Source organism: Felis catus, chromosome D1 (genome assembly GCF_018350175.1).
Source record: "Felis catus isolate Fca126 chromosome D1, F.catus_Fca126_mat1.0, whole genome shotgun sequence".
NCBI classification, from domain to species: Eukaryota; Metazoa; Chordata; class Mammalia; order Carnivora; family Felidae; genus Felis; species Felis catus.
The window spans coordinates 15810494-15945667 of record NC_058377.1 but is presented as its reverse complement, the minus strand read 5'-3'; the positions used below and the strand labels follow the sequence as shown (position 1 = coordinate 15945667).

At 50.1% G+C, this 135174-nt stretch overlaps 5 protein-coding genes and 1 long non-coding RNA gene across 20 annotated transcripts; 4 read left to right on the top strand and 2 right to left on the bottom strand.

Moving 5' to 3' along the window:
* Window positions 1–13603: 13603 nt before the first annotated feature.
* MPZL2 (myelin protein zero like 2) lies at window positions 13604–26281 on the top strand. Its single transcript, XM_003992406.6, has 6 exons — window positions 13604–14020; window positions 14984–15150; window positions 15434–15644; window positions 18154–18301; window positions 21477–21552; window positions 24069–26281. The coding sequence occupies exons 1-5, from the start codon at window positions 13963–13965 to the stop codon at window positions 21538–21540; spliced, it is 648 nt and encodes a 215-aa protein (XP_003992455.1). The 5' UTR covers window positions 13604–13962; the 3' UTR covers window positions 21541–21552; window positions 24069–26281.
* Window positions 26282–26422: 141 nt separating this feature from the next.
* On the top strand, window positions 26423–50483 carry MPZL3 (myelin protein zero like 3). Its single transcript, XM_003992405.6, has 6 exons — window positions 26423–27294; window positions 36140–36306; window positions 39519–39729; window positions 42020–42185; window positions 43732–43795; window positions 47612–50483. Exons 1-6 carry the CDS (start codon window positions 27222–27224, stop codon window positions 47636–47638), a joined length of 708 nt encoding a protein of 235 aa, XP_003992454.1. The 5' UTR covers window positions 26423–27221; the 3' UTR covers window positions 47639–50483.
* LOC123380360 lies at window positions 41445–42128 on the bottom strand. The gene is made up of 2 exons (XR_006586003.1): window positions 41997–42128; window positions 41445–41885 (listed from the first exon to the last, which is right to left on the bottom strand). It is a non-coding gene; the product is annotated as an uncharacterized LOC123380360 (long non-coding RNA).
* Window positions 50484–52265: 1782 nt separating the features above from the next.
* On the top strand, window positions 52266–79358 carry JAML (junction adhesion molecule like). Of its 3 annotated transcripts, XM_003992404.6 has the most exons (11): window positions 52376–52401; window positions 56071–56194; window positions 57760–57824; window positions 60676–60830; window positions 62185–62410; window positions 66797–66909; window positions 69507–69744; window positions 73103–73241; window positions 75402–75462; window positions 76874–76960; window positions 78858–79358. In XM_003992404.6, the coding sequence occupies exons 3-11, from the start codon at window positions 57782–57784 to the stop codon at window positions 78948–78950; spliced, it is 1155 nt and encodes a 384-aa protein (XP_003992453.1). In that variant the 5' UTR covers window positions 52376–52401; window positions 56071–56194; window positions 57760–57781; the 3' UTR covers window positions 78951–79358. The 3 variants fall into 3 exon arrangements, with proteins under 3 accessions (XP_006936737.1, XP_003992453.1, XP_019666918.1); XM_006936675.5 differs by lacking the exon at window positions 56071–56194 and having other exon boundaries at window positions 52266–52401; XM_019811359.3 differs by lacking the exons at window positions 52376–52401; window positions 56071–56194; window positions 57760–57824 and adding an exon at window positions 59851–60015.
* A 7489-nt stretch (window positions 79359–86847) lies between these two features.
* On the bottom strand, window positions 86848–105992 carry LOC102899230. 11 transcript variants are annotated; one of them, XR_006585994.1, is made up of 5 exons: window positions 105978–105992; window positions 103952–104154; window positions 95642–100184; window positions 93418–95403; window positions 91996–92260 (listed from the first exon to the last, which is right to left on the bottom strand). XR_006585994.1 is itself a non-coding variant. In XM_045038370.1 (3 exons), exons 1-3 carry the CDS (start codon window positions 103954–103956, stop codon window positions 87039–87041), a joined length of 318 nt encoding a protein of 105 aa, XP_044894305.1. In that variant the 5' UTR covers window positions 103957–104420; the 3' UTR covers window positions 86848–87038. The 11 variants fall into 11 exon arrangements, 2 of the variants coding, with proteins under 2 accessions (XP_044894305.1, XP_006936736.2); XR_006585995.1 differs by lacking the exon at window positions 105978–105992 and having other exon boundaries at window positions 95642–95760; window positions 97096–100184; window positions 103952–104355; XR_006585993.1 differs by lacking the exon at window positions 105978–105992 and having other exon boundaries at window positions 93418–94952; window positions 95190–95403; window positions 103952–104351.
* Window positions 103156–128357, top strand: SCN4B (sodium voltage-gated channel beta subunit 4). 3 transcript variants are annotated; one of them, XM_045038368.1, is made up of 5 exons: window positions 103156–103174; window positions 117141–117313; window positions 118299–118527; window positions 120933–121062; window positions 124579–128357. In XM_045038368.1, the coding sequence occupies exons 3-5, from the start codon at window positions 118395–118397 to the stop codon at window positions 124670–124672; spliced, it is 357 nt and encodes a 118-aa protein (XP_044894303.1). In that variant the 5' UTR covers window positions 103156–103174; window positions 117141–117313; window positions 118299–118394; the 3' UTR covers window positions 124673–128357. The 3 variants fall into 3 exon arrangements, with proteins under 3 accessions (XP_044894303.1, XP_023094922.1, XP_003992450.1); XM_023239154.2 differs by lacking the exon at window positions 103156–103174 and adding an exon at window positions 103590–103720; XM_003992401.4 differs by lacking the exon at window positions 103156–103174 and adding an exon at window positions 108416–108627.
* The last annotated feature ends 6817 nt before the right edge of the window (window positions 128358–135174 follow it).

Sequence of the window (135174 nt, the reverse complement as noted above, 5' to 3'; positions counted from 1 at the left end):
GAAAAGCAAGGCTGTGAATAGGTGGGGAGCAGTGGAGAAGGAAGGTTAGAGGGAGGAAACAGTATGAAAAGGGATAAAGGTACACCTGGCCGGCTCAGTTGGTGGAGGCTGTGATTCTTTTTTTTTTTTTTTCCAATTTTTAAATTATTATTATTATTATTATTTTTAATCTTTATTTTTGAGAGAGAGCATGAGCAGGGGAGGGGCAGTGAGAGAGGGAGACAGAGAATCTAAAGCAGGCACCAGGCTCTGAGCTGACGGCACAGAGCCTGATGCGGGGCTTGAACTCACAAACTGTGAGATCACGACCTGAGCCGAAACCAAGAGTCAGACGCTTAACTAACTGAACCACCCAGGTTCCTTGGGACCTGCAATTCTTCATCTCATGGTCGTGAGTTCGAGGCCCACATTGGGCAAAGAGTTTATTTTTTTTTAATTTTTTGAAAAATGTTTATTTTTGAGTGAAAAAGTGCAAGTGGGGGAGGGACAGAAAGAGGGGGGACAGAGGATCTGAAGCAGGCTTTATGCTGATGGCAGCGGGACCCACGTGGGGCTCAAACTCACGAGAAGGGAGATCATGACCTAAGTTGGACCCTCAACCAACTGAACCACCCAGGTACTCCATAGAGATTACTTTAAAAAAAAAAAAAAAAAGATGAAAGTAAGAAAGAATTTAGCATGTCAGATCTCTTCTTCAGTGGTTCTGTTGCTAAATTACATTTTCCTTCACGAGTTTTTGCTTCTCAAGATAAAAGAGAGAATCATAAATATAAATTTTAAATTTTAGCTAATTTGGAATTTCTTCGTACTAGTACTATGGTTGAATTCTGTTTGGCTGTATAAGCAAATTACTACAAATCATTCATATGAGAATACCAAAGAGGGGCGCCTGGGTGGCTCAGTCAGTTGGGCGTCCGACTTCGGCTCAGGTCACGATCTCACGGTTGGTAGGTTCAACCCCCTTGTTGGGCTCTGTGCTGACAGCTGAGAGCCTGGAGCCTGCTTCAGATTCTGTGTCTCCCTCTCTCTCTGTCCCTCCCCCACTTGTACTCTGTCCCTTGAAAATGTTAAAAAAAAAAAAAAAAAAAAAAAAAAAAGAATACCAAAGAAACAAACTAGGGGAAAAAACTCAAAATTGTAGTAGCTTCTTTTTTTTAAGGTATTCTTTTTTTTTTAAGTTTATTTATTTATTTTGAGAGAGACAGAGACAGCACAAGTCAGGGAGAGGCAGATAGAGACGGAGACAGAATCCCAAGCAGGCTCTGCACCGTCAGCACAGAGCCCCGTGCAGGGTTCGAACTCATGAAACCATGAGATCACGACCTGAGCCCAAACCAAGAGTTGGATGCTTAACTGACTGAACCACCCAGGCACCCAGGTAGTGGCTTTTTGGTGAAAGAGCCACCTGACCTTAGTTTTTCCAGGAAGAAAGAATTTTTACTCCAAACCTAGGCTTTCACCATTATCCTTAAAAGAACTCACTTCTGCTAAGCCAAGATCATTTTACTCACTCACTAATGTTTACAGAACATCTACTCTGTGTTAAAGTACTGTGTTTGATCAGTGAGCTGGGGCACTTCTTTTCAAGAGGCTGGTAAATTTTTCTTTTTTTTTTTAAGTTTATTTATTTTTGGGACAGAGAGAGAGCATGAATGGGGGAGGGTCAGAGAGAGGGAGACACAGAATCTGAAACAGGCTCCAGGCTCCGAGCTGTCAGCACAGAGCCCGACGCGGGGCTTGAACTCACAGACCGTGAGATCATGACCTGAGCCGAAGTCGGACGCTCAACCGACTGAGCCACCCGGGCGCCCCGAGAGGCTGGTAAATTTTTAATGACCATGTGTTTCAGTGAACGATTACAAATATTTTATGAGAATGTCACATCTGGCTTATGGTTTGGAATTCTCTTTGTTACGGTGTACCTTCATTAAAATGTAAGGTCATTGGTGTAGAGACTTTTTTTTAAAGAAATGTTTATTTTGAGAGAGAGAGAGAGAGCAGGTAGAGGGGCAGAGAGAGAGAGAGAGAGAGGGAGAAAGAGAATTCCAAGCAGGCTCCTTGCCATCAATCTGGAGCTCGACTTGAGCTGAAATCAAGAGTCAGATGCTTAACTGACTGAGCCACCCAGGCGCCCCTCAGCGTAAAAAGTTAAATTAAAACACATATTGAGGGGCGCCTGGGTGGCGCAGTCGGCTAAGCGTCCGACTTCAGCCAGGTCACGATCTCGCGGTCCGTGAGGTCGAGCCCCGCGTCAGGCTCTGGGCTGATGGCTCAGAGCCTGGAGCCTGTTTCCGATTCTGTGTCTCCCTCTCTCTCTGCCCCTCCCCCGTTCATGCTCTGTCTCTCTCTGTCCCAAAAATAAATAAACGTTGAAAAAAAAAATTAAAACACATATTGAGAGGGGCACCTGAGTGGCTCTGTCGGTTAAGTGTCCAACTCTTGATCTGAGGGTTGTGAGTTCAAGCCCTGCATTGGGCTCTATGCCAGGCACGGAGCCTACTTCAAACAAACAACATAGTAAGGATAATTAAACAAAACGATGTGACAGTATGAGGCCCGCCTTTCTCACGGCGACAAGTGGCTGGAGCTGGGGAGCAGATGCGTCTGCGAATGGGCATGTGTTCTTTCTTGTTCGCCACAGTCCCCGCTCACTCCTTATCGTCTCATCCTTGGCCAGCTTCACTCATTTGTTGCCTTGCCCACACCTGGGTCTGGGTCAACGCACGGCTTTCCCACTTTGTTCCGGGGTGTGCTCTTTCGAGGTTGAATTTCCTCAATCCAGTTCATTCTGGAGATTCCTCCCGGATTTTGGCATTAGCGTGATCCATTTGCCTGAGTTGCCACGGCACACCGTTGTACTGTTGCTGGGTGGGGCCCTGTGACGATTTGCTCGCTGGATGCCGTTTAAAACCAGAATCCCATGGTAGGGGCGCCTGGGTGGCTCAGTCAGTTAGGCATCTGACTGCGGCTCAGGTCATGATCTCGCGCTCGGTGAGTTCGAGGGTCGGTGAGTTCGAGCCCAGGCTGGAACTGAGCTCAGAGCCTGGAGCCTGCCTCCGATTCTGCGTCTCCCTCTCTCTCTGCCCCTCCCCCCACTCATGCTCTGTCCCTCTGTGTCTCAGAAATAAATAAACATGAAAAAATAAATAAATAAATAAAATAAAAACCCTGAGAAGTCCTGTGGCTATAAACGAAACAAACAAAACCGTTTAATTTTGTTTCACCTAGTGCTTCCCCTTGCGCATAGAATTTTCTTTTCATTCAGTACCTACTAACACCCGGAGGAGTGGTGTTTGTCTGAATGATCATTGAGGGCATCTTAGTGGTAGTGACAGAGCTCCATGATGCCTCGCCGTTCTAAGACTTGGACTCCTGATCTTGCGCTCTCTTCCTGACTCCTGTATCCATCTTTCCTCTTGCTTGGCTGCGGATGCCGTGCTTCTCGGGCCTGTGATACCGTCTTAAACCTAGTGTGTCTGCAACCCCCCTGTCCCCTCCCCCCCCCCAGCAGACACTTGCTAAAAATAGTGAAGAATGAGAGGCGGGGTTACGGTATATCCACGGCCCAGGGCAGAACACTGCTGAGGCTGCGGCCAGGGGAGAACAGACCTGCTGACTCAGATTTCAAGTCAGGACTTGCCGCACGTTTCTCTGGGAAGCCTCCACCTGCAGTCATGCTGGAAACAGGCTAATTGCCAGTTCAGCTTTCTTCCGAGAAGGTTAGGTCTGTTTTCAAAGATATAAGTGCGCTGTCTCAGTGATGTTTATGGAGCCAAATATTTGCAGGTGTTGGAAAAAGGGAAGCTTTTCCCCCGCTCTGCCTGGCAGAGTGTGGCTCGTGTGGAGACTCCGTCTCTTAATTAACCAGCAGATTATTCTCCTCCCTTTTAATGTTAGAATTCGGCGGGTGCTTGAGGCAAACACTTTTGATGACCTATGCTTAAATCCTTAAGTGGATGTAAAATGTCTATTACGTTTAGAAAAAGTCAAGTCTCCTTAGCATTACTGACAAGTAAGTCCTTATTGCCTTTCTCTTTTATGCATATTTAAAATTTCCATTATGGGGGCACCTGGCTGGCTCAGTCAGTGGGGCACTCTTCATCTCAGGGTTGTGAGTTCGAGCTCCACGCTGGGTGTAGCGCTGGGTGTAGCGATTGCTAAAAAAAATTGCTAAAAAATAGAATAGAATAGGGGCGCCTGGGTGGCGCAGTCGGTTAAGCGTCCGACTTCAGCCAGGTCACGATCTCGCGGTCTGTGAGTTCGAGCCCCGCGTCGGGCTCTGGGCTGATGGCTCAGAGCCTGGAGCCTGTTTCCGATTCTGTGTCTCCCTCTCTCTCTGCCCCTCCCCCGTTCATGCTCTGTCTCTCTCTGTCCCAAAAATAAATAAACGTTGAAAAAAAAAATTAAAAAAAAAAATAGAATAGAATAGAATGGAATAGAATAGAATAGAATTTCCATTACTTATTAGAATTTCCTCTTACATTCTCTGAGTTTAACTGAGAACCCTTGTAATACAATGCAGAGAAAAGAACCCCACCTTCCAAAGCTCCTTTCCTGCTGTTCTGCTCTTACATCCTAAACTTGCTTTGTAGAAGAGGGACCACAGGGTTTGGAATTAAAGCCCGGCTACCCCGTCTCCCAGCTATGTGATCTTGGGCAAGGTTCTAAATCTTCCAGACTCATTTTCTCATCCGTGAAATGGGCATATTAACAAATTACTTTCTAAGGTTGCAGTGAGATGTAAAGATATGAAAAGTTATGTAACAAACGATGGTTATTATTACTGTGCTCCAGCATTATTGACGCTGAACTTTAAGTTCCTATACAGGCAGGCCGTGCTGTCTTAAAACTAATGACAAGACCTTGGCCCAGAGGGCCCTGCCCTTTCGTCAAGTGGATGCCAGGGATGTTTAACCTTTTCGGAGCTGGCTTCCCCAGTGCTCCCAGGTAGGGTTTGTCCCTAGTCCTGTGCTAATGCTGTACCCAGCATGTACTTTACCATTGCCTATCACCCCATAGAGTGACTGCTTGTTAAAAGCCTGATCACTCCTTGAGAGCTAAGATATTATCTTTTCTTTAACCTTGGAATTCCTGAGGACAGCATTGGACTCCTGTCATTGCTCAAAACTCTTTATTTTTCAGGGGCGCCTGGGTGGCGCAGTCGGTTAAGCGTCCGACTTCAGCCAGGTCACGATCTCGCGGTCTGTGAGTTCGATCCCCGCGTCAGGCTCTGGGCTGATGGCTCAGAGCCTGGAGCCTGTTTCCGATTCTGTGTCTCCCTCTCTCTCTGCCCTTCGCCCGTTCATGCTCTGTCTCTCTCTGTCCCCCCAAAAAATAAATAAACGTTGAAAAAAAAACCTCTTTATTTTTCAGGGCACCTGGGTGGCTCAGTTGGTTAAGCATCCGACTTCGGCTCAGGTCATGATCTCACGGTCTGTGAGTTCGAGCCCCCGCGTCGGGCTCTGTGCTGACAGCTCAGAGCCTGGAGCCTGTTCCAGATTCTGTGTCTCCCTCTCTCTGACCCTCCCCTGTTCATGCTCTGTCTCTCCCTGTCTCAAAAATAAAAAATAAAAAAAAGTTAAAAAAAAAAAGATTTTATTTGGGGGCGCCTGGGTGGCTCAGTCGGTTGGGCGTCCAACTTCGGCTCAGGTCGTGATCTTACGGTTCGTGGGTTCGGGCCCCACATCGGGCTCTGGGCTGACAGCTCAGAGCCTGGAGCCTGCTTCGGATTCTGTCCCCCTCTGTCTCTCTGAACCTCCCCCCTCACACTGTGTCTCTCTATCTCTTGAAAATAAATAAATGTTTTTTAAGAAAGATTTAACTTTTTAAAATTTTTTTACTGTTTATTTTTGAGAGAGACAGAGAGAGACAGAGCATGAGTGGGCAGAGGGCAGAGAGAGAGGGAGATACAGAATATGAAGCAGACTCCAGGCTCTGAGCTGTTGGCACAGAGCCCAACGCAGGCCCTGAACCCACAAGCCGTGAGACCATGATGTGAGCCAAAGTTGGACCTCCAACCAACTGAGCCACCCAGGTGCCCCAAAAGACTTTATTTTTAAGTAATCTCTATACCCAAAGTGGGGCTCAAAAACCCTAAGATCAAGAGTGCCACTGCCTGAGCCAGTCCGGCATCCCAAGAAGGCACTTGATAAATGGAAATGTTTTTTTAATGGTAATTTGTATCTGTTAAAAACTACCCGTATTCTAAGGAATGATGTCTCTACTAGAATACTAAAAAATTATGAATCTCCAACACTTTATAAACATTTACTTAATGTGAAGGAAACTTGGCGAAAGAGGGAATAAATTTTGCCAACATCTTATTGTGAAAATTTTCAAACACGCAGAGAAGTTGGGAGAATCTTACAGTGAATATCTGTATACCCCACCTAGGTTCTTTCAGCAACATTTTACTATACATTTTATCACACATCCACTCGTTTCTCGTCCACCCTTTACCCATCCAGCAATGCATCTTACTTTTCTGGTGCATTTTATTTTATTATTATTATTATTATTTTAGAGACAGAGAGAGAGAGAGAGAGCATGCAGACAGGAGAGAGAGGCAGGGGGAAAGAGAGAATCTCAAGCAGGTTCCATGCTCAGCGTGGAGCCTGACACAGGGCTCAATATCATGACCCTGGGATCATGACTTACACCAAAACCGAGACCCAGATGCTAAACCAACTGAGCCACCCTGGTGCCTCTGATGCATTTAAAAATGAAATTGCAGACATCAGGACACAGCCCCCTACGCACTTCAGCATTAATGAGAGTCCGATATTTATCATTCTTTTTTAAAAAAATATTAAAATAAAATTTTCATACGATGAAACACACAAAACGTTCAATGTGTACCCCTCAAAGAGGTTTTTCAGGGGTGCCTGGCTGGCTCAGTCGTCAGAGCATGTGACTCTTGATCTCAGGGTTGTGGGTTCAAGATCCACGTTGGGTGTGGAGATTACTGAAATAAATTAAAAAAATTTTTTTTAACTCAAAGATTTTTTTCAAAAGCACAAGCCTGTGTAACCCAAATTGCTATCAAGATGGAGAACATTAATATCCTCTAGAAATTTCCCTCATGTCCCTCCTGTCAACTCCTGTCCTCACTTTCTCAAGGGCAAACACTGTCAGGATTTTTTCCACCAAAGATTAGTTTTGCCTGTAATAGAACTTCATATAAATCGAACCAAAGAGTACATACTGCTTTACATCTGACTAATTTTGTTCAACATAGTATTTTTGAGATGCCCTCATGTGGCTGAACATATCAGAAGTTTGCTCCTATTTTTTTGCTGAGTAGTATCCCATTGGATGAGTATTCTACAAAGTACCCATTTTTCTGCTGATGGACTGCTGGGCTGTTTCCATCTTGGGAGTATTATGACTAAAACTTCTACAAATATTCTCATACAAGTCTTTTTGTGGATATATAACTTCATTTCTCTTGGATAAATACCTAGGAGTGGAAATGCTGAGGTGGTTAGCTTTATATGATTATTACAATTTTTTTAATGTTCATTTTTGAGAGGGAGAAACAGAGTATGAGCAGGGGCAGGGGAGGGGCAGAGACAGAGGGAGAGACACAGAACTCGAAGTGGGGTCCGGGCTCTGTGCTGTCCGTGCACAGCCCGACATGGGGCTTGAACTCACGAACTGTGAGATCATGACCAGAGCCAAAGTCAGATGCTTAACTGACTGAGCCACCTAGGCACCCTGAAACATGACCTTATAAGAAACTCTCAGACTTTTTCCCGAAGTGGTCATGGGAGCACTTTCCAAAACCTTAACTAAGTACAATCACAACCAACCAACCTTACTGAGTGTTTTCTATGGGCACCAAGCACAGAGCTGTATTTAAATGCAGTGTTTTATCTGATTCTTACACCAAGCCTGTGGGGCAGATATTACTATTCTCATCTTACATAAAGGACTATTGAGGCACAGAGAATTAAATAACTACCCAGGTCTCCTCACTGCTAGCGAGTGGCCAAGGGTGGATTCGGATCAAAGCAAAGCAGGTGAGATTCCAGACCCTGCCTCCTGCCTCCTAGTATATAGCAGCCAAAAAAAAAAAAAAAAAAAAAAAAAAAAAAGAAAGAAAGAAAGAAAAAAAGAAGTTGCTGTGTTTTCTCTCAGGAAATGAATTAATTTCCTAAGAATGAAAATTGGTCGTGGTAACCGGAAGATACTATCTTCATCAGTAAGCAGGATATATATAATTTTTTTTTTTTTTAGTAAGCAGGATATAAATGTAAATTCTCACCCATTATTTCGATGTAGTACCTTTGGTGAACAGGGAGGTTCTTCGGTTATCTTGCAAGACACCCATCTCTCCAGCCCTGTGCAAATCCATCTAGCTGCTCTTTAGAGTAAGGGAAGGGTTAAACTTCAGAGTCTTTTCTCTGGGCCAGTTAATAAGAGCCTGATCCCCTCCTCTATAATTAAGAAAGGAGCCCCGGGCTTTACTGGGGAGGTATACAAGCCGCAGTGAGGAGGGAGATTCAAGAGCCAGAGAGCATGGTTTTTCTAAGCTATTAGAGCTCAGTCTCAGATCCAGACTTGCTTTGGAGTATCTCCAGGGAAGGCAAGGCCAGGAGGACCAAAGTGAACACACCTCCTCTTTTGGACTAAGAGCTCAACTCTCATCTAGGACTCTGACATTCTGACCTCCCTCTCTCATCTGTGAAAAGCTCACCAGAAGTTTAAAAAAAGAAAAGAAAAGAAAAGAAAAGAAAAGAAAAGAAAAGAAAAGGAAAGGAAAGAAAAGAAAAGAAAAGAAAAGAAAAGAAAAGAAAAGAAAAGAAAAGAAAAATAAAGGAGCTATAGAGGGGCACTGTTGTTGGGAGGGGTGGCTGGGAGTCCCTGAGTCGTCTGAAAATGGGTATGAAGTTTGTACTTTTCAAATTCTGGCCAGGGGACCTCTGAGAAAGCTGTTTGAGTATGTGGTGGTTGAGGTTCCAAGGCTTTCCCTCATTGTGATTATTACTTTTTAACGTTTATTTTTGAGAGGAGAGGGGAGCCGGCATGCAGGGGAGGGGCAGAGAGACAGGGAGAGAGAGAAGCCCATATTGTCAGCGCAGAGCCCAGCGCAGGTCTCGGTCCCACAGACTGTGAGATCAGGACCTGAGCCAGAATCAAGAGTCAGACACTTAACTAACTGAACCACCCAGGCGTCCCTCCCTCATTACTTTTTTTTCGTCCGGTAAATACCAAAGTCATTCCACTGCTTTTGGATCACGTATCAGCCACTTCCAAATAGTTATTTGTCAGGATCAAGTCCATACTCCTTAAAATGCAGAATGAGGACCCTCAACATCTGGACCCAGCCTCTCTCTCCAGCCTCCTGGCCAGCCACCCCTCCCCGTGCACTGGGTTGAGAAATCATTTGTAGGTCCCTGTGGGGACTACATTTCCGCCCCCTCCCCTCCCCCCCCCCCCCCCCCCCCCCCCCCCGTTTATTTCAAAGGAGCGGCTTTGTTTCTCCTCTCTCTCTCTAATTCCTATTTGTCCTCTAAGGACCCATCGCAAAAGTCACAAATATGGTAATTATTTGTTAACATAAGACTCCACCTCCCAATCTTCTTTGGACTCTGATTCCCCCCACCCCCACCCCAGGCAGAAATATCTTATTCTACTTTATATGGCTCGCCCAGCATATAACAAAAATTAAATAAAATCTTTCCTAATAAGAAAACATACGGGCAGAAACTTTTGAGTAAACAGACCTTTATCTGAACCAGCCGAAGAGCGAGATCATTTGTTTCCCTTGCTTTGAATGCTAATTTCATCTTGTGGTGAAAAAGACATTTTGCCTTGAATGTTAAGATGACAATTTTTACAAATTTCAATACAAGCCAGTTGTCCCTTATGTCTTTTGGGCCCCCGCTGTGAGTTTCCAACTGGCCAGTGGGTTTCTAGGTATCCATTAATGGCGTGCCTGGGTGGCTCAGTCGGTTAGGCGTCCAGCTCTTGGTTGCAGTTCAGGTGGTGATCTCGTGGTTTGTGGGTTCGAGCCCTACATCGGGCTCTGTGCTGACAGCACAGAGCCTGCTTGGGGTTCTCTCTCCCCCCCTCTCTCTCTGCCTCTCTCTCTACCCTCCTCCACTTGTGCTATCTCTGTCTCTCTCCAACTAAATAAATAAACTTAAAAAAATTTTAAAAATATTTTTGAGGAGTGCCTGGGTGTCTCAGTGGTACTTTGGCTTGGGTCATGAGCTCACGGTTCATGAGTGTGAACCCCACTTCGGGGTCTGTGCTGACAGTGTGAGCCTGTTTGAGATTCTCTCTCTCTCTCCCTCTCTCTCTGCCCCTTCCCTACTCTCACTCTCTCTCAAAATAAATAAACTTTTTTAAAAAAGGAATATTTGGGGCGCCTGGGTGGCGCAGTCGGTTAAGCGTCCGACTTCAGCTCAGGTCACGATCTTGCGGTCTGTGAGTTCGAGCCCTGCATCGGCCTCTGGGCTGATGGCTCAGAGCCTGGAGCCTGCTTCCGATTCTGTGTCTCTCTCTCTCTCTGCCCCTCCCCCCTTCATGCTCTGTCTCTCTCTGTCTCAAAAATAAATAAACAAAAAAATAAAAATAAAAAATAAAAGGAATATTTAAAAAGGAAATGTGTAGGGGGTGGGGACAGATGAAGTGCTTCGAAAACTAGAGTATGCCATCAATTTTAATGATAACCAGGATTTTCTCTGGAAAAGTTTAGGGAAAAAAAGTGATAGCTCTGAAAACTTCATTTTTTCATTTTAATCTCCAACAGCCTTCTTCCTTTTCTCTTGTTCGCGGAGACACTAAGTGCACCAGAGGCCTTATCTAGATGCCTCCGGTTTTGATCAAAGTCCTGCCTACCTCCACCCTGGGGACCCTCGGGGGCAAATGTCCTTTTTACTCAGTGTTTTCTCTACTGAAGGAGTCCAGCCTTTGGTCTCCTCCCTCCCCTCCCAGGGAGGGGAACTGGATGACTCTGGAGCCACTCCTGCTAACTGGAAGGAATTGGGCGTCACTGGGCACAAAGCCAGGAACTCGAACCCTGCTGAAGAAAGGGATCTGGGCAGCTGCTGTCCTTCAGAGCACGGCCGGCGGCCAGCACCCAGGGTGTCTGGCTACCTGGGGGAGAGATTCTTCTCCTGACAACAGGCAGTTTGTTCAGTGCTGCCTGCCCTGATTCCTCTCCTGCCGCTTTTCTCTGTGTCCTTGAGCTCTCTGGTAACTCTACCTCTCACCAAATTTTGCAATTTGTTCTAGACTTCAAGACCTCAGGCTCTACTTCCCTTTCCTTTAGAGCTGCATTTCTCCGCGAGCTGAAGGCTAACAAAGCGGATAAGTTTCTCTAACTCCTTTTCTTTTGGGCTCTTGGGACTGAACTCTGCAGACCTACTGCCGGAGAGCCTCTATTTTATCCCACCACCGTTAAAAAAAAATTTTTTTTTTAATGTTTATTTATTTTTGAGAGATAAACAGAGCATGAGCAGGGGACGGGCAGAGAGAGGTAGACACAGAAGCTGAAGCAGGTTCCAGGCTCTGAGCTGTCAACACAGAGCCTGACGCGGGGCTTGAACTCACAAACCGTGAGATCATGAGCTGAGCCGAAGTCGGATGCTCAACTGACGGAGCCACCCAGGCGCCCCAATCCTATCCCCATTTTGAAGATTCCCCCAGCATTCTGATTTTAGGTTCATCTCTGGTCTAGAAGCCGACATAGGAGCCACTCGATTTTCAGGAACACTCATCACAATAAAATACTCATGTTAGGAAACACTTCATTTGGTTAGCCCCTGGGTTTCTCAGTTCTTTCCCTTCTTTTTTTTTTATTTTTTTATTTTAAAAAAAGTTTATTTAGGGGTGCCTCAGTTGGTTAAGTGTCCGACTTCTGCTCAGGTCATGATCTCAGAGTTCGTGGGTTCAAGTTCTGCATCGGGCTCTGTGCTGACAGCTCGGAGCCTGGAGCCTGCTTTGGATTCTGTGTCTCCCTCTCTCTCTCCCTCCCCTGCTCACACTTTGTCTCTCTCTGTCTCTGAAAAATAAATAAACATTAAAAAATTGAAAACTATTTATTACTATTTATTGAAAGAGAGAGGACATGGGCATGGGAGAGGGGCAGAGAGAGAGGAAGAGAGAATCCCAAGCAGGCTCCACACTCAGTACAGAGCCTATCATGGGACTTGATCTCAAGAGATCATCAAGAAATCGAGAGATGGCTGCTTAACTGACTGAGCCACCCAGGCGCCCCAACAACTGCGTTTTGTTGTTTACCTTTTTTTTTTTTTTTTTTTTGCCCCATGATCATGACATCTTTCTCCTGCTTCCTTTCTTTTCTTTTTGGCTTTTCTTTTTCACTTCTGCAATCTGCCTCTCCCTCGGTGGAATTTTCTCTTCTCCTCCCTCTTTATGAAGTTTTCTCTTTTTTCTCTTTCCTAGTCAGCCTGCCCCTTCCTTCCTTTTCTGGCAACTTCTCTGTTTCAGGGTTTAACTAGACGTTATGAATCACTCCAGTTTCTAGGTTGCTAATCCAGGGAATCGGGGCAATTTGTTTCTGTTCAGGGTTGGACTCCTGTCAAGCTTGCTTCTGAACTTCATGTGGAATCTTCCTTCTCTTCTGCTGTTTCGCCAGGCTGCTTCATTAATCTGTAACAATTACCCACCCTCTTTCCAGACAAAGAGGCAGCTTTACTCATTTAAATTCCTCAGCCCTCAAAATGGCAGGTGAAATCTGAGGCACAAAAATGTTATTTTTCTTTCAAAGATTATTTATTTATTTTGAGAGAGAGACAGAAAGAATCCCAAGCAGGCTCCATGCCCAGTGCCGAGCCCCCACGCGGGGTTCGATCTCACAACCACAAGATCACCACCTGACCTGGTATAAAGTCGGATGCTTAACTGACTGAGCCACCCAGACCCTGCCAAAAAAGTTATGGAAACCTTTTCTGCGAGAGTCCTCTGGGTCTGCTGGTCCACGTCGGGTATAATCTTGCAGAAAGAGCGTTAGAGTTGAGAGTCAGAAAAGTTTTGATGTTCCTACCTATTGGCTGTGCAAATTTGGGAAAATCACTTACCTTCCCTGGGCTCTCTGGAAAAATGGGAACACTTCATGGGAGTATTGTGGAGATGAAGAAAGAGGCAGAAGAGTACCTGCAAACTGGACCGAGATGGTAAGTGAGCAGGGACGATGTTCTGCTTCTTTAAATTCTTCCAAGTGAAGGGGTCATTAAAACACTGACATTTGTTTGGTCAGTTTCTCCCCCCCCCCCGCCCCCCCCCCTCCCCAGGTCTCAGGGAAAGCTACAAGCTGGAAAAGGTGCAGAGATCCTTGTGGTAACATTTGGCTCAAATGTCTGCGCTGTAGGACTTTTTGTCTGGAGAGGGTCTTAAGGAATTCTGATTGGAGTTCTGTGAATCCAGTCCAGGCCAAAGCGGCCCCACGGAGGTGCTTTGGGAAGGGCAATCACTGCAAGGTGGTTGCAACAGTTCACTTCCCAGGCGAGCAGGAAGCCTGATTAGAAAAAACCGTGTGTGTGTGTGTGTGTGTGTGTGTGTGTGCGCGCGCGCGCGCGCGCGCGCGCGCGCGCGCGTGCCAAACCCAAAGCAGCCTGGGACGTTTCAGGCTGGCACCACCTCTGGCTGTCTCTGAGGCCATCCAGAGGCCAGAGCCCAGGCCGATTAACTGCAAAGTCAAGAGAGGACCGCAGAGTTTGGAACTGTGTGCGGACCGCTTGCAGCGCAGAGGGAGGGAGGGAGGAAAGGGAGGAGGGCGTAGGGAGCTGAGGCCCCACCTTTCATTCCAGCAAAGTGCACCGGCGGAGCAGGGATGAGTCACAGGCACTGGAGCTCAGGTTCCCATAGGTGAGGGACTGGCTCTTCTCTCTGGGAAAACGAGGTGCCAGTTCTTACTGGAGCGGCCTTGGCAGGGTGTTGGAGCCCTCGGTCTGCCCGGTCTGGTCTCTGGGGCCAGGGCTGGGTTCCCTCATGTATGGCAAGAGCACTTCGCGTGCTGGGCTGCTTCTCCTTGGCGTGCAGCTCACAGGTAAGGGCTGCGGGGAGGGGTGGGGGTGGGGGTGGGGTCCCTCGCCATTTCCTCCTTCACGGCCGACCCTGTAAGGTGGTCACAAGAGTGTTGCTTGGAAGCCTGAGGCACGGTTGCCGTTCACTTTAGGTGTTGACTTTGCTGAAACCGAAGTTGGTGGGTTGTTTTTGGAGAACTGATTTTGGACAAACAGGTTTAGGTGTGTTTGGGCTGCTAGTGATTCAGGCACAGAGAGGGCTTTCTAATCTCAGGTTACAAACCATTTTTTTTCCTTTTTTTTTGTGGCTACTCTCAACCTCCCACTGCAGGCAGGATCAGGCGCTTGGATTTCTGTGCGTCTTGTCTGGGACTCTCAGCAGCTCTGGGAAAGCTGAGAAACTTAAGGAGAGAGACCCACGGTGATTTTGAAACTGCCCCAATATGCACATTCTAAATGTAAATATCCTGGTTAAAAAAAAAAGCGCCATGTGGTGTAAAGGTCCCAGGGGTGCAGACAAACAGAAGCTGTCCGGGCTTAATTAATTTCAATTTCTGCAGAAGATTGGGGACAGTATGAAATCAAGGACCCTTTCTGGACAACTTGCCTTCTAGGGGACCATTATACACACAATACGTAATGCTTCATCTGAATACATGTCTAATCCATGCTACGATTAGTTTTGATTTTTGTTTGTGCTTTCAATTGTATCTGCCGACGTTTGTAGTTGGTTCCAACAGTGTGGGAGCGGGGACCGTGAGGCTAGGGTATCGCACTATGGAGAAAGTTGAGAGCACCGAGAAGGCTCGCCATGTGGTATTCTGAGTCATGGTTGCACGTAAGTGGGAGCATGCAGACTCAGGATGGAGTAAGTTTGAGATCCGGGACATTGACTTCATTACAAGACTCACTCAGACATTTATTTCGGCCGTGTCGGCAGAAATTCTCTTAATCTGCATCTTCCTTTCTCCTTTTCTCTGTGGTAGCCCTTTGGCCTATAGCAGCTGTGGAAATTTACACCTCCCAAGTGCTGGAGGCTGTCAACGGGACAGATGTTCGGTTAAAATGCACTTTCTCCAGCTTTGCCCCCGTGGGTGATGCGCTAACGGTGACCTGGAACTTCCGTCCTCGAGATGGGGGCCCTGAGCAGTTTGTAAGTAGATTATTGTCATAGGCCCGGGGACCCCTGGTTGGGGAGACAAGCCGGTCCATTTCTCCTTGCCCTTCCTGTGTTTTTTTCTCAGCAATAAGCACAGGGTAAAGCTGAGACACGATTCTTGGCAGAGAATGACTGGCAGAGTTGAGAGGTCCACCAAGGGGAAAGCAAGAGGTTCTTGGAAGAGAGCTGCTTGTGGGGCAGTGAGGCTGGCTCCTCTTTCTCAGCCTCCGTGCCCCGGCGCTGAATAATAAGACTTTTGGCCGCTTCTGCCTTGTAGGTATTCTACTACCATGTGGATCCCTTCAAACCCATGAGTGGGCGTTTCAAGGATCGAGTGGTCTGGGACGGGAACCCTGAGCGGTACGACGTCTCCATCATCCTCTGGAAGCTGCAGTTTGACGACAATGGGACATACACCTGCCAGGTGAAGAACCCACCTGACGTTGATGGGCTGATAGGGGAGATTCGGCTGAGCGTCGTGCACACTGGTAGGTCACACAGGGGGAAAGGGTTTTGGGAAGCTTGAGAGCTTGTAGAAAGGAGAGGGGTGGTCTTTTGTGACGGCTGAAAGAGTAGCGAGAAGGGCTAGCCCTTCGGGTCTGGAATCTACAGAGGGAGACTGAAGAGTCCTGGGGTAAAAAGAGAAAGCTTTGTTTGTCTGTGGAAAGAAACAGAAAGTTAAGCAAGCGGACTGCGGAATCTGTTACAGAAGTGGCATTGAGATTGTAAAAGGGAGAGGAAGCAGTTCTCTGATAAAAGGCTAACAATAGATCTGTTCATTCACTCATTTATTCACAGGATACTTACTGAGTACCTACTCTGTGTCAGGCACTGTCCTGTGCTTGGCCCGTACCATCTCACTTAATCCTTACACCCTAGGCTGCGGATGCCAGTGACGGTGGTGATCATTTATTGAGTGCCTCCCACGTGTCAGGGGCTTTGCATGTGTTATTTAATCTTTATATATCACATCAGTTTCTTGTGCTCTTCGTGCCCCACATTTTACTAATGAGGAAGTTGAGGTTCATAGAGGTTAAGTCGTTTGTCTGAATTCATGGAGCTGAGGGAATGGAATCATTTGGAACTCAAACCCAAGCATCTTTGACTCCAAAACTGTACTCTAGACTAATGCATTGTAGTGCTTGCAATCTTATAAAGGAAAACCCGGAGCACTGGGTGTTGTAGGGAAGCCAATTTGACAATAAATTATATTAAAAAAATAAAATAAAATAAAAAGAAGGGAAAAAAATAAAAAGGAAAACCGGAAGCTGTGCAGATAAGACCATAAAACTTAGGAGTTGTAAATCTGGGCTTGAATCACTGCTATCATTTACCAGTTGGCAATAAATCTTTTTTTCCTTTCCTTACAGTGAGAATAATCTAGCGAGGCTTATGGTGAAAGAAAAATGAGACAATGAATGTAAAAATTCCCCAAACTCTGAATTGCACCAAAAAAACTTTTTTTTTTTTTTTGCACTGAAAATGATAATAACTACCATACAGTGAGTGTTTATTATGTGTGGGCACAGCGTGGAACCAATTGATACGAATGTCTTTTTTTAAATAAGAATTCAATAAATGAATATTGTTGTCTCTGTTTGATACATTGAGGAAACTGAGGCTCAAAGAAGTTAATTACCCCAAATCACATAGCTAGTAAATTGTATTTTCACCCAGCTGTCTCTGGCGGGTGCTCTTAACTAACACATGATATTACTACCTGTAGAGTGGTAGGATTTCCTCCTTTCATTCCTAGTATCCTTCAGGGCTCCATCAGTAGGGCTGCGTGACCTTGGAGAAGTCAGTTGAGTACCAAAAGACGTAATGGAATGTCTTTGGACCTCAGTTTCTGAATTCATCTGTGTGTAACCTGCAGGAACAGGTTGGACAAGAACACATGTTCTTAAACGTATTGTGGTCACTACCCTGAGAACCTAAGGAAAGTCGTGGCTCTGCTTCCCACAAAAACGTACACACACACAATGACACAGAGTTTGTGGGCTTGTGGCCCGGCTCTCTTCCCATCCTCTTCCACAGACTCCGGGCTGGGAACTTCTGGGCTAGACGTTTTCTAAAGTCCTTCCTGGCTCTGAGGGTTTATTGAAGTTTTAGTCAGAAATCAGGGCACCTGGGTGGCTCAGTGGGTTTAAGTGTCTGCCTTCAGCTCAGGTCATGATCTCACGGTTTGTGAGTTCGAACCCCGCGTCTGGGTCCGTGCTGACAGCTCAGAGCCTGGGGCCTGCTTCGGATTCTGTGTCTCCCTTTCTCTCTGCCCCTCCCCTGCTTGCACTCTGTCTCTCTCTGTCTCAAAAATAAATAAACACTAAAAAAATTAAACTAAAAGGCAGGAGACCCAGGCTTCACAGATTCTGCCTGGTGTTAGGGACCTTTCCCACTGGGTTCCCTCTTGCATCATTTTATCTACTGGACTATAGTTACAGATTTACTTGCCTATCTTCCCAGTGGGTATGAGTTCCTTGAAGGTAACGTCTTTTTTGGCTTTGTATTTCCGTTGCAATGTCTGAACATAGTAGGCCCTTAATAAATCTGGATAAATGACCGGATGAATGCCAGAGGTGAGAGGGAATCTAGGAGAAACAGTTTGGACGCTGGGTTTGGTTAGGTCAGCAATAACCTTACCCTACTGGGTGGTTTACTGACTCCGTGGTTCTCGGAATCTTAGCGTCAGAATCACCTGGAGGACAGACAAGTTAAAACAGATTGCTGGGCCCCACCTACAATTCAGGAGGTTGAGGTGGCCCTGATGATTTGCATTTCAAAGTTCTGCAGAGTGCTGCTATTACTTCTGGGACCATCGTTTGAGAACCACGAGAGCAGCCTTCATAGCTTCCTCACTGCTGCTAGAGTTCACAAGGTCGTATGGTAGGAGAAAGGAAGGTTCCATTTAATGCTGAAACTACATCCCTCTTATATCGTTAGGTTTCATCATATTCTTTCTCTTTTGAGAATCATGACATCCTCTTTTTGTCCTTACAGTACGCTTCTCTGAGATCTACTTCCTGGCTCTGGCCATTGGCTCTGCCTGTGCCCTGATGGTCATAATAGTAATCGTGGTGGTCCTCGTCCAGCATTTCCGGAAAAAGCGATGGGCCGAAAGAGCTCATAAAGTGGTGGAGATAAAATCGTAAGGCTGGGCAGTTCTGGGCAGTCTTCTTCTAACACTCTTCTGTCGTGACTCTTGGTATTTTACACTTGGGCAAAATGATTGTTGAACAGATGTTTTTCCCTCCGAGGGAATCTTATAAAAGAATTCAGATTCACAGGATGGAGAGAGTAGGGTGTGATCTGGTAACTTTACAAAAGCTTTCTTTTTTTTTAGTAATTTAATTTTTTTTTCAACTTTTATTTATTTTTGGGACAGAGAGAGAGAGAGAGAGAGAGAGAGAGAGAGCATGAACGGGGGAGGGGCAGAGAGAGAGGGAGACACAGAATCGGAAGCAGGCTCCAGACTCTGAGCCATCAGCCCAGAGACCGACGCGGGGCTCGAACTCACAGACCGCGAGATCGTGACCTGGCTGAAGTCGGACGCTTAACCGACTGCGCCACCCAGGCGCCCCAAAAGCTTTCTTAATTGTATAGAAGATTTCATTAGAGGCTTTCTTTATTATGGAGGATTTGATATTGTCAAAATCTGCTTATGTGAAGCTTTTCTAGGATATTCCTTACTTTAAAAAGTTTTTTTTAACCTTTATTCATTTTTGAGAGACAGAGCACAAGCAAAGGAGGGGCAGAGGGAGAGGGAGACACAGAATCTGAAGCAGGCTCCAGGCTCTGAGCTGTCAGCACAGAGCCCGACGCGGGGCTCAAACCCACAGACTGTGAGATCACGACCAGAGCTGAAGTCAGACGCTTAACCGACTGAGCCGCCCAGGCGCCCCTGCTATTCCTTACTTTTTAATGTAAAGTGTATATTTGTAAAATATGCTGGGCAGGCAGCAGGGGCGTCGTGAGTCAGTGCCTAGGAGAGTCAGCCATGCTGATATAAGGTGCTCAAAAAATATTTTTTTTTTGAGATGAAATTTACCTATCATAAAAATTTGTCTTTTTAATGTTCACCAAGTTACATAACCATCACCACTAATTCCAGAATTTTCATCACCCCCGAAGGAACTCCATACGTTTTAACCATCACTATTTATTTTCCACTTCCACCTGCCCCTGACAACTACTGATCTGCTTTCTGTCTCCATGGATTTGCCTGTTGTTCGAAGGCAAGGAGAACGTAAAGTGCCCCCCCCCTCCCCCAGACTAAGAAGGCACTTTGAAACTGGAAGAGATACAGAATACGCAGAGTTCTATGTTAAGTGACTTCCTGCCAGGGAGGATCAGGAGGACCGCCATCTGGACAGCTGCGCTGCCAGTCTCCTCAGAAGCCTTGCGTTTTAGCTTACTGGTTTTAAAGGAGCTGGACGTGCGGGGGAGTGTTTGCATATACGTGACTGGTGGCTAATGTCTAGCAGACCTTATGGCATCATCCATGCGTTTGCAGAAAACTTTGTTATCTGCACTGGTGTCTTAATGGGCCCATTGAAATCCAGAACAGATTCCCTGGACATTCTGGTTTTAGAAGGTGAGCCTAGAGTTTGTACACTAACCTTTTACATCTTATACATTACTCTAGAACATGTATCCCTGATGAGGTCATCGAGCAGACAACAGCAAGACGGTAGGGCAAAGGTGGAGGCAGTATGGCCAGCATTCCTACACCTATTCTGGACATTTCGTATAAATGGAGAATCATCCGATGTGGCCTTTTATGTCTGCTTCTTGACTTAGTATAATATTTTCAACGTTCGTCCACGTATGGCACTTCGTTCCTTTTTATGGCTGTGTAATATTCCATGGCATGTATATACCACAGTTTGCTTATCCATTCATTCGATGGACATTTAGATTTTCTCTACTCTTTGGCCAACACGACTAATGGTGCTATGAATATTTATTTATAAATTTTTGTGTAGGCATGTTTTCAGTTTTCGTGGGTATATTATACCTAGGAGTGGAATTGCTGGAATGTATGGTTACTCTGTTAACCTTTTTGAAGCGTTGCGAGACTGTTTTACAAAACAGTTACACCATCGTATATTTCCACCAGCAACATTCCAATTTGTCCATATCCTTGACAACCCTTGTTATTGTTTGACCTTTTGATGATAGCCAGCGGTTGGGTGTGGAGTGTTATCTCCCTGAGGTTTGGATTTGCATTTTCTTAATGACTAATGATGTTGAGCATCTTGCCGTGTTTATTGGCCATTTGTATATCTTATTTGGAGATCTATCTATTCAAATATCTTGCCCATTTAAAATTGGGTTATTTGTCCTTTGTGGGTTGCCCTTTCACTTTCTTTTTCATGTCCTCTGGAGCACAGACCTTTTTAGTTTTGATGAAGTATAATTTATCTATTTTTTTCTTGTGTTGCTTCTGCTCTTGGTGTCATATCTAAGAATCTGGTGCCGGGGTGCCAGGATTAAGTGTTAAGCATCTGAGTTTGGCTCAGGTCGTGATCTCAGTGTTCGTGAGTTCGAGCCCCGCGTCGGGCTCTGTGCTGACGGCTCAGAGCCTGGAGCCTGTTTCAGATTCTGTGTCTCCTCTTTCTGTCATCCCCCAACTTGCACTCTGTGTTTCTCTTTCTCAAAAATAAAAATAAACATTAAAAAAAAAAAAATCCATTGCCTAATCCAAAGTCATGAAAGTGTATGTTTTCTTCTAAGAGCTTTACAGTTTTAACTCTTACAGTAGGTCTTTGGTTCATGTCGAGTTAATTTTTGCACATGGAGTGAAGTGGGAGTCCAAATTCATCTTTTTGCAGTTGAAGTCCTTGAGTTGTCCCAGCACCATCACTTTTTTTCCCGCAAGTAATATTTACTGGAGTAAAATGGAATTGATTTGAAGCAGCTCAATGAGCCCAACTCTGAGGTTAGGGCTTGAATAGAATATAAGCAATAAAGATGACTTCTAGGTCAACATAAAACTTTGTATTTTCTGAATAAGGAATGGAATTAGAGGCAGCATACTAATGATAAACTAAGGTTTATGCAAGTTCCCAAATTGTATTTCCCTCCAAAAATATTCTGAAACATGTCAAAGTTCAGATACCCAGGGTCATGTGGAAGCATGTGTATTTTTAGACGGCACTAGTGGTTAACTTTGGATCTATTCCCAGATGCATATAATTCTACCCAAAACATGGGAGAAAATACATCTACATCAACCGCAGCTTTGTAAGATTTGCCTCCCTTGTTTTTTTTTTTTTAACCTCCCTTGCTTGTTAACATTAGTTTCTGCTTCTTTGTTACAGAAAAGAAGAGGAAAGGCTCAACCAAGATAAAAAGGTCTCTGTTTATTTAGAAGACGCAGACTGACATTCTTAGATGGTGAGGTTCATAAATGAGTTGATTTCTTTCCTTAGCTTCCTTGTCTGGCCCATCTCTAATGTGGATCCTCCAGATTTTAGGACTGTTAGGTGTTTTCTACGTGAAGTTAGAGGAGCTGGGTCAGGGAGATGAAAGTCTTCTATTAGTGTTATGGATGGCTTCCCCTTTCAGTATGTTTTGTGCAAAGGATGAGGGAGTTAGACCCTACTGCCGTTGAAGATGGAAAATTCTAAGATTATCTGAGGCTTTGTGGTTATGTTTACCATGACCACGAATAATAAATTAACTTTCAACATGTAAATAAATCTTTATTTTTTATTAAATTTTTTTCACGTTTATTTATTTTTGAGAGAGAGAGAGAGAGAGAGAGAGAGAGAGAGCACGCGAGCATGAGCGGGGGAGGGGTAGAGAGAGAGGGAGACACAGAATAGGAAGCAGGCTCCAGACTCTGAGCTGTCAGCACAGAGCCCGACATTGGGCTTAAACTGTTGAACCGGGAGATCATGACCTGAGCCGAAGTTGGATGCTTAACCAACTGAGCCACCCAGGAACCCTGACATGGTCTGACATTTTAGCAGGAGAACTTTTATACTGTTTGGAATTGATTTCAACTCCTTTCATCTAGTTATTGGGAATATGAATCCCATTTTAGTAGTGTGTAATTTTATTTTACCAGTTTTCAGGCTTATTATGCTTAAAAAATACGATGACTTATTTTTCATATGATCAGAATTTTTTCTATTCTCTGGAATAGGCCTGCTATTATTATTTTCAAAAAGAGTCATATTTTTGTAGCCTAAAGTCTCAGTGAAAAGTCTCAAGGACTTATAAAATCGAATATGGAGACAAATGATTCTATTGTAAACCCAGAAGAACAAATTTGGTATCAGAGAGATTTTACCAAGGGCTATTGTCTTTTAAAAACCAAGCAGATTCTTGGGGTACCTGGGTGGCTCAGTCCGTTAAAATGTCTGACTTTGGCTCAGGTCATGATCTCACAGTTCATGAGTTCGAACCCCACGTTGGGCTGTGTGCTGACAGCTCAGAGCCTGGAGCCTGCTTTGGATTCTGTGTCTCCCTCTCTTTGCCTCTTCCCCATTCACGCTCTGTCTCTCTCTCAAAAATAAACAAACATTAAAAATAAAATAAACAAAGACAAAAAAACCAAGAAGATTCTCTAGCAAGTCCGGGTCATGGAAAATGAAGATGGAGATGAAAAGAAACTTTTAAAAAAGTTTATTTATTTTGAGAGAGAGAGGGGGGGAGAGGGGCAGAGTGAGAGAGAGGAAGAGAGAGAGAATCCCAAGCAGGCTCTGCGCTGACAGCGGGCAGCTCAGACCCATGAACTCAACCCATGGGCTCTAACCCATGAACTGTGAGATCATGACCTGAGCCGAAGTCAGATGCTTAACTAACTGAGCCACCCAAGCACCCTGAGATGAGAAGAAATTTTAAGGAGCTCACATGATCAAGTGCATTGTGACGGGATATCCTGACTGGATGGATACTAGTTTGAACAAAGTAGTTGTAAAAAGATTAGGAGGGGGGCGCCTGGGTGGCGCAGTCGGTTAAGCGTCCGACTTCAGCCAGGTCACGATCTCGCGGTCCGGGAGTTCGAGCCCCGCGTCGGGCTCTGGGCTGATGGCTCAGAGCCTGGAGCCTGTTTCCGATTCTGTGTCTCCCTCTCTCTCTGCCCCTCCCCCGTTCATGCTCTGTCTCTCTCTGTCCCAAAAATAAATAAACGTTGAAAAAAAAAAATTAAAAAAAAAAAAAAAGATTAGGAGGGGGACAATTGGGAGTCTTGAATATGAAAATTTGAATATGGATAATATTAGGGAATTACTGTTAATTTTATTAGGTATAATAAAGGTATTGTGGTTATAGAGGAAAATGTTCCTATTTTAAATATGTATTTATATATAATATATTTATTATATATAAATTTATATATATTATATATAAATTTATATATACATATACATTTGTTATATATAAATTTATTTTCCCTATATTTATTTGTTTTTTATTATATATAAATAAATACATATATACATTTGTTATATATAAATTTATATATGTATTTATTTATATATAATAAAGTACCAAATAAATATTGGGAAAATAAGGCAAAAAATGCTTTAAAACTAGGTGACAGGTGAATTCTATACACTGTCTTTTCTATTCTTCTGTGTGCTTGATTTTTTTTATATAAAAGAGTGGGGGAGGGGCAGAGAGAGAGAGAGAGAGAGAGAAGGCATGCATGTGTGTGATCGAGCTATAGATCATCTGAGTGTCTGTGCAAGGCAGAAGCTATGAATTAAGGACACTGAGAGCTATGTAGTTAAGGAATGGGAAACATCTTCTAAAAGTTGAATTAGAAGGAGAACAAGTACGTTTAAGAATAGTTTCCTTCACAGTGGAGAGCACATTCGATAAAATAGATGTAATTCGGAATTCCACGTTACCTCTATGCACTCTTCCCACGTGAATAATCCATTTAAACTTCTGTATTTCAGGAAGCTGAAGATTCCCAAGAACAAGCACCCTAGGATAAGCTGAAGTTAATGGAAGCTTTTCTTTGGCTTTACCAGTTGTGACTTGTCTTCCAACCAGCCCTGCAGCACATAACCACCCAGAGAAGCAACGTCTCTCTGGAGCCAGCATAGGCCCAGGGCCCTCTTGAGCTGATACCGGGAGACTCACACACAGCCCGTCACTACGGTTTTATTTAATTTCAGAGTGCAAATACTTTTCAAATGCTCATGAGCTTTTTATACTGAGAAACTACATTTTTGTCCTTGAGCACTCCTTGGGGATTGTTAATTGTATGCACGCCCATTGGTGTCAAGTGAGATGAAAGCCATCTTGTCAGTCATGACATTTCCTTTAACGTATTAGTTTCTTCAGAGCAGCACTCTTGCTACTAAGGTTAATGTGTTTACTTTTTCCTTCTCAGTCTCAACTAAAAGATGAGCCAATTCTCTCCGCCGTTTTTGATCAATTAACAGGAAACCCTAAATCCCGTTCTTCAACAGTTTGATTTTTATGGCTCTCCTTGAGTATGGGACACATCTTGTTTTATTGAATTTCTTTCAGTATCCCAGATGATTGTTTTGGTTGATCCCACATTTATAATTAGCACAAATCTAAATCACAGAGTAGCTAGAAGAGTTTATGTAAATGCTTATGGATTGACAAATGCCACCTCAGGATGAATCACTTGTCACCTTTTTTCTCTGTGTTCCGAAAAAACAACCAACAGAGCAAGTCTTCCGTGAGCAGTGGATACTGTTCAGCTTACTGTTCAGTTATAACAGCAGAGCAAAATCTGTGGTCTTTTGCAGACTGGAATCATCAAGCAGTTACACAGAAGGTTCTGGAATAGTATATTGACTATAAAAATTTAGGGCTGGTGAAAAAAATCAAGCCTAAGTGATGATAATTTTGTACAGTGTTATATAAAGCTCTGAGAACTGGATGAGATTATTTTTTTTCTCTTTCCTTTCCTTTTCTTTATATTATTTTATTTTTGCTTTAATTTGCTTGTTTTGAGGGAGGGAGGATTTGGTATGGGGCAAAGAAATACCAAAACTAACAATATGAAACCAACTTTATTCTTTCTTCCTTTATGCCAGTAGAGACAGCAAACTTTATAAGTAGGCTATGGAAAGAAAAGTGCTTTTTCAAAAGTGTTTAACCTCCCAGCGTCTTTCCAAACTTAAGTTATAGCAGCATTTATTAAAAAAATAGAAAACATCTGAAAGTTTAGTTGCCCCCACCCCTGCCCCATCTTTATAGCCTAATAACTTCAGTTTTCACTGACTGGGCCAAAGATGTTCTTTCTTTTAACAAACTGGAATTTTCAAATAGGTTATCTGTATTTAAATATGCTGAACTTTGAATATTTTTTCTAGTATTTTTAGAAAAATTGGTACAATATTCATATGAACCTTGATTCTGCATTCATTCTCTACCTATCTCATTTTGCCTTTTACACGAAAAAAGTAAAATTTTAACACCCAATTTGGAAACTAAAAGTTACATTAAAAGTATTTATTATTATTATTATTTGAGAGAGAGTACAAGCTAGCGGGGGAGGGGCAGAGAGAGAGGGGAGACAGGATTCGAAGCAGGGCCCACGCTGTCAGTGCAGTGCGATGTGGGGCCTGAACTTAGGAACTATGAGATCATGACCTGAGCTGAAGTCAGATGCTTAAGCGACTGAGCCACCCAGGTGCCCCAAAACTAAAAGTTGGCTTTCAGGTCTATATTACTTTTAAATTACATTTTCTACTTTTCTCCATAATTCAACCTTTGAAAATAACAATATTTTTTCAAACAGATGGCCTGAATGGTGTCCCAAAAGTGTAATGAAGTAGTTAAAACCTCAAGGAAAATCTTTTCAGCAAAACTTGTAGCTTGTGTCTTGGCTAAATATTCAGGGGTTAATATGACCCTATTGTTCAGTATCTTTTTCCTAAAGAGAACTTTTGTATGGTAATTTATTTTTTATTGTGCCTAAACACATATGTAAATAACCTTTAGTAGTAAAGAATTATCAATTGTATAATTTGCTTACATACAAATCTAAAAAGTTTACATAGCAAGTACTCAAAAACACATGGTTATGTATTTTATCATTACTGAGAAATTTTCTTAGAGCCTGGAAGTCAATAATGGGTGAAATTAGTTTATACTGGATAAATAAATGTTTATACTGGATAAAGAATTCTACATTGCTTCGGATAATTGGGAATTGGGCACAACAAACTACTTAGTCTGGGTACTCTTTCTTAGGAAGGGTATCGTGTTCTGTTTGGTACTCTAACATCACGTTTTTAATAGAGAAAACCACTAGCTTTCACATCTAGTAACGGAATGGAAACTGAAAAATGAAAAGTTATTAAGCCTTCCCAAAAGCTGAAACATGGACTTTTGTTCTTCTCTTGATTTCATTAAACACGCAGATTCCAGGAGAATAGGTTGACCAACAATTGTAGCAGGGAACCATCCCGTCTCTTAGAAGAATGTGACACCATCGCAGAGCTTCCAGCACGGTGAAAACATTACTTTCTCACTCTTCCCACCCAAAGATACATAAATCCAGTTCCTTTCCCCCTCCATTACATGTTGTACTGATTTCATCATTGCCACTGTGAACGGCAGTTTAATAAACACCCAATTTACGTAGGCACTAAGCTGACTGCTGAACAGCAACACGCAAAAACCCAGGCACTAAAGACATTTGAGATACACATTTATCATGAAGGCCTAATACATACTTATTGACTGATGCTGTACGATCTCCTAGATCTCTCCTAACCAAAACTCTAGAAACCCATTTAAAGACCTCTGGAAGAGAGTCGGAGAATCGAGACTATTTAGTACTGCAGAATCCCACACAAATAAATTGTAATTTTTCCAAAGTCGGTGGCTTACTTCACCGTCAAGCAACAGGGAGTAATTAATTCTTGCTCGAAACTTAAAAGAATCGCTTGTCGGAGCAAGTTCCAGGTGTGGCCCTGGAAAGAAGCCACGTTCCTATGGCAACCTCGAATCGCCATTTGAAGCGTTCTCGCGACCTCCCGCCCTGACGTCACTTCCGGTATCACCTGTGTGGTTACCGGGAGCTGTAAACAAGGTGTGCAAGCATCCAGAGAGCTGTCGGGATGCAGCAGAGCGGAGCGGGTGGAGGCCGTGGCTGCGCTCTGCTCCCACTGCTGGGCGTCCTGCTCTTCCAGGGTGAGTGCGCCGGCTGGTTCCCCCAACTTCCGGCCGGGGGGTTAGGGAAGATGGTCGGTTTTCCGGTTCCGGTGTGTGGGGGGGTCTCAGGAAAGCCCCCACATGGCTTCTAGCAATGCAGGAAATATGAGGGTGTGGGGAGGCCGCTCTCTTCCAGTATTCGCCACCCACTGAGCAGCCTGTCAGTGCTTTTCCTGAGCGCTGGGGACGACGGACCCTTTGCGTGACTCGCTTTGTATTGTGGTGCTGGCACGACTTCATAGAACCACGGAGGGCTCTGGCTTCGGGGGCACCCGGTCCTATCCTGTGATGACTTATCAGCGGTTGACCCTGCTGTGGTTTTGTGGGCTGTGTGCCCTGATTAGGATGGAGCAGTTCTAGTGCTCAGTAGTTTGGCTCAGTAATTTGGGGACAGAAAGTCGTAACTGTTGGTACGTTTGTTTTTTGTAGGTGGTTGTCAGGGACTAGGAAGTAAAATGGGTATTGGTCACAGAAGGGATGTGCTGTGATTTCGTTAACGCTGGAGAGGCATTTGGTTGAGGAAAAGCCACTGCTGGAGCATTTTAACGACATTTTTAAACTACAAGAAAGGGCATACCTTTTCTGTTAACATTTTAATCTATTAACCAATATCAGAAGTGCAGTATTCACGCTATGGCGCGTTCTAAGGATTTGGATACATTTTGCTTTGATGCAATTTTCAAATTGCATACATTTCAGCCCAACCTAATTGCCTTCGTTTTAGGGTGCCATTATGTCCTGCATTTGTGTGTGTGTGTGTGTGTGTGTGTGTGTGTGTGTGTGTGTGTGTGTGTCTTCTCAGGAAGTCGTATGTTAATAGGTCAGAGTGAATTGTTAATTTCATAAAATTTCCCTGTGGTTAAGAGGGAATTTCTGAAGGGGGGCTTTAACATAAAGACATCAGTTCTAAATCTTAGCATGTAAGGCCAGGAAGTTTTTATTTATTTGATGACTAATATCCATGTTGCCAGCACACTCCTTGGTCCCTCCCAGCTCTCTGTGTCATCACAGGTGTCCAGTTTTTCAGCTAAATTATTTTGCAATATAATATGTAGACTGACCTACTGTAATCCTAGTTTCATCTCTCCCCATCCCCCAGATATTCAAAAGTTGTCCTATTGAGAAAAAAAAATCTAGAAATGATGAGTGGTTTCGTAAACTTGATGTCATTTCACATAGAAAAGCATCCATCAATTACAGCAGACCAAATAATTCAAACTTCAAAGTTTGTGACCTGTATGTAGTTGAATTGATTTATCTTTCTTTTATTTTATTTTTTAATGTTTATTTATTTGCTTTTGAGAGAGAGAGAAAGCAGGGGATGGGCAGAGAGAGAGAGAGAGGGAGACAGAGAATCCCAAGCAGTCTCTGCCCTGATAGCCCAGAGCCCTGGGAACCCCTGAACACTGAGATCATGACCTGAGCTGAAACCAAGAGTCAGATGCTTAGCTGACTGAGCCATCCAGGTGTCCCTGTCTTGTTTTTAGAGCTGACTTTGGCTCAGGCCCTGATCTCTTGGTTTGGTTAGTGGGTTTGAGCCCCCGTGTGGGGCCTCCACATGGAGCCTGCTTGGGATTCTCTCTCTCTTCCTCTCTGCCCCTCCACGCTCTGTCTCTCGCTGTCTCTCAAAATAAATAAGTTCAACATAGCTTTATTCAGATAGAATTCACATGCCATACAATTTACCCATTTAAAAGGTCCAATTGAGTGTTTTTTGGGGTGTTCACAGACTTGTGCAATCACCACCATAATCAACTTTAGAATGTTTTCATCACCCCAAAGAGAAACTCCATATGCATTATGTCACTCCCCATTCCTCCCTTCCCCCGCCCAGGGGCAGACACCAATCTACTTTCTATTGCAATGATTTGCCTATTCTGGACATCTCACATAAATAGAATCATACAATATATATTCCTTCTTGGCTAGGTTTTTTCACTTAGCATGTTTTCAAAGTTCACCCATTTTTTGGAATCTGTTTCACACCAGTGTTTATCTGCTTTTCCCCTTCAAAGATAGGACCCATTAAATGATTAGCTTGTTTGAATTCTCCAGTTTGTAAACATAGTCCCGTTATATCAGTTGTCAAGTACATGGAAACAATAGTTTAGGCAGCCTAGGGTTCTTACACTTTTCTCCATTTAAGTGTGCACTTTTGTGAAGGAAACGTTGACAGCTTTGTATTCTGGGAAATTGAGTGTGTAAAACTTGGAGTTTTGTTTTGTCATATTCTTTTCTTTCCTTCTGTGCATAAAATTACATATGTTTCAGCATGATATTCTTGTTTTCCTCCCAGAGTAAAAAAAAAAACTTGTTAATGGTTATATTTCTATTGTTGGCTATTTTGACTTGGCAAGAATGCTTTTTTACTCAGGAGAAAATATAAATATCCCTAAATACATTGGGTTTAGGATGAAAATTTCTGAATGAATGTAACAGTGGATTAGTTATTTTATTTTATTTTATTTTATTTTATTTTATTTTATTTTATTTTATTTTTTGGGTAGAGTAGACAAATTATTTTACATCTATTGATTGTAACATACTTTTAATTTTTAGAAACTAAATTTTTAGAAACTAATTTTTAGAAACTAAACATACCCGGGTAACTGGCACCTAAGTCAGGATTTAAAGTGTCACTGGTACTCCAGAAGCCTTCCTTATACTTCCTTCCCGTCATTATCCCTTCTCCCTGCAAGGGAGAGACAGGTACATTAGTTTAGTTCATCCATGCATCTTACTTTTCTCTATATACTTAAGACCCACTTATCCAATTTTTAGATTTCAGTAAAGTGACTTTACATATTGATAACTTTGTGGTGAAATCATGCTAATGAACACGGAGTTAAGATATATTAACAAGAAATTGGTTGTTAGGTAGACTTATTAATGGGGTACTTACTCTAAGTCAGTAACCAAAACTTGCCCAGAACTTGTAGATTTTATGCTTGTTTGGCAAGAATTTTTGTTTCATAAAAAGGAAACTGTGTTGATTTGGTTCAGTTGAATAGTACTGAGCATCCACAATGCCCTAGGTTCTGTTTTGATGAGCTCAGCCTCTATTGGAGAAGACAGACAAGCCAATAGATAATTTTAGAATCTGGTATTAAGAGAGAAATGTGCAAGAAATTGTGGGAGCACAGAAGAGATGCCCTTAATCAGCCATGAGGACACAGGGAAGACTTCTGGATGTGCCACCAAAGTTCAATCTTGAAAGAAGTTGAGGGGCACCTGGGTGGCTCAGTGGGTTAAGCATCCGACTTTGGCTCAGGTCATGATATCATGGTTCCTGAGTTTGAGCCCTCTGTGCTGTCAGCGCGGAGCCTGCTTCTGATCCTTTGTCCGCACTCCCCCTCCCCCACTTCCCTGCCCCTCCCCTGATGATTTTCTCTCTCTCTCTCTCTCTCTCTCTCTCTCTCTCTCTCTCTCTCCCCCCCCCCCCAGCCCCAAATAAATAAATAAACTTAAAAAAAGAAGAAGGAGGAGGAGAAGGAGAAGTAGTAGTTAGAGATAGGGAGTAAGTAAATTCCAGACAGAGAGAGGAACATGAATAAGGCATAGAGTCTTTAAATAACTTTCCAGCAAATTTTTTGAGACGTATACTTTGATTGGGTTAACTTAAATCACATGAGTGTGTGTGTGTGTGTGTGTGTGTGTGTGTGTGTGTGTGTGTGTGTGACACAATCAGTGTGGAGTGTTGGCTGGAGGGCTGGGGGGACATTAAGGAGATTCTGACTTATAACTGTAACTCACATATTTCTTCTTTGCTCTAAACCAGGGCCGGCAAACTTTTGTAAAAGGATAGAGGATAAATATTTTAGGCTTTGTGGGCCATAGGTCTCTGTTGCAACTGCTCACCTCGGCTTGAGTAGCGCAAAAGCAGCCCTAGACAATATCTAAATGAATAAATGTGGCTGTGTTCTAATAAAACTTTATTTACAAAGAGTCATCGTACGTTAGATTTGGCCAGTGGGCCATAGTTTGCCGACCCTCACCCTACACCAACTGTCCACTGACATTATCTCTTGGCTATCTCAAAGGCCCATTAAACTTATCCAAAATCAAGCTAATGCTTTCTCCCCTTCCCTTCTCTAGTCTTTCCTGTGTCAGTGAATAGGTATCACCAAGTCAGAAACCTGGGAACCGTCCTTGATACTCTGTTTCCCTAACATTCCACAACCAGTCTGCCACCAATCCTTACTGATTTTACTTTGTAAGCATGGTCTTCCTGGGTCTTTCCATGTCCACTACCACCATCTTAGTTCAAGCTTTATTTTTCACTTGGCTATTGGAGTAGTTTTCTAAGTAATCTCCTTATATTTACTCTTGACTCCTCCTCGGTGTCTTCCCTAGAGTGATCTTTTAAAAATGAAAACCTCATCATGTCTTTTTTCACTCAGTCCCACATTTAACTGTTTTCCATGGCTTCCCACTACTCTAAGAATAAGGACCCAAATCTTTAAGGTTCTGTATGACCTGCTTACCACCCATCCACATCTCCCTTTCTCTCATGCTGTTTGCCTTCCTTTCGGTTCCTTGGCTGCCTGTGTTCCTACTTGGCACAGGACCTTTGCATATGTTGTATTCTCTACTGGGAATGCTCTCCCTCTCCTCACTTTGTCCCCTTCCTTCAGAGCTCAACTCAAAAAGCAACTTTTTCAGGGAAGCTTTCATTAACCACTCCCTGCTCCCCTACTGTAATAGGTGCATTTCTGCTACTCTCTTGGTCTTTGCATCAGAGTATTTGCCAGGTTTTGTAATTACACGTTTGTCTTTATGATTGATTTGATTGATATGTTGAACTTTTGATGTATTTTAAGCTCCAAAATAGGGAGCATATTTATTTTGCTCATGTTTAATTCCAGGCTCAGAGGGTGGCACCCAAATGGATGCTCAATTACTATATGTTTGAAGAGTGAGTGAGTGAATAAGTGTATTGTCAAGAAAGCCTTGGGATGGAGAAGGTCTAGGAGCAAGCAGTCACTGCTTTAGAGAGATCCAATAAAATCAGGATAGAAGGACACCTATTGGAGTTTTTCCAGTTTTAGGACATGATGCTCTTTACCAGAAATGGTAGTGGAGTCTGGATTGTGCTATAGGGGTCCAGAAGTGAATGGGAAGGGGGGAAATGGAGATGCCAGGTGTATACTACTCTTTCACAAACTTGGCTTAGAAACGAAAGAGAGGGCAGTAGCTGGTAACACATAGTATCATGGGGTTAAGGGAAGATCATTATTATCTTGTTTTATTGTTATTTGTCTACCCATTTTTAAGGATGGGAGAGACTTCTTTGTGTTGAAACGAAGAGGCTGAGGGGGGAGAGGGCCCTCCGGAAAGGAAGAGGTGGAAGATAGTAGAGAGGGTTTTTCTGCTGAAGCAGGGCTTGGAGGGGAGGGCTCCAAGGCAGGACCAAAGAGGATGGCCTTGCATAGGAAAAGGGATACCACACCCTTTCAGACTGAAAGTATGGGTGGGTGTAGATGCAGGAAAACGCGTGGCTGGGCAGTTTGTAAAGCCTCACATTTCTTGAAAAAAGTAAGAGGAAACGTTTTCTTCTGAGAAAGAGGGATTTGGAGGTTGCATAGAGGATGGTGAGAATGGCAAAGGTTTGAGGAATCTGAAAGAGGAGCTGATCAAGGCTGCTTCGTTAAGGGCTCAGCTATGGGTGGAATCCATGAATTTCTCATGGTAACTATCTGTGCAGTTGTGTGATTTTTCTCCTTTACTGTACACCAGCCACAGCCTAGGAGGTCATCTCGGGCTGAGCTTTTCCTGAATGGGTGCACTGGAAAGAGAAGGGTGTAGAGGACTTAAGAATGTTGGAAATACTGTAAAAAAGGGGGAGTGGAGGAGACTGCGTGACTAATGAGCACACTTGGTTCCTATACTAGAATTTCTGGTGACCTGTCCACCTCTTTCTCTCAGTCTGTGTCTGCTCCCTTCCCTCTGAATTTTTGCCTTCAAGGTGCTCACGAACAGGGGAAATAGTCTTTATAAATTGAGGGCAATCAACAGTATATGTACCTGAGGAGCATTATGTACTATTTGTTGTGAAAACAGTGAAGAAAGAGCAGTCAACTGCACCCAGATGAATCTGGGAAGGCATCACAGAGGGGGCTGCTATTTGGACAGGGTCTTGAAGGTGTGTGAGCACCGTGGGGGAGGTACACACAGGCAGGATTGGTAGGAATGGGGAGAGCCTTCCAGACAATGCCACATTCGAAGAGAGGCACAGTGGCGTGAAAGGACCTAGTAAATTTGGGAAATGGTGGATATTCTGGGCATGGTGGAGGGGATGGACGGGACGGGTAAGTGGGTGGCGTAGCAGAAGTTTGGGGCCAGGCTGTTCACTGTTCGGATTTTATTCTACAGCTCAAGAAGGAATTATTGAAGGTTTTTGAATGTTTGTGGTGTTCATTTAATAACAACAGCTAACATTTATTGGAAGATTCTATTTCAGACGCTATGCTAAGCATTTTTGTGTTATCTTATTTAATCTTACTAGATCCTAGCAGTGATCCAAGGAAGTAGGCCTTGTCGCTCTTCCATTTACCAAGTGAGGAAACTGAAGCTTGAGTAGGTTAGGCAACTGTGATCCAAATCTTACAGCTAGAAAGTAGCTGGGCTAGAACGGAGGTCCAGGTCTATCTAATTCTAAATCCATGCTTTTCAAATCTCTCGACTGTACTTACGTTTTAGGATAAAGGAGTAGTATGGGGAGAGTGTAGATTATCCACCCATTTTCAGCTCCCAGTTAAAAAAAAAATTCTTTTTTACATTTATTTATTTTTGAGAGACAAAGGGAGACAGAGCGCGAGTGGGGGAGGGGCAGAGAGACAGGGAGACACAGAATCCGAAGCAGGCTCCAGGCTCCGAGCTGTCAGCCCAGAGCCCGACGCGGGGCTCAAACCCACGAACCGTGAGATCATGACCTGAGCCGAGGTTGGATGCTCAACTGACTGAGGTGCCCCTCCAGCTCCCAGTTTTTGAGCTTGTTCTTGAGTAATGAGTAAGGTGGATCGGGAGTGAGGGCTTAGGAGAGAGTAGGGGCTGAGGGATGAAGGCTTTTGGGGCAGAGGAGCATCATTTGCAAAGTCGTAGAAGGAACGACAGATCTAGCATGGCAAAGCCAGAGTGGATGCGATGGAGGAAACAGAAGTAATCCTTATCTTTGAGATGGGTCAGATCTCACTCGAGTTGTGAGCTCAGCCTTGGTCTCCTCCTTTTAAGAGGAATGCGAACAGACTAGATTATCTTGAGAAGAGCAAGAAAAATGATTCAAAGCAGACAGAGGTGAAGGCGTTGATGACTCATAGCTGGGTCTGTGACGGGCAGGGTTGAGAGAGTGTAGGCAGAACTGAAGAGGTGGCCATAATAAGGTTGAAGCCATCTAACGTGCACGGGGCGCTTATCCAGGGGTAGGCAGGCTTTCCAGTGTTACACCTATTTTCACTCATTTATTCCTCGCAGTGACCTACTGAGGCCAGCGCTGTTATTCTCATGCCCACCAGGGTGAGAAACTGAAGACTAAAGTAACTTGCTAAGACCACAGGGCCAGCAAGTAATTCAGCTGGGGTTTGCCTCCACCGGAGGGCCTGCTGGTTTTCAGAGTGGTGTGTGGGTTCGCGCTCTTCTGAAACCTTGCTGCCCCGTTCCGCCTTTGGCCTGCCGAAAGAATCATGGCTTGTTGCAGTGGAGAAGGAAGCAGTGAAAACAAAGTGCGGGTGACTTTCCTAAAAAATGACTCCCTGGTGGAAGATAAATTTCTCCTCTGCGTTCGCTGAACGCGGAGGGGATTGGTCAGAGGAAAGCGGAAGCTCTTCCCGGGGGAACTGGGATGCCAGATTTGGATATCTGAGCCAGTTTTGGCAAGAGTTCAATCTCTGCAGGGTTTAGAAACGATGTCTTATTTTTACATTTTAAAATCTTGGTTTTTTTTTTTTTTTTTTAAACGTTTATTCATTCTTGAGGGTCAGAGAGAGACTGAGGGCGAACGGGGGAGGGGCAGAGAGAGAGGGAGACACAGAATCCGAAACAGGCTCCAGGCTCTGAGCTGTCGGCACAGGGCCCAACACGGGGGCCCCGACTCATGAAGAGTGAGATCATGACCTGAGCCCAAGTCAGACGCTTACCCGACTGAGCCATCCAGGTGCCCCTTTAGTTTTACATTTCAGAATGCATTAAGTAGTTCTGTTTTCTTCCCCCATGATTTACGTTTAATGGATGTGGGATTCATTAACCGGAGGGAAGAAGAAAATACAACCAGATAGAACCTCGGAGCAGCTTTCTAAAATTCTTTGAAACAAAATGCCCTATTCTTGTTTCCTGTTCTCATTTTGCTGGTGGTCGAGACAGCGGTAGCTTTGGGTTACAACTGTGCTGTACTTGGGGATAAGTCCCTTCGACCACAACAGCTGCCATGATTCCTGGCGGGGGGTGGGGGTGGGGCGGATGTGTGTGTGTCGAGGGGGAGTGAGTGGCGTTGCCTTTCAGCTGCTGTGGGCAGACCGACTTGTTTGTACTTCATTTGGCCACAGTCTGTCTTTGGAAAGATGCTGGTGTTTTAGATTTTTTAGGTTTTAGAGGGTGTTTAGGTTTCAGGTTTTTACCCAAGCATTCATGCTGTGACTGAATATCGCGAACTGACAAAAATACCCTCCTTGGTTAACGCAGATATCTGCTCCTTGGCCTTTTGGGCCTGCCTGACAAGGTATTTGTTACTCCGAGAGCCCTGAAAATGGTAGCGTCTCCGCACTGTTCACTCACATCTGTATATCCCGCCCAGCCGCATACCTTTTAAATGTTTGGGCTTTGCTCTGATTAGGTGTTTACACCGCCCTTTCCTTGGAGATTAAAGCGGATGCGCATGTCCGGGGTTACGTTGGAGAGAAGATCAAGTTGAAATGCACCTTCAGGTCGACTTCATCTATCACTGACAAACTCACCATAGACTGGACGTACCGACCCCCCAGCAGCAGTCGTACTGAATCCGTGAGTATTTCCTCCTGAGGAGACTTCTTTGAGTCTTCTGTGGCCCACAGCTCTGGAGTCCTTTTACTCCGAGTCCCAGGCCCCCCTTAGACCTTCTCATCTTAGAATCAAAGATAAGCTTCTGTCCTATGTGGCATCCATTTGGTCACGTATGGCTTTTTATTCTTCTATGGGAGGATTTTGTAAATACGCCATATAGGAAACAAAAATTGCCAGAAACTCAGAGGAAACGTGGTTCACTTTTGTTTCCCGTTTGTTGTTTCTTTTTGCATGTTTTCCTAGCTTGTTTTCAGATTCCAAGTCCTACCACGAGTATCTCCAGGACTGCTGGCTAGAAAAAATTCTATCGGTCCCAGTCATAGACATCCTGTCTCATAAAGCTGCTCACTTCCTGTGGCATGAGGTTGTCTCAATGGGTGTATCTGTTTGTGTATCTGTTCTCAGTAGATTTATCTTGGCACCGTGTCCTAGCATGTAAACATCTGCACTGATTTATATAGCTCCCTTCAAAGGGGATGGTGGCACCTCGTGTTGATGACAGATGCTGTTGGTGACAGATGGCCTTGCAACGTTAGAAGCAATATACTTCATGCACACATATAACACACATTTATGGCCCAGATCCCATTGTTGACGTCTAATTGGAGATTGCAATGCTATTAAAAAACGCTTTCTCTTTATGCTTCCAGCAGCATCCTTTGTTCAGGATAGATGCTATCGAGGATGCAAATGTCATAGCTGTATTTTCGAAAGTATCCCTAGTTGGTTTATACTGTGTTCTTCCCTGGGAAACTTTCATCTTTGATCTTAATATATAAGGTTTGGGTTTTGTTTCAGGACCCATTATTGAGAGCCACAGAGCTTGGAACCAGGTAGGGGGCTGCAGTGAAGGAAGCTAGGCTGTATTCCTGGTCCCTCTTCCTTAAAACAGTTCATTTTGTTTTGAGTTATCGGAAAACTATAGCTGGCCTTAGTTGGCTCTGCCTCCTTGGCCAAAAGCAGGACAGAGCAAGCAGTGGGAATCTTCTTGGGTCAGAAACCTTAAATGCAAATAGCAGTTCTCATCTGGTGCTGTTTTTTCTGTGAGACTGATTAGAAAGCCAGCAAGCTCACCTGCATTGGAATCAGCGGACCTTTATTTATTTATTAAAAACGCTTATTTATTTATTTGAGAGAGACAAAGTGCTAGTGGGGGAGGGGCAGAGAGGGAGGGAGACACAGAATCCGAAGCAGGCTCCAGGCTCTGAGCTGTCGGCACAGAGCCCAACGCGGGGCTGGAACTCACGAACCGTGAGATCCTGACCTGAGTCGAAGTCAGCCACTCAAACGAGGGAGCCACCAGGCGCCCCCTGGAATCAGTGGACTTTTAAAGCCCCGTTACGTGATGTCGCAGTCCAGGCCAAGTCAGTCAGGATTCTGTCTGAGTAATCGGTTAGCGAGTATTAGAGAGTCACCAGTTTAACGTGGAACTTACAGGTTGGATTAATCTTAGAGACACAGCAGGATTTGTTTTGTCAGTGAGGAGCTTCAAGCCCTTTTACAGAGATGCTGATGATCGGTGGTCGGCATTCTTCACCTCCCTCTTTGTTTGTTTTCAAGATTTGATTTTTAAGTAATCTCTACACCCAAAGTGGGGCTCAAGATCACGAGTCGCTGATCCACCGACTGAGCCAGCCGGGTGCTCCCTCCCTCTCTCCTGTCTCATGGCGCTCGTCACACACGTTATTATTTCTTCCTATCTGAATTTCCCCCTTAGACCGGAAGATTCATGACAGCAGGGACTGACTATGCCTGTTTGGCTCTCACTATATCCTTTTGCTTAACCCAGTGCCTAGCGCGTAGTCGGGGTGCCGTAAATATTTGTCGAATGGATACATGGATAATGGAACTGAGAAGTGATTCAGCATCTTCTCCGGGAAGTTGCTCTTCAAAATTGGGCAATTGAGTGCTTGCAAATGGGAAGGTACCAAGTAAACAGATAAAGAGGAAGGCCTTGAAACGTTGCATAAGAGAGAAAGATCATATTGTATTGTAGTACTTGCCTGGCCCACCACCAGACATATACTGAGGTGCTTTTGGCGACAAAGTGTCTGATAATTGATCTGAAGCAACGTCATTTTGATTCAACAGACATTCATTGAGTACTGATCACGTATTTGACTTGCGGTGGGTTTGTAATAATTGCCAAGATAACTTGAGAGATGCTTGACTATATCATAAGAGAATATTTGAGAATGAACAAGTACCTTCCCTTGCCCGCTTACTAGCTGTGTGCCTTTGAGTAGCTCGCTTAGTTTTTGGACTTGTTTCCCTTTCTATAAATTTGGAATAGTTGTACCAGCCCCATGGACAGTTCATCGTTGTTATGACACTCAAGTGAGTAAATCTATGGGAATCATTTGCAAACCATAAGGTGGTATACAAATAATTAGCTGCGACTTTAGAGTAGGGTTTCCCTGGGGTGCCTGGGTGGCTCAGTCGGTTAAGCGTCCGACTTTGGCTCAGGTCATGATCTCACGGTTCGCGAATTCGAGCCCTGCATCGGGCTCTGTGCCGACAGCTCAGAGCCTGGAGCCTGCCTTGGATTCTGTGTCTCCCTCTCTCTCTGCTCCTCCCCTGCTCATGCTCTGTCTCTCTCTGTCTCAAAAAAAAAAAAAAAAAAGTTATAAAAAAAAAAAAAGAAGGGTTTCTCAGCTTTGGTACTACTGACATTTTGCGCTGGATAATTCTTTGTTGTGGGGGCCTACCTGGCACACTGTAGGATTTTTATCAGTATTCCTTGACCTCCACCCACTAGATGCCAGTGGCAGTCTCCCCACCTGTGACAACCAAAAATGTCTCCAGATATTGCCAGATGTCTCCTGGAGGCCCCAATTGCCCCCACCCAGTTGAGAACTACTGCCTTAGGACTTCAGGGAGAATTTGGAAGAGCTTCGAGAGTTAGGATTCTGGGACTCTTTTGTCAGGCCTTTTCCTGATAAGTTGTATTAACTTGTCTTTTAGCCTATAGGAGGGAGGTGAACAAAACATGAAAATAAAAAAATAAAAATAAAAAAATAGGATGGAGGTGAACAAAACATAAAAAAAAAAAAAAAAGTCCAACCGAGAAAACCCATCATGCATTTGCATTTTGTTTTGGACCTACTGAGCTTTACATTGTCACTGCAGTTTGGAAATGAACTTTCTTTCCTTCTGGTGTTTGCTTTTCTTAGATTTTTCATTATCAGTCTTTCCAGTATCCAACCACAGCAGGCACGTTTCGGGATCGAATTTCCTGGGCTGGAGATGTGTACAGAGGGGATGCGTCTATAAGCATCAGCAACCCTACCCTCAAGGACAATGGGACATTCAGCTGTGCCGTGAAGAATCCCCCAGACGTGCACCATAACATTCCCGTGACAGAGCTAACGGTCACAGAGAGGGGTAAGCTAACTGCCGCCAACCTGCTGCGGGGCTTTGTGCCTCCTGTGGCGCTTGCCCGGGTGGTCAGGGACAAGCTAAACTACCTGTCTTTGTGAGCCAGTCAGTCAGTGGGGACTTCTGCCATGCTAATTGTCTCTTAGGATGAATTTCTTTCTTTTTTTTAAAAAAAAAATTTTTTTTCAACATTTATTTATTTTGGGGACAGAGAGAGAGCATGAATGGGGGAGGGGCAGAGAGAGAGGGAGACACAGAATCGGAAACAGGCTCCAGGCTCTGAGCCGTCAGCCCAGAGCCTGACGCGGGGCTCGAACTCACGGACCGCGAGATCGTGACCTGGCTGAAGCCGGACGCTTAACCGACTGCGCCACCCAGGCGCCCCAGGATGAATTTCTTAATCTTTACTTTGCAACCTGCAGCTGTCATTCAATTGTTGTTCTAGTTTCCCCGTGAATCTCTTTTATTTTAACTTCAGGTTACCAGAGGTCTTGTGGGATGCATGGCAAACCCCTCCGTAAAGGGGGGCTTGTTACCTGTGTGCAAGATAGGTCATTTGATTTCCCTAGTCCGTTTGCGCCCTCAGTTGTGAGGCCGTGTTCTTGCCCGTGTCTTGAAAGGGTGCCCCCTCTAATGAGGGGGGCAGCATACTTCTTTTATGTTGGAAAGGGCAGCAGTTTCCTTTTGGTGTGAAACCCAAGGAAAGTAGGTTAAGGACTGACCTTTTTTTTTTCCCGACATTATTCCCTGGTGACTCCTGAGTGGCCATTCTAATCCTCAGTTGGATTGGAACCAAAGACCTAGAGATACAGAACGGCATTGTGGTTCGTTATAGATGGCCTATCATTTCACAGGTCTTTCTCAAGTCTGTCTGTCTGTTTCCCTTCCTTTCCCTTCTCCCTCTCTTTCTTTAAAAAAAATTTTTTTGTTTTTAACATTTATTCATTTTTGAGAGACAGAGCATGAGCTGGGGAGGGGCAGAGAGAGAGAGAGAGAGAGAGACACACAGAATCCGAAGCAGGTTCCAGGCTCTGAGCTGTTAGCACAGAGCCCAGCGCAGGACTTGAACCCACAAACTGTGAGATTGTGACCTGAGTCCAAGTCGGATGCTTAAGGGACTGAGCCACCCAGGTGCCCCTCTTCTTTCTTTTGTTAAGATGGTAACTCAAGGTTTAGGGGCGCCTGGGTGGCTCAGTCGGTTGAGCGTCCGACTTTGGCTCAGGTCACGATCTCTCGGTCCGTGAGTTCGAGCCCCGCGTCGGGCTCGGGGCTGACGGCTCAGAGCCTGGAGCCTGTTTCGGATTCTGTGTCTCCCTCTCTCTCTACCCCTCCCCCGTTCATGCTCTGTCTCTCTCTGTCTCAAAAATAAATAAACTTTAAAAACAAAAAATTAAAAAAAAAAAAAAAAGATGGTAACTCAGGTTTCAAAGATCCAGTCACGCTCATGCTGCTGGCTGCAGTAGAAAGTAGTGCAGTGTTTTTGGAAGACAGTTTGGTAGTATGAGTCTGTGTGCCCCTTGATCCAGGAATGCCATGTAAAATTTTACCTTAAAGAAATAGAGGTAAGTTTGAAGATTTACGTACAAAGATGATCATCATAAAGTAACTTGTAGCTTCAAGGAATTGGAAACAATTTGAATGTCTAGCATTGCAATCCTGGTTCAACAAATGACTCACTGTGCTAGAATACTATGCTGCCGTTAAAAAATAACACCCAGAAGGAATGTTTAATGACCCGAGAAACATTTATTATATGGTACCTAAAAGAGGGGTCTAGAAACAGTCTGTAAAATATGATCCATACTTCTAAAAATGTGCACTCTCCTCCCTGCCCGCAGACCCATACCCACGTACTCCAAGAAAGCACTGGACGGGTAGATACCAATGCGTTAATCCTAGGGAGTGGGACCGTGGCTACGTTTTTATTCTTTTTGTCCCTTTGTGTACTTTCTACCCCTTCTACCATGAATTTATTCCTGTTGTGATCAGAAGAAATACAAGAGCAGGAGCACCTGGGTGGCTCAGTTGGTTGAGCGCCCGACTTCGGCTCAGGTCCCGATCTCGCGGTTCGTGGGTTCGGGCCCCGTGTGGGGTCCTGTGCTGACAGCTCCGAGCCCAGAGCCTGCTTCCGATTCTGCGTCTCCCTCTCTCTCTCTGCCTGTCTGTGTCTCAAAAATAAATAAACATTAAAAAAAAAAAAAAAGAAATACACGAGCAAAAGTAAAAGCTTTCTCATGTCAAAGGAGGCCCTTTTACGCGTCCCGCCCTCTCACCTTCCCTTTCCCCCCCCGTCTAGGGTTTGGCATCATGCTCTCCTCTGTGGCCCTCCTCTCCGTCCTTGTCTTCGTCCCCTCAGCCGTGGTGGTTGTCCTGCTGCTGGTGAGGATGGGGAGGAAATCAGCTGGGCTGAAGAAGAGGAACAAGTCTGGCTACAAGAAGTCGTCGATTGAGGTGTCAGATGAGTAAGTGCGGCTGGAGGCCTGAGCAGCCTGTCCCTTTCTTCTTCGGAGCTGTGCTTTGTGGACAGTACCCAGAGATCTGAATCCACGCCTTTCCTTCTTCCCAGGCCAAGTTTAGTTCTGCCGAGGAGTACCAGAGGGAAGGTTGGAGGTGAAACTGGTGGATATTAATCCGGAGAGAGAGGTGGAGGGGTGAACAGTATGGTCCTACTCTCTCCTTTGGAAATCAGATTAGACTCTGCTATGGCTCTGCGTACACATCCCCAAGGAGATCACATTCCTTCCAACTTACCAGGAAATTCCAACAAGTCGGTTATTTTCCCCTTCTTGTTTCGACACCAAGCTGATGTCTCCCGGCAGAAAATGCCTAAGCAGTGAGGAAGGCCTTAAGAATAATAGCCTTAGACGGCAAAAACCGATTTAAAGCAGCAAGGTCTGTTCTTGGTCAGCAGATGCTCTGAGGGGCTAATGGGATTGTGATTATCCAATCACATTTATGAAACGTCATGTTGCCAGTGAGCAGGCATGATCCAGTATTTTCTCTAAGAATAAATCCGCTAAAAAAAAAGGTGACAGAGTCTGCATGAAAACCCTTTCCATTCTCCATTGTCTATACCAGGGGTTCCTAACGTTGGGAGGGAATGCTTACCTGGGGAGGGTCTAAAATGTTCTCTGTGTGTGTGTGTGTGTGTGCGGGCATGTTCATGCGTGTGCATTATTTCACGAGAGAGAGAGGGCCCTTTCCAGGGAATCTGTGGGCCCGCTAAAAAGGTAATGAGCTCTTGGTAGAAATACTAAAATGTCTATTTCTAAGCACAATGTAACAAGCCTCCTCCTTAGGTCACATTGTTTCCTGACATTTCTTCTCTTTCACTCCACCTACTAGCTGCATTGAGCTTATTTGCTTCTCTGAACACACTGTATACCCTCAAGTCTTTTTTTTTTCCCCCACATGCTTTTCTCTCACTTGGAATCCTCCCCTTCCCTCTCTTGTTTGCCTGGAAAACTCTTCCTTGTCCTACAAGAAGACCCAGATGAAGTGTCTCCTTCTCGTGAGTGTCCCTGAGTCGTCCCCCTCCCCCCCACCCCGGAGAGTAGGCCACTCCCTCCTCTTTGCTGCCATAGCAGTTTGACCTTAAGGACTGAAACATTTTATTACATCGTGTCATAAAGTACTCATTAAGTTTCAACAGGTTTCACACACCCATGAGATTGTGAGCTCTTTAAGGGGCAGTGTTTTATTTATGTCTGTACCCCCAGCTCAGCACAATGGCTCATCCGTGGTGGCTCATACATTCGTTTCTAAATGAACGATTGGGAACAACCCCTATTTATTGGGCACTTCCTATGTGTCAGGCACTGTGGGACGTGTTTTACATGTGGTTATTTTTTATCCCAGAGCTTAAGTCACCTGCCTAGTCACCCTGCTAGTAAGTGGCAGAACTGGAATTTAAAACGCCACCTGTCTGACTTCAACAGAGGCGTGCTTAACTGCTCTACTGTGCCGAGGACAGTCATTGTTCAGATCTGGTTTGTCCTTTTTCTCCAGCACTGACCAGGAGGAGGCGGACGACTGCATGGCGAGGCTTTGTGTTCGTTGCGCCGAGTGCCTGGTAAGTCCGTGCCATTTCTTGGTTTGCTCTTCACGCTCCTTCTTCCTGCTGACTTACGGGGACCCTTGCTCCCAGAGGCAGCAGAGGATGCTTGGATAGATCCAAGGCAAGGTCTTCCCTTAAAGCATTTCGGTCTCAGGGGACCCCTACTGATTCTTTTTTTTTTTAAGTAGGCTCCATGCTCAGTGCAGGGCCTAACACGGGGTTTGAACTCACAGCCCTGAGATCAATACCTGAACTGAGATCAAGAGTTGGATGCTTAACCCACGGAGCCACTCAGGCGCCCCGACCCCTGCCGATTCTAGCCATTATTTTGTTTTCTGTCTCATGAGCATAGAGCGATGTCCTTAGGTTAGGGAAGGGACTGTGTAGAACTGTGCCAACTGACAGCGAACACCCTGAAAGATGGGTGCCTTAAGCCACCAGGTCACACTAGCAGATTTTGTCTGGTCGGACTCAGAGTCCTGAATTGAACTTTCCTGCTGTGTGTCAGTTTTTCCCCCGGGGAATCAGCGCGATACAACCTTTTGGGTGACTTGTGGCTTCATCAATAGGAAGTACCCCTGTCGGAAGGCCAGAGTTTTGATTTAAATTTCAAAAGGCTGTCACCCCTTGCCTTTTAAGCTCTTGCCGTGATTGGTTGGCTCCTGCGGCTGTCCCAGGGTCCTAGGAGGAAAGACTCTCTGATGTGGTGCAATTGGAAACAGGTCAAAAGCAACTTACCATCTAATATGAAACATACCTGTCATTGCCGGGTTTAAGCTGGAGTTCTCTTTGTACTCATCGCCAAGCTCAGCCCTTGGCCAGATGACCGCAGCGTTCTTTTGTTCCTCTCGTTTTCAGACTTGAGTGTGATGGGTAAGGCGAGGGACAGTGCCAGTGAGGAGGACCTAGTTATAACCCTTCGGGGTTTGAGTACTTTGATGACACAAAGTAAGAGGGTTCTCATCCAGCTTTCAGATATTAATTCATTCAGCAGTTATTTAGTGAGCATCTGACATGTGCCAGATAGGATTCTGGGTACTTAGGAAGCACGAGTGAACAATACTGACGAAAATCTCTGCCCTCAAATAACTTACATTCTTTTCCATGCCTAGAAAACGCTCATTCTCGGGGAGCCTGGCTGGCTCAGTCCGTAGAGCACGGGACTCTTAATCACGGGATTGTGGTTTCAAGCCCCACATTGGTGTAGAGATTACTTACAAAACAAGAAAGGAAAGAAAGAAAGAAAGATTACTCCAAGACACAACTGAAATGTCACTTTCTCATAAATTGGGGTACAAACAGTAACTAATGAAATCTTTTAAAAATAAGTGAACATATGTTATATCAGATGGTCCTCAATGCTATAGAGAAAAATAAAATAGGGAAGGGAGACGGGATGGCTGGAAGGCGGTATGATATTACATAGGGTGGCCGGGGATATCATCATCACTGAAATGATATTTGAGCAGACACCTAAAAGAAGCAGATAGGAAGCCGTATAGCTGTTCTGGAGGAGCATTTTGGGCAGAAGAAATTGTAGGTGCAAAGGCTCTGAGGGAGGGGGGGCATGATTGGCATGTTCTAGGAATAGCCAGGAAGCCAGCGTGGCAGGAACGAAGCAAGCAAGGTGAAGAATTGTATTCATTGGTATCAGAGAGAGAATGCTCAGTCTTATAGAACATTGCAGGTGATGGGAATGATCTGGGCGTTTATTCTTAATGAAATGGGATGCGCTGGAGGTTTTTGAGAAGAGCAGAACCGTGAACTGATGTCTGTTTGCAAAGGGTCATCCCGGCTTCTGTATTGACAAGAGGTAGGACCATGGTCAGGGGACCCTGACAGTCAGAAAGCCCAGCTAAGAGACCTTAGCAATGATGCAGGTGAGAGAAGATGGTACTGGTTTGAACCAGGGTGGTAAGAAGTGGTTGTGTTCTGATTATAGTTTGAAGGTGAAGCCAGAAGGATTTATGGGTGGGTTTCACGTATATGGGAAAGAATGAGGAGTCAGGGATACTTAATTCCCTGGTTCTTGACTTTAGCAACTGGTGGAATAGATAGAAAAGGTAGATTAGATGCAGACCAGAGCCCTGGAGCTCTCCAAGATGGATAGACTTGGCAAAGGAAGAAGAATTGGTAGAGGAGTCTGAGAAGGAATGTCCAGCAAGCTAGGAGAAAACCAGGAGGGTTTGCTATCCTGGGAGCCCAGTGAAGCTTGAGTTTCAGGGAGAAGAAAGTGATCAGCTGTGTCAGTTGCTGCTGAGTCAGGTCAAGTAAAATGAGAGCTGAGGGTTGATTACTGGCCGGTCTGGTGGTGTGGGGGCCGTTGGTGACCTCGGCAGAAGCAGCTTCCGCGGGGTTGGCGGGGAAGAAAGCCCGACCAGGGCAAGGTCAAGAAAGAACACGACGAGAGACATTGGCGACAGTGGGTGTAAACAGCTCTTGCAAGGAGTTTTGCTGTGAAGAGGTGCAGAGAAAGACGGCAACAGGTAGCAGGGAGATGTGTTTCAAGGGTTACCTTTCTGTTGAAGATGAGAGAAATTACGGCACGTGTGTATGTGATGGGAACGATTCGGTAGAAAAGGGAAAAATGATGCTGCAGGAGGGAGAGAGAAGGTTGCTGGAGTAACTCCAGGATGCAGTGGACAAGCGGGGATGCTGGCCTTAAATAAAGGCGGGGAGAGCAGACCCATAAGAATAGTAAGGAAGACCGCACAGTTGGGCCCCGATGCAGGTGAGTGGGCACATACGGTGATGGGAGCTTGCGAAGCTTCCCTGCCGACTACTCTATTCCCAATGTGGGGAGAAAGCAAGGTCGTCGGCTGACAACAAAGTGAGGAGTAGGTGCTGGAGGTGCTGGAGGGAGGTTGGGGGAAGGAGGGAAGGCTATGGAACAGTAATCCAGGAAAATGAATGGCCTAGAGAAATGTGGTCTGCCAGGTAGTTCTAATGGGCCACTTGAGGTTAGAGGTAATGAATACAAATGTAAATAATAAGAGTGAGGGGCGCCTGGGTGGCTCAGGGGCTAAGGGTCCGACTTCAGCTCAGGTCATGATCTTGCTGTTCATGAGTTCGAGCCCCGCATGGGGCTCTATGCTGACAGCTCAGAGCCTGGAACCTGCTTGGGATTCTGTGTCTCCCTCTCTCTCTGTCCCTCCCCCGCCCACATTCTGTCTCTCTCTCTCTCTGAAAAATAAGTAAGCATTAAAAAATATATATATATGTTTAAAAATAAACAATAAGAGTAAGAATGAAAATAATGGTACCAGTAGCCAGTCTTTAACAGCACTGACAGTGTTAGGCACAGGGCTAAGTGATTTCCATACATTGTCTCATTCAATTCTCATAGCCTTTCTATGAGGTGTCTATGAGTATTTTTATTACCCCCATTTTACAAATAAGGAAACTGAGGCTTAGAGACCGTTAAATAACTTTAAAGTTCACACAGCCAGCAAGGGGCGGAGCTGGGGTTGGCGCTCAGAGAAACCCAGAAGCCGCAACTCCTCACTATAGTCCCGCGTGTTCTGCTGCAGACAGGCGCCTTTTCCTGCATGTTGAGGTTTTAAAGAATATCCGCCACGGAAAAGGGAACCACTAGGGTCTCAAGACAGAAATTAGCCCCAAAGACACGAAATATGTTGAAGTCCTGTGACATTTCATGGGGACGTAGGTGTGTCGATGACGTCAATTTCACCGTTAATGTCGCCCCACGCCGAGCTCCATCCGAGGGGGTCCTAGAGTGTGGTCTTCGTCTAAGGTCTGAACTACACCTGGTATGGTGTCAGTGGCATTATACTGCATATAAACACCACAGCTGCCTTTCTTTCCCTCCAGGATTCAGACTATGAAGAGACATATTGATGAAAGGCTTCATGATGTAAGAAGAGTCACCTGATAGAAAATATCCCGTCCCACTGGCAGCTAAAGCCTCTCAGAGAATCGAAGCTGCTTGGATCGCTGTGCCGGAGGATTCTGGAAACCATCCGTAGAGACGTTAGGAACCATTTATTTATTGAACAACTGTTCTTTTTATATTTATGAACTGTTCAAGAACTCCCAGAAGAAACTCCTACCTACCCCTTCTAATAACTTATGCTCTAACTGAATGAAGGAATTCTCTTCCTGAATAGAAAGAAACTCTTTGTTTTTGCCTTTGCCCTTGAACGTCTTACGTGCTTTCTTCTGGTTACTTGAGGGAAAATCCTAAGTGTTGGCCACACCGCTGAGGCCAAAATATTTTTAAAAAATGAAATGGAGCTTGTAGTGTCCAGATGTGCGACGAGACGAGATGTTTGGGATAAGTGTTCTTTGGCATTTGCTCCGTGAGTGTTTTCAGCTGTGGATCAGCGCACAGCATGTACTCATTGGTTTAATGACATCATCCGTTGTGTTTGGGTGACTCGGAACTCTGATTTCTGTAGAGTCGGTAGGGCCCGGAGCCCATGGTTTGCTTTGACTGGGCTTTTAAAGTTTCAAAGTGTCGTCAGTGTCCAATTAAGGAAAGGAACAGTGACGTAGAGGGACCCCTTTCTTTTGTGTTGCTAGGTGCAGCTTTAAAAGGTTTTTTTTTTTGTGGGGAAATGTATAGAATATTTTATCAGTCATTTGCAAGGAAATCATCTTTTTTTTTTTTTTTTTTTTTTAACAAATGCCACTCCAGAGTTCAAATGTTGGATTTACTTTAACGAGGCTTATGTTTATCGGAAATCATCTTTTGACCTTTGTTATTCTTCAGAACTTTTTTGAGTTCTAACATGCGCCAAATATGAGTGAACCAAGGTATTTGCAAACTGTTTTTGTTTATGTCGTATTTGACATAAGGAAGTGAGGTCTATACTTCTCTATAGTCTACACTTCTCATTTCTATTCTCTCAGTACCTTATATCAGCTTCCTCCATTTTCCTGCAGCAACTGATTTCAAATTTTAATTTACATGGGATTTTCTACAAGCCATTAAGTAATACGTGTGACATGTCCGGAAGGGCTGATAGTATAGTCCTCTGTAAAAGAGCGATAGAGTTCACTTCTCGATTATGAGAGACAAAAATTATCCTCCCTCCTCCCATCTTTGTTTTTTGTTTTGTTTTGTTTTGTTTTCCCATGGTTCTTCACGAGGTGGCTAGGGAGGTTTCCATATTACAGCCTAATACGCCCCATATGTTACACAAAAAATCACTTTGCCCAGATTTAGGCTTAAAATTTTGGGTCATTAGTTCTGGAAGTCATCAGTAAAGCCTTTAAGAATTATGATATGGGTTTGGCCTGGCCTCTTTTGTTAATCTTGTCCATACATAAGAGAGTCTGGTTCATTAACAGATATTACGATTTACCTCTGGTCACGTAAGGAAGTGAAAGAGGCAGAGACACATTGACTGTTTATTTCCAGTGGTTGAGCCTCAGAGTCTTGGGCTGTTTGTCAAGTATATGGTTGTCTGGGGCCAGCCTGGTGACAGACACTCTGACACCACAGCAGAGAGGGGAAAACATATTTGAGCAACAAGAGTAAATAATTTGGGTTCTGGGAGATTTGAAGATAGAGACCCAATTGTGGGGTAGACTTTTTGTGGGTCTGAGAAAGAGATGATGTGACAGGAACCCAGTTAAAACCGCATTTCATGAATTGAGGAACCGGGTTTGTCTGGGGTTTCTTGTAATTTCCTTTCAGGTGTGTTATGAGGATTAATCCAGTTGTAGTAAGCTTGTCACTGTAGGCAAAGGGTGCTGTGTGACCACTTGGTCATGTTATTTTGTAGCCTCGATCGTGATTTGAACAAGTCCCTTTCTTTTTAAGTGACCGAACAACAGCATCCTTCGTGGTAAGAGAGTAGACTGGGGATTTAGTCGTCTCCGTGGGTTTACGGTCGCCCCAGTCATAAGGCTTCTGTCAGCGTTCTTCTTTATCTCTTACATTGAGGTCTGGGTTACAGCCTTTCCCCCCACCCCCAAAAGGAGCAAAAAGCAGTTCCTTTTTTTTTAAAGACGGAAGAAAGATAACTTTTTTTTTTAAACGTACTCTTTTTAATACCTTCTAAGGTGCTATTCTCCCTCTCTCTCGTTTTCTTTTCGCTGCTCTGTATGCAGAACACATCGAATGAAGACCAGCCTTGTCTAGAGAGGGAATTGAATTCTGAAAGCTTCAGAGGGGGTTAAAAGCCTTTCAGAATTTTTCCTTGGCTGCCGGAGGCTTTCCTCGTGGCTACACTATCTTACAAGTTTCGTGCATTGAGCTCTCAATTCCGTTATCGAATGTGAATTTATGAAACGCTTTGTGTTTCCCACGGGTCCCCTTGCCCCAGGCTTCGTGGAGAAGGTACTAGGTCTCCGCAACTCCCAAATCGTGCGCTGGTGTTTCAAGAGGGAACGTTGAATGTTCCTGTTTAAGGAGAATGTTTGGAGGCCATATCCTCAATCTGAACGTTCTGTCGTGTCACTCAGTTACGGTTCTAAAAGGGAGCCGGGAAGACCCCCGGAGAGCGGACCAAGACTGTCATTTAATTGCACAACAGAAGAGGCAGCCCCATTCGTTCGATTCCTGTGTTGGACTGTTGTTAACCGCTGCATTTCACAGCGGTTTTTTTTGTTGTTTTGTTTTGTTTTGTTTTGTTTTGCGGGAGAGTGTGCACCGTTGGGCCATGTGCACAGACGTTGTAACGCTTGATATCTTTACCACATCACAGTTAATAAACTGCTTTGCACTTTCTGGCTACTTTCTGGTGTGTATCTACCTGTAAAATGAGAGCTGTCATGTGAAAGGGGAGGAGGTTGTGGTTTTCAGCATCAAGCAGCCATTCGCGTCTAAGCTTTGCCCCTGCAAGACCCTGCACGGATTCAGTGGGGTGCCGGAGCCGGTTCACCCAGCAAGAGCTGATCGTTAAATTTTTAGGAATTTTGCAAACTGATTGTTAAACCATTGGTGGCTTGAAATAGGCCGTGGTGGGTGTTTATGTAAGTTGCTGGCTTACCAGTACACTATTGCTCAAGAACCATGTAGCATAGGGGCGCCTGGGTGGCTCAGTCAGTTAAGCCTCTGACTTCGGCTCAGGTCATGATCTCCTGGTTCATGAGTTTGAGCCCCTCATCGGGCTCTGTGCTGACAGCATGGAGCCTGGAGCCTGCATTGGATTCTGTGTCTCCCTCTCTCTCTGCCCCTTCCCTGCTCACATTCTCTCTCTCTCTCAAAAATAAATAAACATAAAAAAAAAAAAGAACAGTGTAGCATAGTCCTTGAGAGGAGCAAGTATTCAACAACTTTTCAAATGATACAGGACAAGTTCCAAAAAACCACGATGGCCATGTGTAGGTAGGTCAAGCCAGCCCAAGCAAGGTTGAAGGTGTGTACAACTGAGAACACTTATTTTGAAGTGGCAACTTATTTTTTTAAAAAAATTTTAAACATTTATTTATTTTTGAGAGAGAGAGAGAGACAGAGCACGAACAGGGGAAGGGCAGAGAGAGAGGGAGACACAGAATCCGAAGCAGGCTCCAGGCTCTGAGCTGTCAGCACAGTGTCCGATGCGGGGCTTGAACCCACGAATCATATCATGACCTGAGCCGAAGTCGAACGCTTAACCGAGTCACCCAGGCACCGCTGGAGTGGTGACTTAAAAGCAAAAGATAGTTTGAAGCGAAGAAGCTTTGAGTTCTTATCTACGATGTCCAAATCACTCAAGGGGTTCTCTGGGGGAATAAAATGCTACTTGCATTCTGGAAATGCTGATATCACATGGTCAGAGGACACCAACATGGTAAGCTGGAGGACTGAGCAGGCTTCTCTTTGGAAGCAGGGATTGGGTGATTGCCTGGCTACATTGCACCTATGTGTTGAGAGAAGAAAATAAAAGAGGTTGCTGTAATTTTCCTTTTATTATCTTATTTTATTTTTAAATTGTAGATAAAGCAAGCATAGGAGAGGGGCAGAGGGAGAAAGAGAGAGAGAGATTGAGAGAGAGAGAGAGAAAGAGAGAATCTCAAGCAGGTTCCACACTCAGCTCAGAGCCCATCGTGGGCTTGATCCCATGACCTTGGGATCATGACCTAGCTAGAATCAAGAGTCAGACACTTAACCAACTGAGCCACCCAGGCGCCCCTTATTTTGTCTTATTTTATTTTATTTAGTCTTATTTTATTTTATTTTGTCTTATTTTATGTTATTTTATCTTATTTTATTTTATTTTATTTTATTTTTGAGGTTGCTGTATTTTAAACAGAGCAAAGTGTTCTGTGTTCATCTTAAATCCATTGTTCTTTGTTTGCATGTAGCTGATTTCTCTCTTGGGGAATGTGTGCCTGATGCCTTTCAAGACCCCACCCTCAGAGAGCTTTCTAGAAGGGGAGACAGCCCCTGCTCAGGTCTGGAATATGAGGCTCTCCTCGGTAAGTTGAATATGTATCTTCTTTTTAGAATGAAAATATAAATAAAAATTGGGTCATGGGCCAGATAACTGAAATGAGAACCTTGATTTAGAGGTTCCTGTTTGCATCTCTGCAGCCACTTCAGAACGCACGCATTTGGTTTGCTCTGAGCCTGACCTTCTGTGCCGGCAGAAGTCTCTTCAGTCGGACTTGGGTACTGCAGATGTAGCGCAGTTCAGTGCTTGGCTTCCCCTCGGTGCGCCTCATCTTGGGTAAGCAATTGCTTCGTATTTCTTAAGCAGGGATTGACGCTTTGCTCTCTCAGGAGAAGGCTTTAATTTGATGGCCACGTTTGCAGGGCTCTCCACCTCTGTAGGAAGAGATGGGTATAAGGTAGCCTGGTGGGTGCACTTTTCCTTTCTGTGGGGTAGAGTTGCTTCTGTTAAGATCCTCAGAGAGAAGAGGGGTAAGGTTTGCCCTTAATGAAAGAGTAGGTGATGATGATGATGATGATGATGATGATGATGAAGAACAAGACTTTCATTTATAATTTGCCTGTGGTTTTAGGTAGAGCAGTGACTAGCTGCCCTTGAACTCATGGCGGGACTTGTCCCTCACTGTTTCTCTTCCCCCAATCCTAGACAGACCAATATTTAACCTTAACAAGTCAGAAACTTAAACCTCTCAAGAGAGCTAGGCTATACTGTCCTTACCAATCACGTCCTTTGCAAAGCTCTGATCTCATGAAGGCCTGATGTAGGGTCCTTTAGGTGTAACCTGGTCTGAGGAGGGAGCGGGAGCAATGACTTCCAAAGTCCCCTTCAGGTAGAACGTTGACCAGTGATGTCAAGACTGTCTTACAAGGAGCCATGTGACCTCCCAGCCCAATGTAGGATAAACGGTCTTGGAAGGAAAACTGAGGATGCATTTCAAGAACTTCATGCCTCAGAGGGGTTACGTGGGTAACTATACCTCAAAACAATGAGAGCCCAGAGGTGCACAGCCAGGGGTGAATCGAGGGGACTTAGCCTCGCGAGGTGAGCGGGCTAGGTAAGGGAAGCCTGTGCAGGTGTCTATTTGCTCAGTGGTTCGTTGTCCTTACGGGGGGCAAGCACTGGCACTCAGAGGCAGCACCTCCCCCTTATCTTGTTTTGTGATATTGTAACATTAGGGGGTCATTTTCACATCCTGTGTGGTTGTCTCATTGTCACGAGTCCCTTTTCTGAAGAGGTTTTTCTATCACAATCGTGCCAAGGGTAACCCTTCCTCTGCACTGTTAACAATGGGAGAGGTGATCCCGATGGTTACAACCTGCCCCCCCACTCCCACACCGGGAGCGATAGAAGATATTTGACAGGAGTTATATCGTGAAAGCTCCGTGAGCTCAGGTCAAAATGTTTGGCCAACACACGAGATTTCTGACCATGCAGAATTATCTTAAGAGCATCTGCTGAGGAGATGTCATGATCTGAAGAAGCGAGGTAAAAGTTGAGAATTTAAGCGGAGTCCTTTTCTCAAGGTGCTTAAGGTGCATCTGATGCTTTGGTTGGATTTCTAAAGACCCAGATTCATTTTATGCGTCTATTATATATTTGTGTATGTAAGATTCTGATCTTCATTGTTCAGATAGTAGAGCTTATAGTCTTGGGAGGTGAGCGTGGAGAGCAAGACTTTAATCAAACAAGCCCACAAATAAATAGATAATTAGAAATTGTGACAAATGCCCCGAAGGAAAGACAAATAGTCTTATTAAAACATGTGGCTTGCCGGGGGGTAGGCGGGGGCACCTGGGCGGCTCAGTTGGTTAGGGCGTCTGATTCTTGGTTTCGGCTCAGGTCACGGTCTGATGGTTCGTGGGTTCGAGCCCCGCAGTGGGCTCTGAGCTGACAGGGCGGAGCCTGCTTGGGATTCTGCCTCCCTCTCTCTCTACCCCTCCCCTGCTCGCTCTCTCTCTCTCTCTCTCTCTCAATAACTAAACAAATACATAAATATTAAAACAACAATAACAACAAAACAAAACATGTGGCTGGGCATCTGACCTGGTAAGTGTGGCTCAGGAGAGATTTCCCTGAGGAAGCCACACTGACTTGACATCTGAAAGCTGAACAGGAGTTCACTGGGTGAAGTGGGCCGGAAAAGCACTCAGTTGGGGGAGCAGATTCGTCTTGTTTGGATACATGAAGTTCAGCGAAGTTTTGCTCTAAAACATGGAATACTTTCAGAAACACGAGGGGCAGTACAGGGCAGTGAGGGGACAGGTTCTGCTCCAGAATGCCTGGGCTTGAATCCTGGCTCTGCCGCTTGCTATGAGTTATCGGGCAAGTCACTTCACCAATCTGTGCCTTAGCGTCCCAGTCTTGGAGACCTCATAGGGTTGTTGCAAAGGTTACATGGGTCAACGTGTAGAGCATTCAGGCGGTACCTGGCATGTAACCCTCTCGGAATTATTGCATATGTAACTACTGATTTCTGGCGTGGTCCTATATTAACTAGGGGGGCGAAAAGGTCCGATCTTTTAATGGTAAGGAGGAGGCCCCGGAGACTGAGTGATTTCCCAGAGATCAAAGAATTAGTTAATGGAAGGTCTGACCCAGGAAGAGAATTTTTTAGGAATTCAAATCCGTGCTTTTTCCACGAACTCATTGCTTTTCTCTTCATTCACAGGGAGTTCTACCAGTGCATATGAGTACTTAGAACCAAAAATGATACTTCGTATTCTTTTTTTAAAAAATATAATTTATCGTCAAATTGGCTAACGTACAGTGTGTAAAATGTGCTCTTGGTTTCAAGGGGTAGATTCCGTGGTTCATCGCTTACACACAACACCCAGTGCTCATCCCAACAAGCGCCCTCCTCAATGCCCATCCCCCATTCTCCCCTCTCCCCCACCCCCCCATCCACCCTCAGATTGTTCTCTGTATTTAAAAGTCTCTTACGGTTTGCCTCCCTCCCTCTCTGTCTGTAACTATATTTTTCCCCCTTCCCTTCCCCCGTGGTCCTCTGTTAAGTCTCTCAAGATCTACATACGAGTGAAAAAATACTGATCTCTTGTATTCATTAGATTATTTGCACGTTTCCTAAGATTTGTTTGAAAATGGTTGGGTGTGGCTCTGAGTGACTGGAGTTTGGTGACGAGGTTCAGAGTCTCTTTGGGATCACCTGTGTCCTCAGGATAGAATGGCCCGAGTTGTAGGGAATGTAAGTTGGTTTCAACGTGGTGGTCATCTTGGCAGCTATTTGCACTCACCCAGCACATGCCAGGCCCTTTAGTGGCACTGCGGCACAGGCCTGGGACACTCGTAAACAGGAACATATGGTCCTTCTTGAGAATCTAGACTTACTGCGGTTTGGTGTTAGACCCGTAAATCAACTGTTCCTCCTCCAAGCAGAGGGTGCACTGCTCTGGGGGAATGTACAAGAATAGTTTGCCGGACAGAGAGGAGGGAACACAACCAACTCCCTGAAGAGGAATTCAGCCAGAACGTTCAGGGATCTCAGATATCCCAGATATGATGAATTACAATGACGCATGCTCTAAAGGAAGCTCTTTTTCATGGATGTGTGGGGTGGAATGGGTGTCGTGGAGCCAGAAGACGACTGTTGCTCTCTTGAGAGAGATCTGTGTTTTTATCAGAGGTGTTTGGGGGAAACTTAGTATGACTCTTGGTATATCTGAGTCAGTGTAATTATTATCTACATTGTGATGGCGTTCAAAAATTGAAACTTAAAAGAGTTTCCAGTTCATTCTGATTCATCATTTGCCATTCCTATAAACGTAGACGCTCAGAACCCAAATCTCTCTCGACGCTACAAATTCTGTTTCCTATCTGATTTTTAGGTTGTGAGAAACAGGATCTTATGTGGTAATGATTTCTACTTTTTGAAGCACTGTTATCTACATTATCCTGTTTGATCCTTGCATTATTGTCCTCATGTTATAGGCAAGGAAACTGAGGTTCCGCAAGGTCAACTGACTTCTCTGCATAAGTGGGACCTAGGGTAGGACCTCCTTGAACAGTGTGACCCTGATTTTCCAGATGGAGGATTTTGTTGTTTAGAACGCAGGTAAGGAATCTCTTAGGTAATCATTGTGTACAAGTTAAAACGGCCACAACATGTGGACTTCCCACCAGCGCTGGGTGGGGTACTGTGATGGTATCACACAAAGGCAGCTTTCCTCCTAGCAGGTTCTCGGTAGAGTTCTTTTAACGGCAGGATGTTCCGGGGGCAGGGATCATGGCCGAGACCAGACATAGCAGTTGGTAGGAACCCAAAACTGGTTGGATTGTAACTCCCTGGAGTTGGTGTTCTGTTTCATTAAGAAAATTGTGGGGCGGGGTGCCTGGGTGGCTCAGTCGGTTAAGAGTCCGACTTCGGCTCAGGTCACGATCTCACGGTATGTGGGTTCGAGCCCCGCGTCGGGCTCTGTGCTGACTGCTCAGAGCCTGGAGCCTATTTCAGATTCTGTCTCCCTCTCTCTCTGACCTTCCCCTGTTCATGCTCTGTCTCTCTCTGTCTCAAAAATAAATAAGCGTTAAAAAAAAAAAAAGAAAAAAAAAAAAAAAGAAAATTGTGGGGCATGGTGAAAAACAACGCATCTTTTCCCAGAGCTGGTAGACGCAGCGAAATTAACACCACAGAGATAATATAGATACTTAAAAAGTACTTTTTTGCCCATGTGCCGTCCCAGTCTCATTCTATCCCTGCTGCCTTGCTTAAAAAGGTGGGGGGCGGGGGAGAGGGGAGGGCAAAAAAAAAAAAAAGCTCACCATGTATATTTTATGCGGCTCCTTTCCGCCACAGAACGCGGTGAGTGCCTTAACTGGGTTGAAAATTTTCTCCTTATTTGTGTAGCTCCTTTCCCACATGTCCTGAACATTCTCTATATGCTTAAAAGTAATCATTTTAATTTACTTGGAGAGATAGGCAAAAATCTCACACTGAGTCAGCTGTCATCTTTTGTTCACGTGACATCCTTAGGTTGTAGAAATGGCCAGGGTTGTCATCTCAAGGACATCCTGAAATTATTTGCTTTTTTCCTCTTGAAAAGCAATTTTCATCTAATCTTCTCTTACAGCCAATCTAAAAAATTTTTTTTTTTTAATGTTTATTTATTTTTGAGACAGAGAGAGACACAGCACGAACGGGGGAGGGGCAGAGAAAGAGGGAAACACAGAATCGGAAGCAGGCTCCAGGCTCTGAGCCATCAGCCCAGAGCCCGACGCGGGGCTCGAACTCGCGGGGCTCGAACTCGCGGACCGCGAGATCGTGACCTGGCTGAAGTCGGACGCTTAACCGACTGCGCCACCCAGGCGCCCCCTCTCACAGCCAATCTAAAGCGGCCCCCAAGCGACTCTCCAAACACTGCTTTGTTTTGTTTCATGACAGCACTTTCTAGCATCTGCTATTTCCTTGTTCATTCACTTGCTTCTTTTTTTCCCCCCTCCATCTCCTCCCCCCCCCCCCCCCCAACTCGCAAACTGCAGGTGAGTGGCACCTTGTCCTTGTCCTTGTTCGGGGCTGTAGCCCAGTGCCTCAGGCACAGACTGGCCCACAGAGGCACTCACTGTGGTTTGTTAACAAACTTCTCTTGATGCTATTTTCTGATCTTTTTTTTCTTTTATCTGAAGGTCGGAAAATTGGAGAGCAGGCATGTGTTGCCCACTGAAACTCCTCCTGATGCCAGTGTTACTGGGTAAGTAGAAACCAAGGAACCAAGGAGGGCGTTTGATTTCTTGTAAGTCTCGTGCGTTTTCGAAAGCCGGCTTTATAGATTTTCATTTCCCTTTGGTTTGCTGAAAACGGAAACCCCAACCTGGAACATCTTAGTTTTGCTGAAGCAGCTGTTTTAGAAGCTAGGTAGCAAACTCTTTCTTGGAAAGCTGAATCTTCCTCTGTTTCTATCAGAAGCAGAAGGCCTTCGGGTCCTTGATTGTGTGTTCTAGGACCTTCCTATGTGGTACAAAGAAAATTTCTCTCTGGCATTCCTGCGCTTTAAATCGTGACCTTAAGAACACAGCTAGTCTCAGATCAGGAAATGAAATTACCGAAGAGAGCCCCAGAATCCCTGTTCTCTGCTGTTGCTGTAGCTACACCAGCCTTCTTGTGGTTCCTCAAATGCACTGAGCTCTTCACAATTTGGGGTAGTTTCTTTTGCCAGGACTTTCTCTCCCCACCTTACCCCAGCGAGCCTGCTTAAGGCTTCCTTATCCTTCAGGTTTCTCCTTAAGCTTCCTTCCTTCTGGAAACCTCCTCTGAACCATGCCACACACCCCCCCTGCCCCCCAGCCCCCATCCCCGGCCCCGGCCCCTGGCCCTCAGGTCGGGTTGGAGTCTCCTGTTCATGTAACTTCTGTGCTCTGGGCTGCTTCTTGTGTATAGTTCATGTCTTCTTTCTAAGTTGTCCGTCCTTTCTCCCTGCCTTTTCTTTTTTTTTTTTTTTAAAGCTTATTTTTATTTATTTTGAGGGGGGAGGGGTGGAGAGAGAGAGGGAGACGGAATCCCAAGCAGGCTGTGCACTGACCGCACATAGCCCCTTGCAGGACTCGAACTCACAAACCGTGAGATCATGACTTGAGCCCAAACCAGGAGTCGGATGCTTAACCGACTGAGCCACGCAGGCATCCTTCTCCCTGCCTTTTCTCTTTATCCCATGGAGATAGCTCTGTAGGAAGAATGAATGACTAAGGTGCTTTGCTCTCATAGTCTCTTATTTTTCCTCTTTATTATTAGTTTTTTAGCTGTGCATGGTAACCTAAACACTGACTCAGCAACGTGCACATAAGAACTGCCTTTGCTCTAATTCCAGGAAACAGAGAATGTGCACCAATATGCACACACACACACACACACACACACACACACACACACACACGAAAATGGTATGTATTTAAGAGAAGCTTTTAGAACCATGCAGGCTGGTCACGTTCTGAGGCTCTTTAGACATTTCCTCAGAGGCACAGGAGGCAGCCTGCAGATTTCTGCCCTTCCAGCCAGAGACTTGACAATTCAGCCCCGTAGGCGGTGGCATCAGGGCATTTCGTATTTCTTTGCAGAGAGCTTTTTCCTCTGTAGAAAGTCTCATTTTCTCCATCCGTTGTTCTACAAAGGTTACCCGTCAGGTGTCAGTTTCTCGTCGCTTTGGTGGCTGCCTCTGCTTTCTAGCTAACCTTCACTTAATACTACCTAGGGCGCTCTTAATATTAAATGAAATTAGCTTAATATTAAACTAATTAAATTAAATTAAAGGTATAAGAACACCTTTAAGCGCGTGTGAAGTTGCTCAGTTCTTCCTTACAGGAAAATTCCAAATCGGCTTTGGAGATGATTTTGATGTCTTTCCAAACACTTTCCCTCCAGAGGGTGTAGGGTTCATGTTTTCTTTTCCGTCTTCCCTACTGTGCGCGCCTGCTGTTGGGCAGGAAGTTAACCCTCTTCTCTCAGGGCAACAGCTTGCATGAAAAGACTGGCACATTTTCTGTTTATTCCCATACGTGTTCACTTGGCTCTTCCTCGATAGAAACTGGCCAGCACCTAGAGGGGTCTTGCTCAATGTTGTCTCTCCACACAGGGCGCATCTTGTGCAAACGGAAAGAGCCGCGTAATGGTTTCCTCTTTTAATGAAAAGAGAGGTGATTTGAGCGATATATAGATAGTGGAGTGGTGCCTATGCATAAACACCTGGGATCTGAAAAGCCGGGGCTGACGGCAAAGCTGGGGTGGGAAGCGGGGGTGGAGACAGACACAAAGAAAAAGCAAAGGGGAGAACCGTGCTCGTGCTGGTCTAATGACAAGGACCTGCACGGACAGCCAGAATCAGCCAGCAAAGTCAGAGAGAAGCTTTTGTAAGGGAACTAAAGAGAAGAGGAGGGAAGCAAAGAATACCTGTGAGTTGGCTTTTTAGATAGGGAACCCATGGGAAACTAGGAGCAGAAGACATGTCATTTCCTGTGTGTGGGTGTCTACATGCATGATCCGGAAGGAGAACATCAGGGTTTCCCTGAAAGGGAACTCAGAGAGGGGCACCTGGGTGGCTCAGTCGGTTAAAGCATCTGACTCTTGATTTCTGCTTAGGTCACGATCTCATGGTTTGGGAGATCGAGCCCCACATTGGGCTCTGCACTGGGCGTGAAGCCCGCTTGGGATTCTCTCTCCCTCTCTCTCTGCCCCTTCCCTGCTTGCTCTCTCTCTCTCTCTCTCTCTCTCTCAAAATAAATAAATAAACTTAAAAAATAGAAGGAAAGAAAGGAGCTGGGAGAAAGGAAGTCAGAAACAGGGAAGGGACCAGCTAGGAGAACAGGGTCAATTTGCATTTTTGCAATATGAAGATTGCAGAACCGCTCCAGCTTGAGGCATGTGCATAACTCGAAGGTATTTCTCTTGCCCTTGGGAGTGCCCTGCTGGTTTGAGTGAGGGGCCTCTGAGTACTTTGTCTGTGTTGGGTCATCTGGGGAGGGAAGACGTATAGTACTTCGTGATTAATACTGATTTTTGTGGTTGAGGGTATTTGTCTAAATGATGTCTCCTCTTGCCTTTGGCTTCTATAGATTATTCCCTGGGCCTGAATGACTTGATTGTTTCCTCCCTTGAGCTAACGGTCCATGTGGGTGATTCAGCCCTGATGGGGTGTGTTTTCCAGAGCACAGAAGAGAAACGTGTGACCAAGGTAGACTGGATGTTCTCATCGGGAGAGCACGCCAAGGTAACAAGGAGTAAATACAGCTCTGTGGTAGAAACCCCTGGCCAATGGTGTGAGGACAGCATGGGGAGAGGGAGAATCAGGTCATCAGGTGCCATGAGGTGGTGTTGTCAGAGTTTGGGTTCTGAAGCTGGTCGGAACTGAGCCTCTTCCTCGCTCGGCCCTTTGGCCGTGCGACCCACTGGGCCAGTAACTCCACTTGGCTGACCTTCAGCTTCCTCATCTGTGACGATGAAAGTCATTATCATAATGGTAATGTTTACCTTTTGGGTCCTTGAGAAGCAATGAGAGACGTGCCCGTGAAGTTCTTTTTGTTTCTTTTCTCGATGTTTGCCCTTTGTAGAGGAGTTTAGGTGGTTGGGAGGGCTGACAAGGGTGAGAGCATTGGTTTAGACAGAAGAGGCATAAGAATGATGTCACAGTAATCTTTTTTGGCGGGGAGAGGACCAGATTCTTTCGGCATTCCATGCCCCATTCATGTGCCGGGGAATCGTCTCTTTCTCCTTCTTGGCCGCTTCAGGTGTTAGGATTAGAAGATGAAGCATGGCCGAGAGGGGGTCTTTCATGGGAGCTCTTTGGAGTGGGAAATAGTGTATACACCCCAGCAGAGATTCTGTCGAGATACCTGTATCTCAGGATCATTTGTGAAATCTATCCTAAGTAACGTGTTACTAACGGTAAGGTCCCGAAGTGTACAAACAAAATACTCTTTATGTAGCTCATAGCATGTTATTCCTTTAATACTTTTCTGACTCAAATTTTTATTAGTATTTTGTATTATGAGAGGGATAGGCCCATGGGGTACATAGAAATAAGAATTTCCCAGGGCTCCCCTTCCCAGCCTGCAAGCCAGTCCGTGATGATGACTCCTTCTCAAGCTATATGATACGCTACCTGGAAGAGGGCAGAAGGGGGGGGTGGGGAGTGATGGCCGACCTGCCAGGGACCGTCACCACTACCGGTCTGGGGGATTGCCTCAAGGCTTTGAATGCCCTTGAATCCAGGGGCCATAGCGGAAAACGGGGTGGAGATGAGAGAAGGTGTTCCAAAGTTGTGAGTTTGAGTCCCCAGAGTGACCTTCAGAGTGGATGTTGCATTTTACCTCAGACTGTAAGAAATGGATATGTGTGGACCACAGTCCGCCATTTGTGTGTGAAATAAGGCACAGGGCCTTGTTCAAGTTACAGTGTTACCTGGCACCACGTACTTTTTAATCCTAAGGACAAGGATGATGACAAGTACGATGGCCATGGTGACGATGCCGTTGCCTCCACAGAACAGGGTCTTTTGCATCCAGACTCCTAGGTCTGGTGCCCGTGACTTTAGATTTCCCCCCCAATGTTGTGTTGCCCTCCAGGATGATTATGTGCTATACTATTACGCCAACCTCAGCGTGCCTGTGGGGCGCTTCCAGAACCGTGTGCGCTTGGTGGGAGACATCTCACGCAGCGATGGTTCTCTCCTGCTCCAAAATGTGGAAGAGGCCGACCAGGGAACCTACACTTGTGAAATCCGGCTTGAAATGGAGAGCCTGGTGTTCAAGAAAGCGGTGGTGCTGCATGTTCTACCAGAGGAAAGCAAAGGTATGCGAATGCTTACCTAGAGAAGGGTGAAGGGGCAAGAGATCTGATGTGCAAAGAGGGAAGGGAACCGACTTTGTTGAACAAATGCCAGCCTTTGGTCTAGACCCTACCACAGAGTGAATCTGCGATAGTTGGTGTTCTTTTTTTTTTTTTTTTCTTTTTAATTTTTTTCTGTTTATTTAATTTTGAGAGAGAGAGAGAGGCAGACTGCAAGTGGGGGAGGGGCAGAGAGAGAGAGGGAGAGACGGAATCGGAAGCAGGCTCCAGGCTCTGAGCTGTCAGCACAGAACCCGACGTGGGGGTTCGAACCCACGAACGGTGAGATCGTGACCCGAGCCGCAGTTGGACGCTTAACCGACTGAGCCACCCAGGCACCCCAGTAATTGGTGTTCTTTTTTTTTTTATAAAATTTTTTTTTTTCAACGTTTATTTATTTTTGGGACAGAGAGAGACAGAGCATGAACGGGGGAGGGGCAGAGAGAGAGGGAGACACAGAATCAGAAACAGGCTCCAGGCTCTGAGCCATCAGCCCAGAGCCTGACACGGGGCTCGAACTCACGGACCACGAGATCGTGACCTGGCTGAAGTTGGACGCTTAACCGACTGCGCCACCCAGGCACCCGTAATTGGTGTTCTTTAAAGAAAAATCTTGACAGTGGTAATTTTATTATTACCTTAAATGTGTCCCATCATCATGAAAATGCCGTGGAGGAAATATTGGTCTTTTCATTTTACAGATGAATTAACTTGAGGCTTAGAGAGGCTTAGACGTGACTTGTCTAAGGACGCATGTTTATTAAATGGCGCATCTAGTACTTAAGCCCTGGAGCCTCTGACATCAAAGTTCCTATTCCTTTTACTCTGTCCTGGTGGTACTTCCAGTCCGTTATCCTCAGTGACGCCATGTCCATATTTAGTAGGTTCCTCTGGTAAGCGTTCTAGGGGACAGAAAAGAAATGAGAGGATCTCGGTATCTTCTTTGGACTTCACCTTCCCATTTGCAAATGGAGGGTGCGGCTTCAGTAGACTGGTGGTGTTCAAACTGTGCTGTGTAGAACCCTGAAGTTCCAAGGAACCTGGTAGGCTGTGCAAAGGGTGAGAGCAGGGCAGGGGTTAATAGAGGATCCGGTCTAAGAGGACCTCAGGCCTCCAACTGCAACCAAAGTCCTTTATCTTTCTCCTGTTTTATTCATTGGGCTGCCAGAGAAGATTTTGTTTGAAGAAAGAATTCTGCTGCCTTAAAAAAAACCTTGAAAACCCTAGAATTAGATGTATTCTTTCAAAGTGTTGAGGGACGAGTCTACCGTCTCGGGAAAGCTTGCTAGAATCTGGACCTCCTCTCCTCCCCCAGCTGGTTTGGCCCGCTGTGTGCGCCTCTTTGGTGATGCCCATCACGCCTGCCCAGATGTGTCTTCCCTGTTCACCTGGGTCTGTATTCTTTGTCCTCTGACCAGCCTTGGACCCCCTGCCTGGCGCAGAGTAAGCCATCGATAAACATTTGTCGAATGAGGGGCGCCTGGGTGGCTCAGTCGGTTGAGCATCCGACTTCGGCTCAGATCATGAGCTCATGGTTTGTGGGTTCCAGCCCCACATCAGGGTCTGTGCTGATGGCTCAGAGTCTGGAGGCTGCTTCCGATTCGGTGTCTCCTTCTCTCTCTCTCTCTCTCTCTGCCCCTCCCCCATTCATGCTCTGTCTCTCTCTGTATCTCAAAAATAAATAAACGTTTTAAAAAATTAAAACAAACAGACATTTGTCAAATGAATGAAATTCTGGAATTAGCACCCTTCACTTGGAATCCTGTTTCTAAAAACTGGAGCTGTAAAAGGGATTGTAGAAGGTGGCCTCTGACCTCCCTCCTAAACTTTTCTACTTTTTTTCCTTTTCTTTTTTGTTTTAAAGTTTATTTATTTTGAGAGAGAGGAGGGGGAGAGAGTATCCCAGGCTAACAGCACAGAGCCTGTTAGATGAGGGGCTCGACCTCATGAACCATGAGATCATGACCTGAGCTGAAATCAAGAGCCAGACGCTTAACTGACCGAACCACCCAGGCGCCCTGCCCCCCTACTTTTTTTCAGTTGACATTTTTCTTTTGATTTCAAAGCTGTAGTTCTCCAGAAAGGAAATGAATCAGCTATTTCCCCAAGGATCATCTTTGGGCTACTCCTTTCTGCTTTGTCCTCTGATGCCATGCCCAAATGCTTGTCCATACAAATACAGCCTATAAAACAGGAGCCTTTTCCCTCTTTGAAGAGACGCAGAGGCCATAAAGTAAAAGGAGCCAATTTCAGAATCGGGAAATCCATGGACACAGGCTAGAACAATTTTAGGGTTTGTCAGATATTTGCCCCGTGGAGCAACCTGTATTTATTTTTCCCTTGTGGCGGGAAAGGGAGTAGAGCCAACTCCTAAAAATCTGCCTGGTGGCCACGGGAAAGTTGTCCAGCTTGCTTGGTGGAGGTTGTCTTCCCCCATGTGAAGTCATCTATACTTTGCTCTACAGAGTTTACTCCTCAGTTTATAATTTTTCTATGCTCCTGCTACCATTTAGAATTTTTTCCATGATCCTACTCCTTCAATTCCTTTTTTTCCTCATAGGTTTTATTTTAAATATCACAGACCATATTCTTGCAAACAAAAATAGTATTAACTTCCTGTACTTTTGCTCTAGAACCAGCCATCCTTCCACTTACGTGAGGGGGCCCGGTCCAGTGAGTGAGAGCTTTTGCGCGTTTCTTCACTTAGGTCTGGGGTGTGTGCTTGCTCAGCCTTTTGGGCGCTTTCACCTTCTTCCTCTGAAAACGGGCAAATGATAGTGCGTGTCTCAAAATATTGTAATGACTGGCTGATATGTTACATACACCGTGTCTGGCACATGCCTGGTGCAATGAAAGGTACAGAATGGGTCAGTTATATTTACTGCATTTTAAAAATAGAGCTCAGTTGGTGAAGCGTCCAACTTTGGCTCGGGTCATGATCTCACGGGGTGAGTTGGAGCTCCACATCAGGCTCCTTGTGAGAGTGCAGAGCCTGCTTGGGATTCTCTCTCTCTCTCTCTCTCTCTCTCTCTCTCTCCGCCCCCCCCCCCCCTTCTCTCTGCCTCCCCTTCCCCACTCACTTGCCATCTCTCTCTCTCAGAATAAATAAATAAACTTAAAAAAAAATAGAGTTCAGCTCTTAATGTGCTGTTGGATTTAGGGGGACCTTCCCTCCCTATCCGTCTTCTTTGGAGTGAATTTTTGTTACTTTCAAAATGACTCCCTCCATAGAGTTTCAAGTTCAGAATATTTTCTTTTGCTTTCCTCCTATTGTGCATCTCCCCTGCTGGGCAGGAAGTTCATGTTCTCCCAGAGCAACAATTTGGATGAAAAGGTCGGCTTAGGCCCCGCGTTTGCTCCTTCATGAGCATTGCTTAATGCTCTTTTGAAGGAATTCTGTGCAGTTAAGCCCTAGGTTTGTGTCTCCCCAAACACCATCCTGCCTTTCATTTCTTAACTGACTTTGGGGTTGATTTGTGTAGCGTATTCTTGAAAAATCAGAATCATTTTGCTAGTTTTCTTTTTTTTCAGTGGCCCCTTGAAATGATTTACGCAGTAAACACATGATGGGGTCAGTTGCGCGTGCAAAAAAAGCAGAAAGAAGAGTCTAGGAGTTGGGAAGCCAGAGGCAAGGGAATCTGTTGGGGGACTGGGGGCAGGGATTAAAACAGAAAGACAAGCCAAGAGAAAAGCTGTCTATTGTCTTGGCCTCATTAGCAAGCAGTCCTGTGACCTGTACCATAGCCAGAGCTGTCTTAAGCCAGTCCTAAGACAACCTGTAAAAAGAAGGAAAGAAATTGAAGAAAGTCACCCGTGATTCAGTTTTTCAGCTCAAAGAGCCAGTGGGTTATATATAAGCATGAGAATTATATAACTTTCCACTTCCTGTTTATGTTCGGCAGATGTGGGCTTCTAAGCCGGTGATCGGAAAGAGGGGGGCTTCGAAAAAAGAAGAAAGAAAGAGGGGGCTTCAAGATTGTCTGTCCTTTCTTTAGTATAAACCTGAAGTTGAGTTGGGACTGGAGAGAAATTCTGGAAAAGGGGAAGGAGCAGGGAATTAAAGGGGATCAGAATGTGTTTACCGTAGATTGAAGACCCCTCAGAGTTGACGTGTGTGGGTAGCCACGGGTATTCTCTCAGCTGTGGGGTGTCATGTGAGTGAGACGCCTCTGAGTGCTTTGTCCACACGGGATCATCTGGCTCATCTGCGGAGTGAATGTGTGCGGTATTCGGGGGGTGGCATTGATTTTATGGCTGAGGATCTTTGGCTAAACATGACCTCTTCTGGAAGTTCTTTGACTTCTGTAGATTATACCTTGGGTTTGACTTGAGTTACCCTTTTATCCCCAGAGCTCATGGCCCATGTGGGTGATTCGACTCAGCTGGGCTGTGTTCTCCAGAGCACAGGAGAGAAACGCATGACCAAGGTAGACTGGACGTTCTCATCAGGAGAGCATGCCGAGGTACAGGACCACTGCTGTGCTGTCGAAGCCCCTGGCGGATGGCGTCAGGACGGTGTGGGGGCAGGGGGAATCGGGGCAGCGGGTGCCGTGCGGTGGTGTTGCAGGGCTTGGGCTTCGGAGCTTGTCAGAACTGGGCCTCAGCTCAGCCACTTGGCTGTGGGCAACTTTAGCTTCCTGGTGGGAAAAATGGCTCTGATGCAGATGAGGAAGAGGAGAAGGATGATACTCTTGCTGCTGCTGCTGCTGCCTGCTCAGCTTTTAGGGCCGTGGGGACGCATGTATTAGATCGTCCGTGCAAAGCATTTGTACGTGACTTGGCCACTGCCTTTGGTTTCCTTCCTCTTTTCCCTTCTCTTTGTAGAGTCCATGGGAGAATGAGGGGGGTTGACTTTGGTGGCCTTGTCTCTAAGCTCCTGGCTGGGCATAAGAATCGTTGCATTCTTATTTTTATTTCGGTTATTTTTATAAGTTTTCTTCTGTGCCCCGCTGCCCCACTTCTGGGATGGAGGCAATTTTCTTTGTCTCTATGGGTGCTTCAGCTGTTGGCATTAGTAGGTCCTGGGGGCCAACGCGCAGACTAGTTCACGGGAACTTGCGTGCAAGCAACAGGTGAGTTCACGAGACCATAGGCGTCCTTTGTGTCTGCTGATGTACATGTGGGGCAAGGTGCGCTGCGGGGGATATCCCAGGTCGGTTACTGTTAATAAAAATTAAGGTGCAAAGTTTATAAAAGATTTATCTTTTCTACATTAAGACATATTCCCAGCCACCTCTGTTAAAAAGTCATTTGTACTCACTCGATTCCTGTATGCCGTCTGAGTGGGCCTCATGGTGGCATATGGGGAATTACATGTGGCCCCAGGTTCACCTCTGGGAGCTTGTCGTGCGTTTAGATGTCAACTGCTAAGTGAGTCACAGCAGAAAATAGGTTGAGAATGAGCCTTTCGAGCTGTGAATTCAAAACACAGAGAGGTTTCGCATCCATGTTTGTATCTGTATACCCATTTCCTTCTCTTAAAAGCCTTAAAAAATGTTTTAAGTTTATTTATTTATTTGAGAGAGACAGAGACAGGGTGAGTGGGGGAGGGGTAGAGAGAGGAAAGAGAGAGAGAGAGAGAGAGAGAGAGAGAGGGAGAGAGAATCCTAAGCAGGCTCCTTTAACAGGTATTTACTTACTCATTTAACAGGTATTTTAAGCACCTATGTAGCAAACACTCACGGCTCCTGCCCTGATGGGAGACTTACGATCAAGATCAAGGGAGATATACAGTAAAATAATGAGGAAACAAATATATGCTATGTCAGGTATTAGTAAGAGCTATGAGGAACAAGAAGGCGGACGTTTGTGGTTCTTACTGTATATAGGTGGTCAGAGAGCCCTCACTGAACAGATGACATTTGAGCAGAGATTTGAAGTGAGGGAGTAAACCATGTGTATTTTGGGAGGGAGGGATGTCCCAGGCATAGGGAGCAGAAAGTACAAAGGCCCTGAGGCCAGTACTCAAGGAGAGCAAAGAGGCCGGTGTGGCTGGAATGAAGTGGTGAAGTGACCCGAAGAGGTGAAGTGAAGAAAAAGTGTAAGATGAAATCAGAGAGGAAAATGGAGCGGGGCAGATCATGGAGGGCCTTGTACTTTTAGCAGAAATGGGAGGGGGCTTTGGAGGGTTTTGAGTAGAGGGGTAACATGATTTAACTTCTATTTCCTTTTTTTTTTTTTTAACACTTATTTATTATTGAGAGACAGAGAGAGACAGAGCATGAGCAGGGGAGGGGCTGAGAGATGGGGATACACAGAATCCGAAGCAGGCTCCAGGCTCTGAGCTGTCAGTACAGAGCCCGTCGCGGGGCTCGAACTCACAAACCGCGAGATCATGACCTGAGCCGAAATTGGATGCTTAGCCAACTGAGCTACCCCGGCGCCCCTTAACTTCTATTTCTAAGGGCTCATCTGCTGAGAATAGACCAGTTTGGAGAAAGCAGGGAGACAAGTAAGGAAGCTTATTGGAGGAATTGAGGTGAGAGATGCGGTGGCCTGGGTCAGAATGGTAACCATGGAGGAGGTGACAAATGGCTAGATTTGGGATATATCTTCAAGGCAGAGGTGACAGGATTTGCTGAGGGATTTTCCATGTGAGTGTAAGAAAGCGAGGAGTTTAGTAGGATGACTTCAAGATTTTTGGCCGGAGCATCTGGAAGAAGGCATTGCCACTTATCAAAGTGGGATGGACTGGAAGGGGCTGGTTTGGGGGAAGAATGTGGAACTTAGTCTTAGACGTGTTTCCAGGGTCTGTCGGAAATCCAACTGGGAGTGCCGTAAGAAGTCAAGGCGCACTTGTGCTTCCTTTTATGGGAAGGGAAGGCCTCTTGTGCCACTTTCCTCATCCTTTTCTGCCCAGGGGACAGGCGTTCACGGTTCGGTGGTGTCCTTCACAGTGACACAGGCTGTGCCCCTGTGTGTGTGCATGGCCTCGTGTTGTCTGATATTTCACTGCCCACACACGCAGGGCCCTGTACGTCCTGAGAGCCCCCCACTCAACCTTGCCCATGCGCCGACTCCCTTGGTCTTTGCAAACTCATACTTTGCCTTTCCCTTCTAGGAGGAGGTTATGTTACGTTATCACTCCAAACTCAGGGTACCTGTGGGGAACCCCCAGAACCGGGGCCGCTTCCAGAACCGTGTAACCCTGGTGGGGGACACCTCCCGCAATGATGCGTCTATCATGCTCCAAGGAGTGCGGGAGTCTGACAGAGGAAGCTACACCTGCAGTATCCACCTGGGGAACCTGACTTTCAAGAAGACCACCGTGCTGCACGTGATCCTGAAAGAGCCCCGAAGTATCTGACGTTCGGCTGAGGAGGGATGGGGGGGCCTCGTAGCGGGTGGGCATGGCCGGGACTAGGGTGAGGCCAGAGAGGCATTCAGGGTGCAGAATTTCAGGGGGCGTCTGTCTCTTACAAGCGCTTGTGCCCTGGACTTCAGTGGCCTTGAGAGTGGCATTTGGAGCCCTAGGCACCTTGCTTGCCTCGCTCTAGTTCTGGCCCTGAGGATGTATAAGGTCAAGGGAGCTAGTATTTGGTGAACACACGCCTTCTGCCAGAACTCACTCGTTGCCGGTGTGATAGGCTGATGGAAAGGTACAGGAGCTCAGAGGTGGATTGGAGTTGGTGTCCGAAGTCACTTTTTACTTGGGTGCTGTATGCTCCGTAGTGGGAGGGAAAATGACCCTGAGCTGGGGAGAGATAGCACCGAACAGAGAGAAAACAGGAAGAGACCGGAGCCCCAAACAGAGGTGTTTTCTGTATTCTGACCAACCCTGTACATTAAAGCCAGTGGTATGTGGGAGAATAAAGACTCCATTGTGTGGACGGAGAGGGTGATCGGTGAGGGGTTAAAGTTAAACCAGAGCACAGGTAACAGTCAGGATGTGGCCTGTGGACTTTGCCTTTTGCTAGAGCCCTTCGCTGGGGGTTGGCTGCGGTTTGTTGGGGGCGGGGAAGTGAAGGAGGCCAGAACACAGCTCGGTACCTCTGACCAGAGATCTGGGTCGATGGAAGCACCTCCCTGTAACAGCACAGGCTCCCAGCCGGAGAGGGAAGCAGGACAAATGGCTTTCTTCACCTCCTCACGAACATGAAGTCGTGTTTTCCACTTCACGGAGGAAATACACGCCATTAGTGGGGGCTCGCTCAACCTCCAAGGCCTCCCCGCCCGCAGGCCTACCTCCATCTGCCCCCCTCCTTACCTCCGTCCTGCCCCCCAAGGCTCCCTTCCGCCCCGGGCTGATCCGAACCTCTGTGCTCAGGTGACATGTTCTCCCCCTCGGGAACCTCGTGCTTTCTACTGGCTTCTGCTCCTCGGCCTATAAATACGCTCAGCTCTTCCTCTTACCTTCTGTCCTCGTCTACTTTAGCTCGCACCCTGTGTCTTTTTTTCTCTCTTAAAGCAGACACAACTCACATACCGTACCGCTCACCCATTTAAAGCATGCAACTCAGGGGTTCCAGAAAATTCAGAGTTGTGCGACCATCACTGCAATCAGTCGTGCCTTTCTTTCTTGACTTAGCCAAGTAGCTTGCTCAGAGGCTGAATGTGGTGTCTCCTCTGTCACCTCCAATGAGTTCCTGAGTGCACTGCAACCTGTCTTCTGCTCCTGCCTCTACTTACCTCACATCACTAATGGTACTCTAATCGCCCGTCCTCAGCCGCCTTTACCCGAGTAGGATTGGACACTGTACCCTCTCTATATTCAGTAAATTATGTTGGGTTCCCTTCTTCTCTTCTTCCGTCCTTGCCTCCTCTCTCCTTCCCTCCCTTCTCCATCCCTTCCTACCTCTCTCCCTCCTCCCTTCCTTCCTTTCCTTCCTTCCTCTCCTCCTCCCTCCTCTCTTCCTCCCTCCCTCCCTCCATCCCTTCCTTCCTCCTCCCCTGTCTTCCTGCTCTCCTTCCTTCTCTCTCCCTCTTCCCTTCCTTCTTCCCTTTCTTCCTTCCTCCCTCCCTCCCTCCTCCATTCCTTCCTCCCTCCCTTTCTCCCTCTCTTCCTTCTTCCCTCCCTCCCTTCCTCCCTCCCTCCCTCCTTTCCTTCCTCTCTTCCTCTCTTTCTTCTTTCCTTCCTTCCTACCTCTCCCTCTTCCCCTCCTTTCCTTCTTTCCTCCTCCCCTCCTTCCCTTCCTTTCTTCCTTCCTCCTTTCTTCCCTCCCTCCATCTCTTCCTTCTCTCCTTCCTTCCTACCTCTCCCTCCTCCCCTCCTTTCCTCCCTCCTCCCCCCTTCCCTTTCCTTCCTTCCTTCCTTCCTTCCTTCCTTCCTTCCTTCCTTCCTTCCTTCCTTCCTTCCTTCCTTCCTTCCAAATTCTAGCCAGATATTCCACAAATTCCTCCAACGCAACATATCCAAACCTGCCCCTGCACACGTCTCCCCAGCTCATCTCCAGCTTATCTCCTCCACCTGCGTTAACACCGTCACCATCTACACGGTTACCTAGCCGGATGCCTGGGAGTTGTGCCTGATTCTTCCCTTTCCCATGACCTCCAATCTAACAGGTCAACAGGTCCTGTCATGTCTACTACTGATTTTGGGTCTGCCTTCTTTCCAGTCCTATGCTAGGCTCTGGCTGTCTTCCCCCCTGGCTTGGCCTGCAGGCCCCCAACATGTATCTGCTCTCATCCTCGGCCCCCGCTCTCACCCTTCCTGCGGCTCTCTGTGCCCTCCTGTCAATCACAGATCTCCGCATTCTGTCCAGTGCTTGGCATCTTTCAGTGGTTTCTCCATTGTCTACAGAAACAAAAACCAGACTCCTGGCTGGGATAATCAAGGCCCTTCATGACTGGGGACTCTGTTATCTATCCAGCCTCATTCTCCACCGTACCCACGAATGCAACCTTGAACCAGACCCCCAGAACGATTTCTACTTTCTGAATGTACCATCCTGCCGGGCCCCCAGACTTTGCACATACTGTGCCCCGCCATCCTTCCCCATATCGTCTGCCCAGCAAACTTGATGTTTCCTCAAGGCTTTTAAACTTTAAAACTTTTGCTGAGGAATTCTCATCTGCCCCCCGTAGAAGTGGGTACCCTTTTTCCTGTGCCCCTCTGTGCCCCATGTGGACTTCCGTCATAGCACCTAGAGCAGTCTGTGGCTCTCTGTCGATGTGTTTGTCCCTCTTCTTGAGATTAGGGACCACGCGTTGTCTCTGGAGCTTCCGTGCCTAGTGATACCTGGCACCCAGGAGGTGTTTACGTATGTATTTAGAGGGACGTGAGGAAATGAATGAGGGGTGCCATATGGGTAGAAGTGCCCCTGAAGGCCTTACTTGGCATTCTGACTATGAGGCTGGGTGTTGTAGCATCTATCCTTTTGAAAGCAACCACTTTCTCATAGAAAGATCTACAGCCTCTGAAGCATCTGTTATTTTAAGATAGAATTGTTAATGTAAAAGGCAACTCTGCTGTAGGTAAGGTGCTATTCTCTTCTCCCACCCACCTTGATCTATACTGTAGGGGTGAGCAAGGGAGCCAGACTTGGCTCTCCATCTAATGGGGACCGCTGGAGTCCCAGGGTTTCCACATGGGGTGGAGTCTGGCTTTCTCCCCCAGCTTCCTGACTTGGCTGTTGCTCCTTGGTATAGAACTTGTGGGACTCTCAGCTCTTTTTCCGAAGCACTAAGACCCTCTAATTGCTTTTCTCCTTTCCCAAGCATTGGTGACCCCAGCAGCCCTCAAACCTGAGATCCTGGGTGGTAATCAGCTGGTGATCATTGTGGGGATTGTCTGTGGCACTATCCTGCTGCTTCCCGTTCTGATATTGATCGTGAAGAACACCCACAGGAATACGAGGTACGGGGCTGGGTTGGGACGCTGTTGGTACCTCTGACCCGAAGTGGGAGAGTGACAGCACCCTAACTGTGCCATTTTCCCAGAAGGGGGTTACTTTAAAATAGAATCATTTGTGGTTGTCAAATTAGATGTCATCTAGGTAGGGACCCCCACCCCCTGCTCACCGTGCTCCAGAAAGTCCTTGCACGTCCCCACACCCTCTTCATTCACTTTGGTATTTCACAAAGATTGCCAGCTCTTTTGTAACTGGTGGCCTAAGGAGAGCATTATTAAGAGTATAAACCTTTTGCAAGAGCTATAATGGTGCCAGTCCGTGCCTGAGAGAAATGGTTTTTGGATTATCCGCAATATCCACTTCACCTAGAAGCGCAGATCTTGGTGCTCCGACCCAGCAGCAGTGTTTCATTGGCCACTGGCAGGCCCATGGCCCCTCCACCCCCTATTTACCCAAGTGTTGATGACGAAGTCTTGTGGCTGTCTTGTAGAAATGCTGCCCACGGGCAAAGGCCCCCATTCAGGCTAAGTAGTTCTGGCTTCTGAGTCTCTTTTCCCCGTAAAACACCCATTCCACGGCAGGTGCTGGCGTGCCTTCTGGGTTTGCACCTCCTCCCCCCGGAGCCTCGCTGACTCGGTTTGAGCTTGGCTGGCTTCTCCAAGGGTCTTTACGCTGGGCATGAAAGTGGCACTGAGCCCAAAGTTAGACACCCATGTCAACTCACCTACCCACTCTGGGCCTCAGTTTCCCACAAAATGAAATCAGTGCTTCCGTGTCTACTCGCTTATCCTAAAGAAATAAGCAGACGGCTATGCTGAGATTTGTAAACACGGTTGCTGTAGCACGGGTGATAATCGAACACTGAAATCATCCTCAGTGACGGTCAGAAAGGTAATGATTCACCGCGTAGGTGTTCCACTCAGTGACACGGTGCACAATCCCGAATGGGACGACATGGAAAGATGTCCCAGAAGCCGTATTACAGAATGTATGATACGATCTCATTTTTATAAAAAAAGAAAATTATATACAATGAACATATCTTGTGTGAGTGCCCCTAGGCCCGTATTGAGAAAGTTTGGGAGAATAATTCCCAAGTATTGGTAGTGCTGTTTGGGAGAAAAGAGAAGGTGGGTCGCCTGAGAGTGGGACGTTTACTGGAACTTCAATTTCCAACTCTCTGTGTTTCTTTTGTTTTTTAAAATGTTTTATTTCTTTATTTTGAGAGAGCGTGTGCGTGTGCGGTGGGGAAGAGGAACAGAGAGAGAGAGAGAGAGAGAGAGAGAGAGAGAGAGAGAGAGAGAGAATCCCAAGCAGGCTTTGTTCTATTAGCACAGAGCCTGACTCAGGGCTCAGACTCACTAACCCTGAGATCATGACCTGAGCCGAAATCAAGAGTCGGACGTTCAACCGACTGAGCCACCCAGGCACCCCTCTCTATGTTTCTTTATTATTTGAATTATTTTACATTGAGAACACACAGCTTTATACTCAGATAATATGCGAAAAATATTTCCTCCACTTAAAGACAAAAAAAAAAATCCGGTTTCTTTTCTAGCTTCAACCCTGATTTTTTTTTTATTATTATTTTTATATTTTTTTCAGCTCTTGCCTAGGCCAGAGCAGAAAAAAAGGAAGTGTATTCAGTGGCAGATGCGGAGGGCAGATGGTCAAGAGATCAAAGGCCGAGGCCTGGGAAGGGGCCAGGGCTGGCCGCTCAGGGAGTTTGTGGCGCCAATTCTGCTCGGCCTCCCCCCCCCACCCCCCATGGCCAGGAACCCTTTGAAACTGGGTGTCGCTGAGCTTCTGTTGCCCCCTGCTGGTCCAGCTACATCTCCCTAGTCCTCGGTTGTGATAAAATCTATTTCCGTGGCCCTCACTGTTAATTCACTTGAAAATGTGTGTGCAGAAAGATGTTAGGTTAATAGGGAAGTCAACGCTGCTGTTCAGCCCAGACTATCTCCAGAATCCCTTCCTGCCCTTCATCAGAGAGATGCACTCCTCAGGTTTCAAGGTGGGCTGACTGGTGCTGGCGGTGGGCATCTAGAGAGAATAGTTCCTCCTCTGAGGTCCCCCTCTGCACAAAGCTCTGTGGGGTCTCCTGCAGGGACTCTTGAACATACAGTGCTGGCCGGTTAATTCCCCATGATTTTCATGCCTTGCAGCTCAGGAACGTCCACAACCCTGGTAAAAAGCCTGGAGAACATACAGAAGGCTGATCCAGAGGTAAGGGAAGAACTCTACTGTTCTGCTGCTGGGCCCAGCGCGGGGCCGGGTGGATAAGGCTCTAGCATTTCAGGTGGTGCCATCAATTCCTCTGTGAACTATCTTCCTCAGTGTTATGTCTCAGCATGCCGGCCGGTGCTGGGCACGGAGCAGGGGCTCAGGAAATCTTCAGTAAGCGAGCGAGCGAGAGCCCCCGGGGTGGGAGTGGGGTGGGGCTACAGGGCCTCCTGGTAGGGCTGGAGGAAGGAGCACTGGACTCAGAGCCATTTGTCCTGTTGTAAGGTCCAAATAACCCGATGATCTGCAAGAGCTTCTTCATCTGTGGCAGCCATGAGGGAGAATTGTGGTGAATTCAGGAGTCAACAGTTCAGATGAAATCATTCAGGGACCTTAAGTAGGAGGATCAAGAACTTCTTCTTCCATATTAGTTTGTAATGGAGCTATAAGTAATTGCTATTAGAGACTGAGAAATGAATTCATTTCCTTGAACTTCCTTTCCTTTTTTCCTTCCTTCCTCCCTCCCTCCCTCGCTTCCTTCCCTCTTCCCCTTTTCTCCCTTCCTCCCTTCCTTCCTTCCCCCTCTCCCTCCCTCCCTTCTTCCTCCCTCCCTCCCTTCCTTCCTTCCCTCCCTTCCCCTTTTCTCCCTTCCCTCCCATCCCTCCCTCCCTTCCTTCCCCTTCTCCCTCCCTCCCTCCCTCCCTCCTTCCTCCCCCTTCTCCCTCCCTCCCTCCCTCCCTTCTTCCTCCCTTCCTTCCTTCCTTCCTTCCTTTCTTCCTTCCTTCCTTCCTTCCTTCCTTCCTTCCTTCCTTCCTTCCTTCCTTCCTTCCTTCCTTTAAAAACTCCTCTTTGAGTATTTACTTTTCCGTCTTTTGGCCTGTTTGTGACCCAAGAGTAGGTTTTGTCGCAACTGGGGCCTCAGAAGCCCAAGAATTTATCACTGGATGACATCGCCTCCCCAAATAGTGACAGGAATACTACCACCGACCTCACAGATGTGAGATTCAGGGAGGGCTGTTCCTGCCACATAAACCCTGTCAAAGAGATAACCGCAGTTAGCTGCTGATCAGTGTCATCGTGCCAAGCCTCTAATTAGAAGGAAGTAAGCACAGGGTACAAGTAATCTGGCAAGATAAGGGTTCCCTGCTGCTACCTAAATGGCCATCCAAAGATGTTTATCTTCTGAAGCAAAGAATGTGGTTCAGATAGTGCTCTTCGCTGACTAGCCAATTTTCTTAATTTGGGGGAAGACTGGGGACTGAATTGTCATTATTGATGATAATTTTCTAGCTCTCAATAACCCTCTGGTGTTGATGCCCTGTGAACAGTAGCAGATGGCCATTTTCTCTGGCATATAACATTTGCCGATTTTGGGGAACGTTTATCCCGTTTCTCCCCCCATCCCCCCCTCTAGAAACATGTTTACTCCTCAATAACCACACGGGAGCTGATTGAGGAAGAAGAATCGAGTGGAAGGGCAGAGGCCACCTACATGACCATGGTGAGAGTGGTTCTGGGCCTGGCTGAGCCAGGTGACGGGGGTTGGAGAAGGAGCTGGCGAGGGTATGGCAAACTCCTAGGCGGTGGGCATGGCTGGGTCACCCAGGGAGGTCACTCTGCCGAGGGCTACTGCCCTGTGATGCTTTCTAAGTAGTAGGGAAGTCTGAAATGCTGAAGCCCTGCTGGGTAGAAGACCAATCTTGCCTTCGTACCCAATCTCGAGTAGTTAAGCGTCACTAGGGCCAACGGTGATGGATTTTAGTGGCGAGAAGAGGCACCTTTATCAGGCATGAGCAAAGTGCCCTGCCTCATTGGAGGTTAATAAGGAGGGTACCGTAGATCCTTGGACAAACGTTGTGTGGCGATCTTCCTTCCTATCCAAGAGTCCCTTCCAGTTCTTCCCTTTTTATTTTTTTATTTTTAAAAAGTATTTAAAATTTTATTTATTTTGGGAGAGAGAGAGAGAGAGAGAGAGAGCGCGCGCGCGCACCAGCTGGGGAGGGGTGGAGAGAGAAGGAGAGAGGCTGAGGATTCTGCACCGTCAGCCCGGAGCCCGATGTGGGACTCGAACTCATGAACCGTGAGATCATGACCTGTGCCAAGATCAAAAGTCAGAGGCTTAACCGACTGTACCACCCAGGTGCCCCAATTCTTACATTTTTAAATTCTGTGACTTACGATGCTTGGACATAATCTGATCGCCAGGAAGGCTGCCTGCTGCATTCCATACAATAATATGGAGTCGGATTCCTTCTTTCCCTTTCCTCCGCTCCACAGGGAAGTACAGCACGTAGAAAAGGCAACTGGGGCGCAGTGAGTAGGAATAAGGACAGAAGGGGTGAGCTGGCGACGGGCACGGTACTATTTGTAGACTAATTATAGGCACCCCGGCCATGAAAGGAGTGGTGTTCTGCTGGGCCCAGAAAGGCTGGCCTCTTGCTCGTGTTTGTTCCCGTCATAGCGGCACTGAGAACACATGACTCCCAGATGATCGCGGCAGAGAAGGACGCTGCCAAGGAAGCGTGAGATCAGGGACCTGGCCTGCTTCCACCAAGTGCAACAGTAGCTCCACTCCGAAGTTGCGTGTAGTCCTATTTACCCCTCTGGCCTTCTGCTACTGCCCTGTGACGCTGCGGTCCCTGCCAGGCCTTGTCCGGCCTCTCAGAGACCTGCTGATGACATTTGCATGGTAGCTGCTGCTGAGTGCGTCCTCACCTGGGCGACACTATCTGCAGAAACTCTGTGAGGTCCACCTTCCCCGTGTTCAGTGTAGGTACTTGGATTGAAACTGGAAAACAGCACTTCTGTCCTCTTGAGACGGAACCGAATAAAGCAAGGGGGATGAGAGGCCAAAGCCACAAAACTCAAAGGCCTTTAGGAGCTGGTCAAGTTATTTCTAAAGACCGTGTGCCAAATTCAGTAAGCGTCTGGACAGATTTTGGCCCGCAGGCCATTTGTTTGAGACCTCAGGTATAGAGCTGATACTCGATTAGGGAGCAGGGATAACAGTAAACCTGCAATTTTGTTGTTGTTGTTGTTGAATCGATCATATTTATTTCAGTGAAGGGGGCACCACGCCTGTGTCCCCTCTCTGAGGCTGTATGGCATACTGGTTGACGTCACAAGCTTTGAAGCTGGACAGATGCGAGTCCAAATCTCTGTGATTTAGAAGCTAGATGGTCCTGGGCAGGTAACTTAGCTTCTCTGAGCCTCAGTTTTCTCATCCTTAAGGTGAGAAGAAGGTGACTACCTCACTCCCAGGTGGTGAGGATCTAAAGAGTTAGTGCTTGTGAAATTCAGAATTGGGCCAGATCGATGGAGGGAGCTCAATAAATGGCAACTATTATGATCAAAATACTTACAAATGTGCTCTGTTTCTTCCCTCCCTTCCCCTGCAGCACCCAGTTTGGCCTTCTCTGAGGTCAGCCCCAAATAACCCGCCTGAAGAAAAGTCAGCTGGGGGAATCCCCAAACCAGAGCAAGCCTTTTGAGAAGAAAGGAGAATTCCTTTTGTCCTTAGCAGTGGCACAGACTCTGTCCTCTGTGTGTCCCGGGTCACTGTCTGGTCATTCCGGACCCCTGCCCCCACCCCAGCTGGTTTCCTGCCTCATTGGTCAAAAGGCTGAAGAAGGAGGGTTCAGAACCTGGCAGAAAGACGGGACAGCTCGGGAGGAACGGGCTTCGATGGAGAGAAGCATGGTGGCGCTCCTGCCGGAGCGGGACACTGGCCCCGGGGACCCTGGCCGAGCCGCCGCAGTGGCCTCCTGCATTCCATCAGGTCCTCCCCTTGGATGTTGGTCTCCATGGATGGGTCACTGGGAAGAATCACAGAAATCAAAACCAACCCAAATGGTTCCTTTGGCAAATTACCCCTAAATAAACGTGGCTTGTGGAAATCATCCTGTTTATGCCCCGGCTGAGGGGGGAGTGGAGTCTTTGGTGAGGAATTTAGAGTCAGGAGTCCCTCAGACTGAAGTGACTGCAGGCCAGTTTTGGCCCCGGGACAGTGTGGGAGTGAATGGGTTGGAGTGAATGGGTTGGAATGAATGTGGCTCGAGGACTTAACCCGGAAGCTGTTGGCCCGGCTGGTATCAGAATGGCCGGTGGCTCTTTCCTGGGCCTCACCGGAGGCATCCTTGGTGGAGTTTGGGCATCTGTCTGTCTTTTTCAAAAGTGGAGCTCGTTGGTTTGCCAAAAGTAGACGGCCGCCGAGCTAACTCTTGGTCGGAAGGGGGAGGTCCCTACACGTTTGGTACCATTGTAAGACGTAACGAGGTTCGTTCCAAAGGTCCTTTGGTTCTGGGCTCCCATCTCTAGCCTGGGCTCTGCTCAGGCCTCCTTTCTCCGACTGCCGAGGCCCTTCCTCGTTCTCTGTACCCCATCCTTCCCGCTTAGCCCTTCAGGGCGTGGAGTTCTGGTCCAATCTCAAGTGCAGCTACATTTTTGAAGGATTCCCCTGACTCTCCATACATCAGGACCCTCTCATTACACACCCATTATTGCCTCTTTCTCTTTTACCAACTGTTCTTGGGTGTCTACTCGGAGGCCTACAGCCTCATTTTCGTTCTTGTGCAGCATGGCTAAGAGTCGTTAAATGTTTCCTTCTCACCTGTTAGCTCTAAATAAGGAGGATGTCAATACTTGGCAATATGTGCGTCCTGTCCGAGACATATCAGAGAAGTGACACATATTACCACGATAAGTAGAGTGAGCGGAGAGACTCTTTCATATCCTAAGGATTCATGGAGAGGAAGTGATCTCATTTCTGGGCTATTAAGTAACATATTCTCCTGGGCTAAGGGGTCCCTTTCCACTTCCTCAAATATTATCTGCAGAGGAGGAGGACCTTCGGGGTACGGAGTTAGGTGGACGGATGGTGATTTTAACATCTGATGTTCTGGGTCAAAGAGAATAAATTAGGGTAAGAGCTGGAGGGTGGGATGTGCAGTTACCCACACGCTCCTGCGGGGGGCGCTGGGGTCGGGGAAGTGGGGGCACCCCCCCCTCCAGAGTTCCACGTGCCCGAACTGGAAGTTGATTCCTACAAAGTTTGGTTTCCATTCTGGGTAGAGCAACCGTAATTGAGGAGGGGGAAGAGGAAGCCTCCTTCTGTCTCTCAGCCCGACCTCCCCACAAATGTCTCATTTATACACAGGCCTCAAGTCAAGGTTGAGAGTGGAAATCCACAGCTGTCAAATACTAATTTTGCCTAAAACTATAACGGCCCCGTGGGGACCGTCGGAAGAGCTGCCTGCTCCCTCATGCCCTCCTCCTGCGGGCGGTTCTCTATTCAATCCAGGAGCATGAAGGCATATGGGAGAGGGAATGGGCTTCAAGCTCGAACAAGCCTGGTTCAACCCTGGCCCCGCCTTTTGTTCTTTCTTCGATATTGCAATTGGTTGACTCAGGATTTTGAGGCTGTTTCCCTATAAAATGGAGACCCAGAGGGTTTTTTGTGGCGACTAGATGAGGTGGTTTAGGTGCCAGTGCCTGGTGTGGGCCCTCCATCCCCTTCCAATGAGTTCCTCCTCAGTTGGATTGTCTTCTAGTGATTCCGTCCCCATCTCTCGTTACCTTTTATTTCTGTGGGCAGGAAGTGCTTGAACCCCGCGCACCCCGAACCCCTCTATCCCACCCAAAGGAAGAGAGCGCTCCAAAGCTGAGCTGAGGGGAGGGTTTTGCCCAGCTCCCAGGGGGCACGTTTGGACGGTGGGAGAGCTGCTGGAAACATGCAGGCTTGATCTCCTTGTAGTAGACCTTTTAGCAAGCAGTTTTGTAACTTGAATTTGTACTATTTTAAGTCCCTAGAACACCAGATGCTCCCATGTTCAAAGGCTTCCAGAAGGACGCAGGCTTTTGCCAACAGAAATTGGCCTTGAAGGAGTAGAGCGGGTGGGGCCACCCATGAATAATAGAGAAGCTAGCAGCCTCAGAGCTTGGCTACCAGAACTGAAAACACTTCAGCCTGTCCACTGGGAACCTGGAGACGTACCTCCCGGAAAGGGCTGCAGCTTCCGCCAGCCCTTTAGTCTTCGTTCCCCTTGCCACCCACTTTTTCTCCTTTTGGCCAGTCAATATGGTTACATGTCTACACTGGCAGTTTGTTTGATAAAATACTAGCGCTGTGCGTGTGTGTGTGTGTGTGTGTGTTTGGGAGGGGTCTTGCTGCCCCTGACTTAGTTACTCAGAGCCAAAGAACCTTAGTTTTGTCCCCTACACAGACCAGTTATCCTCTTACTAAGCATAAACACAGTTTCTAAGCACTACTGACCTTTTGTCTTAGCCAGCTGGTTTGCAAATGTGGTCTGTCTTCCTCAAGGGAGATGAGGCGGTCCATCACCACTTCTGTAAAACTCAACTCCCAAACGTACCTTCTTTCTCAAAAAATAAGGGAACTCAGAGTTTTCTCAGAGAGCAGAGACCTTTCCTATTTTGTAGATGGTGCAAACAACAGAGATTTGCCTCTCCCAGGACTTTCAGGTCACGTGTTCATGGCCTCCTGAGTTTGGGTGCCATCTTGTCCACCCATCCATGCCTCGAATTTTCTTTTCATGATGGAACCCTCTGCTCCATATACCTTTGTCTTTCTTGCTTCTGAGCCTTTGCTCTGGGTGTTTCCCTGCCTGGAACTCCCTTTCCCTTTCTGCCTGCCCAAATCAACGTTCTTTCAAGGTCCTGCTTCAGTCCTGGCTGAGTGGATTATTTCTCCCATCTTCCCAGATGTCTCTACACTTACCAGATTTTATCTCCTCATGTTCTCTGTTTGTTTTATGAGTGTGAGGCTTTATTTTCTCCAAGAGATCTTAAGCTTCTAGAGATCCTGCTTTGTGTGTCTTTTCTTTACATCTCTTCTGCGACCACGTGGGTCCATCCCTTGTTAAATAGGATTCCCGGAAATGGCGTGGAACAGCATGTACCGGGAGGCCTCCAGTTCGGGTCCTACCATGCCTTGGCCGCATAAGTTCTGGCTGACGGAGTTTCTGCCCTTTCCCCAGATGTAGACATTTATTCTCATGTGCTCAGGGACCAGTAGAGGCTTAGCTCAAACTCCAAATAAGACCCAGTCCCTGTCCTTAAAGAGCTGTAGTTTAGTTGGGGGGGTAAGATGTGTAAACAAAAGGTGACAATATTTTCTGACACCCAGGCAATACCAGGCGTGCCTTTGTTCCTGTGCCCCCTGGAGAGGGACACTTACACCTTTGTCTCCCTATCTAGAACGTGAGCTCTCCGAGGGTGAGCTGTATCTCATTCATGTCGGAGTCTCTAGCTTCTAGTCCTAGTACATGGGGGACACTGAATAGATACTTGAGTTTGCTGAGCGAGAGAGTTGATAAACAAACGAGAGAGTTGATAAACAAACGAGTGAATGTCCCCCGCGTCACAGGCGTCCACGTCTCTACGTCTCTACGTCTCTGCGTAGAGAGAAGAGGTACGAAGAAGACAAAGAGCAGGTGAGTTGGTAGCCGCTTTTTGAAGAAAGACCAGGAGGTTGCTGAACAGACCAGAGAGGAAGGGCGTTCCGGGAAGAGGAGACAGCAAAGGCAAGGACACCAAGGTGTGAAGTCCTGGGTCAGAGAAGCCACCTGGTGTGCAATGGCTGCAGAAGGGCACAGGGCGGAGAAGAGAGGTGAGTAACGATGAGTCCCTTCCTTGGTGGTTTCTCATCGGGCAGCTGGGTGCTCTGCAGATCCTGAGACCAGCATTTCCTCCTAAGCTTGTCCCTGCTTCCCAATCCCTTCTCCCCAACCCCCGAACCTGGCTTCTCACCGCCCATGGCTCACGGGATGCCAACCTTTTAATACGAGTTGCAGTCAGGACTTCAAAGTGCTCAAGAATCACCCGGAGATCTTATTAAAAATGCAGATTGTGGTTTCTTGGGTGTGAGGTGCGGCCTGGGAGTCTGCATTTCTAAGGAGCAACCATGTGATGCTGAGGGTGCCGGTCCAAGGACCAACCACACGTCGAGAAGTCAGGCTTTCAGGTGAACTACCTAGGGAGGCTCTCGGTAGCCTCAGTGAGGCATTCCAAGGGTGAAAGGAAACCACCTTCCTTTGGGTTATTTAGAACACTGCTTCTCCCAGCAGGGTAGGTGATTGGGTGTTGTCCAGTAAAAAGTTAGGGGTAAATGGCACCGGGTAGAAATGCCAAAAGCAGGGCTTCACTCCTCAAATAGCCCATCTTTGATACTGGTGTCTATACTCTGCAAAATGCCTCTTTGAGTTTCAGCTTCCCAGCCTTTTACTGGCTCCTGGGGAAGCTTTATGCTTTTGGAGCAAATGGGCATTGGGAGGCCCGAGTGAGCCCTGAACGGTTGTCAGGTCTGTCTCCTCCCGCGGGACCCTGCCACAGGCCACTGCCCCCCTGATCGTTTGACCCTGAGTCCTGGAGGACTGAGTCGCTCAAAGGCCGTCCTGTTATAAATCGCGCAGCTGGTTTCTCTTAGCCACATTTTGGAGAGAAGCAGAGAGTCGTGTCTTATCTTATGTCCCCAGCCAGGATAGAAGTTTCTGGTCCCTGTGTGAGACCCAATGAGCCGAGTAAGCTGCTTCCCTGAGCCTCTGGGCTCCCTCGACTGCATTAAGGAAAAGGAGGAGGCCGGCTACGTCAAACCAAAACTCTCTGGCTGACATGTGCCTGCGGCAGCACGGGTGGCTGAGTGGCTGTTCCGCAGACACCGACCGGGGACCGGCAGAGCGGAGGGCCCGGGCTGGTGGCGAGGTCTCTCCCTCCTCTCCCTCCCGGCACACCTGGGAGCCCGGCCGCTGCAGCAAGGAGGCCCGGGGCCAGAGGGCAGCAGGGATGGGGACCGGCCTTGGCCACTGGAGGACAGTTTTCCCTAGGCCGCCCCTCCTCTCTCTCTACCCCTCTGCCTCCAGTGACTGGCACCCAACCCTGGCCACCTGGCCTCTCCCAGCCTAGCGGCTGCGGCTAGATTTTCCTGCCTTCACGATGATGTCTCCTTTTCCCCGTTTCGTCTTCCAATCCATTCACTCAGTCGTTGGCTTGTTCCTTCATTCATTCGGTCGCTCGTTCGTTCGTTCGGGCGGGCTCCTGGGCAGCTTTGCGTCACCCGTGTGTGGAGTGTCCGCTCACGAGCCAAGCGCTGCTCCGAGCTCCCATTCGGTTCCTCCACACCCTGCTTGGGGCACCTTCCTCTTGCATCCTATGCAAAGGTTCCTTGCTACGTCCCTTCCGGTCTTCGCTCTTCTCTTCCCCGCGCCTCTGAACAACCCGAGAGAAGGACTTGCGTCTCCGCCGTGGGCCGTGTAGAGTACCGGGAGAACCCAGTGTTTCACACAGGCCTCAGCTTGCGTCCTGCCTCTGCCTCTGCCCTTGACGGCCATACGTAAACTGGGGTGGGTTCGGTTCTGTCCGCCGCGGCGACGGGGCCTGGGACGGGTGGCAGTCCAGAGCTGATGGCCAAGAAAGAATTCTCGAGACGTCTTCGGTGCCAGAAAAGGTGACTCCGTTAAAGCACAGGGACGGGACCCTGGGCAGAAAGAGCTGCCCCGGGACCGTGAGGAGAGACTGATTATAGACTTGGGAGCCAGGGGAGCAAAGGCAAGGGGGAGTTTCCAAAGTTTATATACTAAAGAAGACTCACAGGAGAGCGGAGGCCTAGCTATTGTCAAGCTCAGATCATTTTTCCCTCTAGCAAAGCATGAACCTTAAGACAGAAGGGAGTTCCTGGAGGCATGTTCTACTCCGCCTGCCTCAAGTATTTATCAACGGGCTGCAGGTTATAAGGGAATTTAATTTTTTTAATGTATTTATTCTGAGAGACAGAGCGCTAGCAGGGGAGGGGCAGAGAGAGAGGGAGAGAGAGAATCCCGAGCAGGCTCCGTGCTGTCAGTGTGCAGCCCTGTGTGGGGCTGGATCCCGTGAACTGTGAGATCATGACCAAAATCAAGAGTCGGATGCTCAACCGACTGAGCCACCCCGGCACCCCCAGGACATTTCATTTTATCTGCCATTTCCTTCTGCCTCTGTTTCCCACATCATCAGTTTCCTAATTTACAGTGAAAAAAAGAGAAGAAGAAATCACCTGGCCCAGAGTTACAGTTCAGTTGAGATGTCACATGTAAAGTTCTTGGCACAGAATTAGTGCATAAGGATTTTAATTGCTTCCTCTTGCCCATGGCCCAATGGCCCATCACAAGTGTGAGGGACCGCCACACGGGAGTCTTTGTTCTACTTAAATGTCTCCCCAGAAGAGCTGGGGCCACCTGCTGTGTTCAGGGCCTTCTTGGGACTTCACCCCAAGTTCTCCTCCTTGTTGATTTCTGCCTTCCTTTTCCAAAAGGTTTCAAACAGATACATCAGAAGAGAGACCTGTACAGTGAGCCCTTTGCAACGGTCGCCGGTTTCAATAATCAACAGCGATGTCCTGTCTTGTGTCACCTCCCCCACGTTTTTTCCCCTGGTGTATCTTAAAGCAAATTCCAGTCACCGTGTCATTTCACCTATAAACACTCCAGTATGTATAACAGATAAAGATGTGCAAGAACAAAACCACAATATTGTTACCACATTCAACAAAATTAAGAATTATTATTATTTAAAAAAATTTTTTTTAATGTTTATTTATTCTTAAGACAGAGACAGAGTGTGAACAGGGGAGGGGCAGAGAGAGAGGGAGACACAGAACCCGAAACAGGCTCCAGGCTCTGAGCTGTCAGCACAGAGCCCGACGCGGGGCTCAAACCCACGAACTGTGAGATCATGACCTGAGCCGAAGTCGGACGCCCAACCGACTGAGCCACGCAGGAGCTCCAAGAATTATTATTAATATAATTTAATACCCAGTCCCTATTTATTTTTTCCCAATTGTCTCAAAAAATGTCTTTTCACTGTTGATTTGATCGGATGTCAGGATTCCCAAAGGTTCGTATTACATTGGATTTTAAAATCTCAGGTGGTTTTGCATCAGCCTGTTTTGACATGTTCTGTTTTCAGTGGAAATGGTAGAAAAATGAGGAAGCCCTTACTTCCTGAAAGTCTCTCCAACTCACTTCCCTGAACCCTTTCCAAATAAAACAAACATGTCCTTTTTTGGGTGTCTTTAAATGACAAAAAGAGTTCCCCCCTTTACAGCAGTTTTGAAATGAATGAGCTCCTCTAACAGCTTTCAAAACCCAACAATCATTCAGGAGGAGAAGAAGAAGAAGAAGAAAAGCAGGATTTGCTTTAGTTCTTGTTTTTGAGGGGAAAAATTCCTGGGAACTTTGTCCTTTTCAGAAAGACTTTTTTTTACGCCCTCCCACCTGCTTCTCAAAATCCACCAACCACAAAATTTACTCCATCCCCCTTTTTTCTCTCTCCCTTACACACTCCCTCTCTCTTTTTAGCAGCAACATATAAGCCGGCCATATTAGAGAGATGGAAATAAAGCTTCCTTAATGTTGTATGTGTCTTTGAAGTACATCTGTGCATTTTTTTTTTAGCATCTAACCATTCCTCCCTTGTAGCCCTCGGCCCCTCAAACCACCCTCTCCCATATCCCACCCGACTAACATCTCAGTCTCTGAAAATGCACAGAGATGCCTGGCTACCTCGCCCTGCCTTCAGTCTCACGGGGCTCAGTCTCTTTTTCTCTTTGGGTAAGTTAGACGACACATTTGCATGCTCCTGAGGGTCCAGAAGTGTAGCCGCAGCTGGAAGAGGGTGGGGGCTGGGGGGCAGAAGAGAAGACATTGCTTGAGTTTCCCTTCTTGTCCTTGGGAAGGGAGGTACCGGGGGACCGGGGGAGACATTGCTGAGGACTGCATAACGCGGGTATGACTTGGCCACAGAAATGTTGGGTCGGGGGATCTGAGTGTTCCTTGGGGAGACAGTTATCACAGGGGGTGGTTTTTCTTTGGATTTCCCTAAAACGGACTTATGTGGGGGTGGGGGCAAAAGATAGGTTGATCTGCCAAGTCTCCTCGTGGATTTTTTTTTCAGCTGCTGCAAATGTGGGGTCCTGGGCCTTAATGCTCCCTTAAGGGTCTTCTTTTGTGGACCTTGATCTTTGGAAGCTGGTGGATTTAGGATATTAGGAAAGAATGCTTGGGGGAGCGGGGAGTAGAAAGTTGAGTCTGGGTCTTGTTTCCTGGAAATCTGTACCATTGATTTGTTGAAATGTGTGGGGGTGCAGGTGGCAAGTTGGCTTGGGGTATGGTCTCTGTATTGGGGAGACACTTTCTGAAGCTGATGGTGGCCTCTGACTTGGGCCAGATGGAGTGGGGGAGGGGTCAGGTGAAGGAATCAGGAAAAAAAGAAAAAGAAGAAGAAGGAAAAAAAAAGGAACTCATGGGCTGAGTGTGGCTTCAAGACCAGCCCAGCCTTGGAGACTGCCATGTCAAGTGGTCCAAATGTTGATTTCTTACTTGACCCCTCATGACTTCCTGGTGAGGAGGTGGGCTCCAAAGTTATTTGCAAGCCTGCTTTGTGGGTAGTTTCATTCTTGCTCCTAAACTTACTCATTGCTGGTGTAGCAGTTGGTCAAGTCCAAGGATTGTCAGTGGGGATATTCCCAATCGCAAAATCCCTCTTCTTCCCTCCCTCCCTCCCTCCCTTCTTCCTTCCCTCCCTCCTTCCCTCCCTCTCTGTTTCTCTGTTTCTTGGTTTGCTGTGTTGGATATTGGGCAAGAGTGCTAGACAGAGACAACACAGAGCCCCTGGCAGCTTGTATGATATGGCCTATTGGCTTTGCTGAGTTACTGGACATATTAACAACAGAGCAGGAATGTTATGGAAGCTCGGGCAGTACAAAGAGGGCGAGCCTGGGAATCAGATCTGGGTTTAAAGCCATCTTGGCCATTTACTTCATGAGCATAGGCAAGTGACTAGACCCTCCTGAGCTTCAGTTCTTTCATGGGTAAACTGGAGAGTGCCTGGGTGTGTTTTGTGAGTCTGGCACAAAGCAGGTGCTCAATAATAGCTGAACTTTGTGAATGTTTTCAAGCACCCGCGCGCTGTGTATCTTATTTAGTCTTCGCGATAATCGGTAATCGTGCGAGGTAGACACTGTTATGATCCTCCTGTGACAGATGACGAAACAGGCACAGAGAAATTAACCAAATAACTGAAATTAAATAACTTGAAGTCACACGACTAGAATAAGACGAGCTGAGATTTGAACCTTTTGTCTGACTGCGGGTACTTAGTTGTTGAATTCTACTGCCCCCAACGTTCAAGAAGCGGTACTGCTATATTAACAATAATTGATCAAAGAATCTCAATCAAGTGCAGGCAAAAAGATGAGGAATTGGGTGGATGGCCTGTGTGTAAGGAGCCAGGGATGGAGGACAGGTGACTCCTTTTGGAGTTAAGGAGAGCTTCCTGCAGGCGGGGGCAGTCTTGTGAGAGTGAAGAAAGGAAGGCGGCTCTGGGACCAGGACCAGGGTGTGTCTTAGGGGAGGATGGGGTCTGGAGGGAAGAGGTCAGGGAGTGGGGGTTGTGAGGTGGTGGTGGGAGGAAGCTAGAGCCTTGGCGAACCTGGGTGGTAGAGAATGCAGGAATGGGGATCTTGAACTCGAACTTGACGGATGCTAAGATGGGGTATGCTCTGGCATTCCAAGGCTAAGGGGTTCAGGTGGAAGACGGAACTTTGGCGGTTGTAATGGCATCGGTCTCCAAGATGGAGGAACAAATGACAAGGGAGGGGCTGCATCAGGGGCAGGGTTTGTGAGAATGACTATACAGCTGGTCACGGGGAAGGGGACCGGCTGGGCAACCTGCTGCACACACAACAGAAACAGGTGGGACTAGTTTTGAGCTAGAAGCAATCCACATGACTGGACTTCCCAGAGTTTTTCTTAAGACCATTGGCTCCGCAGCCCCAGCCTGGTTACCAAAGTCTGGGTTATGTCAGGCAAGGCCTAGAAAGTGGAGTCTGGTCCTCAGTCACGCCCGCTGCACTTTGCTGCTGGGGGCAGGGATCCAGACACAGAGGGGAGAGTGCCTTTTCCTTCTGCAGACTTTTACGGAGTGCCCATCTGTGTGTCACACACTGTTCTGGGTCCAGGGACACCAAGATGACTAAAAATCAGCCCTGGAGCCTCCTGAGAGACACAGGCACATAAACAATAACAACGCCACATCATAGGTGCTGTCATAATAATAACAATCATAACAACGATAACAATAGCAGCAGCTAAACTTTGTCAAGCGCTGACTACGTCCCAGGCAGCCGTGAGCTTTACATGTTAGCAAGCCACTTACTCCTCACAGCAGCCCTAGGAGTTAGGTTCTATTATTGCCCCCCCCCCCCTTTTAACAGATGAGAAAACTGAGGTCTGGAAGGTTAACCAGCTCGCCTGAGATCAGACCACTTGGCCACTATGCCATTCTGCCTCCCGGTCACGTACAAGTAGAAGCGGTAGGGACGGGCCGCTGCCGCGGAGGTATGCCTTGTAAGCCGGGAAGTGTAGGCTATACAAGGGGTGTAGAAGGGTGAACGAGTTTCCCGAACGGAATTAAAAACGAATGTCAGAGGCCTGGAGGGGTGAGAGAAGGTGGAGTTGCCAGGAAAAGTAAGAAGTCAGGGATCACTGAAGTGGAGGAAGCATGGAATCAGGAGCTGGCGGGAGAGGAGGCCGGGACCTAGGTTGGCCCCAGATGGCAAAGGGCTTGGAAGCTGTGCCCAGGAGCCTGCGCGTGATCCCGAAAGCAACAGGGAGCCAGCGGAGGGGTGATGAGGACAGCTTGCTCATGCTGCGCGGGACGGGGGTGGGGGGTGACTAGACTGGGCTTGGAGGGGGAGATCCTGGCACGGGGAGGGGGGGAGGGTCTGAATGCAGGAGGCAGGATCTGGGTGCCACACTCTCCTGGGATGCAGGGGCTGCCCCGGGAGACAGTGTGCTCAGAAGGTTGGGGGGACACATTCTCTACTTAGACACATTCTCTCTCTTTTAAGCAAGAAGAAAATAAACCTACCCCATAGGGGGCTGTAGGGTTGGAAAGAGGAGTGGGAGAATTCACTTCTGTCTTTGCAGGAGACAGGGCTCAGCCGGAGGTGAGCAAATTTTTGTGATCTCTGAGAGATGGGTCAGTTAGAACAGCCGATAACAGGGGGCCTGGGGTGCCCAGATGCGCCCTGGAGAAAATGGGGAGGGCTGGGCACCGGTGATGTTTTGGAACTAAGACCAGAAGCCACATCCTTACCGCGCCCCTGTTGATCCCCATTTCCTTTCTGTGAGTTGGTAATCACGAGACCCAGACCTGGTCCCAAGTGGGGCAACCAGGAGGACTGGGCTTCCTTGTATGGAGGTTCCTTTAAATAGGCCCATTCTCCTCTGGCCAGCCTGCCCCGAGCAGGGGGCTGGCAGTTTGGGGCGGGGTCTGCCATGGAGACGGCAGGAGGCCTGGTCCCTGGCTTTGTCACACCCTCACCCAGCCCCAACCCCTCACCCCTGTCTGGAACCTTGGGTTCAAATTGAGCTTTGCCACTTACTAGCTATATACTTGGGCTCTTCACGTAACTTCTCTCTGCTCAATTGCATATTCTGGAAAGTGGGGTGGTATTAGGGTTATTGTACGTATCTAATGAGGCCTGCGTTCATCTAATGAGGAATGCATAAAACAGCATCTGGCCTGTGGTAAATAAGCACTTTGTTATTGTGAAATCCTTTCTGCGGCCCTGGTTGTGGACTCGGCTACTTTTCGGAAGCAGCAGAATTTATCAGGATTTTGCTCACAGCTCTGACCTTGTTGCACGACGGCTCCCTCGTCTTTAATGGGAGCCTGGATCCGTGAAAGGCCTAAAGCCCCGGTGGGGACTCAGGCTGAGGTGGGCGCCTTGGAGTCAGGAACCACCTTCTGGCCCCGGCTTGTCCCTGGCTTTCACTAGTTTGGTGATCCCATCCCTCTCTCTGCCGTTGGGACTTGCTAGATTTCTCTGACCACTAGAGGGCACGCGTGTTCCTCCCGGCGCCTGCTGCAGGGGTGCGGGAGAGGGACCCTGCATTGCACCTCTGCTCCCCTCCTGCCAGCCAGAAAAGGCCTCCCCACAGCTCTGTCCTTCCATGCGGCAGGGTGCTGGCTCCTTCCCCATGGAGGGAGCTGCCCTGTGGCGTTCAAGTTCTAATCTGAGTGATGTGGGCTGCGGTGGGAAAGGGGCCAGGGATAGGTCAGCCCGATTCACAGCACCTGGTTTCTGGGGTCACCTGGAGGCTCTTTTGGGGCCTACGTAGGGGGCCCTGGGAAGGTAGCAGAACTTGGAAGGGGCTAGAGAAGTAGGGCTGTCCTCAGATAAGAGGTAAGCTCAGGACAAGGCCCTGCCAGGTTCCTTCCCTGCAGATCTCTCTGCCTCTGCAGAGCGGGGGCGGCAATGGCATTTTCTGCACACCTCCTCCTTGCCCGGTGCTGTGCTAGGTGCTTTCATAATGGTGATGAAAGCTGGGATGGGGGAACTGGGCCTTGTTCTTCTCAGCCGGCCCACCCGGCGTCCCCAGCTCGTATTCCCCTGGTGAGTATTCAGCCCACACCCCGAAGCCTTGGCCTTGCAGGGGGCTCCGCACCCCTAATCCCTCCACCGAAGGCTCAGTCGTGACCTCTACGGCCAGCATTTTATTGCATTTCCTGCTCGTCAGCGTCCTGCCCACGAGCCATTGCATCCTAAGGGATGGGCTGAACAGAAGGCTTCCAGGCTGCGGTGCGGCTGCTGGTGTGGTGGGGCCCAGCAGGTCTGTGCTATACAGCAGCGTGAAAAACAAGGGCCCTGCAGGGCCTCCGCTGCCCGGCCTGGGCTGTGTGCCAGACCTGGGGGAACTCCAAGGGGCTGCCCTCTGCTGGGAGGAGACTGTCCTGGAAGGCCTTCCTGTTTAGGGGGCAGAATTTGAGAATGTAGGATGACACACTGTCCATCAATGCATTTACATGCAATTTACATTGCACAATTTGAAAAATTATCGTGGCAACCCCAGGAGGTGGGTGTGGTCAGCCGTGTTTTGCAGAGCCGGGGACCGAGGCTTGGAAGGTGAAGGGGCTTGTCCACATTCTGCGAGCCGACTGCAGGCAGCATGGGACCCCGTGTCTCACGGGGTCTCCTGGTCTATGCTACTCCTGTATCAGTAGCCGCCTAGCCACTCCTCTGCCCACGATTCCCTGCCCCCAGGCCCCTGGTGGCTTTGTATGTCACCCAAAGAAAATCCTAACTCTGAGTTCTGGCCCCCAAGGTTAAAGTCACATTATTATTTTTTTCTTTGTTAATGTCTGTTGCCTTCCCTAGGACACAAGCTTCATGTCGCAGCAGTGACGCTGCCTGTCACAGCAATGTCCCCCAGGGCCTAGGCTAAGTGCAGGGGTGGGCGTGGTGGGTGGCTTATAAATATCGGGTAAATGAGTGAATGAATGGCTGATGCTGAACGTCACTGTTTATCCCCTATAAAGAAGAGGAATCTTTTGGGGATGACATTTGACGATATTGGTAGAAAATCCAAGCCTTAAGGTCAGGACTAGGGCGAGGCCAGAGAGGTGCTCACGATGTACGGTTTAAGGAGGTCTTTGCCTGATCCCGAGGGGGGGCGCCCCCTTAAATTTTGTGTCCCAGGCTTTCTGCCCTCTGAGGGTCCCTGCAGCTTCCGCTGGAAGGGCCTGGGTTCGCTCACCTCCCCCTAGACTCTGCTCTGCTTAGGATGTCTCAGTGGGACAGAAATTTCTCAGCCCCAGCACCCAGCTCCTCTGGACCAGGTCTGGTGCTGCTTATCGGATGTGACAGAAACCTGCTGTTCCCACCCGGCCACCCCCTCAGCCTGTATCAGCTCCCTGCTGTGGCGTTTCCCGGCTTGACATCTCCCAAAGGGACTCCTGTCCTTGGAGACCCATCAGTTGGTCCCTTGGAATCGTACCTACTTTTCTGGGATGGCTCTAGCCTTCCGCTGCTTGTCTGCCTTCATTCCTGTTTGCTAGGGGCCGGTGGGGGGCGGGGAGGATAAGCAGGGGTGGGGGGGAGGCTGGGCTGGGCACACTGCTTACCTTTGACCTTGGGGTATAGAGAGCAAGGCCTTCTGAGTCTCCATCCATCCTCAAGGCTTTCCACCCCGTGGGGGACACTGGAGGGGCTTCGGCTCAGCAGAGACATCTGGAAGCGGTGGGGAAGGAGGTGAAAGCCGGGGTCGGCACAACGGAGCCCCTCGTCCGAGGTCTTCAGCCAGCAGGTGGCAGTGGTAGGACCGCAGGACAGCCGGATGGAATGGCTGCAAGACAGGGTCCTGGGAAAGTCTTAGGGCCACTTGTCTGCCCCAGCCTCAACAGACGGGTCGGTTTCTCTCCACCCCAGCCTTGCTCTGCCCAAGGGCCACATCAGGTGCCCCTTATGAGCTTGGCCCACCTGACCCCCCTCCCTAGTTTCAGCCAGAAGGGCCCCACCCACTGCCAGAGCTCTCTCCACGCCCACCCGGTGCAGAAGGCTTGCGCCCTGTCCCCAGCCCTGCCGGCCAGACTCCTTACCAGCTTGCGGCTTCATCCGCAGTGCCTCCAGCGCGGAGCATGGAGATCACAGTACCTACCACCCTCAACGTCCTCAATGGCTCTGACGCCCGCCTGCCCTGCACCTTCAACTCCTGCTACACGGTGAACCACAAACAGTTTTCCCTGAACTGGACCTACCAGGAGTGCAGCAACTGCTCTGAGGAGATGGTGAGTCCTGGCAAGGAGGTGGGTGGGGGTGAAAGAGGAGGCGGAGCCCTTGCGAGCGAAGCCCCCATGTCCCACCACCTGTCCCTGCACTGGATGAGGACCCTGGTGGTCCCGGGGACGGGGCGGGGGTGGGGCTCTGTCTGCTCCAGAGGGCTTCGGCAGAAGGCGTGTCGTGCCGCCCCGGGGGTGGGGGGGCCCGGGAGGGTGACAGAGACCTGGAGGTAACCGCCTCTCTTCCGGGAAGACAGGCGCATGGGGGTGGACCCCCCCCCCCCACTCTTCTCACACCTCCTCACGCATCCAGCTCCCCTCCTGCCCCCTTGTCCTAGTTCCTCCAGTTCCGCATGAAGATCATCAACCTGAAGCTGGAGCGTTTCCGAGACCGCGTGGAGTTCTCGGGGAACCCCAGCAAGTACGATGTGTCGGTGACGCTGAGGAGCGTGCAGCTGGGGGACGAGGGCATCTACAACTGCTACATCATGAACCCGCCCGACCGCCACCGGGGCCACGGCAAGATCTATCTGCAGGTCCTCATGGAAGGTGAGGGGCGAGTGAGCCGGATCCCAGCCGGCCGCCCTCGGGGCGCCCTTGGAGAGCCCGTGCCCCTCCTGGGGCTTGTGCCGGCTGGGAGGCCTCCGCTTTTCTTCCGCTGCTCCCTGGGGACTGGGGCCGCGTCTCGGAGAGTCCTTACCGCGACCTCGGTCGCCATCGTCATCCGAAAATAGCGGCTTTTCGTGCGTGGGGCCCTGGCTATGTCTCGGTGAGAGGGCTGACCTCGACGTGGGCGCTATCCCAGGTCATCGTCAAAAATGCCTCAGTGGGGGAGGCATCGTTACTGTCCCCATCTTACAGACGAGGAGACCGGCAGTTACCTAAGGTCACACCATAAACGAAGAGTGCAGTTAGGACTCAGGTTTGGGTCTATTCGATCTCAAAATCCATGGTCTTAAATCCTGCGTTTCACTGTCATCCCCTGGGGCTTTTAGGTGCCCCGGGGATTTGGGGGCGGGCCCGTGGAGGTCAAGGGCCTGGGTTGATTTTGGTTTTGACCAACGTCCTTTCCATGGGGAGCCATGGGGCTCTTTCCATGGGGACCAGCCCGCACATACTGTGGGGAGCAGGGGGCGGCGGGGGAGGCCCCCTTTTCCAGCCCCGGGGCTCAGGGGGTCCGTTTCTTGTCCTCCAGAGCCCCCTGAGCGGGACTCCACGGTGGCGGTGATCGTGGGCGCCTCCGTGGGCGGCTTCCTGGCGGTGGTCATCTTGGTGCTGATGGTAGTAAAGTGCGTGAGGAGGAAAAAAGAGCAGAAACTCAGCACGGACGACCTGAAGACAGAGGAGGAGGGCAAGACAGACGGAGAGGGCAATGCGGACGACGGCACCAAGTAACGCGGCGGCCCGGCCGCCCCTCCCTCGCGTCCTGTCTTCTTCCCCCTGCCCCGCGCCGTGTGCCCTGCCTGCCCTCTCTCGGTGTGCTTCTCTGGAACCAGGCTCCCAGTGCCGACCCGGGGCCCCCCCGAGCCCCTCACTTCGCGTCCCCCACCCCGCACCAAGAGTGACCCACCTCTCTTTCATTCGGGGGAAACCTGCCGTGGGGTGTGGGACACGTGGGCCCTGGGGGAGGGGGAAGTGGGCTCCAGACTGCCGGTCCCGGAGGGGAGGCAGGAGGCCTGTGTGAGGGTCCTGGAAAGAGAGGCGGGGAGGGTGGGCAGTGGCGGAGGGGGAGGTCGGCTGTCCAGCCTGCCCGGTTTGTGGACCGGTCCGGTGGGGCCTCAGGGAGGATCGGCGGGTGGCAGAGGGGCTTTCTTGTGCTGCCTCGAGAAAGCCTGGGCGGTGGCATCGCCGTGCTCCCCGGCTGCTCCAGGCCGGGTGGCCCGGTCAGGCTGGGGTGCCGATGGGTCCTGTCGCTTGGGTGGAGGCCACGTTGAAGGGAGGACCGTGCATTTCCTGGGCACTGAAGGCAGGCAGGGGCTGGGGGCAGGTGGAGACGAGCCCCGGCCCAGGAAACTCTGCTCTTACCCCCTCTCCGTCCAGAGCTGCTACCAGGGAAGCCTCGGGGGTTTTCTGGCAGCTGCCAATCCCTTGGGAGTTTTGGTGGGCATTGTACGGAGAGTCACTGAGCTGGGCCATGGGCGGGTTGTAGCGTCCCAGGTGGCGGTCATTTCCCACCATAGTTACCCACTAACAGGAGACAAATTTCGAAGCCGGCTAAGGTCTGAAGGGGCAGGGGCTCCATTGTGAAGTGGAGTTGGCCGCAGGCTGCCTTCTCCCACAGGCTGACCACCCTCACTCCTCCCGGGCCGGGAGCGGCCAAGGTGGGGGGCTAAGGAGGGGTGGGAGCCACGATGGGGGAGCCGATGTGCAGAGCGGGGGCTTCATTCAGGCCTTCCATTCAAAGTTTCCCAGTTAGCAGGGTTTGGGCTGGCTTTTGGTAGAAAACAGGGAAGGAAATGCCCTGAGGGAAGTGTGAGGGGGCTCCGGGAGCCTCTGAGATCCTGTGGTCGCTCCCTCCCTTCCCAGCCCCAGGGACTCCCTCTGTGGGGAAGCAAGTAGCGTTTATGGAGAGCCAACTTTCACTGCCATTATACTCACATCAGGAAGGGACTGATTATTTAAGCCTCGGGAGAGGGAGCGAGACAGAGAGAAGCTGCCGACGTGGACACTGCCTTGGAAGACCCTCAGAGACCAACCAGGCAAGCCACTCGCAACAAATGGGGAAACTGAGGTTCAAACTGGCAGAGACCGAGGGTCCCGCCGTCTCCTCCTCTGGCTCCCCAGTCTCCAGTCTGACCCAACAGAGCCATAGTTTTCTGGGTGGGAAGAGCCTCTGCGGGCTGGTCCACGAGGGAGGTGAGGTGAGGGAGACGGGCTGTCCAGGCCTGCTGCTGTCCCAGGGCGGCAGCTTCAGGCTGTGATTGAGGCCGGGTGGAGGGGTGGCGGGATGGAGGGGTGGAGTGGGAGGGCAGAGCTGCTGGCAGGGCCCCACTCCTGCCCCCCTCCCCCCCACCCCAGGCTGACCTTCTTTAGCACTTCCCAGCCTTTCCAGGAGCTCAGAGGCCACCCAGGCGCAGGAAGTCAGTGCCCAGGGCAGGAATGAGTCTGAGGAAAGGAGGCGAGGACAGGACTGGGACAGTCTCGGGGACCATCCTCTGCCTCTCCCCATCAGATAGCCGATTTGGGGCGAGAACGGTATGGGAGGTTCCGTTTAATTCATTCCAATTCAGCATCCGTTCATTGAGCATCTCCCGTGGGCCTGGCACCGTGCCGGGCCCCAGGGAGGCACACGAAGCCATAGACGAGTTGGGAACTGCAGGTCAGCCCCGTGGGGGCCAAGACTAGTTTTTTTGTTTTGTCTTGTTTTGTTTTTGGGGTTTCTTTGGTGCATCTAATTCCACCTGTGCACCCACTGCTCCCAGGGCTGAAGTTGGAGAAGAAGCAAGAAAGTCCTGAATCCGGGCCCTGGGAAGGAAAGGAAGGATGGAAAGGGGGGGAAAGATACCGCAGGGAACAGGGTGGTAGACCGGGAAGCGTGGGCACAGCGTGGGGGACAGACAGCCTGAGTCAGGTGAGTCCAGCTCAGTACCTAACTGCCAATCAACACACTGCCAATGGGGGTGGGCTAAGCCACCAGGATGCCTGGGGCAGGCGGACACAGCCCATCCTTGGAGCCAACCAGCGAAGAGGGGAGCGACGGGTGGTGGGCACCCCATGCCAGCTGAGACCAAGGTGGCGACGCACTTCCGCAGCTTGCAGATTTCACTTTTCGGCAACCCCTCAAGGGCTCTCCTCTCCCGGGACCAGTGAAAGTCTGTGCCGAGGATCAGAAAAGTGGGGCAGCTTTGTTTTTCCAGGACTCCTAACATTTAGGGGAGTTTTTGCACGATTCCCTAGGTTTCTTCTAAGAAGTCCTAACTGTCCGTAAAGAAGCCCCAGACTCCCGGGTTCCTTCCTTGCAGTGCCCTGACCTAGTGGGGCCTCAGAGGCCCGAGCGGATGGAGGTGGGCCAGGAGCCACCTCTGCCCCACGTGCCCACCCCCATGCGCCCTTTCTCCTGCAGCCACTTAGAATCTCTTCCAGGGGCCTCCTCGAGCTGCCTCCCCCAGGGCGATGAGGTTGGGAACCAAATGGGGCTTCCGCGCGAGTAGAGGTGGGAAACCGGTGACATGTTTCCACGGCTGCTATTTCTCTCTCCTGCTTCCTAGTTTCTACCAGCAAGCTGGTCCTCTCCCTGCAAAGCCCACTTCTGGCTGCGCGTTTCCGTCCCTGCGCTCTCGGCTGGGTCCAGTCTCCTGTTTTTCTCAACCGCCCCTGCCTCTCCTGTTGTCTTGGACCTCCTTGTCTGTCTCTTCCTCCTAATTAAGGGCCCCTGTAAAGAGCTGGGCTGGCCGACCCATGGGATTTAGCTTATAAGAACAAAGTACAATTTTTTCAGGACTGAAATGCCTTGAGGTGCCTTGAAACTGGCTTTGAAAATAGCTATCCGCCCCTTCGCTGGGGACTAATCACAGTGATTCCCAATTTATAAAAAGGAAAAGCTGATTAATTGGATTCCTAGGTCCCCTTGGGGAAGCCGGGCTGGGAAGTATTTACAAGGTCAGGTTAAGCAGACGGACAATTGAGAATACTGGCCAGGTCACCAAAGACAGTCCCAGGCCATGGGCATGGCGTGGTGCAGTTAGATGGAGGGATGAATCCAGAAATTTCCCTTGCTACTTGTCTTAAGGATCGACAGCCTGTGTCTCCTGCTGTGCCTCATGCTGATGTCTTCCTTTATTGAAGCTTGCTGATGCATTTGTACATAGTCTATATATAGGTATAGATATATTATATATACACAAATATACAACATCTCACTGCATCCACCCCACAAGTTATACTGGGTGTGGGGGGAGGGGAACAATCATTTCTCAATGTTTTGAGTTGATTCACCAAAGGCAAACTACAGAATGTTCTTCTTGCTCTTTGTGCACTTGGAGGAGAAAACCCAACTACTCAGGCACCTTCTAGGTTTTACGTGCCACCGGGTGGTTGGAAGGGGTGGTGGGGAGAAAAACTTCAACGGTCCTCGGGGGCCCAGCTGCCGCATTTCTTTTGCAGTTTGTCTCATTGCTTGGATCTATTGGCTACAATAAACAGATCGTCTCCCTGAACATCCCTTGAGTGTGGCTTTTTTGGGGGGGGTGCAGAGCGGGAGAGGCTTTGCCAGGATCCTGACGGGGCCCCCTGATGCTCCTTTCCTGGTAACCCCACTGACATTGCCGGGTCCCCAGCAAGGACGAGGTCCTTCTGCTCTGCCCATGTTGACAAATGCCTTATCTCTTTCCCCGTTTGCCTTGTCTCGGAAACCTGGGGGACTCCATCCACCCTGAAAGCACCCTGAGGACAGGGTGGCTGAACACGCACTTCTTGGGGGTGGCGCCTGGTTATTTCTGGGATGCTGACAACCATTTAAGTCCCCACCACTGTTAACACTGATGTTATTTTTTCCGTGGGTGGAGGGGCCATCCTTCCTGCCCCCTTTTTCTAACCTGTGTCTGATTAGGCAGACATTTCTTTTGCCTGCTCTGGGTTCAGGGAAAATAGATGACAGCTGGTCAGAGACTCCCCTGATGCACCTTCACGGGTGAGGATCACTGTGGGGGAAGGGTCAGGCTGTCCATGTCCCGTCTGAGTGCCGCCCTATCCTATTTACATGCAGTCGAATCTCCCTAAGTTCAGGACCAAAGACGACCCCCTGGCTGGCCCAGGAGCTCTACTGTTCCAGACACACTCAGTCTTTTTCTCTCTTGCTTCCTGTTTTTATGCCTCTGCATCTCTCTCTCTCTCTCTCTCTCTCTCTCTCTCTCTCTCTCTCACACACACACACACACACACACACACACACACACACGTGCCCAGGGGCTTACCAGATAAGAAAAGCCTCAACTTTCTGAATGGCAAAGAAATGCTGACGTGGCTGGTTCCTACTTTTCTGCTGGTTTCTTTGTCATTTCTGTCTACTCCCTGCTGACCCGGAGGCCTTTGCCAGTGGTCAGCTGCATTTTAGAATATTCCAGAAGGATCCTGATGTTGGTAGTTGTAACTTTGGCAAGGATTACAGCTGCTACCTGAGACAGAAGCCAGAAGGGAGGTGCCCGGTGTTTAACAGAACCAAAGACACCTTGCTTTAAAAGGATGTCTGTCTTCCAGAGCGCCTGGGTCCTTCCAAGGATGGGATGTCAGAGAGGGTGCTTCTCTGGTTAACAAATAGGGAAACTGAGGCAGGGGATGTGGACCGAGGAGCAGCAGAAGGCCCTGGGGACTCTGGCAGGTTCTTTCTGGGGTGGAGTCAGCATCTTCCTCATTTGGGGGCTTTTCTCCCAGAGCACTTTGGAGCTCGGCCTGCTTCCTGGGAGGGTTGGATTTGGCTCAGGCATCTCCCTTAAATTGATGTTCTTTAGCCCAGGGTGCTTGGGGCCTGGGGGCAGGTAGCTGTGATGTTGCAGAATGAGCTGCCTCATGGGGGAAGGGCTGGCTCCCACTCCGGGGCTCAGAATTGGTCACCAGCTTCCTGGTTCCTCCCTGCCCCCCTCCGCCCCCCCCCACTGAGATAGAGGTGCCCGTGCAAGAGTCTCTCAATTCCCAAGGCTCCTTCACTTCCTGCTGGCGCCCCCTGCAGGGCTTAGGCACCCCATCCTCCTGCCCGCTGCCTGCTGCATGCCATCACCATGGCTACGTGGTGGCCGGAGGGCTTTCAGAGTCTCTAGGGCAAGTCCTGAAGGCCAAAAGGACCGGGAAGGGAGAGTAGATCTTTACAACATCAGAGACAGGCGGGGTCTTGGGAACCGTCTGGCCAAGCCTCCTGACTGTCCTGAAGCCGGAAGCCGAGGACCACAAGGCGGTGATTGGCGTAAGGCCACAGGGTGGGTCAAGGACAAGACAGGATCTCTTCTCAGGCTCTAGGTCTAGGCCTGCCATTCTTCCCACAGTCTGGGCACAGCTGGGCACATCGGCCCAGGAGCCTGCTGCCCCTCCCCCACTCGGCCTGGTTGAGCGAGAAGAGGCCCCCACGCTTTCTGTAAGGGCTGTTTACAAAACTGAGATTCAGAGAGGGAAAGTGTTCCTCCCAGAGTCACACAGTTGGCTAGCGACAGAGCCTGGGCGGGAAACCAAGTCTCTCCTCCCCAGGTAAGGCCTTCCCCCAGGATGACCCATCATCAGACGCGAAGACTCAGGTCCCCTGGCTCCAGTTCCCAGGGTCGCGTCCCTCACCCCCATAGCGTGACTGGCCTCATGTCGGTTTGTATGTGGGCCCCTCTTAGGTGACTTGTCTGCCTCTCATATTGCGGGGGTGGGGGGGGTACCTGAAAGCCATCAGTGAGAGGGGGCTGGGCAATGCCCGGGGGCCTGGGGCCTGGGCGGCTTGAAACACAGGAGCACCAACCCCCGCTAGGTCCCTGGCCCTCCTCTGTGGCATCTGGAGGGCTCAGAGGGTCCGTGCTGGCAGGGCGCTGCGGGAGCTCTTCTCAGATGGCCCAGGTGGCCTTGCCTACGAGCCCCCTCCCCTGTAGGGCTGAGGAGGCCTCTGGCTAGAAAAGGGAGAAAGACTGGGCAAGTAACTTCTTCCTTTTCTCTGGCAGTAATGACCTTTGGGCGTCCAGGAAGTGCTAGGGAAGGGGGCACGTGGGCACTGGGTGCTCAGCTGGGCTACTTGGGATTCCACGGGAGGGGCTTTCCCTCGCAGCCCTGACAGAGTCACCTTTATCCCAACCACAGCTGCTTCTGCTTCTCAACGGGGACAACTGGCCCATAAAACGGGTGGCACGGGACCAGGAGCCGTTTGCCTCAACAGACTGCGAGCCCCTCCTGTGGGCACGTGGGCAGCCGAAGAGGGTTCATCCCACCAGGAGGGGAAGCGTGTGTCACAGCTCTTGGCCGAGACAGTGGCCAGGTCTGTGGCCACGGGGTGAGGGATTAGACTTGTGCCGTGGTGCCCCAAGGCGACACATTAGGGCTGGTGGGCGGAGACCGGCAGAGATCCAATGGAAGTCAGAGCTGTGCAGAGGGTTGAGTTTCTCGGAGGTAATGAGATCCCCATCCCGGAAGGTATTCAAGCATAGCTTGAGGGTGTTGTCGAAAGATGCATACATCAGGGCATACTTCTGGATGCCTCCTAAGTACAATGACCCTCTTCAGGCCTCATTTTCAGATTCAAGTGCTAGAAGGAGGCTTAACTCTTGCTTGCCTGAAGATTAACATGACATGCACGGGCCAGCTCCTGTCCCTCTGCCTCTTACTCAGTCCCAGCCTTCCCCAGCTTGCCTCTGTACCCTGTGCCCCTTCACCCTATTCATCTTTATTTGATTCATCCATGGTGGGGAGAGGGGAGGTGGCGAGCGCCTCTTGGCGGTGAGAAACAGTCTGGGGGAAGGTGGAGATTTGGGGTCAAGCATCCTCGGGGACTTCTTTCCAAAGACCAGGCCAAGCACAAATTGTGTCCTTGGCCCTCCGGCCAGGGCAAAGCTTCCCCTGTCCTTCCAGCCAAGACTGTTAGATAGAAGGTGCCAGTCTTCCCCGCCTTCTCCTCCGTGGGCCCTCCCAGCTTCACCAAAGGCTTCAGCCTCGCCATCCCTGCCCTGTGGCCCACTCACACCGTGTGGACACCCCGCTGCAGTGGAAGGGTCGTGGGGCTGGGTTTGAGTCCAGCCTGAGAGAGCTGGGGAGGTGGGCTGGGGGGGAACCGATGAGAGAGCAGGCTAGACTAGTAAGAATAACCACCATTTACTGAATACCTACCCTGTGTCTGGCCCCGAGCTAAGCATTCCAGGGATGTCAGCTGACTGAATCTTCAGGACAACTCCCCAAATATGCATCCTTTTCTCACTTTTACAGATGGGGAGGCCAAGGTTCTGCTATACTTAGCACGTCTACACGCAAGGTGACACGGCTAGAAAATACCAGAAGACTCAAACCCAGGGCAGAGCGATGCCAAAGGCATCACATCACACTGCGAGGAAGGACAGAAAGGGGCAGAGGACCGGCCTCTCGCAGCCCAGAGATCGAGGAGCGAGTGGGGGAAGGGTGCCTCAGAGCCAACCTCGAAATGACCATGGACGAGGTAAGGGCAAAAGTGTTTGGAAGCAGAGGCAAAGGCTTCTCGGTGGACTCCTAACATCCCCCCCTCCGCCCTCCGTGGCCTGGCCCTTGACCGCACAGCTCTGTGCCAACAGCCCTGGTCTCTGGTCTCTGGTCTCTGGCCACCTTCTCCTCTCTAGGCTTCTGGAAGGAAACACGTAAAACCCCTTCTTCGCTCCCAGGGCAGCTGTCTCCTGGTTCCTACCCCTCCTCCTGGGCCTGGGTCACGTTCCAACTTCTCCAAGTTACCCTTCACTCCAAGGAGCCGACTCTCCATCTCCCCCACCTTCTTCCTCTGCCATTTCTCCCCTCCTACCCACATCCTCCCGGCCCTCCCCTTGCGAAATCCCGAAAGCTGCTGCTCCTGCACAACCGTGTTCAAACGGGACCGCATCAGAACACTCAGGGAGTCCCGTCTGGGGCTCCACACCACTTTACATCTCTCTTTCAGTCTGTCTGTCTCAGCGCCCCGTTCAGGGCAGAACCGGGTCTCGGGTCCGGGAGGACACCTGGCCGTCCAGCTGACAAGGTAGTCCCAGGGGCAACCAGGCTGCAGTGAATAAGAAACCTTCCCAATGCCCCCAGCCCCCAGCCCTCCTGAGTCCCCAGGCTCCCTGGACGGGAGGGCAGGGGTCATGGCAAGCCTTGAAGCAGTGAGTAAACAACCTCTGGGGTGCTGGGCCGGGTAGCTGGGACCCTGCCCTGGGGCTTCGCACCCCACCCCCACGTGGCCCGGAATAAAGAGATGCCGGGGACTCACCCCATCTCTGAGCTGCCGCAGGGAAGCGGATGCCTGCTCCTGGAAGTGGACACACACGCCCCTCTCCGGCTTGGGACTGCCCGGTGAGCACCTCTCTGGTCAGGACGGTTCAGCTCCCTCCTCCCTCTGCCCTCCTCCTCCCAATGAGCTCATCTGTCTGGGGCTCCCCACCCCCTTTGCCCGAAAGGATGTTTGGCTAGAACCTGGAAGAAAACAGAAAAAGAGGACGATGGGTGGCATGGAGGCGGTGGCTGCCTTGCCTGCCTGTGCCCAGAGCCCTTAGAAAGTGGAGGTGGGTGAGGAGGGTTCAGGAAGAGCTGATCTCTACTCCAACTCCACAAGGCGAGGTGGGCTTGGGGAGCAGGGGCACGGTGGCCAGGACCGGCTCCTGGCCGGCCGCTAGACCACGTGCCTGCGGGCTGGTGTGGTGCGTGCTGTCCCGTTAACCCCCTCGGCACCTGCCAAGCTTCAGTGGGTGCCGAGCCAGCGGCTGGGGGCGGCTGAGCAGGCACTCGGAGCTGGAGGGAACGAGTGGCGGGGAGGGATGGGCAGGGAACAGACCCAGGCGCACTAGGAAGGAGGCTCCCAAAAGTTTGTGCGGATGGCGTGCACCCAGCCCCACCCCGAGAGACGGAAAGGTTTGAGGGCATTTAACTTTAAATTAATGCAGGCAGAGGATCTCGGCGCCTGCAGTTCCGCTGTCCTGAGGTTGGGGCTCTGTTTATAAGCGAGGGGTCGGGGGGCGGCTCAGGGAAGGTGGTGGCAGAAGCAGCCTCTGGGGGTCGATCCCAGGCTGGTGGGAGAGGAGCTGTGAGGTGGGAGGGCGGGGGCTTCCCGCAGAGCCCCGTGGTCTCTGAGTCTCCGAGTCTCCACCACTGCCAGGGAGCTCAGTTATCTGCAAGGCCAGGCCAGGGCCAGGGCCAGGAGCCGCTTGGGGGGGGCTGTGGGGGAGGAGGGGGAGAGGGGCCTTGGGGCAAGGGCATGGGGGAGCCAGCGCAGGGGCTGGGGGGTGGGGGCAGGGGTGGGGGGGAGTGGGGGGAGGCTCCCTGCCAGGCTCCAGTTACTTAGGAGGAACTCCTCTTAAAATAGCTCCCGAGACCTCATAGGAGTGTCCCTTTCCCCTCCTCCCCTGCCGGGGTCTTGGCCACCTTTCCGAGAACTAGCAGGGGACTGAGCCTCCCATCTGCCTGCCCTGCTAGAAGCTGGGACCACCCCCGGAGTGAGCTCCTTCCCTTGGGAGAGCATTTCCCGGTCACCCGGGGCTGGGGTTCTGCTCCCAGAACTGTTGGGGGCTCCCCCTTTCCCCAGCCACACACGGACCCTCCCTCCCTCCTATGCTCTCCCTCCTGGCTCCGCTCCAGCTCCCCGAGGGCAGGAACCGACAGGGCACCTGAACTGTTTCAAAGAACCTACGTGACCCCTTCCCAGGAGACAACCTTCTTCCCCCTGAATCGAGGCCCCATCTCCCCCACTCCCTCTCTGCAACCCCTGAAAACTTGCTCTTCAGGGTATTTCTGAGCAGGCTGCCCAGGACCTGAGTGTGCATTAGCTACCAGCAAGGATCAAGCCTCCAGGGTGCCCCTGGGGGCTTATGTCCAAGACACCATCCCGGCCCTCCAGGGATTTCCAGCAGAAGGAGGGAAAAGAGCCAAGTGCCGAAATCGCGCCCCCCACCCAGGGACTGGGGGCTCTTGAGCGGGGCGAAGGGGGCTAAATCAGGGAGGGTTCCTCAAGGAGACGTTTTTCAAAGGGTCATTCTCTCCCCAGCACACTCAGGAGGACCCTCCAAGCTGGATCAATGGTCTAGGGTTTTGAGAATTGTTCGGGAAAGTGCTCTATAAATGTAGAAATCTCCTAGCCACTAATGCATTTCTCAAGCACTTCTTCTGCCCAAGTGTGGAACCCTCCTGACGTTCTTTAAAGGAAAGCTGGGGGGGGCGTGGACAGAGGGAATCACATAGTGGGGGAGGTTCTAATCCTGGCTCTAAGACTCGCTTTGTCTGTGACCTTGGGCTCCACACCCTACCTCTCTGGGCCCGTTTCTTCATCTGTGAAATGTGTGTGTCTCCTTAGAATTCTCTGGGCTGTGAAGAATGATGAGCAGCGAGGCAGCGGGGACGCGGAGGGCACCGGGGACACTGGCCCCTTTTCTGGTCGCCAGGATCTAAAGATATCCAGAGAGCTCTGTCCCCTCTCCTCCCCCTTCTCTGGGCAGGGGTCACTTTCCTTCCCTTTGGCTCACCTCCTCCCTCACCTCAGCCTCCTGTTCTGAGAAACATGACCCCTGCTGTAAAAATAAAGTGGGCAGCTTTGATGCCCGCCCTGCTGCTCTAGCGTCCAGGATCTCCGGTGGGGAGGAGAGGGTGAGGTGAGCCTGGAGATGGGAAGAGACTGAGCAGTTTTGGGTCACAGACCCCTTTGAGAATCATACGAACGCAAAGGTACTGTGCGCTCACCCTCTGTCTAGCACTGTGCTAAGCACTTTTTGCATAAAAGAATATCTCATTCAGTCTTCATCGTCAGGTCCACTTCTGACGTTTGTAAGGCCCGGAGCAAGTGGACGAATGGAAATTGCGTCTATGCCTAAGTAGAAGTTAGAAGTCAAGATGCCAAGGTGTCAAAGTTTATCTGTTATCCTCCGAATGGATTAATTTTCCTTGGCCTTAATTCGAGGACCAGGTCCAAAAAGGATTCCCTGGGCTGCTTCTCGGGTCCTGCAGGGGTGGGGGCTCTCACGTCTGCCTGGCAACATTCCACCCTGCGTGTCAGGTTCTGTCCACTCCCCAGCCCCTGCAGACAGCTGGCCCTTGCCCACTCTCTGGGCCTACGGGTGCATCTGGCACGGTCAGCTCCTGAGGGGATGCGCCTGGGGACGAGGCTGGCTCCGGGTTGAGTCATCTGAGCAGGGAATTCTAGGATCCCGGATACCCGGAGCACGGTCTAGAAGAGGAGGTGCGTGGACCACCCTCCTTTCTGACACGCGAACTCCTTTTCCAGTGAGGAGATGAGGGCCACAGGAGGGCCAGAGCGAGGCCCTGAGGCCCCTCCTGGTGTCTCTGTCTCAGTAGCACTGCTCTTAACCATCCCACGAGGTAACTATCACAAAGTACAGACGAGGCTTCTGCAGGAGATTGCATAACTTGCTCAAGGTCGCGCAGCAGTGTGTGCTGGAGCTGGGATTGGAGTCCCCAGCGCCTGACCCCAGGGCCACCACAACACTGTCACAGCGACACTGAGGAAAGGCAGTGGGCCTCTCTCCTGGAAACACAGAGCATCTTCCCGACAACCTCAAGGAGCCCAGAATCTCTTTAAAGCCCGGCCGGGGACCCCCAGGTTAAGAAAGTGGGGGCACTGATGGGGCTGTTGCAGGGCTCAGGCCGCGACATGGGAGCAGGCTTCCAAATCCGAACCGGTGTCCAGACCTGCAAGGACTGGAGGGTCAGGGAGGCCGACAGGATCTGTGGTGGAGGGAGGGGGTCTGGGTGGCCGGCAAATAGCCCTACTCGCTTGTCCCTCCAGGTTGGATAAGGCTCCCTCCTCTGCCCTGGCACCTCAGCCCTCTGACCTGGCTGTAACCCCAAGCAGGGAGGCCTGCCCTGGGCTCCTTTACTCCCCACCCCCAAAAGGGAGACTCAGGGAATCCCTTGGAGGAGGGTGACAGAGCAGGTTCCAGGGGGGTGGGGGGGACAGCCTGGGTGGGCAAAATGAGAAGTAGGGTGCAGCGGGCGCACATAGGGAGTGTCTGGCCTGATTCCCCAGCCAGGAGCATCACGATTTCGGGAGAGGTCTGTGGGCGGGGGGGGGGGGCGGGGGCCGTTTGCAACTGGAGGCTCTGTTCTCCCGGCCCTGAGCGGCGGGGGCGCGGGCGGCGGGCGGCGGGCCGCAGGCGCAGGGGGTCCGCAGTGGGCCAGCCCGCGCGCGCACTCACCCGCTGCGGCAGTGCCGGCCGCGGACGTTCGAGTGGTCCTTTTGCGGCCCCGGGAGAGGGAGCCGCCGCCCGACTCGCGTTCCCCAAAGCAGAGCAACACAGCCTTCCAACACCCGAAAGGCTCCACATCTACCCCCACCCCCAACTATCCTCCTAATTGGCAGCTCGGCGCACGGGATGATGCGGGCGGCTGCGGGTGGCCCTGCAGTGCTGAGCCGCAGCCGCCCAGCCCGCGCTGGGGAGGAAGCGGGGTGCCCGGCCCGCTCCCGGGGCTCCCGGCCCGCGAGGCGGGGCAGGGTGCGCAGCGGGCGGGGGCGCCCGGGGTTCCGCGGCGGCCGCCGCCCCTCCTGCGGCTGGAGCGCGTCCAGAGCCGAGGCGCAGCGCCGCTCCCCTCTGCGCCCGGTCGGCGATCCTCCTGCCCGTCCTCCTCCTCCTCCTCCTCCTCCTCCTCCTCCTCCTCTTGCTCCTCCTTCTCCTCCCGGTGCCCTCAGCAGCGGCTCCAGCAGCCGGCCCCTCCTCTCCCTCCCTCCCCCTGCTCTTGCGCTCTCCCCGCTAACTTTCCCGAGCCCCGACCGGCGGCGCAGAGCTCGCGGCGGCTCGGCGGCCCACTGCAGACAGCGGGCCGCGAGCGGCTGTGCCCTGTAGCCCGTCCCCGCGCCCCTGGCGCGCTCCGGAGACCACAGAACGATGCCCGGGGCCAGGGACCGAGGCGCGGCCCCGGCGAGATGGCTGGGCACTGGGCTTTTGGGTAAGGCAGCCCCAGCTTGATCTCTTCTCCTCTTTCTCCACCCTGTTCCCCCAGGGGAGGGGACACTTAGAAGAGAAGTGCGGTGGACCGGGTGGGCTTCGGAGTGCGGCACGGAAGGAGCAGCGCCGCCACCAGTTTCGTGCCGGCCGCCCGGCTCGCGCGGCTGGGCTCTCTGGGGACGGTGCGTGTCCCCCGCCCCAACGGCCGCCAGCCCCGTGATTAGTTCTTTGCTGTCCCTGGCGCCTTCAGCTCCGGGCTTCTGGAGCTGCATCTTGGCGCTGCAGCAGGGGTCTCTCGAGTCCTGAGGTTTAGGCTTGCTGGGGGAGGGTGTCTGTGCCCCGGGCGTAGGGGGGATGCCAGGCAGGCTGCACCTGTGACTGTCGGGATGGTGGTTTCTCCCCCTACCCAGAGCTGTTTGCAACTTGGAGGCTTGATGCCCAGGCATCGGGATGCACCAGTTGGAGGGGGTGGAGGGGGGCTCCCCTTCCTCCTGGCCCTTTTCCCTGCTTGTCTCTGCCCTCTATCTCCTCAGTGCCCACTGTCTTTCCCGCAGCCCCACACTAGGGACTGGGGAGGCTTGGAAGGACTTGGAGAACCGTTCAAGCCCTCTTTTAGGAAAGATCTTTTCCTTCTCCTTGCAAAGAGATACCACAGGGAGGACCTGTGTAACCTGCTCCCGGGCTCTTCGTTTTGGGATGAGCATGAAGACGGAGGAGACAGATCCAGAGGACCCCGAAGGAAGACAGTATTAACATCTATTAATATACACGTGACAGTTTTGAGTGGCGAACTCCCAGAGATTAGAGAATGGTATCAGTCCAGAATCTAATCCCCTCGTAAATCATAGCTGGATTTCAACGTAAGCTGACCCCATCTCTGGCACCTGCCCTTCTTCCTGTTTATATTTGTCAGATTTGGCTTTTGGCGGCTCCCCTCGTCAGGCTAGGTGCGTGATGTAGGCGTTTGTGCCGGCAACAGGGAGACCGAAGCTTTTAAGGGCGGCCGCTGCTGTGCGTGCAAATGTAAATAAACTGTATGCGGACCTGTGTGGCCACGTGTATGCACGTGGTGCGGAGGAGGGTAGAGTATTTCTTTCACTCAGGAGCCACTGATTTACTTACATCCCTACAGCTGGCGAGCAGACACGGGTGTTGTCTCTCGTCCCTTGGGCGCAGGTTTGTGCTGCTTTCGCCGTGACCCTGATGAGGTTGGCGTCTGCGAGGCCTGAGGCTCCCTCTTCATCGGGTGGGCGCAGGGCCGCTGTGTGCCAGCTCTCCCCACCCCCATCTTGCCTCTGATCAGCCCGGGTGCCCACTGTGGCCACGGCAGGGGTAAGGGGTCCCTGGGGGAAGTCAAACTCCTACAGTCATTAAACCAGCCCACTTATCAACACCTCTGCCCTGCCTTCTGCCTGCGGTGGGCAGAGTCCTGGTACTTTGCTCCAGGTGGAAAACGTCCCCTCCCCCCTTCCCCCAAGGACTGTTCAGCTGGGTAGACTTAGGACCACCAGGGTCCCTCCTTGGACCCGGCCCAGGCGGCCGCTCCTGAGCCCTCACAGAGGGCATTGCTTTGAGCTTGGGACACAGCCGCTATCTTTGCTCCCAGTCCAGCGGGGGAGATACAGGGGCAATTGGACAGCCAACTTGAGAAGCTCCCTGGCAGCATCCGAGCTGGCAGGAAGTTTGAAAACCGTATCACAGAGTTCCCTTAAGGATGAGGAAGCCAGGGTCCAGAGAGGGAAGGTGACTCACCCAACATGGCCAATTGATGGTCAAGTGGGACAGAATCCAGTTCTCTTGGGCTCTGTCAGCCCAACTTGCCTCCCAGTTGACTAAAGTCTGGTGAGAGGGAAGGTCAGCAGGATTGTGCTCTTGAGCTGAAGAAGGGGTGAGGCCTGTAGGGATAGAGGCTTGGGGGCCCAGACACCTGCAGAGACTGGGCACAAAGCAGTAAGCTCCCCGGGGTCCCTACCCCCCCCACCCCATGTCAAAGTCAGTTTCACTTATTGAGACTACAGATTTCTCATAACCCCACAACATATCCCTCTCTTAAACAGAGAAGCAGTTTCCAAGGTCGTATTGTTGCGGCTGGGGTTTACGTGGGTGCCAGTCCCTTCCCCAGCTTGTAACTGGTAATATGTCTGTCCTGCCCGCCCCTTCCTTGTTCCCCGATTTGCTTAATTGCTGTGATCTGTGTTTAATTATCACTTGTGAGGGTGCTATGTTGCACAACCCTCTTTCCCTTGGTATGTATTTATTAAGGGCTTGTTTAATGAGAACACAATTAAGGAGAAGGTGCTCAGACCCGCTCAGAGAAAAGGAAAGGAAAGGGTGAGGTAAGGAGTTCACGGAGAAGAGGACGGGAAAGAGGAGGAGTGGAGAGATGCCCTTGGTTTTGAGCTGGACTGGGTGACGGGCTGGTTTTCTGGAGATGCGGGCCGTGGGGGTATCCCAAAGCCCTCCCTCCCCTCCCCCCCCAGTGCTAGGATCAGTGCGAAAGGTAGGCCCTGGGCACAGGTACTCCCACCTCTCGCTGAGAGTGCAGGGATCTCTGCATAAGCCGCCGGCTGGTTGTGCCCACACACCCATTCCGTGGCTGCAAGGGGGAGGGGGGGCAGGCTCGCTGTTTGGACTTGTTGGCAAAGCTGGTTTTGCTGAGCATCCAGTACTCTCTCGGGGGCACACTTCTGTCTCAGCAAAGCTCCTGGGGGTGGGCAGGAAGTAGGCAGGTTGCCTAGGGAGAGGGAGCCGAAATCTTTCCTTTGTCTCTGGGCCCAGGGGCCTTGGTTGGCCCAGCCCTGCCTCCCACGGCCCCCAGGGCCCTGCTCCCCAGGAGGGGTCTTGTCCTGCTGCCTCGGCCCACTTTCTGCTACTCAGCTCTAACTTTGAGCCTGTCTCTGTCTGACTCCCCCGGGGCCAGGGACCAGAGCGTATCAGCTTCCCTGTTACAGTCAGCCCGCTTCCGCCTCCCATGCTGCCAGGCCAGCCCTTGGAGCTAAACTTAGAGCCCATGCCACCTTGCCCCTCTTTGCTCCCTCCCCTCTGGCGGTGTGTGTGTGTGTGTGTGTGTGTGTGTGTGAGTGATTGATCCTTGGATTTGGGGAGAGGTGGCAGACCATTTCCTGCCTTGGCATTTGCCTTGGAACGTTTGATGGTGACCGTGACCGTAAGATTCCCGCTGGTGTGAATATTTAATGATAACATCTGCATGCGCCAAGGACTTAAAAATTTTTTTTTTAATGTTTATTTATTTTTGAGAGAGAGAGAGAGAGAGAGAGAGAGAGACAGAGCATCAACAGGGGAGGAGCAGAGAGAGAGGGAGACACAGAATTGGAAGCAGGCTCTAAGCTCCGAGCTGTCAGCACAGAGCCCATCGCGGGGCTCGAACTCATACACCGCGAGATCATGACCTGAGTCAAAGTCGGACGCTTCACCCACTGAGCCACCCAGGCGCCCCTAGGGCTTTTTTTACTTTACTAAAACTTGGGCAGCTCGAGTGACTCCTCAGACAATACCCGCAGCACCCAGATGAGAGTGGAGGGGCCGAAGGCTTCCCAGAGGGCAAAGAAAATGGAGGCTCCGAGAGTCGCTGGGTAGTCAGGGCCTTTCAGGGAGCAGAGGCAAAGATTTGGGGCTCAGGGTGGTATTCCACAGGGTGAGACCTTGTTCATCGACCCCTGAGGCCAGAAAGAGGCCCCCAGTCCCAAATACAGGCACACACTGAAATTCTAAACAGTTGAAATTCTAAGCAACGTCTTCACTCCGGGGAAATGGCCGCACAGACACAATCACCTCCAAGTGGTGATATAGGGCACGAGTGCAAACTAGTGGGCGAACGGCCTGGGGGCATTTTCGGCTGACACTGGCCATTGACCTAGAGGTCCCCTGGTCGCGTCCAGACCTGTGATGGGGGTGAGCCCTGTCCCCCTCCCTCCTTTCAAATATCATCCTCCTCTCCCTGCGAGGTGCCTAGGTCAGAGGGGTGGCCTCACTGAGGCCCTTCATGGGCTTTGTGAGCTCATGTTTTGTCTTTATACCAAGCTCAGGAGGTAGGAAAGACAGGCGTCCCTGGTCTGGGGTGTGCATGCGGGCTGTGGCGTCTCTGACTTTATCAAGGTCAGCAGGCAGCGTGGGGCCTGCTTGGCACCTGCTGACCAGTCCGCTCCTGGCTTGGTCATCCTACTGAAGCACTCTTCCGGGGGCTTCTAGTGGACCAACATCTGCCCTTGTTCCCTCCTGTCCCCCCAGTAGAGCATTGCCAATGGGAGAACACGGCAGACAGGCCCCTGGCTTTTCTGTGCACGAGCCTCCCGGGCATAGCGGGCAGGACTTCCAGACCGCTGGGAGGCTGTGCGGTGCAGAGCCCAGGCTTGCCCGCCGTCTCTGATGCCTGAACTTGGGCAGGGCTTTGGACTTTTCCGTGGAAGCCTCTCTGCCTTTCCTTTGTCCCCTCCAGGCTATGCTGGGAATGGCAATGTTTCACTGTGGGAGTCCTGAGTGTATTAGAGTTAAGTCATCCACATAGGCACACGCTAATCAGGCAGAAATATGCATTGTCATGAGCTAGACCTTAAAGAAATAGCCTGTCCTCCGTTCTGGACTCTTCTTTTGCCCTTCTTGGCCTCTCCCTATTTAAAGCAGTCAGAAAGATTTTGCTTTCGATGTGTATTTTTGGTGTTCTTGGATATCCCATTCTGGCGGGGGTTGGGGAGGGGATGTGACCCTTGACTTGAGTTCCCCCCCCATCTGCCTCAGGATCCGGGTTCCTGGCCAGAGGTGCCGGTGAGCACTGGAGGCTGGAGCTATGGCTGTCCTTGGAGCTTGGGCACCGAGGGAGGCCTGTGGTTATTAGGAAGCTTCTCCTGAAGGCTTCCCCATCATAGCTCCACACTCTGTTCCTTGGTTTGGGGGAGCGACGGGGGTCAGAAGGAGAGCTCGGGTTGCCTACGAAGGGCCATCTTTTAAAAAAAATTTTTTTTAAATGTTTACTTACATCTGAGAGAGAAAGAGAGAGAAAGAGTAGGAGAAGGGCAGAGAGAGAGCCAGAATCGGAAGCAGGCTCCAGGCTCTGAGCTGTCAGCACAGAGCCCGGTGCGGGGCTCGAACTCACAAACCGTGAGATCATGACCTGAGCCGAAGTCGGACGCTTGCTCCTGTCTGGCTGCTGTCCCCAGACTTCTAGGGGAGGTGTGTTGCAGGGCAGGGGCAGAGAGAAAAAGGAAACCAGGAGCAGTGAGCCGAGCTAGCCTTGAGAATGCGGCTTATTCCACTCGCCGGGTGTGTGGCCTTGAGCAAGTGATTTTCTCTGAGTCTGTTCCTTTCATTTTGTATATTAAGGATAAAAATAACTACCTCCTAGGATTATTATGAGGATTAAATGAGACAGGGCATATAACATGCCCTGGGCTCAGTCCCAGATTCACCCCAGTTACTATGCGGCCCTGGGCAAGTTATGTAAGCTCTCTGAGCCTCAGTTTCACCGTCTGTAAAATGAGAAAAATTATACCTACCTTTTGGTGTTCTAATAAAAGCTGGCGTTAATATGGATAAATCCTCTAGGACAGTGGTTTTCAAAGTGTTGTTGCTGACCAAAGTATTCCCTGAGAACATGAAGAAATGCAAATTTCTTTTTTTAAAAGTGTTTATTTATTTTGAGAGAGAGAGAGAGAGACTCCCCAGCAGGCTCTGCACTGTCAGCACCGAGCCCAACGCAGGGCTCGAACCCAGGAACCATGAGATCATGACCTGAGCCGAAATCAAGCGTCAGAAGCTTAACCCACCGAGCCCCCCCGGGCGCCCCTAGAAATGCAAATTTCTAATTTCCAGTAGGCTCTCTGGACTGAAGCAGAAACTCCAGAGGTGGGGCCAAGCCATCTGTCAGTGTCCTCCAGGTGATCCGGATGCTGTCTCAAGTTGGAAAGCCACATTCTAGAACAATTCCTGGCACGTAAGAGCCGATCGAAGAACGAGGGCTAACTTCTCAACACTCAAGGGAACCTTGGCGGGCAAACCCGTCTCTACTAGGATGTGAGAAAGGAGTTTCTTGCTTTGGGGCTTTGGAGTGCTGGAAATGTTTCTTGTTGACCGAAAGGCGAGCCACTTAACCTCTCTGTGCTAGTTGTCTCATCTATAATACGGACTTATCATAGCACATCGCTCACAGGATGGGTATAGATCCGATGTGCCTGGCACATAGTACATGCTCAGTAAGTATCGGCTGTGATCGACACTGGCAGGGGCCACGGTGGGTTCCTGGACCATTGCGTGTTCCTTCTGACCTTCGAGGTGAGAGCCCTCCACGTTGCCTTCAGCAGCTGGGGGGACGTGAAGAAGCTGAGTGGGGCCCTGAGTGCAAGAAGTGGGGCCGTTGGCCCTCCTTGGAGCCCTTCGCTGTCATTTAAAAAGCACTGCTTAGGTGCATCATTACCTCCGGTGAGCAAAGCAAGGGGAAACTGATTAGGGACCATGAAGGAATCACGGTAGACAAAAGGGGTCCTTGCGAGTCAGGATGGGACAAAGAGAGAGGTTGGTGACCCCTAAGACAAGGACTGACCCTGGCTGTCTTGGGAACAACACCCATCAGCGGATCTGGGCTGAGGGGGCGGGGGTCTCAGGGGGCCCAGCCATCACGCCCGGTCAGTGCAGCCAAGTCACTTCCCATGTGGGGCCTTGCTGTCCCGTCTCTAAGATGGGCAGTGAGAGTAACGGATCAGCCTGGGGCGTCTAGCTCGGGCACTCTGGGAACGCCAGGCCGGAGGTCCAAGCGGCTGGGAGGAGCTGCAGTCTGGGAAGAAAAATCAGGGAAACTTCGAGACGGGAGTCAGTGCAGCCACAGGGCTGCTCTCTCCTGCCCGCTAGCTCTTGAGTCAGACCTGGGTTCACGTTTCCAGAACCCCACGAGTTGCACCACTTTGGGCAACACGCTTTGCTTTTCGGAGTCTCACTTTTCCCGTCTGTAAAGTGTAGGATTGCGAATACCCACCTTTTTATTTGTAACGCTTATTTTTATTTTTGAGAGGGTGAGACTGAGCGAGAGCGGGGGAGGGGCAGAGCGAGAGGGAGACCCAGAATCGGAAGCAGGCTCCAGGTTCCGAGCCCTCAGCTCGGCGCCGGAGGCAGGGGTGGAACCCACAGTGAGATCCTGACCTGAGCCGGAAGTCCGGGCCCCTGAGTGGCTCAGTCTTACAGAAATACCCATCTTCCAGGTGTGAGTTGGGAACGAAATGGGATGACCCACGTGCGGCCTGTAGCAGAGCTCTGGGCCCGGGAAAGGGTCATTATTCCGGGGACGGCTGGGAACCCCAGTAGGACCCTCTCTGAGACCTCGCTCAGGGCGACCCCAGGTGCCCCTTTCACTTAGGGGCAAGGACAGCTAGGCATCTTATTCTGACGCCCCTCCTCCCCACGCCCCCTAGCGCGGGGTCTCCTCAAAGGGCTCTGTAGGACAGGAGGAGGGCCGGGGCCACGAGGTGGGTCCCAGAGGCGAGTGGAGACTGGTGGTTCCCAGGCCCAATGATGTCCTGCGTAGTGGGTGCGAGGTTGGGAGAAAGAGACCGGCGGCGGGGGAGGGGGGGGGGGGGAGGGGGGGTTGGTGCTCGAGGAACGTTCCGGAAGGAGGGCCGAGAGGGGCTCCGGGGTGTGGGGAACAGTCCGGGCTACTCCGGGCCGGGAGGGGACAGCGGTCCGGCACCCTCCACACCGCCCGTATCCCGTGCATCCCTGTCGTCTGGACTCTGCCTCCAGCGGGGTCTGCCCGCTCCCTTTCCCTCCTATATTCGCCTGACCCGAGCCTCCGAGCCTCCGAGCCACCCCACCCCCTCTCCCGGTCCCCCGGTCACCCCCGTCGGTCCTGGCCCGGGGGGTCGCCTTCCTCCCGTTCTCAGGATCCGGCAGGTGTCCAGGGGCCGTGGGACCCGGCCCCGGCAGGCACGGTCCGGCGGGAGGTGGCCCTCAGCCTCTCAGCCCCTGGGGGCCGGTGCGAGGGTCCAGGGCTCAGGACCAAGAGGCCGCTGCGCGGTGTCGGGGACCGGGTTTGCCCATTTTCCCTTCTTCCCCGCGCGGGACCTCGCCTCGTCCCCACCCCCCAATCCGGGAAATGTAACGAGGGGGCCGCGCAGCGTCCCGGGGGCCATTCCCACCGCCAATAGGCCGGGCCCGTCCGGCACCGGCGGGGTGCGGCAATGGCACTTTCAGGGACTGCCCCGCGGGTTAGGGGGCGCCGACTCGCGGCGAGGGCCCCTTTTTCTTGGGTTGGGGTGACCCCTGGTGGTCATTCCGTGTGCCACAGGGGCGGCTCACCGGCCCGGGCCAGGCGGGAGAAATGAATGAGGGCGGGTGGCTCAGGCAGTGTGAGCTGCAGTGAAGGGGACCGTCCTCCCCAAGTTGATACCGGGGGTGACAGAGACCTCCCTGCCCGGCCAAGCCACTCCTCCCTGCCCGAGTGTCCTCTTCCAGAGCTCCAGGCTGGGGATTCCCGTGGGGGTTTTATTAAGGGGGGTGGTGTCTCTCACACAGGTCTCTTCCTGCTCCCCGTGTCCCTGTCGCTGGAGGTGTCCGTGGGAAAGGCCACCACCATCTACGCCGTCAACGGCACGGAGATCTTGCTGCCCTGCACTTTCTCCAGCTGTTTTGGCTTCCAGGACCTCTACTTCTGGTGGTCGTACAACAGCAGTGACACATTCAGGATTGTAAGTCGCGGGGGGAGGGGAGGGGACAGCTCAGCTCCCTGTGCCTTACCCCTGCCTCCCGTTCCCCCGGTCTGGTCCCTTCTGGACTGACATCGCTGCAATGGTCCCCAGAATCCACCTGCTGTCACCCTTGCTCCTAGCATTCTGCCCAGAGCTGTCCGGAAGGATCCAAGTGGGAGGACTGTGTTTCCAGAATTGGGGGGAATTTGTTGGAATTCTTGGCTAGAGTCCTTGTCTGGTCTGAAGGAGTACCTGAAACTTGGATTGCTTGTGTGAAAATGATTCAAAAAACGGGAGAGAGAAAAGACCTCTGGAAGGCTGGGAGAGAGGGAATGAGAAGAGGCCAAGGGGAGAAGGGCTGGGGAGCTGTACCTGAAGGGAGGGAAGAGGAAGCTCTCCAGGAGTATCTGGCAGGGCTGTGGGCTGGGGGTGGGGTGGATCAGTCAGCAGGGGCTTAGGGAGGAGTCACCGCGTGGTCCGGTAGGGGTCCCAAGGTGTAAGGAAGGAAGCCACAAGAGACCAACTCTGGATGTAATTAAACGCCGAACTCAGAGGCTGTTGATGGACGGTGCCGTAGGATTGGGACTGATCCAGGTCTTGACGGAGGGCCAGCATTCAGATGGACAGGGGACAAGGTGTCAGCAAAGGCCGGGGTGGGGGGTGTTGACAGAGGGAAATGAGTGTGGGATTCGCCGGAGTCATTATGTAAAAGGCTTTTAAGAAGAAAGCAGTAAAAGCTGTGCTGCCTTCCAGGGAGACCTTAATGACAGAAAATGGGTTTAGCGCGAAGCAAGCAAAATGCAGGTTAGACAGGCAGAGTCATCGATATTGGGAGGAAACCAAGCGGGGGCAGCATCTCTGGCGGCAGGCTCTTTCTGGACCTGGGCAGGGAGGCACCTAAGGGATGGGCTGGAAGTGATGCCATGACTTCTGAGGACTCTGATTCTTTCTCGGCCATCTCTTCCCCACCTCCTTCCCCCTATAGATCATAGATGGGACAGTGAAGAATGAGAAGTCTGACCCCAAGGTGAAGTCAAAAGACGATGACCGCATCACTCTGGAGGGCTCCACTAAGGAGAAGATGAACAACATTTCCATTCTGCTGAGGAACCTGGAATTCAGCGACACGGGCAAATACACCTGTCATGTGAGGAACCCCAAGGAGAAAAATATTCATCACCAGGCCACCATCACCCTCCAAGTCGTCGATAAACGTAAGCAGTGGGGGGCTGGGACAAGGGATACCCCACTCAGTGTTACGGTGAAATGGCAAAATGGACCCCGCTGGTGTTTTCTTTTGTTTTATGCTCTCGAGAGTTACTGGAGTCACGTCTGGAAGCTCAAATAACTGAGCAGGAAGACTGAATTCTGCTGCTGAATAGCTCGTGATATCCATTTCGCTCCTCTGAGCCCGTTTTCCTCATCTGTAAAATCTACATTCTCCTAGGGTACCCGTGAAAAGTAGAGACGCGAGCTAGGAGTGTTTTATGGCGGGGAAGTTCTTGGGGTGTGCCGACTATTACCGCTCTTGTGGATTCCCTTAGCAACTGTTGGTCGCATGCCAGGTATCCAACCAAAAGGGCTACGACTGATCCACAGTGTTCTTCCTTGAGGAATTTAGAGTTCAGGGTAGGACAGAAGACAGGTGAGCAGAGAACTGAAGTAGGGGTGGAGCGTGGAGAGGCACAGGCAGCTGAGATTGATAAGAACGGTTGCTCCCCTCTGGCGCTTAAACCCCAGTTGGGGGTTGCCGTGTGGCACAGATGGAAGGATTGGGGGTGAAGAAGCCGGTGATGAGGAGCCAGGTGGTCACATGACTCCAGGCGCTAGAGGTGGTTAGAGAAGGGGCTGGAGGTGTCAGGCTGGGCTTCGTGGATGGGGCGTCTGCCAGGCTAAGGAGGCACAGAAGAAGAGGAAAAAAAGGGAGGGAAGCTGATCAAGGATCCTGCTTGTGCTGCATTTCTTGTGTTCCTGGGGGTTCACTGCCCTCCTGGATGATGTGGGGCCTGGAGAGAGAGATGCCCATGGGTTCACTGTTGGCCGTGTCAGGGGCAGAGCCAGCGGCCGTCCAGGCAGCTCGCCATGAGCCTGGAGCCATCTGGGTCAACGCTGTGTAGAGCATCACCTCTTGTACTATGTTTGGATGTTATCCCACTTTGTGCTCAGCCTTTCCGTGAGGGAAGAAGAGAGGCAGGGAAGCCACATTTCTGGAGCATTTCTGGGTGCCAGACCCTGAGTTAGGCGCTGTGTCTTACCTTCGCTCCTTTGATCCTCACACGTCCCTTTGAAGGGATTTTTTCTCCATTTTTACAGACTCCTTCATTCATCTATTCAGCAGATAGTTATCGAGTCCCTACCGTGTGGTAGACGTTGTTCTAGGTGCCGAAGATACAGCATGAACAAGGTAGACAAAGTTCCGCCCTGCTGGAGATGTCCTTCCAGCCGGGGGAGACATATAGTAAACAAAATAAAGAAGCAAATGACGTCGTCGAAGAGGACATAGCTGGTGTTGTGAAGAAAAAGCAAAATGGGGAAGCAAAGAGGGGAAGGCCGCACCAAAAAGGCCGCAGAGAAGAAGGACATTTGAGGAAGCAATGGGGATATCTTTGGGAAGATAGTCTAGGCAGAGGGAACAGCAAGGGCAAAGGCCCTGAGGCAGATACTTGAACATCAAAGAGAGCACTGTGGCTGGGAAGAAAAACAAAAAAAGAGAGAGAGGCCACTGTGGCTGGAGCAGAGCAAATAGAAATGGGTTGGATTGAGCCATATTGTGTGGGGCCTTGCACGCCTGAGGGAGACGGGGGCCACTAAAGAGCTCTGAGCGGAAGAGTTAACCTGAAACAAGCTCTCTGCAGGGCCAAGAATAGACGATGAAGTAAGGAGTCTGGTTAAGAGGCTCCTGCAAACATCCAGGCCAGGATGTCTCGGGCCGGTGTGGCGCGGAGAGGTCAGATTCTGGGATTTTTAAGTTAGGGCCATCAGGATTCTCAGGTGAATGGGATGGGGGGTTTGGAGAAGGGAGGGGTCAAGGATGACTGCAAGCATTTTGGCCAAAAAGGCCGGAAGGGTGGAATTTTCTCGACGGAGGTCGGGGTACAGGGAGTGGAGGGGGTTCCGGAAGTCAGGAGTTCAGATGAGGCAACCGAGGTAGAAGGGTTAGTGACCAGCTCCAGTCACCAGCTCGTTAGTGACTGTTGAAATCCTGTAGTTAAAATCCGGACGACCTGACCCTGAAGACTTCCTGCCACATAGAAGTCGTTAGAGGGAGATGCTTCATCTTTCCTGCACGGACAAACGAGGCCCAGAAAGAAGCAATGACATTCGATGTGGCAATTTGGGGGTCAAAAGCCGCTGTGGCCCCGCGTCTGGACTATTCCAGAACGGTGTGTGTGTCTGTGAGAGGGTGTGTGCGCGGAGGGGGCCGGGGGAGGGCCCTCTTCGTGTTGTGCCTTAGCCTGGTGGACGCCATTTTCCAGCTTCTACTTCCCGCTGCAAGGCCTGGGGAGGGCCGCGGACCCGGGGTTGGAGGGCTGGAGCCGCTGGGCTGCCATCATGCCAGGCTCCAGGTGACTCCTGCTCCCCTCACCCACCCCCTCCTCTCTCTGCTCTGGCCGTGCAGTGGAAGAAGTGGACAACACAGTGACCCTCATCATCTTGAGCGTCGTGGGCGGGGTCATCGGACTCCTCATCTGCATTTTGTTGCTCAAGAAATTCATCGCCTTCGTCATCAAGAAGACTCAGGAGAAAAAGTGAGTTGGCTCCTGTCCCCCCCCCCCATGGGCCCACCACCCCGTCCCGTCTTCTCTCGTGGGTGTGCCTGGCGTTGTCTCATCCCACTGCCATCTGCCCCCGTCCGCCTGCATCCTTCCACGTGTCCCCTCACCCCGTCCTCGCTTCCCACTCCTACCCCTCCTTCCCATCCCTGCGCCTCTCCTCCCGCCTCCCAGCCCCTCTGCCTCTCCCTCCTGGAGGAATTTATTGAGTTCCCGGAGCACACGGATACAACCTGCCTGCTCTTTCTCCTCTAGCTGTCTTCCTGTCCGTCCCGTTAGCTCCTCTCCTCCCATGTGCACCCCCCCAGCCTAAGTCTTACCAGAGGACTGACGACGCCTGCTTTGCCGAATCACAGAAAATGCGAGATTCCGTGTACAGAAACTCTAAAATGGGAAGACCCTAATTCTGAAAGTTCACGCGGGGGAGACTAACATCTAAGAAGGCCGATAGGGCCTTGCCGGAAACCCCAGGGCGAGCTCAGGTTTAAGGCCGGTGGGAAGGGAGAGAGAGAGGGTACGAGCCCAGCCCCGGGGCCCGGAATTGCCAGAACTGTGTCGGGCTCCTGAACAGCAGGAGGAGAATGTGAAAAGGCGTGTGGAACGTGGGGCTCGAACCCATGAACCGAGAGGTCATGACCTGAGCTGAAGTTGGACGCTGAACGGTCTGAGCCACCCAGGCGCCCCAGAACTGCCCTGCTTTTCTCCCCGTCACTCCGCTTTGTTGAGAAGAGGGAGTTAGGCTGGAAAGGGCGGAAACTGTACTGTTAAGAAGGGAGGGAAGCTGAAGGCAGGGGGGACATTAAGGGAAGAGCGCTGGGGGTAGAGAGCGGGAGGCTCGGGGTATCACCTCCAGCACTGGCTGGGATGAAGAAATCTTGGATTGTCTCCCTGCATCATGACCAGGCTTTTGGAGAGTTTGGAGAGGGACCAGGAGCATGGAGTTGGACCACATTTTGTTTTTAATGACCAGTTTTGCTGTTGACGGTTAGCAAAATTGGAGAACGGACCGTTCAGCATATGGTTTAAGAGCACTTAGAAAAGAAAACGGTGGTTCTCGGGAACCACCATGGGTTCCTCAAGGACAAGGCAGACCGGACGTTTTCTTGCTAGGGCGCTGATAAACCAAGAGGTTGCTGCAGATGGTAACACTTCACCCAGAGGTGCGGTAGAATGCTCCAGGGGTTCAGGAGAGGGTGGAACGCCAGGGAAGGATTTCTGGCCAAAGGGACATTTGTGATAGGCCTTGCAAGATGGATATAATTTAAGCCCTGGGGAGGGTCAGGAGAAGGGTGTTCCAGAACTGCCGAGAGCAGAAGAGGACAGTCTGGGAGGAGGGATGTGTCGGAAGAACAAGGCATTTTGTTTGTTGGGCGAGCGGGGCGTGTGGTCGGGGCGGGGGAGAGAAAAAGCCTGCAGAGGGGGCTGCGGGGAGACCCCTGGGGACCTGGGAGTCCGGGTTGAGATCGGTTTTCCTTCTGGCTGCATTGGAGCCTGTGAGAGCTCTCAGGGCCTGGCATGATCAGAGGGCTTTGGAAGAATGGGTCTGGCCTCGGTGAGCACAGGGACTGGGTGGGAGGGGAGGCTGGAGGTGGGATTCAGACCCCGGGGAAGCCTGCAAAGGGTCCTGTGAGTGCAGGAAAGCCTGCATTAACAGCAGAGATGGGGTGGCTTCCGGAGCAGAAGGGAGATGCATGCGGGACAGCATCTTGGGATCAATTCTGGGCTTCTCCTCAAAGGCGCTGTTCCCTTTGCCTGGAATGTCTCCTCCCTTTTTCCTGCTCATCTTTGTTGGACTCAACTTCTGCGACATGTCCAAAGAGCCCTCCCCAATCCCTAGGAGGAGGCTTCCTCGGGGAATCCCTCTTTGGCACACCCTTCACCCTATCATTGTGTTGGGGTCATGTGTTTAATGTCACATTCTCTGGAAGACTGCAAATTTTCTGAGAGCAGGCACTCAGCGCCTGCTAGTCTGACACAGTGCTGGGTACCGAGTAGCTTTTCAGTAAAGAAATCTGGAGTGCTTGGGAGTACAATTAGGTAGATTGTGGTTGTCTGGGTTGGCCATAGGTATAGGGATAGGTAGGTAGGCAGGCAGGTAGACAGACAGGTAGACAGACAGACGGATAGACAGACAGGTAGACAGCTAGATCCATCTGCATAGGGGTCTTTAGTGGTATGCCACCGGGCCCTGCTTATTCATTGTTACTAGGATTGGAGTGACACCAAGAATATCAAATTTCCGGGAACCGAGTGACTATTAGAGAACAGAATTGGGATCTAGGAGGAGCTCGAGAGGCTGCTGCTCTGGAGTAAATTTTGCAAGACGAAACCGATGAGGACAAGATAGCAAGTCCTTCCCGAAGGCCTCGAAGCTGGCTGCACAAGTCCGGGGTGAGGCGAAGATAGTCTGTGGCCACAGCAGCCATGAAAAAGCCTTGGAAGCTTTCACAAGCAGAGAGCTCGGAGTGATGTAGCGGTCAGGGCTTCTCTGGAGAGCCGTAGGCAGCCTGGGTACGGGCATCGAGGTGGGGCATTCTTTTTTTTTTTTTTTTAAATGTTTGTTTCTTTTTGAGAAAGAGAGAGAGACAGAGCACGAGCAGGGGAGGGGCAGAGAGAGAGAGGGAGACACGGAATCCGAAGCAGGCTCCGGGCGCTGAGCTGTCGGCACGGAGCCCGACAGGGGGCTCGAACTCACGAACCGTGCGATCGTGACCTGAGCCGAAGTCGGACGCTTAACTGACTGAGCCATCCAGGCCCCCCCCCCACCCCTTTTATTTTTTAATTGTTTTGAGGTGGGACATTCTTACCCTGGAACATGGCCAGTTCTGGGCAGGCAGGGTGGTGGCACTCCTGGGGGATGTCTTCCCATGTAACCATCTCTCCTTCCTCCTGCCGTCTCCCCATCCCGCCATACTCTGTCCACACCTGCCGCCCTCGATGCCCTGCTCTGTCTCTCCCCCTCTTCCGTGAGTGTTCCTCCACCTCTGCTCACAGCCGGCTCAGGGAGCCTTGAAGGGCCCGCCAGGGGCCTGGGGAGGAGCTCTTTGTCCTTGACGTACTGCCCGCTGGCCTGGACCCTTCCCCTGGGCTGGCCCAGCCTGGGAATTAACCTGGCTTGGCTTCCCCGGAGCCCTGGCCCCTGGGAACAGCGCCTGGTACTCTTTCTTGCCTTTTGCCACGTTGGGGCGACTAGGTGACGGTGAGCCTTACCGGGTCCTGTCCACGTGGCAGGCACTGTTCCAGGTACTCGCTGATGCCTTGTGGCACCCCCACGAAGAAGGTGTCATCGTTACGTCCATTTTATAGATGAGGAAACTGAGGCCCAGAGAGGTTAGATGACTTGACCTCTCGCCACCTTGGCCCTCCAGAAGGCCAGAGAGAGGGCCTGGGGCGGGTTGTGGGGCCCACCGCCTCTCTCCAGAGCTGACCCCTTACTCTTGCTCCTGTCCTCACCACCTCACCAGTGCCCTCTCCTGCTCTCTCCCTCTCCAGGAAAGAGTGCCTCATGAGTTCCTCAGGGAATGATAACACAGAGAATGGGTTACCTGGCTCTAAGGCAGAAGAGAAAGCACCAACCAAAGTGTGAGCCCTTGCTGGGGGCCGAGCAGCCGCCGGGGGCCTCACTTTCTGATGATGGAACTGATGCTTGAGCCGTGTCCGTGAACCCACGTGCCTGAGACACCTGCTGCTTGGCTCCAGCTGTAGTCTTTCTGGGGAGAAACCGGGGTCCTGGCCAGCCTGCCTGCCCCCTCCCAGCCGGGGCTCCCCAGGGATGAGGGCCGGCCAGGGGAGGGGGCCTGTGGAAAGTTCAGGAAAGGAAAGGAGGGCTCGGCGGTGTGGAAGGTGGGTCCCCCGACACCTGGATACATGCGGTCTTCTTCAGTCTCCCCACCCTGTATGAGCAACACCTTGGTTTTCCTCCAGATTTCTCTTTAAGAGAGGCTTGGGGGGCGATCAGTGAGGGCTGCCCCGGTAGCTGGACCCAAGTGAACAATAACGTGGAGATCTAGCCCTTTCTGCGGTGGCTGTGGCCTACAGGCCTCTGTTCAGGGTCGGGGGTGGGAGCCTGCTGGCGGGGGGGGGGGGTTGGCTACCGTGAGTGGCTTTGATGGACACCTGACCCGCCAGGTCCCTCTGGGGAGGCGCTTCCTCCCCTCCACAGGGTGTCCCACAGCCCCTGCCCCATCTCCACCCCCCAGACCCCCCGTCCCCCACTGCTGCTTGGAGTCTGTGAACCTTCCCAACTGGGGCTGACCATCTTGGTCTTGGAGGGGGGGTCCCGGCCTTCCTGGAGCACTGGGGGTGCTACTGAAGCCTTTCCTAGCATTTCTTCTCGGGGAACCAGCACTGAGGACGTGGGCGAGCCGGTGTCCAGGGCCCCTCGGCCACTGGGATGCCCACCCCGGCCCCACCAGTGCTGGCTGCCCCTTCTCCTCGGCATGGCGGGACCATGGCCGCCCCTGGGAACTCCCGAGCTTGGCTCCCCTCTGCTCCTCTTTCCCTGATGCGGCAGGTGGCATCATCTTGCTTGAGGTGTTGCACTCTCAGACCCTCCCTTCCCGTGGGCTCACTCCCCCACCCGTGCCCATCCATCACACCTTCTCCCCTGGCCCCGGGTTGTTCACCTCCAACCTGGGGTCAAGGCTTGCTTTCACCTCAGGGATCCTCTCGCTTTGGAAGAGAGGGCCCTTGGGTTTCCTGGCTGCTTCCCGTTCAGCTGTGCCACCCTCCCCCCTCGCCCCCCGAGGGTGGGGGAGGAGCAGGGAGAGAGTTCTCGCAGTCTTCTCTGCTTTTCTAAGAACTGGTTTGCACATCCCTGTGTGTGGGGCTGGACTGTGCCTTAGCTCCTCATGTCCTGGCTCATCCCCTCTGTCCCCTCTCCAGCCTGGACGTGATGGTCAACTCTGGTGTAGTGCTGCTTCCTCCCAAGACCATGCTGGGGACCAGGGAGCTGAGGGGGCCCACCAGTGGCCCCTTGGACAGTGATGGGATCGTGGAACCGTCAGGGTCCCCGACAGGGAATTCAGCGGTGGTGTCCCCATGGGGCGGGAGGAGGGGTGAAGGGAGCCGTGTGCGGTTAGGGGAGGCCTCCACAATCTGTTCCCGCTCGCCCCCTCTCTGGCGCTCTGTCCTCTGGGCCTGGGAGGGATAGGAAGGGAGTAGCCCCCTTCCCCAGGGGTTAGGGGGCTGCCACCGGATTCTCCCTATCCAAAAGCGGCCGCGGGCTTCCCCCAGGGTGGAGGTGGGGGGCGCTGAATAACAGGTGCCTGGCTGTGCCCCGTGGCCCTCACGCCACCTGACGGGTTTACAGGGTCCCACTCTGATCTGCCTCTAGGGCTCCCATCCTCGGCCCCCCAGAACTCTAGGCTCGGGCTCAGACTTTTGCGGCTTTGCGAACACGCAGACGGCCAGCCTTTTGGAAAACTTCTTGTGGCCACCTTCATGAAAGCCGCTTGCTTCTCCTTCCCGGTTTCAACGTTTGAACGAGCTGACTCCGAATCGGTTGGGCTCCTCTTACTCTCTTCAGAGGAGGCCAGGGTTTCCAGAGCAGGGGGGCGGTGGGGGGAGAGCATCATCCTGTCCGCTCCGGGGTCTACTGCTGACCGATAGGTGGTCACGCATCTGCTCTGGGCTCTGTTTTTCCTGTCTATAAAGTGGGTGTAATAATACTTACCTACCTCCCAGGACTGTTGTGAGGCTTGACGGGTTTTTGTTTAAAAAAATCTCTTTGGCTCGGAAAGGGATCTAGGAGGCCAGGCCTTATCATTGGAGGAGTCGTTCCAAGTCTGTCCTGTCCTCACCTCTGTGTCCCTTCCCCACGAGACAGACATAGACCCACATCGATGCACACGCACGCATGCACTTTCTCTTTCTCACCCACTCTCGCTCTCTTCCCCCTCCTCCCCCTTGGAATTATTTTAGTCTCTGCAATATTAGAAACCTTGGCTCTGATGCTTGAAGCTTCTTATCCACGGCTTCTGTTCGGGAGTTTTCAATAGAGGGGGTAGAATGGGGACCCGAGGGGGACACTTTGGGTTGCCCCGGTGCCTGGGGGCACCACGGGCATTGAGCGAGTGGGGACTAAGAATGCTCAGCTTTGTCCCCGCAACAGAGAATGTTCTGCCCCAGCGCTGGGAGGGCACCCGGGAGGCACACTGGCATGGATTCGCCATAGAATGTAGACGGGCAAAGCCATGTGCCCAGGCCGTCCGTCAGTGCGCGCAGATCTCAGAGGGTGACGCGCAGGGGCTGGTGAGGGTGTCTCCAGGGCTCTTGGGCTAGAGAGAGCCATTCACAGAGTTAGGGTTGGGAGCCCTGGAGGCACGCAGCTGTGCCCACGGTAAAGTCCGCGAGACCCAACACGAGAGTCTCTTCCAATTCCCCATCCTGGGCCTCAAACGAGGACCTCAGCATTCTAGGCCTTGCGTCTCTCCCTGGGCCAGAATTGAGCAAAAGTCCGCCAGAATGAACCTGTAAGGCTAGAGTGGTCTGGGAGAGGGGCCGACGGAGCGCAGGCTTTTCCCTCCTGGCTGGCTGACCAGAGCTGGGGGGTGAAGGGAGGGGTGTGAAAGCGTGCTCCTGAGATGGTGGCAGGTGAGGATGTGCCCGTGGAGTTGGGGGGGGGGAGGGGCTGTGCACGGAAGCGCGATTGTGTAGGAGGCGTGTGTGAAGGCTGAGTGTGCCTGAGATGGGGGGAGACTCGGCACATTTGGGGAGTCATCTTTCCTGGCCTGGGCTATAGCTGTTGGGCCACCTGGAGGCTGAGAGAGGATAAGAGACAGAGGGGAAGAGCAGCCATGCTTCTGGGCCCCATTACCCCCTGACTCCCTCCCATGGTCGCAGGCAGCTGCCATGAGTGCTGGGAGTGGGGGGATGGGGTGGGTGGGGAGGGCAAGGAGGGGAACTTCTCGAGAAAATCCTACAGCTTGCTTCACCTTACTCTGTCCCGGGTTGGAGTCCCTCCCCTCCCACCTGATATTCAGAGCTTTTGACTATCTTATGCATGGTTTATTCCTCTGGCTTGGACGACAATACCCATAGTCAACTCTTTAAATATAACTATAGATCAAAACAGTGCCGCAATGGGTCCGGGAGGCCTCTGGTCCGTGGGTGCCTCTGGGAGGCACGGAGATGCACACCCCCAGCCATGACTTGTGTTCAAGCACAGAATGATGGATGCAATCAACTCTCTTGCCTTTACACCACGTTTGGCATTGTAGAACTTTATTTAGCTTTGCCTTGGATGAAATAAAAATTATGTTTAATAGAAACGGCTTGGGGCTTCCATTTTTGGCTTTTGGGGAGTTGGGTTCCGGTTTTATTACCTGCCAGCTATAATGGGGACAGGTTCCTTTACCTCCCGAGCCCCGGTCTCCTGGTCTGAAATGTTACCTGCCCTGGTATGATCATACGTGGAAAATGTCTAAGAACGTGGGGCACGTTCTTTCATAGGGAAGTTGGAAAGCTGGCCCTTTAACACTGGAATCACTGCCAGGGCCCTCCCTGTACTGATGACCTTGGTGATGATTCTGGTCGGGCTTTGCTCGGCTGGTCTCTCCAGCTGGCTGTTCCAGGGGACAGGCTCTCTAGCGGTGGAGAGGAAGGGAGCTGTGGCTTATACCTCTGCCCATGCACATTCCATATTGTTGATCTTGAACTATCCTGAACATGGATGGATTACCCAGGCGTTCCTGACTTTAGAAGAGTTTCTGCTGGGCATAAGGCCAGGCTGGGAAGGAATTGGGGGTCTTGTGTGTGTGTGTTTGGACCCAACAGAGTAGAGTCTACTATGACTCCGTACTTTTTTTTTCTCACACCTGAAACCCTTTTATCAGCAGATCTCATCAGCTCTATGTTCAGAATACATCCTGAACTCAATTGCCTGTCACCACAGCCATCTGTGCAATCCGGGACCAGGCCACCGTTGCCTCTCACCTGCATCACTACAGTACCTTCCTCACCGCTCTTCCTCCTTCCGCCCTTGCTTGTCCTTGATCTGCCCTCTCGAGTGGTCCTTTCGGCACAAATTGAGATAATGTCATCTGTGCTTCCAGACAAGATAGAGACTTGGGGACCCTGTACCTTTGGACCTCAAACGGCTGCAACACTGGAAAGAGTTTATGATATGGTGGTTTTCAGAGGTAGGACAACAGGGATTGGAAGACGGTGACTCCCGAGAGGGACAAACAGGCGAGGTGGCCCTACTATCTATTGGCCAAGCTTACAGCCTGGAAAGGATTTCCAGGCTGCAGCGCAGGGAGGGGAATTTCGGCCAAGCCCGGTGTTTCTCTGGGTTGATGAGAGGCGCTGAGACACTGGAAGGTGAAGGCAATTAGGATTCACAGGGCCGGGTACCCGCCCACGGTCCTCTTGGGTCCTCAGCTGATACTCATGGTGGGGTGTGGGAGCAGACCACGTGAAGCCAGGGCAAGAACCACCAGAAAGGCAGGGGGGTGAGGACCCTGGGGCTGACGGGGCAGCCTTTCATCTTGGGGTGATCTCGCCCCACTACTGAGGCAGTACCTTTCAATCCCCTTCCCATCCCCCATGAATTACAAAGTTTTCCCAAGCCAGTTGGTGGCAATGTTTCTATTCTGGGCCGGTGTGAGCTCCAGATCATTCTCGCCACCCCTCTCCGGTGGGTCTTTCTCAGTCCCGGGTGATATCCTCACACACGCGGCCCCCATTAGAAGCCAAAGACCCCCAGGGGACCCTCGGTGGGTCTCCAGAGTTCTCGCCGTGAAGCTCTCTCTGCTCCGGGACTTTCCGAGGTGAGCCTTACCTGCTTCCTACCCCCATCTCCTTGGTTCCTGGAGGTTGCCAGGCTGTGCCCGGGCCCCCCTCCTGTACCGTAGGGTGCACCTCTCTCAGGGCTCACTGTCCTGTGTTGCCTCGTGTCCCACGTCTGAAAGCCGTTCTGTGTATCACTTCCCCAGCTTTTGAGTCGTTTCAGAGGGGAGAGTGAATTTACTCCGCGTCTTTGTCAGAAGAAATTTGTGAAAGGTTATGGGCGTGTAAAAACCTGTACGCAAGTGTTTGTAGAAGCTTTATTTGTGGTCGCCCAAAGTGGGAACAACGCCAATGTTCCTCAGCTGGTGAACGGGTGGACAAACCATCGTACGTCCGTACGTGGCGTGCTCGTCAGCAATAAAGAGTTCCGTGTGCCAGTGTGGATGAATCTCGAATACGTTATGCTAAGTGAAAGACTTCAGCCTCAAGAAAGCGCCTACTATATTGTTCCAGTTCTATGCCATCCTGGGAGAAGCAAAACTGTAGGGACAGAAACAGATTAGATGGGTGTGGGGAAGGCTGTAAATAGCAAGAGAGTCTTTTGGGGGGGTGATGGGGCTATGATCGCTTGTTGGTACACAGTTGTCAAAATTGGCAGGCCTCTAGACTAACAAGGATGAATTTTATCGTACGTAAAGGACGTCTTAAAAAAAAAATCACAAAAAATGAGATCTTCTTTTGCTCAGAACTTTCCAGTCTATTTTACCCCTCACAACTGCCTAGAAGGCTTTATTGTTCTGCCCCCGTTGCCTCTTTGATATCTTTTTCCAATACTCTCCTTCTGCTGACTCATAGCCTCATCGTTCTCGTTGCTGTGCCTCAAACATCAGGTCCTCTTGTCTCCGGGCCTTTGCACATGCTGTTCCTCTGCTGGAACGCTCTTCCCCCACATACCCACAGGAGTCATTCTCTTGTTTCAATCAGGTCTCTGCTCAAATGTTCTCTTCTTAGAGATTTCTCTGGCCATCGTATCTACAGTCATACCTCCCACCAGCTCAGACACTTGCTCCTTAACCCGTTTGATTTTACTTCAAGGCATTTATCTCTAGGAGGCCTATGTTTGTTTACTTGTTTATTATTAGTATCTTCTCTAACTAGGATGTGAATTCCATGGGAGCAAGAGCTATGTCCATTCTCTGGGGGAAATCTAGACTCCTCCCCCTGCCCTTTCCTTGAAGGGATGGGATCTGCAGAGAGGCCTGTGGTCTCTAACGACGTGTCCTATCTGTTCAGAGGGAAGGCAGCCCTTTGAGGCCAGAATGGACTGTGAGGTCCGTTGTTCGAGCCCTTGACGTTGCAAGGCAGAGCATCTGGACATGGCTTTGAGGTGGGCCATGGGAGGGGCAGGGGTCCTGGGCCCTGGCTTCTTAAAGCACGGTCTGGGGGCCCGCAGCATGAGCATCACCAGTCCGCTTGTTAGAAAGGATTTCAGGCCCCACCTCAAATCCACTGAAGCAGCATTTGCTTCGTAACAAGTTTCCCAGGTGACTTGCGCGCACATTTGAGAAGTACTAGTTGAGGGGCGCCTGGGTGGCGCAGTCGGTTAAGCGTCCGACTTCGGCTCAGGTCATGATCTCGCGGTCCGTGAGTTCGAGCCCCGCGTCGGGCTCTGTGCTCAGAGCTCAGAGCCTGGAGCCTGCTTCCGATTCTGTGTCTCCCTCTCTCTCTGCCCCTCCCCCGTTCATGCTCTGTCTCTCTCTGTCTCAAAAATAAATAAACGTTGAAAAAAAAATTAAAAAAAAAAAGCGGGGTGTTTGTCCTGCCCAGTGTTCTCTTCTCCTTTGGCCCGAAACGGTAAGCGCGGAGGCCTCTGGGAGCAAGCTGGAGAGACCCCGACCCTGTGTGGTAATGACGAAGGCAGATATGGATCGAATCCCCAGGGTCCCAAGTGCCCTTCCTACAGCATATTGAAGTGTCCTTGTATTCCTGGAAGGCAAGTATAATTATCTCCATTTTACCCGTGATAGAAGCCAAGCACTGAGACGCTAAAAAGAAACACAAAAACAAAAAAACAAACACCCTTCCCGAAGATGTAACTCTCGTGTAGCAGAGCTGGAATTTAAAGCCAGTGTATTTTGTAGAACAAGTAGACAGCCATTTACAGAAGTCTGTAAGTAATAACGACATGATCGTCGCTGACCTACACTGAGCCCCTGCTGGACCAGGGGCTTCTCTGAGCACCTTACACAGATCTGGTTATTTAACTCTGATGGCGAAACCCTACGAGGGGAGCACCAGTGTTACTGGCCCCGTTTTACAGATGAGGAAATGGAAACCCAGAGAGGCTCGGTGTTTGTACAGAGTCTGGAAAGATACGCATCCAACTGAGGTCAATGGCTGCCTCTGAGGAGGGAGGTCGGGGATTGAAGGGGGAACTTTTTCTCTTTACTTGAGCCCTTCAGCCTTATTTAGAACTGGGTAATCCATTCACAACACGCACACACGCACGGAGTTTTGGGTGGCGGTGTGCCTGCCTCTAAAGCCCAGATTCTTTTCGCTGCGAAGCCATCTTAGGGCTCTCTTCACCTTCCCGTTCTGTCCTCTCTCGCCCTGTCCTCGGAGCACAGGGCTTCTCCCTTCCCTGCTTTTGTTCCTGCTGTTCCCTGTAACTGGAATCGCCTTATTCGGCCATTAGCTCTATTTCAGATGCTGCCTTCTGTGGCATTTCCACACGCCTGGATTACAGAGCTCGCCACATCAGGTCTCCCCTTAGCTCCCCCACCGCACTGGTGGGCTGCACCCCCCTCTCCCTGTCAGGGTCACACTCGGGCCTCTATCATGCTGTCTCTGATCGCTGGCTTTCAGGTGAATTGCTGGTTTTAGCCTAGGTTTCTTAGAAAACTTGTCTAAATTAAATGTACAACTTAACGCTTTATCGTGGGGTTCCGTCCCGGGGAGGCAGGAGTTGGAAAGGGCCGGGAGGCAGGGAGGGAGAGGGAGCAAACACAAGGTGAGGTGTTCCTGAGCTGACCACAGCTCCGTAAGCTGACTTACAGGACCGTCCCTGGGGAGCTAGGCTTCTCTGAATAGTTCCATCCTGGGAAGAAGGAGGAGTAATTTATCTGCTGGCTCCCTCCTGTCTCGTCTTCCATTATTCAACATTTGTCCTGTAGATGATAATTTCCGTGTTTCGTTCCTCAGCCTTTCTGGGCAGGCCTGGGGAAGCCAGTGGGGACACAGTCTGCTGGCTCTGGGTGCTAAAGCTGCCCGTGGCTCCCACCATGGTGGGCGCCATGAAGACCCACCAAGCCAAAGCCCGGCCCTGGCCCCAGTGAGGGGGTGGGGAGACTGGTGCGGTGTTAGAGATGAGGGCATCTCCCAGGTATCTAGATCCATGGACACGAAAGAGCCGGGTCCACGCGAGGCAGGAAGGTGGGGCCTAGAGGTGGGAGGGTGGGGGACGCAGGCAAGGCTGGGTGGGGATGGATGGCACAAAACGGGGTGTGGGGGGCCCATACTACCTCTGAAATGTGTCGAGACTTTGTGGCCTAGGACACAGTTAACTGTGCAAATGCGCTTGGGAAGGATGTTTATTCTCTAAGGGTTGAGTGGTAGGTTCTACCCTTGTCCGTGAAGCCTGCTAATCGGATTATTTCATCTTCTATGCTAATACTGTGCCCGCCTGACCCATCAATAATTGAGAGAAGCATACTGCAGGCTTCCTCTGCGATGGTGCATTTATCGACCTTTCTTTGGAGTTGTATCACTTTTGGGGCTATTTTTATTCTGTTTATATAAGTAAAAAAAAAAAAACCTATTTGCTGAGAAACATTTCAAGTGTACAGAAAAGTAGAATAGTAAGTATCATTTGGATTTCACTCGATGACGTTTTGTCATAACTGTGTCAACTGTTACTTTTCCCCCAAAGTAAATGACAACTTCATGTTACTTTATCCTAAATACTTCTGCATGCGTGTCTACACACGAAGGATGTTTTTATAAAGTATAGTGTCATTGTCACACATAACGAACAATCCCTTCCTGTCCTCTAATCCCCGGATCCTGTTCACGTTGCCCCAGTTACCCCTTTGCACAAATGTCCTTTGCTGCTGGTTGTTAGGCCTCTTAAGAGCCTTTCGTGACATTGTCTCATTGAAGAGACTGGGCCACCTGTGTGGTAGAATGTCCTTCCTTCTGGGTTTGTCTTTGAGCTTGCAAGTGGTGTCATTTGTTCTTCCAACTTTTATATTTCCTAGAAGCTGGAAATTAGATGTGAAGGTGTAGGTTAAGCATTAATGATAAGGTGCCTTTAGGTGATGCCACCTGCATAATTCATACTCCTATTGGGAGGTGCCTAATATCTGGTTATTCCGCTGGGCGGTGTGATGGCAGCCTGATTCCTTGATTAAAAAAAATTTTTTGTTCATTTATTTTTGAGAGAGAGAGAATGTGAGCGGGGGGAGGGACAGAGAGTGAGGGAGATACAGAATCCAAAGCACACTCTAGGCTCTGAGCTGTCAGCACAGAGCCTGACGTGGGGCTTGAACTCCTGGACCGCGAGATCATGACCTGACCCCAAGTCGGATGTTTAACCGATTGAGCCACCCAGGAGCCCCTCCTTAATTTTTAAAGTTGGGTTTTCCTCGAGATCAGCAAGGCATCTGTGGGGTGACACTTGGGCGTTAGGCAAATATCCAGGTCTCCATAAACCTTTCATTTAATGGGTTTCGCCTCCACTGAGGATTCTTGCCTGAGTCCATTATTTCATTAGAAGTTGCAAATTTTCTATCATTCACTTATATTGATAAGCTACATTTTTCTGTAAAGAGCTTCCCCTCGCCACCATGTTACCTGAAGGTAGATTTCTTCTTGCTAAAGTACATGCTAGAGTTTACCCAAAGGATGCAAAAACAAGAATTCAAAGGGATACATGCATCCCAATGTTTATAGCAATGTTGTTTACAATAGCCAAATTATGGCGACAGCCCATGGCTCCATCTACTGATGAATGGGTAAAGAAGGAGTGTGTGTGTGTGTGTGTGTGTGTGTGTGTGTGTGTGTGTATGTATACACAATAGGATATTATTCAGCCATCAAAACGAGTGGAACCTTGTTATTTGCAATGATGTGGAGCTAGAGAGTATTATGCGAAGGGAAATAAATTACAGAAAGACAAATATGATTTCACTTCTAATGTGGGAAACAAAATTTATTTAAGAGTGCGAGCACGAGCAGGAGGGGGCGGTGGGAGAGAGAGGGGATCTTAAGCAGGCTCCACACTATGGGCACAGAGGCTGATATGGGGCTGACCCTGGGATCCTGACCTGAGCCGAAATGAAAAGTTGAATGCTCAACCAC

What these genes read in the sequence shown, in the direction of transcription:
- MPZL2 (XM_003992406.6), top strand. Translation starts at nt 13,963, where the DNA reads ATGTATGGCAAGAGCACTTCGCGTGCTGGGCTGCTTCTCCTTGGCGTG. An exon ending in ATGGGGGCCCTGAGCAGTTT is followed by an intron (nt 15,151 to 15,433) that starts GTAAGTAGATTA and finishes TCTGCCTTGTAG; the next exon opens with GTATTCTACTACCATGTGGA. An exon ending in GCTGAGCGTCGTGCACACTG is followed by an intron (nt 15,645 to 18,153) that starts GTAGGTCACACA and finishes TTGTCCTTACAG; the next exon opens with TACGCTTCTCTGAGATCTAC.
- MPZL3 (XM_003992405.6), top strand. Translation starts at nt 27,222, where the DNA reads ATGCAGCAGAGCGGAGCGGGTGGAGGCCGTGGCTGCGCTCTGCTCCCA. An exon ending in GCAGCAGTCGTACTGAATCC is followed by an intron (nt 36,307 to 39,518) that starts GTGAGTATTTCC and finishes TGCTTTTCTTAG; the next exon opens with ATTTTTCATTATCAGTCTTT. An exon ending in TTCGTTGCGCCGAGTGCCTG is followed by an intron (nt 43,796 to 47,611) that starts GTAAGTCCGTGC and finishes CTTTCCCTCCAG; the next exon opens with GATTCAGACTATGAAGAGAC.
- JAML (XM_019811359.3), top strand. Translation starts at nt 59,916, where the DNA reads ATGACAAGGACCTGCACGGACAGCCAGAATCAGCCAGCAAAGTCAGAG. An exon ending in GAGGGAAGCAAAGAATACCT is followed by an intron (nt 60,016 to 60,675) that starts GTGAGTTGGCTT and finishes TGGCTTCTATAG; the next exon opens with ATTATTCCCTGGGCCTGAAT. An exon ending in CATCAGGAGAGCATGCCGAG is followed by an intron (nt 66,910 to 69,506) that starts GTACAGGACCAC and finishes TTTCCCTTCTAG; the next exon opens with GAGGAGGTTATGTTACGTTA.
- LOC102899230 (XM_006936674.4), bottom strand. An exon ending in TCTATACCCCAAGGTCAAAG is followed by an intron (nt 92,261 to 93,417) that starts GTAAGCAGTGTG and finishes CCCCCTAAACAG; the next exon opens with GAAGGCCTTCCAGGACAGTC.
- SCN4B (XM_003992401.4), top strand. Translation starts at nt 108,567, where the DNA reads ATGCCCGGGGCCAGGGACCGAGGCGCGGCCCCGGCGAGATGGCTGGGC. An exon ending in GCAGTGACACATTCAGGATT is followed by an intron (nt 117,314 to 118,298) that starts GTAAGTCGCGGG and finishes TTCCCCCTATAG; the next exon opens with ATCATAGATGGGACAGTGAA. An exon ending in CCTCCAAGTCGTCGATAAAC is followed by an intron (nt 118,528 to 120,932) that starts GTAAGCAGTGGG and finishes CTGGCCGTGCAG; the next exon opens with TGGAAGAAGTGGACAACACA.